The following is a 144,179-nucleotide window of genomic DNA, read 5'->3' as shown; positions in this document are numbered from 1 at the left end:
ACTTTATGCTCCAGAGATGGAAGCACAGATGTGCGCTGTGGTAAAAATAAAAAAATGTTATTTGTTTCAGCCTTTTCAGAAATTTTGTTTACTCACTTACTAAAGAACATTAGTTTATTTTAGAAGATATGTAACAGGCAGACTGTACTGTTAACAATATTTTAAGTGTAACAAGAAAATCGCAACATTAGTAGGAAGTCCATATGATTTATTTTACTAAAAACCGACGTCAGGTAAATGATAAATTGTTCACTTCGTGTTGTTGGTACGAATATAAAATTTTACTTTTTTAGAGAAGCGTAAATGGGTAACTTATGCCCCTGCTTCAGTATTTCAATGAGTCAACGTAGCGGTTAGTGGTGATGGGAATTCTGATTCATTTCTGGGATTCGATTCCTTTGGATTCGTTGACTGAAAGGAATCAAAAAGTAACGACTACTTCCGTTACTTTGGTTACAAGGACTCGTGTGTTCCCACTCACTTGCCTTATGGCCAGTGTTGAATTCAGACATTTTCACCCGGGGGAAATGTGAGCTCCTCGGGGGGAGTTGCTTTTCTGTATTTTTGCAAGAAAGCAGCATATTTAACAATTAAATTCACACGCACATCTTACCTAATATTGAGACTAATTGCTGATAAATATTTAATGTGAGATTATAATTTAAAAAAAAAAAAAACAATTGTTTAATTTTATCTAAAACATGAAATATTTTAGACTTAACTTTAACTGCTATTTACAGTAGCTATTTTTGTTATTATTTCCCATATTCAGTAGCTATTGTTTCTTACTAATGTAGAAGTTTTTAAAAATGACTTAAATTAACTCATATATTTTTTGTTCTAAAAAATGAAATGAAATGAAATGTTTGAATTTTACGTCCCACGATTATGCCGGTTAGGCTAAAGGAGACGGTGATGATGAATAATGAATGAAATGGTGGAATGAAGAAAGTGGGAGGAAACAGGAGAACCCCGAGGAAACCCACGCACACGGTGTTTGTCCACCACAAAGTTCACTTGGCTGAGGCTGGGATCGAACCCGGGACCCCAAGCACCAGAGGTGAACGCGCTACCACTGAGCCACCGCGGCCCCATTTTTTGTTCTAAAACGAACATACATAGGAATATCTTAACAAAAAGTTATTCTTTCTCTCACTTCTGATTCTAAATCAAGCATATTAGTCTTGGTTTCTTCACTGCATACATATCAATAGTTTAGTTTAGGAAAGCTTCAGTAGGATTAGTGCCTTGTCATGGAAAATCAGACGAATACATGGGGCAAGAGAATACGACGGCACCCCCGTACATATGAGTGAGGTCGACAGACAAGCCGCGAAAGGTGAGATAATTTTAAAAAAGCAAACCCTGCTTTTCCTTGATTTTGAGCACTTTTTATTACTTGTTTCCTTTCATTTTATATATGTGCACATGTGTTTCATTCCTATCTTTTTTCTTCCCTTCTTTTTTCCCCTCCCGAATTTTGCGCCCCTTACTTCGGCGCTTGGAGCCGTCGCCCCGCTTGCCTCTCCTCCCTGGCACGGCATTGAGCAGGATCTTCGTCACCTTCAATAGCAATCTTTCACTTATATACTACTATTATATTTATAAATTCTATATAAATCTCTAACCCAGGAGGGATAACTGTTCCTCCCTGATCCCACTAAATAACGCTCTCTGAGCCTCGTCCTTTAACTGACTTATTTTTAGTTAATGAAAACTGTATTTACTTTAACAATCGTAAAACACATTTAAGTCTGTCACTTCGGATGCAAGAAATGGGATTTAGATGCTCTATTTCAAATAATGCAAGTACTGTTCATTTTCAAGAACTGAAGTCTGCTGACATCAGAGATCATATGGAATGATCGAAATATCTTCCCTATCTTTCCTTTCCTATCTCAATCTGTGCTAGTGCTACCTACTAATATATATAATATAGGGCGAGAGTATAGAACCTACTAAAATACAAACCTTTATTCAACAGTTGATAATTTGATGTTCTGCCAAACACGGTCATAGCGTTAAGAAATACAGGTTCTATTGACTATTTGGTATTCTATCTTAGATGTAGCATGTTTAATATTTATATAGAATGGGCCAGCGTCATTTATATGTATATTGAGAGATAGGATTTCGTCTGCACGTGCACGGAAGAAAAGCAAATAATTGGGTGAAGTAATTTCTACATTTTATGACTGAAATTTTGGGAATTTCTCCGGGGGAATGAATTTTCTTCGGGGCGTGATTTCCTCCTGGACTACCCCGTGAATTCATCCCTGCTTTTGGGTTTCTTTCCCTCAGTTCTGATTACCCGTACTCAAACACGTTTTCAAAAGCTTTTTCCTCGTTTTCGTCAATGTATTCAGTTTGGTTTCGTAGAGTTCGTATATCTTCGCCAGCATACTATTCATACAGCAATCAAGTAGAATTCTGCTTCGGGTGAGTGAAAGGGAGAAAAGGAAAGAATATCTTTCCTGTTCCTGTTGCGCCAAATATGACGCAGATAGGTTGCCTCCGTCTTGAATAAGACCTAGCGTCAATTTACAGAAGTAACAACAAAAAAGTAAGATAGGTCAAAAAGGGTAGAGAATAAACTCTTTGAAATTTAAGAGATAAGCGGTTGGCAAGAGAGAGCACTATGAACTACAGGGAAACATGCGATTTTTAGAGAGGTAAAAGAGAAAAAAATTTAGAAGAGAAATCGGCGCAGTGAATAGAATAGAATCCAAGTCGAAAGGTCCCAAACCATAAGTTGCATTCAAGAGAGAGTAGAACTGGGAACGATAGAGAGAGTAAAGAGGACATGGAAAAACCAAACGACTACCTGTACCAAGGTCCACACTACAGTCACAGCGGGAGAGGGACGTTGACGTAAGCGATAGAGGCGAACGGGAGTAGGTGCGACATGAAGACGGAGTGGGAGTAAGATACGGATTTGAAAGGTGGAGAGGGAGGTGGAAAGAAACCAAGGCGGGGAGGAGAGAGGGGAAGGGTGATTCCAGTACCAAGTAGCAGTAGGACTTCGGGTGTTATAATGTTTCCAACGCTGTAGATGACGAGAGAGGGAATGGGAGCGGTAAGAGGAGTGGATGAGTTTGAGAGAAATCGGGTGACCAAACAAACTTCCAACACGTGCAGCGTGGTCTGCTGATTCATTCACCCACGTGACGTTTCACTGATAAAAAGAAAGTAGGATAGCCATGACTGGTACGTAGAGCTACCAACGATTTGATCTCTAAAATAATACGATCAGTTCTAGAAGTCCAAGGGTATGATTGTAATGTGAAAAGAAGGGATTTGGAATCAGTAACGAGACATACTAAAGCATAAGAATGTTGAAGAGAGTGGCGGAGGGCAGCAGCTACATAGTAAGCTTCGGCTTGAAAGATAGTAGTAGAAGGGGGCAATTTGTAACTGAAATGTTGATTGAGAAAAGAATCATAGAAACCCGAACCGACACAGTCACGTGATTTAGAGCCATCTGTATATAAAAAGCGGGTGTTGGAGTGGAAGTGAGAAAGCCAGGAATGGAAAATAGAAACATAAATTCTGGGGTATCGGAGACCAATCGAAGAGGGAGGGTAAGGGGGAAGTTCGATATTGAGATCTAAAGGTGATAGAAAATAATCATACAAATAAGGCAAAGGAGTCCGAGATCGAGAAAGGAGGGGAAGGAGAGGTGAAAGAGCAGTATACTGTAATAAATAAAGGGAAGGGAGGAATGATAAAGACGATGATGAGATGAGGTATGTAGGTATGATAATAATTGGAGTTTGGGTAGGAAAACAGTGGAGGTACTGGGGAAGCGAGAAAGGCAGAAAGTATCACTGAGGAATTTAACATATATTGTTAGAGGAGGAACACGTGCTTCCGTAAAGAGAGCTGTGGCGGGAGTAAGAGGGAACGACAAAGGGTGCGATATTGTAGTGATTGGATGGTGTTAATACATTTTACAGGTTTCGGGGAAAGGAGGAAAATGCTATAGGTAATCATAGGGAGATAAACGTGACGGAATAGGGTAAGAAGGTGACGAATGTCAACACTCCATCGGGGGTTACTGATTAGTCGAAGAAGATTAATATAACGGCCAATTTTAGTTTGTAGGTACTGAAAGTGAGGAGTCCAACGCAAAGAGGAATCCAAGTACATGCCCAGATATTTAACAGATGTGACCTGAGGTATTCAAACTGCACGGATGACTAATTGGAGAGGGGAAGTAGAAGGTTTCCTGGTAAACTCCACAAGATGTGTTTTAGTCCAGTTAACTGAGAAATTATATTTATCACACCAAAGGGCGAAGGATATGAGAGCCGTAGTAAGAAGGTTTGAGGCTAGGGAAGGAGAAGAGGCTGAAGTATACACTACAATATCATCTGCAAAGGACAAACCACGAACCGTATTACCAAGATGACGGATTTGACGAGCGATACATAAATTGAATAAAAGAGGGTCTAAAACAGAACCTTGAGGAATGCCTTGGGAAGTAAGTCTGGAGGAAGTATACAGATGACCAATGTGGATGTAAATAGTACGATTAATGAGTTAATTATGTATAACACGAATAAATTTAGGACGAAGACCTAGTTGCCAGATTTCGTCTAATAGATAATAAAAGGAAACAGTATCATAGGCTCGTTCAAGATCTAAAAACACTGCAAACAGAGATTTACGTTGAGTGAAGGCCAACCAGATATCAGAAACCAAAGTAGTGAGACATTCGTAAGTATTGCGCCCCACACGAAATCCAAATTGATATTGGGACAGTAGATTATGATGTTCCACAAACCATTGTAGTCGATTTTTAAGAAGATGCTCAAAGACTTTTAGAAAACAAGAAGAAAGAGCTATAGGACGGTAATGATTCCCTATCCCAGGGGCTTTATTTGGCTTTAAGATAGGAAGAACGACATAATCTTTCCAGAGGGGAGGAATATGTTCAGTGGTCCAGACGGTTTTGTATACATATAAAAGCTCGGATAGAAGGGGAGGAGGCAGATGGTGAAGGTGACTAAACGAGACGCCGTCTTTACAGGGAGCGGTGGATTTAGGTTTTAAAAACGCTATGGTAAATTCACGTAGAGAAAAGGGCGAAACCAGTGGCGTGATCTTGAAAGAAAGGAGAAAACCAAATGGGAGATAACATAGTCGTAGCCGGGGCTAATTGGGCGTGAAATTGGGAAACCCATGAGGAAGAAATATGTATCCCAGATGTAAGAGAACGAATCGGACGAGTAAGGGAACGGTAAAAGGACCAAAGTGTAGAAGGTTTAGTACTGGAATTAAGAGTAGAACAGAAGTGTCCCCAGGCTAAACGACGAGAAAGGCGGATATGACGTTTGGCAAGATCTTGGGTACGTTGGTAAAGAAGAAACTTATTTTGGAACGGATGCGGAGATAGGTTTGCTGGGCATGGAAACGTTGATTTATCCATTTTTGACAGTCAGAGTTCCACCACGAGGGAACGGAACGGAGAGAGGGAGAAGGGGAAATAGTAGGGTGGAAGCGTGTGTGGCGGGTACTAATAGCTATTTTATGGCGAAAATGGATTGCTTGGTGGTGCGAAGAGTTAGAAGGCGGTGTTGATGGTAAATGTTGGGGGATAGTTTTATAGTGGGTCCAATCTAAAGAGGTAGATAGGCTAGTAAAGGAGGGAGGAGAGGGAGGTAAAGCCGATGGCAAGGACGGAGAAGGAGGGTGGGGGAGGAGGCATGGATAAGAATGGGGAAATGATCACTGCCAAAAGCGTCAGCGAAGACTTCCCAACGGAGGAGTCGACTGAGAGAAGGAGAGCAGAGAGACAGATCAGGAGCGGAAGGAGATTCGGAAGGACGGGGAATACGAGTAGAGGTACCATTAGTTGGAAGATAACCAGAGGAATGAAAATAAGCATCATAAAATTAATTACCAGCCGTATTGGCGAATGTAGCCCCCCAGAGGGGATGATTAGAATTAAATTCACCACCAAGATACCACGGAGAGGGTAAAGATTCAAAAAGAGAGATCCAGTCAGAGGCTACCAGATGAAGATGAGGAGGTACATACATATTGATGAAGGTAACAGAGCCAACTCGAACTGCCTGACAATGTATCTCGGAATGTTGAAAGGGGGTGAGAACGAGAAAATACGGAAGCGATTTACGGACTCCGATGGAACTACCGCCGTAGCCATCAGCACGTATTTCATGAAGCCAATGATAATTAGAAAGGAGACGGGGAGAAGGAGTTTTAAGCTATGTTTCCTGTAGGAATATGATATTAGGGTGAAAGTAGGTAGAGAGTTTTTGGAGAGCATAAATCTTGTGAGTACAACTACGCAAGTTCCATTGGAGTATGGAGGGAAAGGATACAGTTAAGAGTTACATAATGAAAGTGAAGGTAGGGATTTTAGGACTTGTAAACAGGTATTCAATTGGTGGGAAGTAAACTGTGTCGGACGTGTTTCCAGAACTTGAAGGATAGTCTTAAGAGCACTAGAGAAATGGGGTTGAATACCTTTCAGTTTGGTAGGAGAAGAGGAAGACAAAGAGGAGACTGGAAAAGGTGAATATAAAGTAACATCGGATTTAAGGGAAGTGTGCGTGGGCGACGAAGGCCGTGAAACAGGTTGGACCCAATCTTTAGAGAGATTAGAAGGGACGAGAGCAAAAGAGCTTCTCTTTCGGGGTGTGTCAGGAGAAGTAGAACCAACAGTAAAAACGGGAAGAGGTAGTTTTGCAGTATCTGCAAAGGATAACGGGCAGCGAGAAGGAGGGGAGGAGAAGTAGAGGAATGTGTAGGTAATTGAGGCGAAGGAGCAGAAGAGGGTGAGGTAGTATGCACGCGACGTTTGGATTCGTGAAAAGAGAGGTTCTCCAAGGCCATTAGCTGATTGATTTGGGTTTGGAAGGTCCGTTCGGGACAGGTACGGGATGTGGCAACATGCGCACCAGAACAATGGAGACAGTGAGGTTGTGCTTCACAGACAGATGAAGTATGCCCTTCGAAGCCATAATTGGCGCAATGGGGGCGCCCTTTACAATTTTGAGAATAATGACCAAAATAGAAGCATTTATAACATTGTATCAGTTGGGGTATAAAAGTGGCTACCGGAAGGCGCATGCAAAAAAGGGTACAATAGTCGGGCAGAATATTGGTATTGAAGGTTAAAACAACTGTAAAGTAGTTGTTTTCGGAGATGAAGAAGAGGGTGTAGACGGGGGACGGGGAGGGAGCGCGTGGGATGGAGCCTCCTCGACCGCTGTAGAGGGATGGTGAGAACTCGGAAGAGGAGAAGAATAGGTACGAAATATACGCCTCACGCGCGTGATTGTAGCGGAACACTTTATATGTGACAGAAGATCGGTTTCACTAAGAGACGGGTCCACATTACGGATAACACCTTTGCGGGAAACTTGATAGTTAGGCGCATAGGCTTTCCAGGTGTGGCCTGTAATAACGGATTTGTAAGGAATTGGTTCGCTGCAGAACCACTACGAAAATAAACTTTAAGTAAGCTACGACCTACTTGTTTAAGATCCAAGACATCTGCAACACCATGTGTATGTAATAATCGACCCAATTTCATAGGATGTTGTCTACCAATACTGCCGGAATCCGTAACATTAACAACATAAGGCCCCAAATGATGAGCAGCATAAACATTATTAGGAACAGCAGGTGCAGAAGTTGAATGATTTTCTGTAGAATCGATCACCATAGCATTAGAGGAAGTAGAAGTAGTCGTCGTCAAAGTGACCTGGTTAGGCACACAACCGTCGGAAGTTGCCGTCATGAAGGCGGAAAACAAGAATAGAGAGAGTAGATAAGAACACTACACAAAAAACTGACAAGGGATGTGGCGTGCCTTGGTGGCCACAAGAGGTTAAAATAATTGTGGACGAAGTTTGGGGAAGAAATGGTTGTATCCATGCAGATTTCCTGGAAACCCTGCCGACGCCCATGAACGGGGGTGAAATGTAAAAACATAAAGAGGAAGAAATAGTTCTTTGTTTGTTGAGAGAGACCTTTAAATAATGATGTTAATTTTCTTCTTCTTAATCATTGTGTATTTTTTTTTTTTTAGAAAAGAGGAGAATTGAAATAATGAATATTTAAATGTTTAAAAAGAATAAAATTGAATGCTATTTGTAATTTGTTCAGAGCGTAAGGTAAAGAAAAAGAACGATTGTATGTATGACGTCAGCACTCAATGGAGTATCCGTGCGCTTCTGCCTTGTGACTGGAGGTCGTTTCGTGGAGCTTCAGTTGCAAGCCAGAATGGGGAAGAGATAGTTGGTGTCAAACGGAACCTGTGATTGATTCAATCGTGAACGTTCGTTGTCACTGTCTGAACTTAGGTTGCTGCCGAGTCGAGCTGAGAAGCGTTGATTTGATAGTGGAGGAATTCAAAGGCGATGTCGGAGTTGTTATTATCGTAATCTGTTTGAGCTGTATAAAAGGACGAAACTTTCTTTGCTGCTGAGATGTTGTTAGTCTTCGTTCATGGAAGATTGTCTGTTCGAAGTACCCTTTAGTTGAATGTTACCTTTGAAGCCAGAGAAAGGGAAACCATTGGGAGCTGATTACGGTAAGTGTAAAGTAGTAAAACCCGTAGAATATCCCTTGTCCTTGTCCAATTCATGTCTGTGTGGTCGTCTTTTGAATTCTCAGTTTGACATAATTTGCAGTCCGATTTGTTCAGCAGTTCTCTCCTTTGAATGAAGTTTCAGTATATTTAACGTCCCAGTTTTGTGCATTAAAATTGAGTTGCTATTTAACGTCCCGATTTTGTGCATTAATATTGAATTGCTATTTAACGTCCCTATTTTGTGCATGGGTATTGAATGGTTATTTAACGTCCCTATTTTGTGCATTGAAATTGAATTGCTATTTAACGTCCCAATTTTGTGCATTGAAATTGAGTTGCTATTTAACGTCCCAATTTTGTGCATTGGAGTTGAGTTGCTGTTTAACGTCCCAATTTTGTGCATTGATATTGAGTGGTTATTTAACATCCCAATTTTGTGCATTGATATTGAATGGTTAGGATTTTGATCTCGTTATTCGTTGAATTGAAAAATTGACTTAAAACTAGTATTATAATCATAATAGTTAAAGATTAAAGAATCAAATTTATATTTTTTGAAGCTTCTCTGACGTTGAATTTTCTGAACGTGATTAAAATAAAAAATTACTTCTTACCTTATTTATTGAGTAATTTTGCATAGAATCTTGATTCTAAAAGTCAACTTAGGTAACCATTGATTGCTGACTTTTGGTTGTTTTTGGTTATATTGGTTGATGAATTAAAATTGTGAAAGGGCAATTTGCAATTACTTGATTATTGTGTTTAGAGTTGTTGAACTTAATTATTCAGAAGTATTGGGAGGAGAGAATATTTAAATTATTGAACTTTTTTAAAAAGAAATTTCAAGTTGCTTGTTGAAACTAGGAGTTATATTCGTTAATTAAGCTCAAAAATTATTATTGTTGGATTTCTATTTAAAGTTAATGAAAATAAATTTATACAATTGTATATGTGAGTTTACATTTCTACTTTTCAACCGTAAGGTCTGTTCTATGCTTAAATTCTTAAGTGTTACGGAAATAGTTTCTGTTACTTTATCAGTTGAATTGATATCAATTGAGATAAAGGTAAGAAGTAGAACTGCTATTTATTTGGTACGTTTGACCTCTCAGAAAGCCGCCCGCTGTGTTGGATCTGAAATACTTCAGTTTAAATTGTCCCATTATAGATTGGTAAACAGTCGTAATATTGCGGATTCCAAATAGGTGTGGTAGCGTTGCTACATGATTCTGGCTTGCAACTCATTCAACTCATGCAACTCATTCAACTCATTCAACTTAATTTTATTGAATTGCAACTTAACCACATTAAACTTATTCTTGACTGTAGATTTTTAACTGAGGTAACTCAGTGACTCACTATTTTTGCATTAAAAAAAAAGAAAGAAAAATTGGTTATTAAAGTTGTCAACGTTGTTTGTATTGAGTCAAGTTTTTGCTTGTTCACGTTGTTACTTCCAGGTTGTCATTTGGAAAGAATCATTAATTATAAACTATTGGAATTTCGTGAAAAGTCGAATAGATCCATTGAGAAAATTTTGTTTGTGGAAAATTTATTTTAGTTTAAATCTCAATTAACCAAAAGTCAGCGTTTCTGTAATTTTTTATGAAGGATTCAAATTTAGATTTGGTATATTGCGATTCTTGGTGGGTTGTTACCTTTTCTCTTTTGTAGTAGAACGTAGTGGAGTAGTGGTAGAGTTATTGTTATAATTAATATTTATAAATGTTGTAGAAATTTATTAAATTTTGAATTTATTTATGAATGTATGTTTCGGTGAAGTTAATACTTATAGTGTTCTGGTACAGTTTTGTTTTAAATAATTTGGCGCAAAAAATAAATATGGCGGAACGAGATGAAACAGTGGGAATAGATATGGATGACATAGAAGATGGTGTATATACCTTAGATCAAACGGGATTCGTATCTACAAATAGTTTTGCGAGCATTCCCATGAGTTTGACCCCTCCCCATAATTCATTTTTTCAGATAAATGATAGAGAAGAGAATTTAGTACTTAATACATTGGAATCTTATTGTAATGGTAATAGAAGCAGTTTAGAAAATCCATCTTTTCCCAATTTTAGTCGTGTTTCTCAACCTCCAACTTCAAGACCTTCAGAAAATTCATGCTTTCCCAACCTTAGTCGTGTTGCTCAACCTCCAACTCCGGGACCTTCAGAATATAATAATGAATTTATGAATAGAGATAGATTGAGAGTTGGTAACTGTGTTCCTAACGTAACAAGGCAGGTCGAGTTTCAGTTATCTGATGAAAATCCTGAAATAGGTTCACAAAATAGAACTAGGCCAAATTTGTATCGTCTTTCGGATTATTATAAGAGGGTTTCGGCCATTAAGAATTCAACACCTATAGGAAGGTATAGGACTGGAAGACATTTACCTCAGGATTATAATTATTTTAGTTCAATTCCGATAAATAATTCAGATACTAGTAATTGTCAAGGGAACGTTGCGAGTTCTGGAGTAGCTTTGAAGTATATGGATAAATATACTTTTCAGAAATTATTAGAATCATTGGAGAACAAGATTAAGGGATTTAACAGAATAGATGGAAGAAACAGTAATCTAATATTTGAAATTTTGAGGGTTTTGGAAAAATTAATGGAACAGTGTAGTTATCCGGTTGGAGTTTTGTATGGAGTTTTGTTATCGAAAATTGAGGGTGAATTTCAAATCGAAGTTCAACATGCAATTAGTGCAAATATTTCTTGGGAGGATTTTCGGAATAGAATAGTAGATAAGTTTATATCAAATACTGCTAGACATTCATTAATGGCCGAGAGAATTTTTAGAAAGCAAAAATTAAATGAAGGGGTTGATATGTTTATAGAAGATGTTTATTACTCTTCAGTGGTTTTGAATTTCAGTTGTAGTGAGGGGCAGATAATCCGAATTATATTGGATGGGATGAATCCCTCCATAAAGTTTAAATTGTTTTCTAATTGTTTACCTCAGTCTTTGAGTGAATTGAGAGAAGTTTGTAACACATATGCGAATCAGTTTAAAGAACAATTAGAGTATATGAAGAAAGTGGGGGCTAAATCTGGTGCATCTGCCTCAGTAATGACAAGGCCATCCTTTAAATCTGAAAATAATAGTTCTTTGGGATTTAATAAAAAGAAAATTAGTACGGGGGTTAATGGAAATCGAAAAGAAATTAGTACAAGTCGAATGCCATTGACGATGCCTGAACGTCTTATTAGATCGAATAATCGTGTAGTTCCTCCGAAGACGAGTGACTCTATAGCTTCTTTTGTGGATGGAAGAATTAATAATAGAAGGGTGATGATCTGTTTGGATAGTGGGTCCTCCTATAACCTGATAACCGAAGAATTTGTTCGGAGATGTGAGTTGGAGCATCAACTTGTAGAAACTTTGCCTGAAATGATTCGTGCTCCTTTGCAATCAGAATATCATACTAGCAAGGAACTTTGTGTTATGGTGAATTTGTCAGGGTGGTTTGAACTGGTAACATTTAAGGTAGTGGCCGACCTACCATGCGAATGCATACTTGGTGTGCCCTTTTTGAGAACAACGTTTTCCGTCATCGATTATTCTAGAAATAAACTTTTATTAAGGAATAACAGGAAATCAGTTATGATTTTTTATGATGATAAGATGGAAAAACATTTAGACAGGGAGTATGGTGGTGTTTCAAGGTTTAGTTCCGGAGACCGTGTTGGCCAGTTTGGTAAACATCGTGAATTAGATACGAAAGGGGGCGAGAAGATGGCTTCCTTGTTTTTGAAGTGGAATCCTGACAAGTCTAGTAAGTGTGATCGATCAATTCAATGCGATATTGAAATAAACAATATCGAAAAACAATTATTGGAGATTAATGCTCCTAATGAAGAACAGTTGAGGAAACTTCGGACAATGTTTGACAAAACCGTAAAACAAGACTTCGGGTCGACTTCTTTTAGAGGTGAATCAGGTGGTCATCGTTTAGATGGATCTTCTGTTAAGGACAGTTTAGTGGGTGTTCCTAAACTGGAATTTTCTTCTGTGAAAACATTTTCGGATTTGAATGGAGACTTTGAATATTTGGTTAATCCAAATCCAGCGACTAGTCTAGATTTAGGATATGTGCGCAATGAAGATCGAATTGAAATGCAAAGGGAAGATTCATATGAAAGAAAGGATGGGCATTGTTCGAATAAGAAAAAGAAGAATAAGAAAAAGAAAAAGACACAAATTAGGAACAATCAGAAGGATTATTTAAATTCAACTCGAGATCGGAGTGAAACTGAGGAAAAGGATAAACATTTAGCTGCAGTGTTGTTAAATGGTGAATCAGTTCAGGAAATTTCAGGAAACAATTTTGTGAATGTTATCCAAAAAGTGGAAAGTGATTCGGAAGTTTCGGATATGGACCTTGAACAATCTAACAAGTTTTATGAACTTGTTAAGAAAAATAAAAAATCGTTTGCTTCTGATTTTGAAGAAAACTTAAAGAAATTAGAACAGAAAGATGAAAGGTCACAAAGTAGGGAAAATTCGAATGGTTTAGAACAATGCGTGGATAAAGACGTTCATGAATTCGTGAATGATATTCGAAAGGAATTTAGTGATGTAATTTCAAACAATATCGGGTGTGTAAAAAATTTTGTTGCCAAATTGTACCTAAAGGAAAAGAAACCTTTTAAAGAAGCTCCGTTTCCAGTACCAAAAAATAAGGAAAAAATTTGTGATGAATGTATTAAGGAACTAGTTTCCCAAGGAATTCTGGTTGAGGTAGATCACTCTAATTTCGGAAGTAGTTGCTTTCTTGTAAAAACAAAAATAATACGCATCGTATTGTAGGAAATTTCTGCAAAGCTAATTCTTTGATCATAGACGATGTGTATCCGTCTCCTAATATGGAGGAGTGTTTAACGAGCCTTGCAGGGAAGAAAATTTTCAGTGTTTTAGACTGCCGTAAGGCATATTTTCAGTTGGCCCTCCATGAGGATTCGCGAGAGATTACTACAATCGTAACTCCGAAAGGATGTTACCAGTATACCAGAGTTCCTGTTGGAATTAAGACAGGAAGTAGTTTGTTAACTCGTGCGATGGAAAAGGTCTTTGGAGATCTTAAAGATGAGGGTGTAAGATGTTATTTTGATGATCTCCTTATAGCTAGTAGAAATGTGGAAGAACATAAAAGAATTTTGCGTTTGGTATTGGAAAGAATGAGGGAAAATGGAATTACCATTTCGCCTGATAAAAGTTTATTTTTTTATAAGAAAATTAAGTATTTAGGTTTTGTGGCGGATGGTGAATCCATTGAAATAGATCCATCAAGAATAGCAGCCATTAAAAACATACCTCCTCCTAGAAACAGGAGAGGTGTTATGAAAATTTGTGGGCTATTCAATTATTATTCCAAGTTCGTAAGTGGGATGCAGGAAATCATGGCTCCCATAAGTGAATTACGTTCGGAGCGTAAAAGATTTGTATGGTCAAGAGAACATCAGAAAACATTAGATAAATTAAAAGAAATTTTGATAAATAATGTAATATTAAGAACTCCGGATTTGAATAAAACCTTTTATTTGCATTGTGACGGAAGTGGGAAAGCGATTGGAGCTTGCCTGTCACAATTAGATAGTGAGAATCGACTCGTTCCCGTGTCGTTTTATTCTAAAAAACTAACGGAAGCCGATAAACACCGGAGTATATACGAAATAGAATTTCTTAGCTTGGTTAAGTCAATAAACAGGTTTAGACATTATCTCAGTAGGGAGTTTGTAGTCTTCACGGACAATAAAGCTTTTTCTTGGATATTGGGAAACTCTAAAAGATTGCTTAAATATGGACCATTGGTAGAGACACTCTGTCAATTTTCTTTTACAGTTCAACATGTTAGGTCGCAAAATAACAATGTTGCCGATTTTTTAACAAGAGTATATGACCCATTTGAATTTGTTCAGGTTGATGGGCCAGTAGGAATGGCTATAATTAAAAGAAATATGAAGATTGCAAATACTTGGAATTTACCTTTAGTAAAAGAACCTATCGATGTTCTACAGAGGAAAGATCCGGAATTATTGAACATTATAGAGAGAATAAATTATGGAGAAAATGTGCGAAATTTCATCCTGAACAAAGGTATATTAATGAAGAAGAGTAGAGCATTTAATTGTCCATATAAAATATATATTCCGAAGGACTTACAACGGTTGGTAATAGAATATTTTCATGATCAAGTTTTGTCAGGTGGATATTCTGGTACATATCGTACTCTTAAGAAAATCATGAAAAAATACACGTGGGATACTATTGTGGAAGATGTAAAAGAATATGTAAAATCTTGTATTCAGTGTCAGAAAGTTAAAGATCATAATAAAAGAAAAATGGGCCCTTTGATATCAAATTTTTCTGAAAGTTTGTGAGAACTACATGATCGATATTATTGGGCCAATGCCTGTCTCTAATGGCTATAAGTTTGTACTTATAGGAGTCGATAACGCGTCTCGATTTGTTTTTCTAGAAAAATTGAGAGTATTGAATTCGCAAATTATTTGTAATAAGCTATTAGAAGTGTTTAGCAGACTAGGTTTTCCGGAGACCTTGTCTACAGACAATGCTTCTGTTTTCGTATCGGAGACTTTCAAATTATTTTTGTTTAGTCTGGGTATTAAACATATTAGAATAAGTCCTTACCATGCGGAAGCTATAATAGCGGAGAGATTTATCACGACTCTAAAATATTCTTTGAGAGCTTATTGTTCTAATAATCAAAACATCTGGTCGAAATATATTCCGGAGATACAGTTTTCTCTGAATCTCTGTGAGCATTCTGGTCTGAAAGCCGTTCCGGCGGAACTTTTTTTAGAACGTCCGATTAACACCCCTTTAGAAAATCGCTGGCAGCTTAATAGTCCAGAATTGTTTAAATTTGATAAATCAAAAACTTGGGAAAATGCTCTCAAAAATATGGAAATGGCATGGATTAAAAGAAGGAATGTACTCTCTAAATTAAGAGGCCCAGTGGTGGTTCAAGTTGGTGATGAAGTTCTCATAAGATCACATGGTAAGTCATCGTTGACAGAGAAGATTACAAAGTCTTTGAGTGATAAATGGGATGGACCATTTATTATTCGAAGATTTTTAACTCCAAATACTGTTTTAGTGTCAAATCTGAATAATGATCAGAATTCTTTTAAAAGAGTTCATGTGACCGATCTAAAGAAATTCTTTCCGAGGCGTCAGAATAATTGAATTTAAGTTCGATTTAAGTTTGAATCCATTCATAAAGAAATATTTGAATATGTAAGGTTGTTAATTGAGAAATTAAGTTGAAATTGATCTATTATTATTTGAATTGAAAAACAAAATTTTTATATTTTTACAGATTGTAATTTGTATGTTTCTTTTAGAATTTGATAATTGTAAATAATAATTTGATTGAATTTTAGACCATGGTCTTATGTATTCAAAGAATGTATGAAAGGTAAAGGATGAAACAAATTTAAATAAAATTTTAGGCTAGCCTATAATAGAACTAAGTGTTTGCAATGTTATAAATGTATTGTAATGTTATGAAAATTTAAACAAATTTTAATGTGTTTTCCTTTTTTATTGTTTGTTGTGAGTTTTACAGTATGGAGGATTGTTATTTGCCCGAAAAATTCCAGAGAATTTTTCTTCTTCGGCCAGGGAGGTTTGTGGCGTGCCTTGGTGGCCACAAGAGATTAAAATAATTGTGGACGAAGTTTGGGGAAGAAATGGTTGTATCCATGCAGATTTCCTGGAAACCCTGCCGACGCCCATGAACGGGGGTGAAATGTAAAAACATAAAGAGGAAGAAATAGTTCTTTGTTTGTTGAGAGAGACCTTTAAATAATGATGTTAATTTTCTTCTTCTTAATCATTGTGTATTTTTTTTTTTTTAGAAAAGAGGAGAATTGAAATAATGAATATTTAAATGTTTAAAAAGAATAAAATTGAATGCTATTTGTAATTTGTTCAGAGCGTAAGGTAAAGAAAAAGAACGATTGTATGTATGACGTCAGCACTCAATGGAGTATCCGTGCGCTTCTGCCTTGTGACTGGAGGTCGTTTCGTGGAGCTTCAGTTGCAAGCCAGAATGGGGAAGAGATAGTTGGTGTCAAACGGAACCTGTGATTGATTCAATCGTGAACGTTCGTTGTCACTGTCTGAACTTAGGTTGCTGCCGAGTCGAGCTGAGAAGCGTTGATTTGATAGTGGAGGAATTCAAAGGCGATGTCGGAGTTGTTATTATCGTAATCTGTTTGAGCTGTATAAAAGGACGAAACTTTCTTTGCTGCTGAGATGTTGTTAGTCTTCGTTCATGGAAGATTGTCTGTTCGAAGTACCCTTTAGTTGAATGTTACCTTTGAAGCCAGAGAAAGGGAAACCATTGGGAGCTGATTACGGTAAGTGTAAAGTAGTAAAACCCGTAGAATATCCCTTGTCCTTGTCCAATTCATGTCTGTGTGGTCGTCTTTTGAATTCTCAGTTTGACATAATTTGCAGTCCGATTTGTTCAGCAGTTCTCTCCTTTGAATGAAGTTTCAGTATATTTAACGTCCCAGTTTTGTGCATTAAAATTGAGTTGCTATTTAACGTCCCGATTTTGTGCATTAATATTGAATTGCTATTTAACGTCCCTATTTTGTGCATGGGTATTGAATGGTTATTTAACGTCCCTATTTTGTGCATTGAAATTGAATTGCTATTTAACGTCCCAATTTTGTGCATTGAAATTGAGTTGCTATTTAACGTCCCAATTTTGTGCATTGGAGTTGAGTTGCTGTTTAACGTCCCAATTTTGTGCATTGATATTGAGTGGTTATTTAACATCCCAATTTTGTGCATTGATATTGAATGGTTAGGATTTTGATCTCGTTATTCGTTGAATTGAAAAATTGACTTAAAACTAGTATTATAATCATAATAGTTAAAGATTAAAGAATCAAATTTATATTTTTTGAAGCTTCTCTGACGTTGAATTTTCTGAACGTGATTAAAATAAAAAATTACTTCTTACCTTATTTATTGAGTAATTTTGCATAGAATCTTGATTCTAAAAGTCAACTTAGGTAACCATTGATTGCTGACTTTTGGTTGTTTTTGGTTATATTGGTTGATGAATTAAAATTGTGAAAGGGCAATTTGCAATTACTTGATTATTGTGTTTAGAGTTGTTGAACTTAATTATTCAGAAGTATTGGGAGGAGAGAATATTTAAATTATTGAACTTTTTTAAAAAGAAATTTCAAGTTGCTTGTTGAAACTAGGAGTTATATTCGTTAATTAAGCTCAAAAATTATTATTGTTGGATTTCTATTTAAAGTTAATGAAAATAAATTTATACAATTGTATATGTGAGTTTACATTTCTACTTTTCAACCGTAAGGTCTGTTCTATGCTTAAATTCTTAAGTGTTAAGGAAATAGTTTCTGTTACTTTATCAGTTGAATTGATATCAATTGAGATAAAGGTAAGAAGTAGAACTGCTATTTATTTGGTACGTTTGACCTCTCAGAAAGCCGCCCGCTGTGTTGGATCTGAAACACTTCAGTTTAAATTGTCCCATTATAGATTGGTAAACAGTCGTAATATTGCGGATTCCAAATAGGTGTGGTAGCGTTGCTACAGGGAACACAAGGCACAGATAGAAAGGACACCAATGTATATAAAACACGAGGTCAAAAGTTCAGCACTCGTAGAAGCACTAGCACGAAAGAAAAAATCGAACCGCACCCGAGCAAAACTGAGACAAAACTCCAAGTCAACTCTTGATAATCTAATCACATTGTTTGAAAGAATATCTTTAGGGAACTGACTTTAAAAGAAAATAGTACCTCCCGCTTCATCCTCTTTAGACGGAGTGACACCAGCGAGCGGTGGAAAATAGTTGTTTTTATTCTTCCTTCCTTAATGAACACCCAACGTAGAACTGCCATAAGTTTGATAGTGCTATTGTGAATAACTGTGGGGCGGCTAAGTAAGACAAAGAATGAAGGGCTATGTTTCACTGTATTTTAATATACTTTTTTCTTTTAAAAAATAGTGTTGTTATTTACATGAATTTGAAGTTAATAAACATAATATCCTTCGAAAGTAAGAAAATATCGGGAAAATAGAATGAAATTTGAGATAAAAATGTAGAACGAAAAACTTTCTGGCCTCCACTACAAATCAAGTCTTTATGAACAATAGCTACAAGCAGTGTGCGGACTGCTTGGAGAATACCTTGGAATTCCTGCCCCCGATAAATTCAAATCTTCCGTGACTAAATAGAACTTGGGTTCTGTCCTCCCTAAATAAATTAATTAGCATACTGAGTACAAGTGACAAATTCGACAAGGTTCAAAAATTTAATATAACGGTACTTTCTGCACAAGAATTGTAAGAGTGGCCTCGCATAGCGTAGTCGCTAACAATCTCTCGCCTTTGGTGTGAGCGATCCCGGGTTCTATTCCCGGTGGGGACACTCGGTCGAAAAAGTGTAAAATCTTTCTGAGGCCAGTCATTCTGATTCGATTTTCCTGTTTTTTTCTCATTCACACCAGACAAATGCCGGGATGGTACCTAATATATAGGTCCTAGGTCGCTTAATTCCTTCCCCTTCCCCCGGTCAGCCGAGGATGTCATCATACCTGACGGGCTAGTGTAGCCATCCATGCTGAAAGCCCAGAAACCTAATTCCTAATCCTATAATCCTAAGGATGAAATAGAATCTTTGAGAGTAAGTAATACGTCGAATATGATGACATTTTAACGTTTTTTTCTTTTGTCTGTTAGTTTGTCAAGAATGAAAGCAAATACTGGAATGTGAATAACCATAATCATAGACAATGGTGTTATGCACCAGAAAAGATGCATAACAAGCAACCATTAGCGTTGAAATCTGTAGACATTTGGAGTGTTACCACAAATTACGATTCAAAAAATCTATGTGAAGAAAGCGACTAGAACAATGAACTTAACGGCATTAAATGCAAAATTGTGTTAACTATGCGGAATTTTTAAATATTCCATCTACTTAATATTTGTTTTCCAAAACGATTTTGCTTATTACAAATGTAATAAAAGTACGAGACAATTAGAACACAGCCGTATAAGGATTCAAATTGAATTGGAGCTGCTCAAAATGGCAACAGATGGAGACATTTTGTTTCTGCTGCTATGAACTATCTGCTTCCTTAAGCCATAGCCGGAGAGGGAGCTAGCGTGTAGTTAGCTCCTTACTAAATATAGCTTATATTTATGTTACTAAAGCTGATCAAACGTTAAAAATTGGTGATCAAATGATTGACATAAGGAAAAGTCGTATCGGCGGTGTAGGACTGCCCCCCCATTTTATAACCACTATTTCTCTGTTAGTAAAGTTGATCAAACGTTGAAAATCATTAATCAAACCTGATCGAACAATTGGCACAGGGGCGTCATTTAGGGGAGCAGGGAGGGGCATTTCCTCCCCTGAGTTGGATATTTATATAGATTTTACCAATAGAATAGTAGAAGCCAGTGAAAAACGCGAAATTTTGCATCAAGGGGTCTTGTCCCCCCAAGCCAAATCTGAAATGACGCTACTGAATTGGCTTAGAAAAATTTAGAATCAGACGTGAAGGGGGACTAGCATGTAGTTAGTCCCCCTACTAAATGTAGCTTATATTTATGTTAGTAAATCTGATCAAACCTTAAAACTTGTTGAGCATACCTGATCACACGATTCACAAAAATAATTTTATTTTATTTCATTTTTTTGCAAGGGGAGGGGGTGATAACTGCACGCAGATGATTGCAATCTTTCAAAGTCTCCAAAATTTTGTTTTTGTATGCAAATATGTAAGAAAGACTGCTAGTGTAAATAGTTGTAAATACATTTAAAAACAATTTGTATATAACTAGAGAATACGGTAGACGGCACCACACTTTTTTTTATTACTTTGTTGTTTGGTCGCTTGTATGGTTAAAGCCGTGGATTCTGACCGCTGGATGTTAAAAGTTGCTATGCCGTGAGAAAGGGGAGGGAAACAGTTTAGCTTCGTCGTCCCGTTTACGAAGCGTGCATAAGGGTGAAGAGAGAGCACTCAACAAGCAGAAGAATCAAGCAGTGAAGGTGTTTTTTTTTCTTTTTCTTAACGCATGCGCACTATAATAGCCATATGCACCCAACGTGTCTTGTCTGTTTCGTGCGAGTATTCGTTAGTCCTACTAAATCTTGTCAATCTCTCCAACGCAGACGCGAATTGATTCCAGGAATCATATGTCTAACTTTAAATCCGAATCCAAATGAATACTTTGAGTCATTGGATTCAAAAGATTCCGAAGTGAATCCGAGTCCTTTGAGTTGTTTTCGGTATTCACTCCTTTGAGTACTGAAGAAGAGTAGTTACTTTGTAACGACTCCGCAAGTAACGACCCATCATTAGCGGTTAGTGATGGGCAAAACGTTTCATTTCGGAGAATCGATTCATTTTCTCTGATTCACTAAAATGGTTCGATCATGTAATTCTTTCATATGAATTGGTCGTCAACGTATCCCCTTCGGGCAAGTGAATTGGTTGGAAATGATTCGATCATTGAATCAGGTTTTCGCGCAACTATTTTGCGCAAATGAGTTATTCGATCATACGAATTGGGTGGGAATGATTCGATCATATGAATCGCTTGGGCTACTGCACTTCTTTCCTGAGGAACTTAATAAATTCCTTGTGAGGAAGTACAATTTCGTGTACCATCTTTGGCACATGAACGGACAGCGTTCAGTGTGACCTCCGCTAGTACTATCGACTAGATCTAGTTCATTTTATAATATTTTAGTGTTTAATACGTCCACCAACAAATCTAGTACTTTTCTCCTCCTCTTCTTTTCTCATAAATACATTTGGGGGAGAAAAAGGAATCTCATGAAAATTTGGCAATGTACGAAGATTTTCACAGTTCCTGATAACTTTTCGTGCGTTTTTTTCAATAGTGGTATTATAAGAGCGGAAGTATGAGGTAGGTGTCTCCTCCAACTAATAAATGTCCACAGTAAACAATATTACATATTTGATAATCTGTTCAAACAGTATACTATTAATGAGTTAAAACTCGATTTTCTCAATAAGCGCATTTTATTTTATTTCTTATTGTCTCTCGACATCTTTCATATTTGTCATATTTGTGCTACTTTAGTGGTTTTACAGTGAGTTCTAATACGACAATAAGGCAGGGCTTCGACCAGGATTTTTAGTTTGGGAGTGTAAAGTCAAAATTCGGAGAGTGTAAGTGGATAGTATGGTTTGTATCGAATTTTGACTGTAAAAAAATAAAGTTGGGGGTTCTCTCATGAAGGGTCACTTCCCACCCAGTGAGGAGCGAAAGCTGCTATAAACCTTATAATATGATATTGATATCGTAAAATGTCATAAATAGAGTGAAATGGGAGCAGATGAAACTTTAATATTTTTTCCCGAGATCCAGTACTTTTTTTCTGCATTGGTCAGTACGAAATATTTTTTCTCGGTGGTCACACTGACAAGTTGCGTTGCGGTGAACGGAGCGGGACGGGAACCAGTAAGCTTCAGTGCAATTATGAAGCTTCAATGTAGTGTTGCTCTACTCACATTGTTCTTACTTTTGCATTCTGTTTTAATACTAGGGCTTGAGAAAGAGACTGTTGCAATCTCCACGTTTTCTCTGCCAACTTCAGTTTTCGAGGAAATACTTCGTTGAAATATGCTTCATAAGATATCCACGGGATACGAGAAGTTATAAAAAATTAATTTAAACTTCTTATTGTCGTACATATTAATATGGAGAAAAATATAGAGCTCTAAATGCAACGTATAGTCGACATTCATGCTTTTGGTTTTAAATACAGAAAGTATTGTATAATGGGCCTGCAGTGCTATATTCATTTCTGGCGAGTATTATTTCTTAGATTATATAAACTTGATGAAGTACAAATCATGTTAATGTATTTATTTTGTTTTAAGTCTTACAGTTATGCCCTATAGACTAAAGAAGAGGCGTTTGATTAGTTAAAGTAAATTCTTACCTCGCAATCCTTTCTATTCTATCCTACGGGTCGCCGTGGCTCACTGATATAATTCTTTTCTCCGGTGCGTGGGATCCCCGGTTTAAACCACTGCTAAATATGTTTGTGGTGTACATCATGATATCCATGGGTTTTGTCAGGGTACTCCCGTTTCCTCCTACACTCTCATTCCACCCTTTTTTCACTTGCCTTAAACATTCATTTTCGTTAAACTAATGGACATAATCGTTGAACTTTAAACTGCAAGATTTCTATTTTACCCTAATACATTCTAAAATACATTCTCTTTTATTCTTGACTGGCAAAAAATATTGATCTTTTTTAATTCCTTTGAGCTAGAGAAGAAAGGGATTTGACACATCAACATATATATTTAAAATTATTTTGATCATTTTAAAAAGATGCCAAGAACAAAAATTCAAGCTCGCTTCGGTCGCAGTTTATTACATTTGCGTATCAAGTTATTGGCACTACTCTAAACTCGTTGAGGTTATATCACTGTATGATTAAGAAACTAATCCTCTTGTATTAATACGATATCAGTCCTATAGTACATATAATCATATAATAAGCTTAGACTAACTTTAAAGAAATTCCCCTGCGGAAAAGCTTTCAACAGTAATGACAAATTCCGTGATCTATAAGAACTGGATTAAGACGAGTCAGAAAATATTGCCGTGATTATGAGGCACAGCACAATTGCCACGTACAGCGGCTACACAAAGCCAAGCACAAGCACCAAGGGTCGGGCAAACCGGGTAACTTCTTGGGGCGCCCAAACGAGGGCCCAAAATTAATTTTCAATTTTTTTCTCTAATATCATTGTAATAAAATGTAAAACATAGGCTAGGACTAGATGGGGGCACCAAAATGACATTTTGGCCGGGTGAAAATTTTGACTTCGTCTTCTCCTTATACTAAGATGGCGTAATGTTAAATGAACGAGGAGGATGCTGACCTATTTTGGCTTTAATCCCAACATTATTGGAGAGTAATAATTACCTGGTCTTTTTAAATGCCGATTGCAATATTACGACATTTTTGTAGACGTGATGACTTTTCTCTGTAGATAGTTTCAGAAAGAATCAAGCCAGTTCCGAAAATATTCTTTGATGAATTGGCACAAGATACGTGATTTACTCACCCTGTCAAAGAATTCGAAATCAAAGTGCTATTGTCTGTCCTCGACTTGGTAATAGTAAACATAATGGTACGCTTCGAAGAAATGAGGGACTTTTGTGAAAGATTTTCGTGCAATGTTAAAAAGCACTCCTGAAGAAGAGGTCACCAAGCAGTCTTACAACTTTGTGTTTCTGTATGGAGACGATTTATCCAGTGACTTTCCACAAGAATTGTTGACTTTCAGATACACATTTCAAGACAGACTTTCAAATATTACAACCCACGAAGAGTTCTTTATTTTATTACTGATTCTGACCTCAGCTCAGCATTTTTCAAATTAGTGACTGCACCTTGTTTATCAGTAACTCTTCCTGTTATAGTTGCAACTGCTGAGCAACCACTGTCTAAGTTAACATTAATCAAGACACAGGAGTGTAGCCAGCTGGTTTATGTAGAAGGGGCCCGTCGTTTCTAAGAAGGGGCCAGCTACAATGTACAAAGGCCAAATAATTGTGTTACAGCTAGTAGTTTTGAGGCCTGAAAAAACCGGAAAATTTTGGTTTCCGTCCTGAAGCCTAAAAGCACGTTTTCTAAAAGCTTTCTACTTTTTCTCAATAAATATTATGTACCAGGTATTTTTTATTATGGTTAATCCTCCCGTTATCAAGGTTTCTGACACCTTTATTTTACCAAGCGGGGTATTTTGAATACCCCAATATAATTTTGTGATTTAGTGTTAGATTTTTCTTAGATTTTGTTATTTTCAATTAATAGCTTTATTTAGCATTGAAATGCAGTATTGCAAAATATTAAAAATATTTAAACTGATCATAGATGCAAATTACAATAAAATTTATATTATTCATAGGAGAAATTCAGTATTGGACACATGGAAAATAAAGAATGTATACATTTTGGTTGTCGTTGCAGTAAATTAGTATTTAGCCTCAAAATAACAAATAACATTTTTGAAGTGTTCATTCAGGAACATTTCTGCACAACATGGACTACACATGACATGCACTTTGACATGACACCAGAAAAGAAAGGTTGTCGAGTAGCTACATAATCACTCTATAGATCTGAAGCGCATGTGCGATGCCCATATGTTCGACCAGCAGCAATAAGAATTGAAAATGCAGCGTACACTTCAGTTGTACTTACATCCCTCCATGTCTTGTTTTGACGAATTAGGTACACTCATCTCCAAATTGATTGTCGCATATCTATAACTATATTCTTGTAAGAATATAATTTGATAATGAATTTCCAGGGTACTTTTAATACTGATACTGTGTGTATAATCGGGAAATGTATATTTGTAGTAAATTTGACACATTCATGTCTTTGCTGATGATACACATACTAACATTATATGAAGTACCAGGCGAATTCGATATCAATTCCTAGAAAATCATATTTATAGACATGCGACAATAATTTTGGACACAAATGTACATTCCAAATTGAAATTTCTCTTTTCCGTTTACTGTTCGTTTCCTCGATAATAGCGCTAAGGGTGAAATAAATAACTAAAATGACTCTGTTATTATTCTGAATGTTTTCCCATCATTGATTGGGCCACGTGTTATGTTCAAAATTATGTGAGCCGCCCAACTTTTGGTGGTTCACTGGAAAATTCTAGCCCAGTTCGAGAAACAAACACATCTCCAATGGCTTAACCTTCGTCCTTTACCTCCTCACGTGAATCTCTATTATCTTCTCTACTGCTGTGATGTGGTTTTTCACGAGAAGTCCCATATTATCATTCAATTCATTGTCAATGTCCCACTCATTTTATTACCACTGACATCGGAATTCTTATATTTTCCAATATCACTTCTCTAGATAGTAATTTGGAGATTCTTACTTGCAGTTGGAATCTGGATTCATATAATTTTAGCTCAACTGTGAAAGTCTAACTCATCTCGACAAAGAACAATATATATATATTGAGCTAAACAATGGATGTATAGTAAAACTCAAGGGTGGAGAAGATAAATAATGAAGATGAAAGAGAAAAAAGATATTTCGTAAAACCTTCGTTTTTGATAAATAATAAAATAAGACATTTCATACCAAATGGGGTTGTCTCACAACCCCATTAATGCATCCAGTCAATAACTATAAAAACAGAAAAATGGATTAGTCACGAGTGCCAATTCAATTTCAATCATTTTAGTATAAAATCATGAAACCTCAAGTATGTAGGTACTCAGATAAAATTATTATAGGCAAATAATCAATATGGCGTAGTCAGAATACCCTTCTTGGTAATGCGAGGGTTAACCAAGAACTACTTCCCCGGAGCAAACATTGTACTTTTGTGCATAACTATTTCAATTTAATCCCTTGTACACAAATCCTACCTATATCCTACCTACTTAAGACTGATTTTCGTCGAAATTTCACTTAATTTCTTTAAGATTTCCTGACAAAAATATTTTTTTATTATTCCTGACTGAAAAACACCATAATTATTTTAACAGCTATATCTCACTTCCTGTTTTACACCAGTTGCGAGAAAAGCGAATGAAATCCAAACTGAAAAACTGAATAAAAACGTTGTTTTTCACCAAACGTTCTATCTGATAAAAATATTTGTAAAACACTAGTTATAGCATATAAAACATATAATGTATATACCTACAAATCAGCTTAGTGTCATTGTTTTATTGCAGTATTTATAGTAGCTTGTTAAAACATTTGTCTTGAACTCTCAAATATAAATTACAGTAAATGTGTAATCTGCTGTCACGCACACACACAAAAGACTAGTTTTCAAAATCCGTTTGTTTATTATGCAGTGTATACTGATACAAATCTAAAGAAGAATTAAAACAATAAAATATTATAAATGGTATGAATAATATAGTACAATTATCTGAACCTTTTCCATCCAATTTGGACGCGATCCGCTTAGGAGCACTAGATCAATCAATTGTAGCTGATGTGGTAACAAGCTGCGCATTTGGTCATTCCTTACATGGGAAAAGATACCATACTATTTTTCGATCGGTAAATAATTTACTGTAAATTATTAATTAACTTATATGCAAATTTTATTATTTTTAAATGGCTGAAGCGAGGTAATCTAACGATGATATTTTAAAAGCTGCTCACTTGGTGGGGCTGGGAAGTCTTTTGGGGAAGCCTGGCCGAGATGGACCCCCCTTGGCTACACCCCTGTCAAGACATATCTCAGAAACAGTATAAATAGGGATGCGCAAGAGTAGAGTCGTGATTTAAGCCTGACTCGACTCGACTCGACTCGAATTCGAAACGAGGCGTCTCGAATTCGAGCCGCGACAAAATATACGAGTTTAAATTTACCCACACATGAGCCAGAACATTATGACTACCTACCTAATTGTCAGTATGTCCACCTTTGACACGAATAACAACAGCGACGCGTTTTGGCATGGAGGCAATGATCCTTGGTAGGTCGTTGAAGAGTTGGCACCACATGTGCACACACAGGTCACCTAATTTCCGTAAGTTCCGGGGGGGGCGATGCACTCTTACGTCACATTTAATCACATCCCAGATGTATTCGATTGGGTTCAGATCAGGCGAGTTAGGGGGGCAGCACATCACTTGGAACTCGACCTTGTGTTGCTCGAACCACTCTATCACACTTTTCGAAAAATGCCACTACCGTTGGGAAACATGGTCATCATGAAGGAGTGTATGTAGTCTGCAAACAGTGTGCGATACGCCTCGGCCGTCATAATGCCTTGCTCAAGCTCCACTAGACACATGGATGCTCACGTCAGTGTTCCCCAGAGCATAATTAAGCCGCCGCCAGCTTGTCTCCGTCCCGCAGTACAGGTGTTGTTCCCTTGGAACACGACGGATTCGCACCCTCCCAAGGTCATTACGAAGAAGGTATCGGGATTCATCAGACAATGCAACGCTCTGCCACTGCGCCAAGGTTTATTGGCAATGGTCATGTGTTCATTTCAGTCATAGTTACCGATGTCGTGGTATTAATATTCGCATATGGATAGGTCGTCGGCTGCGGAGGCACGTCGTTAGGAGTGTTCAGTGCACTGTCTGTTGCGCTTTGCCCAGCATTAAACTCTAATGTTAGTTTCGCCCGGTTCCCTGCCTGTCCTGTTTATCAGTCTGTCCAGGCTATGACGTCCGACATCTATAATGAGGTGGGGGGCGCCCAACCCCTCGACGTCTAGACGTCGTTTCCCCTTGGTTTCGTCACTTGTTGAAGACACTCATCACAGAACTCATCGAACGCCCGGCAAGTTCTGCAGTTTCCGAAATTCTCATGCCAAGTGTTTCTGAGCGAATATTTTCTTCAAAATAACATTAATAATTATAGAAAGATTTTCGAGACATTCAAGATTTTTACCAGCAGTGTCGACTTGAAAGTTCGAGTCGAGAAAGACGTTTGTCTCGAATTTTACAAAGGGTGTCTCGACTCGTGCGCATCCTTTAATTATGATCTAGGAACGCCTTTGGAGTGTAGCAATGCTGAGTATTGAGCGGAAAAGAGCTCATGAATTGAACATCTCTGCTCTGATAAAAGAATTGCAGAAGCAAAAGTGAGAAAGAAACACTGCTGATATTGCATACAATTTGTCGATTTAAAAAAATGAAAATAGAACACATATTTATAAGCGGTTTCACAAGGTTTATTATTTATTTTATAATTATGTAAAATCGTAACATACCATATATATTCATTTGAAATCCTTCTGGTAATACTGTTTGGATCATTTCTGTTTATTTAATCTACCACTGCAAAATGTCCGAATTTTACGTGAGTATATTCTTAATGAACAGGGTACTCTGTGCAATTTACTTTTAAAAGACGTACCACAACAATATAAAAAGAAAAACCGTCAGTACCATCCCACTGATAATTTTCGGTTTATAGCCATTTCTGCGCGTACGCATAATATATAGATGGTCATGCATGGGCCTATTCGAAGTTTGGGGACGCCAGTAGGGATTATGACTAGGGCGCCAAAGGCTATTGTTACGCAACTGAGTGAAGGGAAAGTATTTTTCTTTTCTTCTTTTCATAACTAAAGTAAATAATGCAATCCTCTGCCGAGGTTACGCTTAATGTGTATGTAGTATTAAGAAAGAATACGCTTAAGAACTGTTTTTTTTTATTTACATAAAACATGCCATTACAATTACACCTCCTCTGCAATTCATAACAACCTCTCCGAAGAATATTTCTGGCAAATACCCTGATCACCAAGCTCTTCATGCTGTTTCTCTCAGCCTTGTTACATAATCATTGAGAAAATCGAAAAGACGGATTCTCTCTTAAATATCAGTAGTATATATTATGCTGCATAGGTGGCACCGTATATGTGCGAGATGGTAATGAAAAAAATGTTACACATATTGCACCGTTTACAGATATAATTATTACGAAGTTTCAAAGTAACATTATTTTACCTCAGAAAGTATGTACAAAATATATAATACTAACAAAAATCATTCAAATAGAACAAAAAATTGCAACATTCACCGGTAATGAAAGAAATTTTGGTTACTAATTGCCAACTGCAGTGTTAACAAGGGGGCAAAGTCACACACCTTTCAACTCCACGCCGGTGTGCCACAAGGATCTGTTTTATCTCCTCTATTATATATTCTTTATGTAGCCGACATGCCTCAACCTCAGCCCCCACTATATGCCCTACAATTTGCTGATGATACCGCTTATGTAGCATTGGGATCTTCTGTGGATCGCATTAATCAACTCCTACAACCAGCTTTGGACAAACTAGTTACATGGTACCTGAAATGGAAGCTCAAGCTGAATTCAACTAAGACTCAAATGACTCTCTTTGGGCTCAAACGCAATAAATACTGTAACAGTCGCAACCCGGAACGTCTACATTTAACCCTTTTTGACTCTCCAATTCCAATTCAAAACAGTCTCAAATATCTGGGTGTAATATTCGACAAACATCTTACTTGGAAGCCTCATCTGAAACAATTAGAAGCTAATATCCGGCGCCGTTTGAACCTTTTACGAAACCTTAAAGGCACCACGTGGGGTCTTAATACAAAACTACTACTGTTAACATATAAAGTATTTGTACGCCCAGCACTCACGTATGGACATCTTGCCTGGTTATCAGCAGCACCAACTTACTATGAGCGTCTGAAAGTTCTCGAAAGACATGCCTTACGTCTGGCCTACTCTCTCGCTTTCGATACTGCCATTGCTGAAATATATCGTCGTGCGCAATTTCCAACCATTTTGCCACACCTCCACCATCTACGCCAACGCTACATAGCGACACGAATCCAATTGGCACATCCCATCGTCCATGAGCTCTTAGACCAAGTTCCTGCTGTACCACGCTATGCCTACCCACCACTGGACCATCTCTTAGCAATATACGAAAGTACCGAAGCCATAGATCAGTATAATCCTGACCGCCGTCTCTACCACGAAAATCCACATATATATTGCCCATAACCTCCGTACATGTGCTCAAGAAACATTTTAACACAATAGCCAACTTTGACACATTCTCGTCAACTTAATTTTGCTATTGGTTCCCTACTTCAATCTACATTATTATATAGCCTGAAATCATTCTCCATGTCCTATAAATCAAAAGGTTGAAAATATCTCTGGCCACAGAGAAGGTGTTGCCTTCTACGGCCCGCCCATCCATTGGATGGGAATGAAACTCTTGTTAAAAAAAAAAAAAGTTAACAAGGTTTTATAAAGTCTTCATATGACCATCTATACTTCATGGACACATCGCATGGCTTAATGCCAGTGACAAATTCTACACCCGCCTCCAGATCATTGAAAGACATGCATTACGCCTGGCATATCGCATCAAACTGCCTAGTCCTACCCGGCTACTCTATGATTGTATTCCGTTTCCACATCTCCTTCTTCATTTGGAAAAACTGCGTACCAGATACATCACTACTCGTTGGAGGCAAGGTCATCCCATCCTTTGCAATAGTATACGTATAGATGCTGAACAAGACGTTCCACCCTGTCTACAACTTACACCCCTTCAGCATTTAATTACAATGTATGTTTTTTCCCATCCTGACGAACACATAGACGACTATCTATTAGCATATCAACCATCAGATTTATCACCCAACATCTATCCATCTTTTGCACCTTAATTCGCAATAACAAGGGCATCATATTGTCTCTCATTATGTGCCGAGTCGCCCCGGCACAAGAAGATAACCCTTCATCTGTCTAACTAACCAATATCACTGTGTTGTGGCGTCTGATTTGCACTGCATCTTTCATCCCACCATACATAGACAATGACAAATAATGAACATACGTTGAATGACGATTATTATTAATCAATTGATGAAAAAAGATCCCCATATAATGAATAAATAAAGATATCAAATACATGAAATAAAACCTCTTTGCCCTTCCATTTTAACCTTAGTTTCCCTATACCATTAACTTCACTCCCAAGAGAAGGTATTCCCTTCTACGGGTTTTGCATGGTAAAAAAAAAAAAAAAAGTTAACAATGTTTTGGGTAATATACACTGATATATGGATATAATTTTTAGAGAAGCAGTGATTGGGTAGTTTATGCCCTTGCTTCAGGGTAGTGATGGGCGAAACGATTCGTTTACTTTGATTCCCTAAAATGATTTGATCATTTAATTTGTTCATATGAATTGGTCGTTCGCGCATTCCTTTCAGGCAAGTGAATTGGTTGGGATGATTTGCTAATTGAATCAGTTAGGTTTCAGCGCAAATGAGTTATTCGATCATATGTATTGAATGGGAATAGTTAACAAATTTAAACTTTTTGTTTGTTACATGAGAAAAATCACCTGATCTTAAAGGAACTTTTTGCGCTGAATTCGAATATGCACTCGGTTTCTCTCCATCACGTACAGTTTTCCCGTAACAGAGGGATTTTCGGGAAATTCCCTCAAAATTTTCCCTTTTTCAGATATTTTATTCCCCTAGCTCCTGTCCCCTTACATATAGTAACATAGAAATTATACCTAAGTATACCTTGACTTATATTTAATAAACCCTAAAAGTTTCGTAAAAATCGCTTTGTTCTTTCTAGAGAAACAAATATATTTGTATGTATACTGTGTGCACTGTTTATTGCACCTGATAATAATGCTTTCAGATCTCCTGAGTTGGGGTAAAAACGATTTGCTTTATTACTACAAACACAGACATAAAAATGAATATTTACAATAGTCAACAACACACTTGTATTGCTCTCTGTAAATTAGAAACGTGTATAAAAACAGAATGTACTTCCAACGTATATTTATTTTAAACGTACAGTATATGTATATCTTAATACATATATATACAATTCTCCAAGGTAGTTGGTATTTTATTAGGACTGCAGTGCGGTTACACGAAGTACCAATGTTTTTTTATGTTTATGGGATAGCCGAGCTGATGACAAACATTATGAAGTGAAGGAATGAGAACCTAGAGTGAATTACGTACCTGGACAATGCAACGTCAAATACGCTCCTTTGGTAGATCCTAATAAGATATTACTACCGCCACTTCATATCAAGTTAGGACTTATGAAAAACTTTGTCAAAGCCATGGACACATCTGGTGAAGGTTTCAAGTATTTGCGAGATAAGTTCCCTAACCTGAGTGATGCTAAGATTTCAGCGGGAGTGTTTATTGGTCCCCAAATTAGGAAATTAATGCTTGATGATAGCTTTGACAGCAAGTTAAACAGTGCTGAGCTAGCTGCCTGGACAGCATTTAAGTGTGCTGTGCGCAACTTTCTGGGCAATAACAAAGCTGAGAGTTACACAGAAATCGTACAGGACATGATACAGAAATACAAAGAGTTGGGTTGTAGGATGTCTTTAAAAATCCACTTTTTGCACTCCCACCTCAGCTTCTTTCCTGCTAACCTAGGTGCTCTCAGCGACGAACAGGGGGAAAGATTCCACCAAGATATAATGGCAATGGAGAAAAGGTACCAGGAACGATGGGATCCTTCAATGATGGGGGACTATTGTTGGGGTCTTGTTAGAGAATGCAACATTTCTTACAAAAGAAGGAAGTAGTGTACGTTTTTGTAACCCAATGGAAGTTTCATATATTGTGATAGTTTTGATTGTCTTTTCATGACCTTTTGGTACATTTGTATTATTGTTTATTGTAAATTGTCACACTTGTAAATTATATTGTATTATATTTTATATATGTGTTTGTGGTAATAAAGCAAAACGTTTTACCTCAACTTAAGAGATCTGAAAGCATTACTATAAGGTGCAATAAACAGTACACACAGTATACATACAAACATATTTATTTCTCTAGAAAGAATAAAGCGATTATTACGAAACTTGGAGGGTTTGTTAAATATGAATCAAAGTATACTTAGGTATAATTTCTATGTTAGTATGTGCAAGAGGACAAGATCTTGGGGTGTAAAATAAACGAAAAGGGAAATTTTTGAGGGATTTTCCCGAAAATCCCTCTGTTACGGGAAAATCGTACGTGATGGAGAAAAACCGAGTGCATATTCGAATTCAGCGCAAAAAGTTCCTTTAAGAACAGGTATTTCCTTTTATGTAACAAAACCTTTGTTAACTAGTGTTATTAGATCATACGAATCGCTTGGGCTACTGCACTTCTTTTCTGCGCAACTTCACAAATTCCTTGTGAGAAAATCCAGTCTCGTGAAACATCTTTGCCACATGACACGGACAGCGTTGTATTGGGGTGAGTGGAGTGGCTCGGGAACTCGTAAGCTTCAGTGCAATTATGAAGTTTCAATAATATGCTGTTGCTCTATTCCCATTGTTGTTGTTTTTGCATCCTGCTTTCATATTAGAGCTTGAGATAAACACTAAAACTGTTGCAATCTCCACGTTTTTTCTGCCAGCTTCAGTTTTTCGAGGAAATATTTTGTTGAAATATACTCCGTAAATTTTTCGCGGGATATGAGCAGTTATAACAATTTATTTTCAACTTCTTATTGTCGTACATATTCATATGGGGAAAAATATAGAGCTTTTTATAGGCGGCATTCACACTTTTGGTTTTAAATACAGAAAGCATTATACAATGATTCTTTAGTGTTATATTCATTTCTAGTGTATATTATTTGCTCATGCCATATAAACTTTGTAAAGTACACAACATGTTAATGGATTCCTTTTGTTGTTGTAAGTCAGAGTTATACCTGTAGGGTAAAGAAGATGCGGATGATTAATTAAAGTAAACTGTTATCTCGCAGTCCATTGTAGTCTACCGTGGCTCACTGATAAAACTCTTGCTCCAAGGGCGCCCATGTTGTGGTTTTCAAGGGGGACAAGTATGAGCAATGTTTCAAATATAGTTTCAGATTATGCTGTAACTAATGTAAAAATTCTATTGGGTTTTCGATATTCACAAGTACAATTTCCTCTTTGTGGGGGCGAGCACCCCACCTTGACCCCATGATGGCGCCCTTGCTTGCGTCTTTTGCGCGTAGTCCCTGGTTTGATCCAATGCTAAGTAAGTTTGTGGTGTACATCATCATGTCTGTGGGTTTTTTCGGGTACTCCTCTTTCCATCCACACTCTCATTCCAACTATTCTTCCAACGTCATTTACTTGCCTTAATCATTCGTTTTCCTTAAGCTAATGAACATAAACGTGGAAGGTTAAACTGCAAGATTTCTATTTTATTCTATTATATTCTAAAATATATTTATTTTATTCTTGACTGGAAAAGATACTGACCTTCGAAATAGAGAAAAAGATGGAGTTTACGCATGAACATATATTTAACATTATTGTGACAATTTTAAAAGATTTAGCTCGGGGACACTATGAATAAACGCGAAATGAAATGGAATTTTAAAGTTTTACGTTCCATGATTATTATCGTGTAGACTAAAGGAAACGATAATGATGAGAATGAATGAAATGGTGAAATAAAGGAAGTGAGCGAAAACAAGAGAACCCCGAGAAAACCCACACATATGGTTTTTGTACAACATAAATCCCATTTGGCGCAAATAGAAAACCAGGGACCTCGTCCACCAGAAGTGAATGCTTTACCACTGAGCCACTACTACTTCAATAAGCAAGAGATGAACATATATTTGCGAAAATACTGGTAACCCCAATTGAATCCAATCTGAGAAATGCCCCGGGAGAAACTTCTTGGCCTGGCGGATTTTCTTCCCGTCCGCCCCTGTTATCATCAGTGTTTGTCTACATTTCTAAGAGAAAACCGTTAGATAGTTAAATTTCAGTTCAGTTGATTTGCAGTTTAACGTCCGTTTCAGCAGCAAGGCTATATGTGGCGTGGACCTATTGATTAACATGAAATCCGAACCACATGGGCTTCCGCCGGGAATCGATCCCGGGTCTCCCACATCTACTTTTTTACATGGAAGCTCAGAAAACCATTTGTGTCTTCATGTATGTTTCAATAGAAGTAAAGCGAAAAGTAGGTACCACTAAGCTTTGTTCCATGTGGACAAGTGTTTTCACTGAAAGATGCAATACACTGTCTTCCCAGAAAGAATCTTTATTCGTCTTTCTGCATATACATTTTTAAAATACATTTTGTACAGTACAAATAATTTACAGTGCACTTTTTCTGTGTAAGTACTGTATTTACATTGAATATAATACAGTACTTTGAGTTGATTATAAAACATTAAAATTGACCTTTTTGGCTACTGCAGTTGAAAGTGATGAAAATAATTTTATTCAATGCACGTACAGTATCTTAATATAATGGATAAATGATCATCAAGAGTATGTTGATATTAACTACGAAATCGTATTACATCTACTTGAGCAACACTGCCAAAACTTCACGACAAGATGCAATCAACAAGAAAGTGTATTCTGAATAATCTAACAACGCGGCTTCCTTTCTTCCTAGGAAACAACCCTACCACGCAGAAAGAAAAAAACGCACCCATCTACAAAAGCAGCAAGAAAAGGAGCGCGTATGGTTTTCTTTCTTCTTCACTCCCCGTGAACTGCAAGCGCATTTGCAGAAGCAACCTCACCAATTGACTCACACAAGCAGGCAATTTGTGATTCTCAATTCATTTGGATCACGGCAAAAAATTCAGTGAGACGTACAAATGATTCATTAGAAGAAACAATTCATTTGTGAAAAGAATCGTAATTCATTTGATTCACGCCATGATTCGTTCACAATGATCAAATCGTTCATGATCGACCAACACTACTTCAGTGTTTCAATTAGTGTTGCAAGTGCATGATAACTTTTTGCTCCCTGCTAGAATCCGGCGCGGCAAATCGCCGTGTATAGCCAAGCGGAACATTAGAAGCAATGAAGCTCTTCACATATACGCGGCAAACTACCGGATGGGTGTTGGGGCAGGAAGCAAATGTTGCCAGGAAAGAGCAGAAAGTGGCTGCTATAATATGGAAGCGTGTGGTTTTGTGTGTGTGTGGAGTGTGTTTGTGTATGTTTTTATGTTCTAGCCCAGTACATCTGGAGTAATTAACCAAACCTGCACATACAATATATGGGGAAAGATGACATGTAAAATTAATTGAAAACGACCAATACTACCGAAGTGTCGAAATCAATATAAATTATTATTTTTCTATGTAATAGAAGATTGGGAGATGCCCGGGTAGCACTGGACAAATGAGCTTCTATTAGGGATGCGTTCGAGTCGAGTCGAGACAGAATTTTCCTGACAAAATTCGAGTCGAGACACAGCTCTTCCAATGGAAAAATGTATTTTTTTCGAGTCGAGACATCACTTTTACAGCACATTTTCGAGTCGAGACAGTCTCAAATCTTGTCTCGTGCGCATCCCTAGCTTCTATAAATTTGTGGTAAAACAAAATTGAAATATACACTATCAAATATTTCAGCAATACAGTCGTTTCCTATATATTTATGTACTATTTTGTTACGCAGAGCAAGAGAGAATTCATGATGTGATATTTGATAAATATACCGTACTTTATATATTTTATAATTATCTGGCTGTAATTTCTTGAATAGTCCTCTAAATTCAGGGACTAGAGCAGTGCTTTAAAGAGACCTGAGTCTATAGTCGGAACACTTAAAACAAAAGAATAAACCCGAAATAGTATAATAATAATAATAATAATAATAATAATAATAATAATAATAATAATAATAATAATAAATAATCTAATATAAATAAAATAAAGGGTTTATGTGTCTGCCTGTTTGTCTTTGTACGGCCTGGGGACCATACGAGTGGACCGAAAGTTACCAAAATCGTAACTTAGTCATGATAATTGGTCCTGACTCAAAAATACGAATTGTAGGGGGAAAAATATGTCCTAAAATGTGTTAAAAGGTCTTTCTAAGAAAATATTCAAAAAATTAAAAAAAAATACTGTAGTATTTGCTTACTTTCAACAAGTTTGGACTTTTTTTTTCGATTGGAAATTTATTTTGCCCTCAGGAATCATCCAAAATGGCCGAGCCTAACATTTCTAACTCAAAAATACGAACTGGGGTGAAAATTATATTTAGAATTAAAACAAATTGCATGAATTGGTCCCGAAGTTTTGAATTAGTATATTCAAGGTCAATTTACCGCTGTAAGACAAGAAAAAAGTCCCCTTTCCAATGGTCTTTGAAAACTTTTTGGCGTGAAATTATTCCCCTCCCCCTTAGAATTCGAAACTATCACAAGGAAGCAGGGGCCCCGAGAAAAATGTTATAGAAATCTTATACTCTGCCTAGCAATACATTATTATTTTTATTACTAATTTAGGCTAAATTCAGTGGCGGATCTAGAAGGGAAAACATGGGGGGCTGCCAGAACCCAGGATATTATAGATATATCATGGATTTACTAAAACATACAAAAATATATAAATAATATGTTAAATTATTTTTGTCACTCAAAAAACTGGGGGGCCTAGGTCCCCCTGGCCCCAGGCTAGATCCGCCACTGGCTACATTATTCTATTGATTGCAGAAGGAACCTGGATTCATCACCTTGGAAATTCAGCTGCAAATATATGTAAGGTACTATTGATAAAGGAATTAACTTCTTGTGTTGAGTGTTTCGTCTCGTATGTTGTAGTGAAATGGTTTAACATTTTTCTTCTTCAATATCTTATGACTACACGAAATTCACTCAGATCCTTTCTTCAACCATCTATTCAATTACATTAAATTTAACGTTATCTATGTGTACAAAAATTACAAATTATCTTACCTTAATGTTACAGCCAATATTTCTGGAGGTTGAATACAGTTCCTAAATTTTGAATTCTTACTCTGCAGCTGGGTCCGTACGCGATCCAACAACTCATCAAAAGATGCGATAGACATACGAAAGTAATTAAAGAATTTTCCTTCGTCTTCCCTTAATTATGGAAACAGTATAGAAAAATATCCTTCAAGATACCGCTACTCTAAAAAAGGGTGAACCCGTATGTGTTTCTGAGGTTTTTTTTCTGCCTGTGTCTTAACAAGGTGAGTAGAAAACACATTTTGCGTCTGTCCATTACAACCACCACAACACGACAAGAGTTGAGTTGATGAGTTGATTTTAGTTTAGCGTCCCTTTCAGCAGCGAGGCTATGTGAGACGTGGACCTACTAATTAACGTGGAATCCGAACCACATGAGCTCCCGCCGGAAATCGAACCCGGGTCTCCCATGCCAAAGACGCGTACGCTAACCGCTTAGCCACGACGGAGCTCACAACACGACAAGAGTCACAGAGTTTTGTTTCTTTAGTTGCACAGCAACCCTGCTCGCATATTTTTCATCCACGGCAAAACGCCGGATAATATGAAAGGAGCCGAAACCGGATCCGGCAAACAGCCGGAAACGGATTCGGCAAATTGCCGGATAATGTGAAAGAGGCCTTAGGTAAGAAAGATGACCATAAAACTCGTTTTTCTTTTTGATGGGCGAGGGGATCAAATGTATCATTCTTCTTCCTTGTCTGTACCTCTACGCAAGAAACAGAGCAGAGGTTCTGGCAAATCCAACAAAATAGCGATACATCAATTATTACCAAATAACGATTCTAACTGCTTTTTGAATAATTTAGTTTTTCTTTGTCGGTGTCAACGAAAATTATATAAGATTTATTTCTTTATATTTATGCTGTACCTTGATGAAAACAGAGTATGGAAATTAATATTACTCTTATTAATATTTTTAGAAAATATTGTAATCGGCCATTTATACGTTTGTCGTTGTCCGATCTCTGAACAGAGACTTTAAATAGTAATTTGTCATTAAACAAATGATACAGGTTCTGGAGGTTAGCACCAGCAATACCTCGAGGAAATTGAATGTTCAGGTATTTCAAGTGATATTTGTTTAGTTGACAGAATTTATATGAATATAGATTGATTTTCTGTATATAGGATGGGTGCATTTTCTATATATTGAAAATTGGTAGTGGGTTGATTTGTAAAATAGTCGAAAACGATCGATATTAATTAGAGACAAATAGAGAAACAAAAACTACAGTGCTTCACATTTTATATTTACTGCTTTCTATTATAATAATTACTGAAGCTTGTGTTTATTATATGGAGCGTTCAGAACATAAGGCAATCGAGCCATAGAGTTGCGAGAAAAAAAATACATAAGATTTGTACTGTAGGCTTCATTACATGGGAATTTTAAATTTGTACTAAATATGTAATTATCTGGATTTTTTCTTACGTTGATCAACTTTACCTTGGTTTGAGACTTTCAAATTTCGTCCTGTTTTCCGCTAAAAAGTATCTGTAATCTATCAAAGAAATAATTATAAATGATAACTAAATTCAAATTCATCGCAATTTGGAACATGAGAAACACTTACCGTTGTAGATCACAAAGGTCAGATCCAACGGTTTTGTAACAGTGCGGTGCTTAAGCGATTGACGATAGAAATTCAAACTTTGATGAACGCTAATTGTCTTCTTTTATTACAAGTGTAACCTCTTTAGTCAATTGAGAAGAGGGCGTGGACCATGGGTCAAAGATGACAATGGCTTTTGGTGAATCGGAGTTGTTCACAGTCCCTGAGAGCGGTTTATAGTGGGTCGCGGAGGGTGGTTAGTCATGGTGGGTCAGTGGGTCATGGGGAACGATGGGACATTGGTGGCGTTAAGTGATATATTTCGTAAAAATTTGAAGTTGGTGGCCCTCATAATTTGGCGGTGGGAAATTTATACCAAAACTAACAGATTTTTGATATACATATATAGTAAATTTGGAGGTATCTCAAGTAAAGTTGGGGATATATTGGTAGTGTTGACTGGTATAGTTGGTGAAAATTTGAAGTTGTTGGCTCTCATAGTTTTGGTGGCGGCCAAGTTATACCAAAATCTTAACTGATTCTTGATATAGATATATAGTAAATATTGAGTTATGTCAGTGAAAGTTAATGGATATATTTGTGGTGTTGACTGATATAGTTGGTGAAAATTTGAAGTTGGTGGCAGTCATAGTTTTGGCGCTGGCCAAGAAAATGTTGTGGTCACTAAATAAGATACACCTCGGTAGTGGTGTCGAACAGAAAATAAATAATACTGAATCAGATAAACCTAATGAAAATTCTATGCCTATAAACACTAGTTGTCGTGAAGAGGAGTATAACCATCATTAAGTGAGCCTATGCCCTTTGCCGTTGGAGGGGTTTTTGATGAAAGTGCTAGGCCAATTTCTGATACTTGTGTCACCATAATTAAATACAATAAAATACTATCAGATGTAAGTGTTGATTGTACTAGTGGCTCAACACAACATAAAATAATCTTCCTATGAGAAGTATGTGGGGCAGAAACGGGTCCTTTCAAAGTAATTGGCACGATAGGTTTTCTTGGTTAGAATATTTCTTACAAAAGAATACAGTGTTTCGTTTTCTTTGTCGCCTGGTTACATCAGACTATAACGAGTGGAAAAATTTATCGAAAATGCTAGAAAAACTCAAAAATTCAAATTCACATAAAATGTGTTTAGCAAAACACAAGGGCTGGTTAGACGCTCATAAAACTGGCACCGTTACAATCAAATTTAATGAGGAGCTGGGAAAACAAATAAAAAATAACAGAAAAACGTTACAGTCAATTACGAGAAGTACCATATATTATATTGTGCGTGATAGAATATTGGCTTAAGAGGACACAGGGAACTCAAACATTTCGCTGAAGAAATAAGTTCAGAAGTGATGACAAAGATAAACGAAAACAAAAGCAGAAAGTAAAAGGTGAACCTTTATTATAATTCTTGAAATTTTAAAGAATATTTCAACTACTGTGCCTCAAAAACGAGGTACAAAACAATGATATAAAAGACATGCCGAAAAATTCTTGCCGCAGATATGCTAAGTATTCTTCTTAAGATGTACAAACTATATTTTAAGTTCTGTTTCACACATACTTACAAATAGCGTGGGAGACCCGTATTCGATTCCCGGCGGGAGCTCATGTGGTTCGGATTCCACGTTAATCAGTAGGTCCAATCTCATGTAGCTTCGCTGCTGAAAGGATTGTTACATTCAAAATCAACTCTATTCAACACAATTACAAATAATATAATACACGAAATTAGAAGTTGAAGCTTTGTTTATAGGATCATTGTTGATGAAGCTCGTGATGAAGGACATGAAGAACAAATGAGTATCTGTTTCCGCTATTTGGCTTCTGATCACATGAAAGAAAGACAAATTCCTTGGTTTCGTTTTGCCACTTGCTGTTGTCCGTTAAAACAATCGTTATATTCTTTATTAGAGTGAACTAATTATTGGAGATGGATATTGTACGGTGTCTCAGTAGTAGATTATCATTTCTGGTGCGAAATGTCTCGGTTTGAGCATATAGCATATTAGTTTGTGATTTACAACATTGTGTCCCTGGGTTTCTCTTGGGTTCTTCCGTTTCCTCCCGCATTTTATAAAATTAAATTCCATCGATTACTTTCATAATGATTTACTTTGTTAAAGCATGTGGACGGAAGTTAAACTGAAGATTTCAATTCTTTTAAATATTAGCAATCTTTGTGCTGAAACCCTTTGTATATACATATCACCGTTGAGTTGATACATTTATAATTATTGAAATACGCCTTCTTTGTTTTTATTTGGTTTTTGTATATCGAATAATTAATAGAACACTGTATGGCATTAAATTTCGTATGTTTCTAAGACCCTATTAATAACAATTTGTATTTAACATTAGCAGATATCTGCTAGGGTAACTGGGGTGACAACAGGAATCTCTTTATTAGAATTGTTCAAGAATTTGTGTGCAAAAGTTTAATCAATAACAGTTACTTCACATTAATCAATTACTCCACATTAATTAACTGTAAAGACACTTACCTTGTTTTAATTAGAGTCTTCTTAGCATTTTCATCTTCCTATACAACTTTGAATCATGAAGCCTAAAGTTCACAATTAAATAACACTATTTAACCCGTAAATTAGTAAACATCATTTTACATACTCAACAAACAGAATTATAGATCTAAAATTAGCAAAGGATTGTAGTTAATTTTTATCGTATCGTAAAACAATGCAGAAGAAAAAAAAATAATAAAATGACTGTTTATATATGAACCAAGGAAAAAAGATTATATTTTCCTGCGAAAAAATTAGAAAAATAATGAAATTCATGTCCCAAAGCAGAAAACTCCCAACATAATAGAGAAACACAAGCAAAACTATCACTGTTTTCTACAAGTCCTGACGATGCACTATCGATTGCACTAGACTTTATCGTTAGTGCTTTCTGGGGAACTAACGTGAAGTTAGCCCTCCTTTTTTTTTTTTTTTTTTTTTGCTCCTAGCATCCAAACTATTGAAGCATTAACGTTCCGATTTGGTGCTCTAAGAAGTATTAACGATTGCACTAGAAGAGATCATTAGTACTTTTGAATTTGGCGGATGTTTAACTCAACGAAAAATTCCCAATGTTTTTCTTACGTGAGTTTCGTCACATACAATTTGCCATATCTACACTAATAATGAGGCACTAACGAAACTATTAGTGTTTTTAAAAACACCAACAATGGACTATCAATTGCACTAGGTTTCATCGTTAGTGCTTCCTGGGGGGCTAACTTCACGTTTGTCCTTCAAAGTTTTTTGCTTGTAGTGTCCAAACTATTACAACATTAATGATAAGAATTACTGCTCTAGGAAGCACTAACGAAGCACTAAGTATTGTATTAAAGATGCCATTAGCGCTTTTGAATTTGTCGGGAATTTGACCCAATGAAAAATTCCCAATGTATTTATGGGAGTTTCGTAACCAGAGGTGACAACTTTGACCTAACCTCACGCTCACAAACTCATTTCAACCTCAGCTCACAAACTCATTTCAACCTTCCGCTCACCTCACCGGTCTGACCTCACTCTCACATCACCACTCTGACCTCACGGTCAAATAACGAGCCTGACCTCTCGCTCACTTGGTGAGGTTGAGGTCGACTGAGCGTAAGTTTCGAACTCGTGAGCGCCGACCTCATGAGTTTGGACACCTTTGTTTGTGATATATAAGTGGGCAAATCTACACTAATAGTAAAGCAAAACGAAACCTTTAGTGTTTCCTGGAAACACTAACGACTGCACCAGGTTTAATTATTAGTACTTTCTGGGGGATAACGTGAAGTTTCTCCCCCCCAAAGTTTTTTGCTTCTAGCGTCCAAATTATTGAAGCACTAATGTTGGGAGTTGGTGTTCTAAAAGCACTAACGATTGCACTAGAAAAGATCATTTGTGCTCCAATGTGTGAAGGGTGCAACCTCTCGGACTTAATTTGCAAACTCGCGGTCTCAGCAGAATAACAGTAATCTCCCTTAGTCTCGTTGCATAATACTTAACGTTGTACTCATGTCCCAGAGATGGCAGCACATACGCATAATGTATTAATTAAACAATTATTACATACTACATTGTTTTGAGAAATATTAATTACGAAGTTACTTGCTTTATAAGTGCAGTCTAGAAAGTATGTACAATGTACAAAGAATTGGTAAAAATCTTTAAAAGTATAAAAGAAAATTACAACATTCGTAGGTATAGGGTGAAACTTTTGTTATTATTAACCAGGCTGCAACAATCTCAAAATTTCTACGATTCGCTGATTTGCGCATTAAGCAATTTTTAGAGAAGCAAAAATGGGTAATTTATGCCCTTGCTTCAATACTAACATCAATTTAATTAGTGGTTTCTCTAATACTCATTGAGAATTCTTTCTGAATGTATTCTTTTGAATATTTTTCATGGTTCCAGGAATTTTTGTTATTGCAAGTCTCTTAGTTTAATAATTTGAATGATCCCTCGCTCCCATACGGCTCTCCACTGTGATTCTTCTCTCTTGAATGCGACAAATGCAGCAGAGTGTGGTGACATTTTACTACAACGAACATTGTTGTATATTTTCTGAAAAAAACTAACAACATTTGGATTAAAGCTCTCTGTAGATAGTAATTAATGCACAAACTTGTGCTGATACACTACTCCTAATATTACTTTACAAGTAATAGGCCTACAGTATTGTTATTACTACTGCTAATATTACATAATAATAATATGTTAAAACAATTACTGAAACTAGAACTATTTGAAGTGAACCTCAATCTTTCCGTCTTTCTTGTCAAGAAGTTAGGCACTTCCCGTAGCTTCGAAAGTACACCGTTTCCACTACAGATCAGGACCAGGCCGGATTTCTATGGTTTGCGTCCATGGGCTCTAGCGAAATTACCGCCCCTAACCACACCAATCGCATCTCTCTTCAAAACTTCCATTCTCCTGGATCCACTTCATAAAATATTAGGGGAGAGTGTTGTATCATGGAACACATTTTTATATAACTATTCTTAAATATAATTCATTTGAATTGAAGAAAGTAATAAATGTCACCGCTAAAAAGGGTCACGCTTACTCTAATTAATTTCACAATTATAGATTGTAATACCACTGTCCTGTAGAAATAAATGAAAAATAGTTAAATGGTTATTAATGTTCCAATGGTATAACATGTTGACGTACCATGGAACAGTACCCTTTGTACCTTCGAACACAGCATTTGCGTAAAATTTAGAAATGCAATATGAATAGAAATACTTGTATTTACGATCTAGACAACAATTTTAAAATGAATAAAAGAAATTATCACACTGCGAAATATATTAAATTTTTTCAGAACGGCTTTTCAGATTAGCTTAGTTTAACTACAGAATACAAATAATAAATTGGAGCATACAGGAAATATTTCAACTTAAGAACTTAAAGCTTTTCTCTTTCACAATCGAAATCAGTTTTAGGGATGAGTAGCCGTACAAAAGTCACATATGTAGGCCTTCCAAGTCTTCTTGTTATAATCGAAACAAAGTTCGTGAGTTCATCCAAGACACTTCACACAACGAATCCATGGTTCTCCGTCTTTATCTTTCCTATAAGGTTGTCTGCACTCTTCGTCCGCACTATCTTCGTTCTACACAAAGGAAAAGACCTCTCTCCTCTGGAGAATGAGGTCGAAACGATTTTTCAAAAACCTCATCTTCAAGGTTTTTGAAAAAGCAGTCAACATTTGCTTTGTTGAAACTTGTTCAACGAGCCAAACTCGTACGTTCCGGCTTTCTTATCGACAATCCATTGCCTTGTATTCGCATGAAACCACGCATCCAGTGTTTCCAAGTCTCTTTAACCACATTCCATGCGTCAGGTATTTTCTTACCATTTACAACTGCATATTTATACGACAATAGTCTTGCATCGTTTCTGACAAACCATAGCTCATTTTTTCAATCTATTTATGCATTCTACCTATAGATTTTCTTCCCGAAGACCAAGGACGCCGATTTCTCTGTAAATTTGGGGGGTGGGGGGCAAATGCATTCAAATTATGCCAAATATTTTATACTCTTAAATACAATAATGGCACCCACATCAGCTTTGGGGACCGGCCCCCACAGGAACACTGCACTTGCCGAAGACTAAACAACCGCTTCACATAAAAATTTGTAGAACATTTGTAAGTCTGTACCGCCAGATTTCTTGAACTTGGGCAAACTCCTAGAAAACGTAGCGAGCTTTGAGTTGTGCAGGCTTCTCTAATTGAGATTTTCTTACCAAGTTGAGTTGTAACAGCTTCAATAGCTTCAAGGACGACAGACACCATCTTTTCACCAGATTTACTTCGTGCATTATGTTCTTCAACAAAATAACAAAAAATACGGTAAATGTACTGATGTACAAAGGAACGTGTTCCAAGGTTTGTCACGTACTTGTATTTTTTGGTACAACAGGACTCCATGTTTAAGAAATTTTGCTTTCAAACTTATAAGTTAGAACTACAGAAAGGAGAAAGTAGTAAGGTACATTGTCCTTACCGAGAAACGCTGAAAACGATGACTATGTTGTTGATTGTAAATTCATCAACGGTTTATACCAGATCACAATAATGTCACTACGAAAATATCTACAAAGCACACCTTAAAATTTGTATCACCTCTCACGACCGCAAGTCGTGTTTAATGGCACAGACAAACGAACTTCAGTCCCATCCGGTATATTCCTCTCTACATATTATAACAGAATGCTGAGAGGCTGCAGCACCTACCAGAAATTACAAATGTTCTTAGGTACGCTATGCTCTAAGTACAACATTCCCCTACTTTTACGTTTGCTACTAAATTATAATTATTACTATTACTAGCTATTACTGTTCTTATTTCTCATTACTCATTTTATGTAATATATTTTAGTTCCTATATCTGGCCAGCATTTGGAGTGGATTCGTTAAAACTTACCTCGCTTCTGCCTAACCTATTCAACATTACATGGTGTGAAAGACTGCAAAGTATTATACTAAATACTCTCAAATGATATAAAGAGTTATATTATTGTTCCTAAAAATTTACAAAATGACGTTCTTGAAACTTTAGTGTATCAAAACAGTTTACGTTTTGCTTTGACATTGGCAAAATCATTAATAACGTAATTAAAATCAAGTTTAACAGTCAAGTCATTTTCGATTGCTAAAACAGCTAGATGAACCAGTCTCTTCTGAGAAAGAGAAGATATCAAATAGTTTTCGATTCTCGATGTCAGCTGCGCACACTTCCTGCAGAGAACTCGTTGCTATGGTGACTTCTTCAGCACTGGAGTTGCATAGATTTGTTAAGAAGAAAATCTGCTGAGAAATTCGTAGTAGACCGTGATTCTCTTATTCAATTCGGAAAGAATTCTTTCACTGACCACAACAAAGGTTTCTTGAAGACGATGATCTGGGTTTTCTGTCTCCTTTTCCTCTTTTGATTCAGAGGATTCTGATTCATCAAAGAATTTCTTCCTTTTTCTTAATATTTTAGGCCTGTTTCCTATGTACTGTCCAGTTTCAAAACAGTCTGGACAGTCTTTAATTTTTTCTCATCAGCCATCTTATAGAACTTAAAACGTACCTTTCTTTTCATCCACAAATGTAATGAGAGATGTGTATAGATTCACAACTAAAGCTACAGTCATATGTCATCTTTTCACTCACAGCATTACATAAATCTACTAAGAATGTCTGGATAAGGCTGCCATAAACGAAGTTTCAGGAGAAACAAGTTTTCTTTAAAAGCCCTTTAGCTTTAGTCTTTTTTTTTCATCTTGGCTGAGAATCATATCGCTGAGAGCCTTCGCAATTGCCTCAAATATCTGCTGAAGCTTTTGCATGCATCTTCCCCGGCGGGTCATCTTGTTATGCTCAATGATTGATAGAAATGTTCCTATCGGCAGGCTTGAAAAATGATTCTATAATATTCCATTGACGGATAGAGAAGGAAAACAAAATCATAGATTCTTGTAACAAGTCAGAAAATGATCTGGGAATATAACGTTCAATCACGCCAACGTCAATTTGTGAAAGTACGGGTGTCCAGCTGCCTACTGCCACCCTTTTCAGTAGATCGACCGATAACTGATCAATTCACCATAATAACCTACTGTTTTACGACAATATTTGCTACGACTAATCTGCTACAATATAATCGCAGTCACGGTTATTAAAATAATAATAACGGCTTTCGCTTATTTTATTGAATCATTGGTGAAATACGTATTTTCAATACTTTTATTGTTTTTAAAAATATTTTTTAAATTGCTGCCCCTCAAAATTTGCCGGAAAAGTGCACACTTTCTGTTCTATTGCAGTCAACTATAACGTAATTAGATATTACAAGTGTCAGGATTAGTGAGATTAACAGTTCCTTCAATGAAGAAAATGTATATAATTTCAAAAGCATTGTTATATGGTTACAGAAAAGTGTTAATGATGTTTACGTTATTGTGTAGTTAAAAATAAATGTGGTGTTGCATAGAATAATTAAATTGAAAGTGAATATAGATATATACCAGTTTTTGGCAGTAGTTGAGTTTTTGTATTTGTATGTTATTTTCTCACAATTTATTTACAAATTTATTGAGTAGTAAACATATTTATGTAAATTATTTGGCAAAGCCTTATCAGAGAGTCCTTATATTTATTTCAGGTTATCTATCCACAAATTATTATTAATTACTATTCTTGTTCAAATCAATTTCCAATTTATATTACTCGATTGCATGATTGTTATAAAGTTATTCATTTCATAGATATATTAGCTTCTATTTCTATAGCCTTATATGTACCTATTTGATTATTGAAATATAGGTTTCTATTTTGCTAGTGTGAAATACGCGTTGATACAATATACAAGAATATTATAAAAAATGTATCTATTTTTTGCTATAGAACGCACTTCAATCATTGTAATGTTTGTCTCCATGTTTAGATACTTGTCCTGGTGTTAAAGGCCAATGGCCCACGACGGAGGTATACCAAGGCACGTTACATGCTTATTAATCACATCTGAATCTTTCATCTTTTCAATTAATTAAATAAATTCTTTTGCGATATTCCGTTACAATACTAAGTAAACTAGAATTATAGATCCAGCGTGTAAGAGACAAATTGGGCAACCATCTTCTAATTTCAGTAATTATGCATGCCTCCTTTTTGTGGACTTAGAAGAAAAGCTTCTAATCCATCGAATGACAGGAAGAACAATTTGCAATCTTTTATATTACAGGTCGCTTAAGGCAACAAATAGTATAATTTGTGAACGAAATAATAGTTGAAAATGGCAGTAGGCCATAATGTCTGAAATCCATTCAAATGAGTCTAAAAAAACGCTACACCATCCTAACTTTGTGTTACTAACTGTTGGGAGGAGTCGTACTTATTAACTACCCGGCAGAAAATGTTGTAAAGTGTTTCAGCTGACAATTTTCAGTAAAAGAACGGAACACATGTGCTAAATATGCAATCTTTAAATGTGCAATCGAAACTTGGTCAGTGAAATATAAAAAGCTAAGAAAAAAAATAGGATCTACATCTGTATCTTCATTGGGGATTATGGAAACTTAGCTACTTTTACAAATTTCTTGCTTTATATGTAATAACAAAAAATAATAATAAAATAATAAGAAGAAATCGAGTATATCATTCCAAGTTACATTAAATGACCCATTGAACATACTAAAATCATCTAATTGGCTCCGTAATAATATATCATATTTGTTAACTAGTGTTAGCAGTTGTACGTAATTTCCTCTATTTGAAGAATCTGTCTCATTTTTACCCCCAAATGCCTGTTTTTGTTTGTGCAAGAAACAAACATCAATGAAACATTTCATAATACGATTATGCTTCTTGTGTTGCTGATCATTTATTTTCATATATTCATCAGGTATATGATAAAATCTGATGTTCTAAAGTTTTTTTTTCCCATAATTACTGCTTGCAGATGACATTCAGAATAACTGCATTTTTAACATCTTTGTGTACATTATTAATGTCGTTGTATCCTCCTTTTTTTCAAATATTTTCATAATGTGAAAAAAACCCTCTCACAATGTGCTTGTTAGTATCAGAGCAACTTGTTTGTAGAAGAACAACCACATAACAACGAACAGTTGTAGTATTAAAATGTGGAATGTATGTTTTCACGTTAGTGAAATATTAAGTTGATGAGTTGGACGAGTATTCTATATACTCATCTCTTTATTTTAGGATGCTCGAGAACCAAAATTAGATCACCTATGATCGGAAATTAGGCAGTTAGAATATCTTCTATGGCTTCATTTCACAGGCTCCACTACAATAATTACAAACTGCTGTTGCATACCTCCCTGCCGTACACTGCACAAAATTCAAGTATATCACTACACATTTAAACAAACGAATATCCCAGTAAAACAAACACAGTTCAATACAATTCATAAATGATTATTTTGATTAGTTTTATATTTAAGTATGACTAGTATAGTATTTGGAATCAATGAGAACAGCCTATGAACACCTATGTAGCGATTATATCTTCTAAATACTGTTTGCGTAAGCTCATTAATCCTTTTCTGACATCAACGGTTTGAACTTATTTTGTAGACCATTGAAAAACATACAGCGTTACGTATAAGCATTCCATCGACTACATGTATATTTTGAGCAATTTACAAAGATGTCGAGCACATTTTTTAACTTTTGTGCATTCCTGTACAAAATACATTCCTTAATAAGAAGCTATATCTGAATGGAGACAATATTTACACGTACATAATTCAGCACATGCAACAAATTAAACTGTGAGGCAATCGCTAATCATATATTGAGAAAACAATAATAAATATTTTTAATTAGGAATTATTGGTAATTTTACGTTATCCAAGATTTTGGATTTTTAAATTATTATTTAGGCAAAGCTGCTATTTACAGTATACACCAAAGATGTCCCTACCATTAACGCGCATGTTCATGAGCCTGATGTGCATTAGCATACATTAACATGACCTGAATACACGCTCTAATATTAGATATCGCTTTAGTATTTCAATTAATTAGCTTTTCTTGTGTATTTTTCTTCTGTTTTTCATATTCAAATGTATATTTAATCGTGTTTAAATGAAAATACTATGAGGTAAAATTTGTATAAAAGTAACTAAAAAAATAGTGACCGAATTGTGGACACACACATAATATTTTATATTGATATAATGCTATATATTTAGTTTTGTTTATTTCAGTATAATACTTTCAAAATGAAGTTAAAATAAATAACTAGTCACTGAACTAGGAATACTCAATAAAAATCCCATATATACATTAGCAGCATCCAGTATTCCCTTATTTCAAATAGGAATATTAAGTGTAGAAATCGGATACAAGTACTTTAGTTTCTTAAAAGAAAATACCCTTAATATTTTCAGTGCATAAAATCCAACAGTAAAATGAATATAAAAATTTTCTTAGTGTTCGTGGAAAAGCGGAAAATTCTTATATAGTGCAATAATTCAAAACATACCGTATATCCCACTTTCCTTATTTCTAGAGAATACTGGAGTTATTTCACGAATATGGAATTTCCACCGAGCGAACAGAATTTTACAAGAGTAATACACCTAGCATGGAAAAAAATGGTGCGCAAGGTTATCGAAGGAAGATTGCTTTCCAAACAGTAAGTAAAATTAACTGTAAAATGGAATAATGTTTTATACTTCAGATGATAAACAAATGTTGAGTTTCCACACTTTCCCTCTCCTCTTCTTCGGTGAAACCATTAGTGAACACAGTCCATCTGATGAAGTATAATGCGAAGGAATTTATAATAATCTATTTTTTGTGATTAGTGTGTTACTACAAAGTTTAATCGAAAACAAGAAAACATGTTAACAGATATTACTGAAAAGTGTTGCCAACTATACTAAACTTTGAAACTAAGATATCATTTCTGAGAGTTTACTTTTCAAAACTTTGCAATGTTTACGGCCAGAGATTTTAATCTTACTTAGTATTCTACTAAGAAGATTATTCGCTATGATGAAACGCCATTTATATAAACGCTTCTCGGATAAGTCTTTCCTTTAGTCTCCGAATATACAAGGCAACTTAGGGAAAAATGATTTTAATATATTTTCTATGCTTAAGGAAATAATACCCTTTCTATATATTAGTGAACATTAATGAGAAGCCAATTCCTTTTAGTCGCCGCAAACAACAAAAGAATGCATCTTTTCATTCCAATTATACTTTCATTGCTCCAGGTGTAGCCACGACAGAAAGGCACCAGTTAACAGTTGACATTATTGCTAATGAGCACAGTTTCACTCTTATATATCTTGCGTTTAGGACTATTTTGTGGATTTTTGGACATTTTCATTTAGTTAGTTAGCAACATTTCATATGCTTGAGAAACTGAAGTCAGCAATTCTCTTACGAAACGTAGTGCTCCGATAAAAGAATCAATGTTGCTGGAACTAAACATTTTACTTACAACATAGTTTCTATATGTTTTGTATATACAATTGCATTTGCTCATGTATAGTATTTGAACAAACTACTTTCAATCCGTTGTGATTTTCCCTGTTGAAAGAACAACGTATCAGTCGCCTGAAAAACCACGCTCTTAACGAACCGTGTGCATTAACGTTGAAAATCAGAAAGAAGGACTAGTTATCCTCTCACGCGGAACATGATGCACGCCGGAAACTTCACACTAAAATGGTAATACTGTTATTATTGATTGTAGAAGAATTCACGTCAGAGGTGGATTTAGAAGGAAAAACTGAGTGTGCCACCCAGAACCCAGATAATGATAGGTATATCATTATTTTATATAAACTTTCAAAAATATAGAAATAATAGCTCAAATTATTTTTGTCGGTCAAAAAACTGGGGAATGGCCTTGTCCCCGCAGCCCAGAGCTAGATTCGGCACTGATTCACTATACCATAAAATCTTCATCTGCAGACAATTCATTCGAATTCATTATTATACCCGCTTTTTCCCTTTCCAATAGTGTGGAAAAGTGAGGTAGTGGAAATGTGTGTGCTCTAAGTGAACCACTATCAAAAATGCTTTTCTTGAGGGGGGGGAATTCGTTAAATATTTTAATTATTATTTAAATTTATAATCTCTAAGTTCTGTGCAAATTTTTGTGTGCTGTTTTTTAAACTCTCAAATTCCCAATAAATCTTCGTTGTCCAGGTAATGTGTCTTTAATTTTTATTATTGATGATGTTTCAAAGTAATATTAATATGCATGTATATTTTTTATGATTCCGAATCATAGCTAAGAAAGAGTAAAAATGTAGCCATAACCGTTGTCCAGAGGACAAAGGATTAAAAATAATAATGTAAAGTGAGTTATTAATTATTCTGCTTGACTACAAACAATAATTTTAGCTATATAATAGAATACAAAAGTTTCAAATTGATCTTAATCAATTTGGAGTTTATTTTAAGTAATAAAAAATTTTATTTATTTAACGTTAAACATTTTGGTGATCACTTTATTCTTGTTTTAAAGAGATAGGATATTTTGAACGATATAATCCGCCATTAACTACATAATCAATTATCCCAAATTTGCAACAATCTCTATATTTTGAAGAAGTCATGGAAAGCTTAATGGGTGTGTGACTGATTGATTAATCCATCCCAAGCAAAATTTTTAAACTAGAAATTTGAACTTTTGACACTGCATAGCATTTGTAACGTACGATACCATTAAAGAAAGATTTTTAGAAAAAAAGAATATGCATGTCAATTATTACAGTAAAATGTCCTTATCTCCGAATTTCTGAAAGATGGAGACATGAAATTTGGTATAACAAGTTCCCATTTAAAATAACTAGAAACGTGTTTCATCATTTTTCTTGATATTTCTCGTAGAAGAAACAAAGCTGGGAAGAAACAACGTGGGTTTATATTTGTAATAACAATGTAACTCCATCTCGAAATTCCTTAAGATGAGGCCATGAAATTTACGATTTACACTTTTCATTAAGAATATTTCATTTACAAGTCAACGAAAAATTTGGGATTTAAAAACTGATGTTGCAGCTGTTAAAATAAGATTTTATTATGAAATCCCTTTTGACAACCTAGCCACTCTGTGCCTAATTTGGGGATGCAAAGATGAGTGCTACTAGGCGCCTTCCACTCACCATCTAGAATGAGTGGGACAAACTATAAGATTAACTTGCGAGAGGTTTTCATTTGGGGATTAGTTAAATAACGATACGTCCACTTCATTTAAAATAAAACACTGTATTTCGTTAAGCTTATGAGTGAACTGTAAGATCTCAGAATATTAGTTATAACGGATATTCAGATTCATTTGCCAGACAGGTACAGAACGATCAAGTATTGAGCTTTTGAATTCTGACTCGGTGCCACACATACCTGGATAAAACTGGTGTACTCCCACGTCGTTCTGGCGTCGAACTCTGCTCCTTTAAGCTGAAACTCCTTGTTGGTGGAAGATGAAAATGAGCATTGAGGTATGGCTCCTCTCAATGCAACTCTCTGCCAAAGTTCTGCGTCGTTATGATGTTTTGGAATACAAAGTATTGTCTCCTCCTATCATCTGGCTGATTCTCATGTAGAACTTGGTTCTCCAAACTCGAACCCAAGAATGATCACGGTAACTTGATCATGGACTCCCAAGAATTGTTCAATCTCAACTCTCTTCGAACTCTCCTAGAACTGTCCTAGAAAACTGTCGGTGAACTCCCCAAGAACTCTCCGGGAACTCTCTCAAAACCTTCTCGTCCTCCGGTTTTGTTTGGCGTTGTCCAACTACCATCGTCTGCTTTTTCGTCTGCTGCGGCACGTGTAACACCGTTTTCACATGGAGAGACAAATTCCTTCCATGTGTCAAAACTCAAAATTGCAATCCTCGACACGTTCTGATTTCCCGATTCTAAGCAATTCTCCGTACATCCGTAATCTCATGAAATTCGTGAAATCTTACAGATTCACTTTATACAATTTCTAGAATCTGGCTAATGTGAGGAAAGACACATTGTCAACATTTCCTTCCTACATTGCCAGACTCTCAACGATGACATTCTTATACACATGTGTTTACAATAAACTGCTGACACAAACATTAGCAAGATTGTGCAGCTTGCATTTACTCACATATACAACATTTAATTCCCATAACCTTAATTAATGATATCGTGACATAAACATAAAAATAAAATCAAAATATACAAATTATTTTCCTCGAAAATCGAGTCCTGCCACATGGCCTCCCCTTAAAACTTTGGTTGCTCCGCAAACCAAATTCGACATCGTAAGAGGGCGATTTTCTATAAACACCCTGTACATGATATATACTGAAACCATATTGAAAAATAAATATAAACTTGAAATGAAATAAAATATGTATTATTATGCAAAATAATTATATAAATAGTAATCAATATTCCTTCACCTAAAATTATCCAAAAAAATATATATATTTGAATTTTTAATCTTTCTCTTAATTCCTAAAATTATAAAATACAATATTTCAAATGTAATGTAGCAAAGTATATCCTCACGACATCTAGCGAGTTTTTGCTGAAATACTTGCACATCACATTTTGTCAAGAGTGATTGTGCATAAATACATATATGTTAGTTTGCAAGTACTCTTGAGTTATCTCCTCTTAGCGACAACGCTTTTAGAGTGTCATATTACCAAAAACTTCCATTACTCTGACTGTCCATACGTGCCAACCAATGAATTTATTGGCCGTATCAGTAATGGTTCAACTTCCACCGCTATGTGAATGGAAATCTAAAACAAAAGCTTGTAACATAGTTTTTAGAACATAGTTAGTTAATATATTCACCTTTGCACTGTAAAAACTTGAAAATATTATTGTTTTATTTTCATGAAAATTTTATTCACTGACATTTTAACATGAACGGAAAGAAAATCCTGCCGCAGGGCATTGGATATCCTGAATCTACTTCCAGGATGGTAACTGCAAAATCAACAGTTTTTCAATCAAGCTTGTCAAGGTTAACTTAACTTCCTGCCTTTCTGTTCACGCGTCACCGTTGACTGGATAACATCGAGTGCTAATATTCCGTCGCAATTATTACATTATTCGTTTTAAAACACTTTATTTCACAAAACCACTATGTCGCATGGAAAAAAGTATTCACTTTTCATCTTTTTCGGGCACTCAGTTTTCCCGTGTTTGTCGGAATCTTCGTTGAAAACGTCGGTTTTCGTGAATTTATAGTGTCCCATTGATGTATTAGTGTCTTTCTCATCTTCTGTAGTGATGTGGTGCAATTGTGGGTGTTCCCGTTCAGTTTCAGTGCTCTTACTATAATCTACTATACTACCATCTGGCAAATTCTTAAAAATAGTGATTTCAGTGCTTTGTGGAATAGTTTTTAGTGTAGATTTGCTCTTATTAAAAATAGTGGCATAAATTGGTGATGCATGGGAAACTGCGTAAGTCTCAGACTCATCTCTACCATTTACTTCTACATCTATGTTTGATCTTACATTATTTTTACTATTTCTTACACTATTTTCGTATTTTCTCTCTATCCTATTTAATTTTAACAAAATATAACATGTGATAATTACTATTAAAACTAATACACTTCCTAAAACTAACGCTGATATTAATAATAATATTGTATTGATGTCCATTTCCTTCGCTTTCGGATATTATCTGAAATAGACGAGAAATAGATAAAGTTGGGATAGGCCTACTTAAAATTCGTAGAAAATTACATTTACTATAGTTAATTAAATAATTAAAACATCTATCTTGTGTCTGCCTTCACTTTTTGCGTTCTAAAAATCGCGTATTTTGAAGCAGTCTTATTTTGTTCTTTCTGTGTCGAGCACCCTTGTTACTTTCCTAGTAATCTTTGTGCATGACCGTTGAAACTTTAGCTATGTGTGAAGTCTGTCAAACCATAACTTGGAGACTATATTTCACACTTAAAAACTCATGTTTTTACTCTTTTTCTATCATAAATATAGCATTAAATTATACTCGCTATATCTCTCTATATTTAAGCTTTTATTACTTATTTCATACGTATTTATGTAGTTTAAACCTTACTTTAATCATTTACGTGGTTAAATATGATTATTTTTATTAAATACTAATTTTTCTTGAATTTCTAAAAGTATATTATATGAATTTACGCTCGGAGTAGGATGGAAATTGAAGCTACGGACGCTTCAACGGGGCTGGATGAAGCGAATCCTGTTCGTGTCCGCTCGAGTTCACTCGGAACCATTCGAGATTACCATGTGCTCGGGGCCTGGAGTGGAGATTAGCGTAGCCTCGCGCGGAGATACTCTCTCGCGCAGGTCTCATTTCTCATTCTTACCTCCAGCTGCTCAGAGTATTACTGTTGTTTAACGCAAACCCATACAAAATAAGATGTGAGCCTTGCTCATATCGTTTACCAATTACGTTCCACAATAAAATTAATGCTTTTAATGATTCTTTTCAATCAATATTGATTGATTATTACTAATTCTAATAAAATACATTATTTTCTTTTCTTTTCTTTTCTAAAACTTACAAATACTTTCGGACTTTAAAAATAATGAATAAATACGTTATTACTACATACACTAAACATTCTTTAACACTATTTGTGAATTATTTCTAGCTTTATCTATGCTTATTTGCTTCTTTTAACCTTTTAATTCACCTTTTACATACAATATAAAATTCATTATTCGCTATTTTATAAAACACTTGTAATATTTATACATATATACTATCTACTATTACTATAATAGTAACCTATTACTATTTCGTCTATTCTTATCTATTTTTAACTATTTCTAGTGTTGTTATTACTAATATTATTACTTTCTACATTTATTTTCCTTATCCCTTCTTGAATGTTTGAATGTTTTTAGACTTTATCTATCAATGATTGATGTCACTATCCTAGATTCATCTAGGTAACCTATTTCTCATCTATTTCTATCCTTATTTCACAATTTCTTCATTTCGTTCACACTTTATACGGAAATGGGACATCGTTTGGTATACCGTATTACAATACAACCTATCCGGTTTGGGTAGTATGACTATTATGGACTATCATAGACTATAGACTTTGTTTACATAACCTTATACCTTCATATGGTGATGGTGTTTACTATTGGTGATGGCTGTTTGGTGAGTATGGAATGCATGATCTGAATACACTTTGACCTATTTCCATGTTTGTTTACATTCGATTTCCTAGTTTTTTTTTTCAAAATTTCCAAAATTACCAATACTTAATTCCCATGTTTACGAACTGGTTTACAACCTTTTCTAAACTTTTCTCACAATAGTTCACGAAATACAAACAATTTTTATACAATATGATCCTAAATAATATTATTATTATTATTGTTATTATTATTATTATTATGATTATTATGGTTCACTATTTTCTACTTTATATTTTCTTATCGATTTATACAGTCTGCAATACAACGTTATTAATGCAATGACTGAAATAATTAATACAACTATAATTCCTGCTATTACATACATTATGTAATTCGTCCTAATTATTAGTAGTGGTACAGTGGTATCCACTTTCAGCTTTAATAAATTTTCAGCTAGATTGTTGAGTTCCTCATGGTGTATACTAAAATTTAATTGCTTTAGCGTCCAATTCCCTATCAAACTTAAATGCTTATTGTTTACGCTTATTACTTTTCTAGTTGGAATCGCCAATTCTCCAAAAATTAGGTTATCAAATGAACTGTAATCAATGAAGTACGAACAATTGTTCCCATAATTTACCTTCGTCGATGTAACTTCATGATGTTTACCTAACTTAGTCACACATCCTTCTACCAATGATGAGTATAATACTCCAGCATGAGTATATTTGTACACTACCTTGCCTAGGTATTTCTCTGTTTGTTGTTCGCAACCACTTAACGATCCATTGAACACAATGTTGTTCAAGCATTTAGCTGCATCATCCAATGATATCTGCTCACAAAAATACAAGAAACTCTTGAATTCACATTTCGATCGATCTAGTGTGTGATATATTCCATTGGCTAAGTATACCACTTCCGGTAACTTATAGTAAGTTCTAAAATTGTTAGTTAGATAACCCATTGAAATTACATTAAACATTTTTGATACAGTATTTTCGTAAACAATTGGCGTTTTTAGTAATAAGTCGATGTTGTTTTCATTATAGTTATATTTCATTAATCTAATGTTTACTTTTCAGTCTTGAATAAAATTCTGGAATTAGTAAAACCTAATATTAATTTCCTGTTACTGTTCATTTATTTATTTGTTTGTATTTTAGCCTACTGTCAACAATTTATTTATTTCTATGTATTTTATATTTTATTTTACTTTCTAGGTATCAACTGATTTTAATCAATACTTTTAATTTTACATTCCATACGTTCATTATTTATTCACAATTCTAGTAACTATAATTCAAAAAGTGTCTATCGATTCGGGAAATTTCCTGATGGAGATTAGCATTTCCTCCAATCTCGGGATTAGGGTTTGGTTGAGAAAGTGCCCCCTTTCTGACACTTCATCGGTAGACCCAATTTGTACCATAGTTACACTATACCCTATGTTAAACTTTTTTTTTCCTTTCACCAAATCAAAATTTTACTCATCACCATCTGATGTTTGATCTGTCTCACCATACCTTTCACCATTTTTACTTTCTACAAATAATTTTAAACGTCTTAAGTCTATAGTGTCACTTTTCTTTTCACCATTTTTCGTTTCATACTGTACCTTGTATGAATTATTGTTTATCTTGTCCACTATTACCCCTTTAATATTGTAACGGTTACCAAAACATGCGGGCAAATCTGCTCTTGGCATTTCCCTTATTAACACTTTTTGACCAATTTCAAAACTCGGTTGATCAAACTTTTTCTCTATTTGCTTCTTCTGAGATCTAAATCTTCTCTGCAAATTTTTGTACGCTAGCTGGCGTGCCTCTTTTATGCTCTGAAGTCTCACCTCATTGTCGACGTATTCGCAAGGAATGTCTAGGTCCTGCTCAAGAAACGTTCTTGGTTCGACTCCATGCAATAGATAGTATGGTGAAAAACCAGTACCATCATGCACTTGCGTATTAATAGTAAATATCAAACTTGGCAAGATCTCATCCCAGTTTGAAAAATCCTTGTCAATGTAATGCTTCATTACTTGCTGTAATGAGCCAATGGCCCTTTCAGCACTTCCTATAGAATAATGGGCGCTTGTATTCGCAAAATGCAATTGCATTCCAAATTTCTCTGCCATTTCTTCCACTATTCGGCTGCGATGAGATGATAGCCTGTCCAGATGGAGCTGAGATGGAACTCCATGTTTCGTAATCAGCTCTTCGAAAATTACCTGCGCAACGATCTCTGCCGTTACTGCGGGTACCGATCTAGCGATAACAAATCTAGTTGCATTATCAACAAACACTAGAATGTACTTATTTCTATTGTTACGAGACAATTTAAAAGGTCCAACCTCATCCATCACAACTGACTGAAATGGAGCATAAGAGGGGTACGTCTGCGCGTGAAATGGTACTCTTCCTGTCTTCCTTTTCTGTATCTGGCAACTTATGCATTCTCCTATCTTCTCCATGAAGAATTTCTTCATGTTCGGAAAGTATATTAATTTTAAAGCACGTCTATAGCATTTCGTGTAAGAAAAATGTCCGCCACCATATACTGAACAATGTAGGTTCTTGAATACTTGTTCTCTTAACGCATAAGGAATACATAATAATAATTTTGTACCACCTGCCATTCTTTGTGTTCTATAAAGCCTATCGTCCTTTACTGTATACCATCGGGCTTGCTTCTCAGCTTTTACATCAGCATCCTCTGGGTGTTCTATTGCATGCATGATCGGTCCGAAAAATGAATCCTTTCTCTGTAAGTCGCCAACATCAATGTCCTTATCGAAAGTCAAATTAACTTGGAGATCTTCGGAATTCACCTTCAACGTTTCTAACTCAATATCGTCTACCGTTGGTTCAATGTCTGTGTTCCTGGACAAAATATCACTAGGATTCTTTTCTCCAGGACAATGCACCGGTGTGTACTTATATTGGGCTAAGTCCAAACTCCATCTCACCAATTTCGGAGCTAATTTAGGTGACGTTTGCAAATACTTTAATGCCTTACAATCGGTGTACAGCTCAAATTCTTTATTGAACAAGTAATAATTAAATGCTCTTAAAGAACTTATTACTGCCAATATCTCTAATTCCACTATGTGTCTGGTCTTCTCTTGTGGACGTAACACGCGACTGTAGTACGCTACTGGTGTCCATTCACCATTAGCCTGTTTTTGCATTAATACTCCACCAATCGAACTAGTCGATGCGTCTGTGTACACTCTCGTGTCCAAATCTTCCCTAAATGGAGCTAGTAATGGTGCATTCAGTAGTGCTGATTTTAATTGATCGAACGCCTGCTGGTGTGATTCATTCCATTCGAACTTATGACTCTTTTTCAAAATTGGTTGAAACGCTGATGTAATTTTGGCATAATCCTTACAGAATTTTCGAACATATACAACATTTAATTCCCATAACCTTAATTAATGATATCGTGACATAAACATAAAAATAAAATCAAAATATACAAATTATTTTCCTCGAAAATCGAGTCCTGCTACACTTTAGATTACCGACATCAAATTTGGGACTTGGACTTCTAATTTTAATTATTTAATTACAAGTTTCAGTATTTTATGATACTTTCTCTACAAGAAAGAAAACAGTTGGGAAGAAAAAAGAATATCAGTTACAATTGTTGTAATATGATGGCCATATCACGATATTCCTTAAGGATAGAGACATGAAAATTCGTAATCAGACATTTAATATAATTAAAGATGTGTTTAAGCTAGGGGTAAAAATGAATCTGAAAAAGTAGGGGGCGCACGACGTCACGTCATTTTTTATGAAGTAAAAGTACAACATAGATATTTTGGAAGTGAGGAACAGGTTTTCAGCGTTTCTCCTCAATTTTACCCCTAGTTTAAGCGGTTCTCGATATTTCTGTTAAAGGAAAGAAGAAAGCTAAGGGTCGGGTTCATTATACGATGACCATATTCGAAATTCTTTATATTTTGAGAGATGTTGATTTCTTTCTCAATAAATAAAAATGACTTTGAGATTGTCAGTTTCGTCATGCTGAGAAAAGTACTTTCCATTAATAAATAGTTTTTAGGATATATTTTAATCCATGTCAAGATTCATTTGGCGTCAAGCCAGTATTACAAATTGATCTTCTTATCACCACTCACTGTCACTGATAGGAACAACAAGATATCTTTGTAACACAATCTTGCACAAACGTAGCACAACAACTAATTAAATGTAATTTGAAATTACATTCAAAATGTTTTGGTTGGTAATGAATTTAACTTCACTACCAAGTCAATATCAACAATTTATCCATTATTTATTCCAGCTGATAGTAGAAACTAAAATTTGATCGGCGGAATCCAGCACAAACATACACAAACTTTTGAGACTATTTTGGACTATTAATTGTGTGGCTATTCTTCTTGACCTACTGCTTTTTAGTACGAAGCTAATAATATTAATCTTTTAAGAACTTTGATAGCTTCTTGTCAGTTTTCCTTCGTGCTTGGATTGTAACTACTTCTGTAAAGGTAGCTTTCGGTTGGACAAACATCTGATGCCTGAGTTTTCTCAGAGATGTAGCGTTTTCTTCCACTCGTCATGTTGGAAACATGATCAGTCTTAACATAATTGCCTACCTCAGCCTAGTAGCATAATCATTGAGGAAAATGAAAATACAGATTGTACCTTCCCTAAAAGAACCTTGTCCGATTCGATGTTCCCTCGCTGCTCTTAGCAACCTTAACAGTCTTTCGTTCGCTTCATGCTATTGCCTATAATCTAAAAAAATGTCAGCAAGTGCCGCGAGTGGCGCTCGCTTCCAAGGAACATTTATGTTATAGAGTAATAGTTATGGTTAGTTGTTGCGTTCATATTATTGAATTCGACCAAAATATACGTGGAAGTTAGTGTGGATGTTTGGTCTCTCCTTGTGGTGTTTTGTGTTAGTTGATATGGTGTACTGTTGTGTCTCATTTTGTACTTAAACAAGAAAAAAAATCCACTGAAAGTTGTATTTCCACGAATTTTCAACATACAGGCAAAAGTGTGAAAAGAGTCTTTAGTGATTTGAGAGAAAATTTTCGTATGAAATGGTACCTCTCCATATTCAGTTATTAGTTCGTTACACTTGAAGCAAGAAGGTTACATACCAAGTGGCAAGTATATACGGCTGAAATTGAATTCAGTGCCAACAATATTTCCCAACTATCCCTCCTATAAAGTGAATATTAAGGAACCAAGTTGAATTCTGACAATAACAAATAGTCCTTTCTCAAAAATACCTAAAAAAAAGTAAGAAGCTGTTTTTCGTTCCTCCCCTCAACATGAAGACTCACAAGCTCTTCTATCGGACGAACCTATTAATAATGCAACTCAATCGGACGCACTGAACCTTGACAAATTAAAAAGAGACATTAATAGATTTCGTGTAAAAGTTACGTAAATGAACTCTTTACTCCAGAAGTAGCAAGAAGCGTTAAGAACAGCCACAGAGAAGCTTCAGCTTATCCCAGAAAATGAGTGCATAAGAAAAAAACTTCAAAGTATAAAGGAAGACGGTAATCAGGGTATTGTTCATGCTAAGTTTATTTTAGAGCAACTACTTAACTGTAGGAAGGGAAGGGGTAAGTGGAGCAGTGGAATAATCCGGGAATGTGTAATTTTTCAATACATTTCTCCAAACGGTTATTTTTGTATTCACTTAAGAGGATCTTTAAGACAACACTTGATAGATGCGTAGGTGCTAGTCATCACTGCAGCGTAGTAACAGCATTGATTAAATAAAGTATAACGTTAGAGGAATATATATATGGTTCATTGATGTTTAGATCTGGTGATTGTGGGACCCAGGGGAGGTGTAATAGCTCCTGGTCATGCTCCTCAAACCATGATTTCACCGTTTCTGCAGCGTGACAGAGTGCCAAATAATCTTGGTAGATGCCATCACCATCAGGGAACAATATTTGGTGTATGGGTAGAACCTGGTCCTCCAAAATGTCCTCATAGCCTTATCATTCATCATTCCATGCAGGACCACGACGGGACGTGCAAAAATCCACGATATCACTGCTCATACTGTAACAGAACCACCCCCATGCTTTACATTTGGGAGCAGATAGTCGTATGGTAGGCCTGCGACGTTGTTCTCCATACGTAAACACGACCGGTTGTTGGAAACAAGGTGAAGGTCGATTTATCGTACCACATCACGTGTTTCCACTGCTCATGAGTCCACGCCTTGTGGTCCTTGCACCACTGGATACGCCTCTTCGCATTCACTGCTGTGACCAGGGGTCTGGCGATATCGGCCTTGCCATGAATTTTAATTTTATGAAGTTTCCATCGCATTGTTTTCGATGAAACCGGGTTCTGTAGGCCGGAATTGAGTTCAGACGTACTTTACATTGCAGTGGTCTTCGTTTTAGCCGCTACAATCCGTTTTAATGCCCTCTGGTCCCTATCTGACAGGATTGTCTTTCGACCACTGTTATGCTTTGCAGACGTCGTTTGCCCATGATTTGTGGATGCCCTCGTGATATTGGACAGAGTGCATTTCGATACCCTCACAATAATCGCCACTGTAGCCACTGAAGCTCCAACCAGACGTGCATCAACAATCATAGTTCTTTGGAAGTCTGTCAGGTCGCCCATTTTTGCACGACTTTCACACCACGACACTCACAGGTAAACTGGTTACTACTGACGGAAGAGGAAGGTCCGCATGACACATTGAAAAAAAAAAGAAAGAAAAAAAAAGATCGCCACCGCAACACGTGTTCTACAGTGTAGGGCCAAACTTACGTTTCCGGAAGTTTGAAGTGTTGTATGAAGTGTTTTTAGATATTTTTGTGTATCCCCTGTATTTTTAGCGGCAATAGAATGCTCTTGTTCATTGATTGTAGATGAAGCTGCAATCAGCCCTAAAGTTATTTACGAGAAAAAAACTTTGCGGTTTCTTTGACTGTAAGGAACCAGCTCATTCAGCAGCAAATGTTACAGATACTCCAACAGTAAACGTGGAGGACCATATTGAAGCTCCTAAAAGGCAAGTAGTGGCCAATCGTGTTCTTTGTTTTGTTATAAGAGGACTTTCAACCAGCTACCAGTTAAATGCGCACTTTTGTTTACGAAAGCAACTGTCTGGCCGTGAATTGCAGTAACTAGCATTGCACGTGATCCGGTAAGTAGAATAATGCGGCTTTGTTGCAATTAGAATTGTTTCTGAGATTCGTAAAACAAACACAACAACTATGAGGCATTTCGGTGGGGCTTCATTACGATCAGAGATTATACATCCGTTGGATGAAAAAGAGAAATTGCTTCTAAGCTTTAATCAGTGCCATATTTTGAAAAACCCCAGGACCCAATTTCCTGAACGAAAAATGACAGACGGTATTGGAGCAATTTACGGAGAGTATTTGCCTCTCTTGTAGAAACTGGAGAAAGAAGAGGTTATTAAACCTGTTAGATATCTGACCAAAAAACACATCGAATTTAGTTCGTTCGAGAAAATAAAATCAGAAGAGCCAAGGAAATATTCTCACCGTCAGTAAGTGGTGCTATTCGAACACTGAAAGACAACGCAATCAGGCATACAAATTCAAAGATTCTAAAGCGACATTGATTTTCATGACAAATATCAACAAGCGGTTCTCTATGCATGACGTAAGCAATACCATCAACATGTAGAACACAGAAGTCATGTTAAACAACAGTGTTTCTCCTTAAGTGATAGTCGCCTTGATTGGTGGGAAAATAATTTTCAACCTTACTTACTAGAGAAGGTCGCGAGGTGTTACTTTGACTTCATATTGATACTATGCTCTATCGACTCGTTTTTACATATGTGAACAATTACGCAAACTGAGAAATTCTCGATCGGAAGCATGTTCGAATTATGAGTGTTCAAATTTCAAAATTGAACAGATTTTGCAATAAGTTTGAAGTAAATACTTTTGAGATACACGCTTCATTTTTGATATTGGAGAGGGAGGTTCTTAGTTGTCCAGCACAACGGAGAGGTCAAAATGTATTGCAACATAAGGGCATTTATTACGGAGGAGGTAAAGGGTAATGCTGTTTTACAACTTGCAAATTACGTTCCGTTTTGCACACCGGGTCGACAGACTGATAATATTTATTTTTCAGCCCTATTCGACTATATTGTCATTTAATTGTCACTTTCCAGTGTTTCTACATTCGATTGAACAATGACATTTGTCTCTGAAATGCTTAGCAGCGGAATTCATGTGAACGAGACCAGTGTTTCATGCACACATATTTTGGGGGCCACTGACCCTCGGAGCTCTGAGAGTAAAACCCAGAGGAGACCAAAATAATATGTCTATAATATAATAATAAAAAGAATAGTACCAGCAGTGCCTTCCAGAATACTAAGTGTGCCCCCTATGTGTTTTTCCACAATCTGTACATTCAAAACGGGTTCTAAGCTAATCAACATCCATGTCACTGTCCTCGTTGTGAGATTGCTGGCATGTTTTGAAATAATAGTAATGGTTGAGTGCTTTTTGCACAAGTTTTTTCCACAACGTTTACATTCAAGGCGAGTTTATGTTGTTTTTCGTGACCCACAGATGTAGGAAATACCTATTCGGATTGGTTGAACTTGTTCCGCATCGGTAGTTTGCTCTCTGTATTGTGCCAAGAACACCATCAAATCTTTTGGCAAAGTTGAAATTTTAGAATGGGCTTTCAGGTTTTAATTCATTGGCTATGATTCTCAACTCGTACAGAAATGGTCTTCTTGTATTATTTTTAATGTTAGGGCAGTTAAAAATTAAACAGTGAATGAAAAAATAAGGAAACTTTGATTGCATTTTATGTGATTGCTCAACAAAAAATGATACGTTTTCGCTCGCACTCAAGGCAGATTGACCGTTCTACCCTCCACCACAAACTTTGGGATACTACTGAGCCGAAAGTAGGCGCTGGTTAGATGCAGGCATTCAGCCAAGGATTCTTATTCATGATGTCATATATACTTAGCCAATAAGATTTCAGGATACCAATCTCATATGCTGAAACGTTTGGGATCGGCAAATATACAGAGAATCTAGAGAGTGGGAATGTAAATAGAGAATACTCACTCCTCCAGCCGTAATGTTAGCGCTCTGGGAAGAAGGACACACAAAATCTAAAAATGGCGGCCAATTTGCCGCAGGTGAGAGCGGATGAAGGTTAAGAATATATTAGTCTCATTACCAGTAGCGTAGCTAGAATTTTTTCAGGGGGGGGCAATGAAGGGCCTAAGAAAATTTTGAGGGGCCATCTCCAATGAATGAACAATTTTATTCACATAAATACACACACACACACATATACCTGGTATATGTGTGTGTATGTTTGTATGTGTGTTCAAGGTGAATGATTTCATCTTTGTTGTTCATGGTTTTACTCTTTTACAGCGAAAATGTAAGAATTTACTACCTCAAATAACTAGGATATATTAATACAAATGATTTCTAATATAAGTAAATAGTTCTTTAATCACGGCGTTTAAAATATTTGTGGCAGGTTGATTTAATTGGAAGCGAAGAAATACATTTTACAGGTAAAAAGAATAACTTATAGGTTCATGCCTCTACTTAAAAGAGGATCTTTCTATTCTTGTGGGTAGCAGCAAACTTATCACAACTTCAAGATCTAACGATTTAGCAATTTTTTTCAATATAAAGTAATCCTAAATCTTTTAACCTATCATCAGTCATTGAATTGTGTATATGTCGTTAATATTTACAAACATGAGAATGACCTTTCACATGTAGCACTAGAAACTGGTATAGTCACAGAGATGATATCTAGCTTGTAGGTTTCTAGGAATGCGTTTTTTCTAGACGCAAAGGTCAACGAAATTAATCAAGGAATTAACTTTGGTTTTCTCTCACCTTTGTACAACTTAATTGTGTATGAAAGGATTTCGAGTTCACATTTGAATATTTCCAGATCACTTCCATAATACTGGGCAATAAGCTCCATAATATTGTAATTTAGAAAGTTTTCACTTTTTGGATGTAGCAGAGTTGGCGTGGGTCAATGAAAACTTGACCCACGACCCACTGACCCACCACCCACCGTGACCCACGACCCACTGACCCACCACCCACCGTGACCCACGACCCACCGTGACCCACGACCCACCGTGACCCACTCTGACCCACCACCCACCATGACCCACCACCCACGGTGACCCACTGTAACCCACCGTGACCCACCACCCACCATGAACCACTCTCATCCATCGTCATCAACTCTGAACACGATCCACGGCCTCTTCTGTACTGACTAAAGAGTTTACATTTGAAATAAAACAAGACTGAAACTGTCACTAATCGAAGTTTGAATTTCTAGTCAATCGCTCAAGCACCACTCTGTTAGAATAACGGTGGATCTGACTTTTATGATATAAAATGGTAAAGTGTTTGTCAGTGAGGAAATTGAAACAGTTCGAGGTAGGGGGAAATTAGTGTGTGCCTAAAATATACTTGTACTAAGAGAGTATTCTTCCAAGTGTTAATTTCTGAACGCATTCCAAACGGAACTTCTATTCGCAGGAAAATACCCCAGTACAATATGGAAAAGGTTATGGTTTCTCAGTTCACAGTATTTTTCTCACAAAAACCTCGAAAAATCAGTTTTTCATAGTTTATAAAGGTGCTCGGGTACCCTATGTGAGAGCATTTCCATAAAGTATGCTCATAATTGTAATTTGTGTAATCACTAAAACACCACGTTAAATTTAAGTTACAAATATGGATAATTGCAATTATTATGAATATTTATTCAAAGTAGTTTACTTAAAGCATAGAAGAGACTTACAAAAAAATAGGTACAAAGTTGAATAACACAAATAAGCCATTACTAATACAAGTATACATTTTCTATAACTCGTAATTTTCCACCTTAAAACAAATCTGAAATCGGGTTTATTTCCTGTTGGTAACTTTTTGGCGGTAAATCATCCGCAGCGGAATGATGTTCATCCTTCAGCCAAGAAATAGAGTAAAGGAGCCTAATATGAGATGGTTCCTAATATGAGATACCATGAAAATACCATTTTCCCTTGGTCTAACGTGAATGGGAATTTTTGAGGCAATAGGGGTTGGCTACTCTAGTACAGTGACCTATTCAAAGATAGTGCGTCATTGTGCATGTGGCTATAGGAGAAGCAAGTCGCAACTCGCTGTGGTGAAATATTTCGCAGAGCTTCATTTGCAGGTAAGTATGTGGTATAAAAGTAATTATGCTAGGCTGATGTTTATCATAGTTATAAAGTGGAAATTCCAAAGATATTTTTGCATGCTTTTGTTTTCAACATATGATGTCATACAACTTTGCAGAAAACTCGCATTATATTCTTTTGAAGTTGCCTATTATGAGATACCAAAGGGGTTCTAATACGAGACGTGTCTCATATTGAGAACCCTCTTCTCAGTACGTTGTATGACCTACAACGCTCATCTCTGCTTCTCTTTATAAAATTAGATATTAAAGTACAAAGACATAATTTAATAAATTTTGTATTTTAATTTTATAATTTCATTTAATTATAGACTAATAAATTATATTACATATTACTATTTCAATGAATTATGTTTCCTTAAATTGGTTTCAGTTCTTTCTCTTTCTCTTTTAGGAGAATAATCTATTAAATACTTTATTATTTGTTCCTAGTAAAGTAGCTGCCTTCATCTTGTTTTGTAGGTAGTATGCCAAATCCAACCTTTCCTCCAATCCAACCGATTTCAGCATCGTTTTTTCTAGATCACATAGAATGTTATATATATGACAACGCAACGAATTCTGAAGCTCAAAACTCGACGGAAATGATCGATCAAACAAGAACTCCTTCTGCACCTGTCCATTAGCCCACAATTTCAAGCTCAATCAGCGGTAAGGATTCTAAAACTATAAACTCAACTGAAATGATCGACCAACCAAGTACTTCTTCTGCAACTGTGTTTGTTAATCACCAGTCCCTTTTTAGTGCAGATAATCGATCTTCGGCTGATCATGAAATTCTAACCCCCACTTTAACACCAAATGATATCATGCCAATCCCTCAGCATACGTCAGTGTTTACCGGGCGGAGGTCTTCCAGGCAGAGCAATGCTAAACTTATAACTTCCTCCCCTTATAAACAGTTATTACTACTGAAACAGAAAAGATGTAACCCTAAATCTACTAAGAGAAGCCAATCAGCGACTACACGCAAGAATTCGAAGAGAAGGAACAGAGAAGAATCAAGCAGTGTTCCTGATTTCCAACTAACGGATTCATCGGACGTTGACATTAGTGTTGATGAAGACAGTGACATTAGTGTTGACCAAGACGTTCAGTGCCAATTTTGTAACGGGCGTTTCTCGTAAGATACTTGCGGAGAAAAGTGGGCCTAATGTGTGATGTGCTTCTCATGGGGACACGAGGAATGTGGTGAAAACAAGGGAGCGGCTTTTCTTTGCAGTCACTGTGTCAAGGGCACTCTTTTCGAGTAATATGTAACTTTTATTTCATTGCTTTTAGACATTGTAGACATACTATCTCATAATAGGAACCCATTTTTTAAAAGCGAGTTTTTCATTCTTTTGTTCAAAATATTCTAGAGGCTTTAAATATTTTAATTTCTTGATATTATTATGATTATAGTAATTCTACATCCTTTTTGTGATAGACCTGTAAAATTTGTCTGTATCCACTCACAAATAAAAGCGTAATATAAGTTTGACAAAAAGTGTCTCATATTCGGGTCCTTTACTCTAACTAGCTCGTGTACTTTGAGCTTGTCTAGCGGTGGGCCATTAACATTGATGAACAACAAGTTAGACAATGTTTGAGCACTTAGTCTATCTCTAATGTCAGTTATCTATAAATTCATAAGGGGGAAATTCCCTTTGCAATCTGTCGTGGAAATTGATAATACTTCTACCCGATTTCTGCAACTCCTCATCGATATTCTGCTTGTTAGACTTAAGTCTGATAACGATTTTTCTTAGTCAGTTTTGAAATACTCAGCAAGAAGTATAATCTCTCTATCACCATATAACATCGTTTCCATATCGACCATGTCAGTTGGCAATGTCGACTCATGGAGAACAAACTTCATCTACCACGCCTTCGATAGGGAATCTTGTTGAATAAATTATCAATTAAAGTCTGATAAACTGATGATTTCTTATTTGTTTATAAATTTAATATTTGTAATTATACATGAAAGTTTGATGCCATTAACAAGTTCCCTCCCCCGTGTAGAAAGCGAAAGGGAACGAGGTTCCGGCAAAGTGTTCAGAGGTGAATGGGAATTTCCCTCCTTCTTCCCCTTCAATTACCACACTGCTGTTTGCCATGGGCCAAATTACGATGAATTTAAATTAAATTATCATAGTATATTTATTTCCTTGTTGAATTATCAATACTGTTCAGTGGAAAAAAAGGATGAAATTTGAAAGTTCCAAATCAAAGTAAGTAGACCAACGTAAAGGGAAAAAAGTGTAAAATTTTCCATATAATTATGCGTACAATCCAAACTTAAAATTTCCGTGTAATTAAGCTTACAGTACAAATTTTATGCCTATTTTAGTCACACGTTTTTGGGTTGATTACCCTGTGCTGTAAGCGCTCCATATAATAAACATAAGCTTCAGCAATTATTATAGTAGAAAGCAATGGATATATGAAGCCAAGCACTGTATTTTTTGTTTCTGATTTTTTTTCTTAAATAACATTGATCGTTTTTTATCATTTTTACAAACCAACTCACTACCAATTTTCTATATATAGAAAGTGCCCACACACATAAAGGAGAATTTTTAAAAATGCTAGGACAGATTCTGTTTATTTTCAATAAAGAGTTAATACACTGAATTTCAGCTCCGTAAGTTTAACGGTTTGCGAGATACTCATTTTTTTTCGCAAAAATTCGGATCCTCTCTATCTCCTTAGGATATTATGCATTATAATAAAAGCAATATAACATCCCAGTTTGGATTAAGGCCTAACTATATACCAAAAGCAATTTCATTTGACTGCAATTTGACCGTGATGATCAGGCACACATAGTTACATTCAATTTTTTATATAATAATTTATATATTACAGTGATTCAAAAATGTATTTTTTTCACTAGTTGGCTGCTCTAAAAACTCACAAATCTCGAAAGCCAAGTAGTAGTAGAAGTCCTATTGCTATTATTACAATTAAAAATATCAATATCCAAAAGTCCTGAAGTTATTTTTTCACTTGGTTAGATATACTCACCTCAGGTAAGTAGACAGAAACAAGTGGAAAAGGAAGGGAAATGAAGGTCTTGAAAGTAAAACGAAGACAAATTTACCAGTCTTCAGAAGATACTGTCTACAATGCAGTGAGCAGAGAGGGTCGGTAGATCATACTGAGTCGGTGGGTCGCAGTGGGTCACGGTGTGTGGTGGGTCACAGTGGGTCGCATGCTGTTGACCCACGACCCACTGACCCACTGAGAAAACTTGACCCACCGACCCACTGACCCACTCCATCTCTGATGTAGAGTGGTGATTGATCCAATGGTTTTGCTACATGATACAAAGAGTTTTTAAGCCTCAGTGATCGCCTTATCACTAGTAGGCAGAAAAATGTCTCTTAGTATATCATCTTTAGAAAATTCATTTTCTGCCTCCAATGAAGGAAGAGATTCATCCAAAATGAATTTATATTTCTATGGCGAGTGTCTAGTGCGTTTCCAGGAGGAACCCCTATAATCTATATGTTTCCGGCTCTGGAATTTCAAGAAAATTTTCTTTGCATATCTCCAAACACTCTTGATAAATTTGTTCGAATGTTGTTCGTTGAGAGTCATATTCTCCAGACCTCATCTTCGACAGCGTTTGAACTAGTGAGTCTACAAGAACCGAACCTTCCGACATGTCCGCATCTACTTGAGATAACGTGAAGCTCTAAGTTATAGCATGGCAGCAGTCGTCTCAAATATTATCAGCCCGAAAACATTCCCTTTTTTACAGATTACACTAATTTGCAGGATGGAATGATGGAAGTAAATAAATATCCAAAGCTCTAGATTTGGTTTAATGTCGCATAATAATATAAATAGTTGTTTGGTAGATAAACTGTATTAATAATAATAATAATAATAATAATAATAATAATAATAATAATAATAATAATAATAATAAGTAAAAAGTGATGGACAAGAACAAATGTTCTTAAGAGATAAACGTCGCACAGAATCAGGAACTGAACTCTAGTAGGACACTGAGTTGTCGCCACTTTAAATTTTAATCCCTGCTCTTGAAGTTTAAAGTAAACTTCCAATAATTATCATGTATTCTTCATATTTCAGAAAAATGTCCCGATATCATGCTCCAAAAATATGGTAGCCTAATCAGTTACGAAACTAGACATTTGGTGCCCAGGGCGAATTTGCTATTGGTATCCCCTTCATCTGCATCTACACCAATGAACACATATCAGTTTGCTGGCGCCCGGGGCAACCGGCCCGGTTGCAGCATTTTCTTTTGATCTGGTCGTGGTTAAATTATTTTTGGTTACTTTTATCCTTGAGCTCCAAAAATGAGTAATGGATGTGCCTTTACTTTATTAAAATGATGAGGTGAAAATTCTTTGAAGCAAAAAGAGGAAGTGGGTTTTTCTTTCCCTAATATCAAACAGTGTAAGAATAGGAATTTCAATCGGGACTCCTTACAGCAAAAGAAGTATACGTGACCTTTTTCTTTCTTTGGTTTCTTTACTTTCACTAGTTTTTAGAATTTGACGAGAATTCAAATATACAAAAACTTCACACCAACACCGAATGACCAAAGCTCAGCGGTAGAACATCAGCTTAACATTCGGAAGATGGTGTGATCGACACTCGTGGATAAATATTTCGACTAAGGAGATTACCAAGATTCTTCCACGGTGTCACTAGTGAAAATTTTATGGACCTATTGACTCATTTCTATCCTCTGAGTCTTGGATGTTTCAAATCCTTAAAATGAATTCAAGTATAGATGAAATAACTTAACGCTACTATCCTTTAGTCGGTGCTAAATAAATATTGTTAGTTTTAAGCTTAGATTTGAAGGACGGGCATTAATTAGTATATCTTGTTGAAAATTCATATCACCACTGATTTACTGTTCTGCATAATTCCTACAATGTAATTTTCTCAGGAATGCTTAGTGCTTAATTTTCTCAGAAATTCATATTTTGACGAAGAACAAATATAAATCTATGATAAAAGTGGATATTCACTGAGACTGAACTTAATGAATGGAATATCTGTGGACCAGTCCCACAAACTCCTGATATACCTCTGATTACTAAACATCAGATAACGGGATGATACAATCTGGTCATGGGAGTAACTACCACTTTTACACAATATAGCATTACTGCCGCGACCAAGTTGTATCATCTCGGTATCTTACCAGATGGTTAGTAATCTGCTCTGTGATAAACTTTGGAATTTTTCTAGTAGTAGCAGTTTTGTGATTAAGCTACAGTTAAAATCATTTAAAAGAAAATACTCCTGAACGATTTATTTATAAAGAATCACTGATTTTTGTTAGCCTCATTTCCCCAGGCTTTAGTTAGTAGTATAGGTCCACCATGCACTGACTTCGTTTTTCTTGGAGATAACATCGCAGCAGAAAGTTTCTACTGAGTTGGCAACGGCCAAGAGCGTTAGGAAACAAGACGAACTATAGACAAGACCAGAAGGTAGTCGAAAATGAGAGCCAGTATGAGTAGCAAATAGTAGGTGTTGGTATTATTCAGTATCTTAAATTTCTCGAACGATTGGGATACGAACAACAGAGAGAATGACAGAAATAATGAAAAAAATTACTCTCTTCTCTTTTGTTGTATATTAAACACGACGGCTCGATATTATTTAATAATAATAATACCAAATTATTTAATGGATACTATGCATTTGTTCTATGTCGCCATAATCAATGAAAATTAATGACTTAGTGCTCGAAGACTTCTTTCGTCTAACACAAGTGTAATGTTTTACTGCAGTGCATGCTATTTGTAAGATCTCTCATTTTCATATGATTTTCAACATCGAAGCGAATGAGAATGAAGACTGATTTTTTTCTTTGTCGTCGAAAACAAAGAAAATAACCAGATAAAGGACAGAGGTTAAAAGGAACGGTCAGCTGGTGAGGTCAATCCATGCACCATAAAGATTTCAATGAATTAGATCTTGCTGTACTACAAACAAAAACGAGCCTGGAGCTTTTTACTCAGAACGCAGACTATTACAACATACGGTATTCTGCCGTTGGTAACTCTGTTGTCGACAAATGTTTCGGTAGTAGTTTCACTTGAGGCCACTATCAACTCACCGTTTGTCGACCTATCACTGTGTGTGGGGGGGCACTAGGAGGGTCAAGAATTTGAGCAAGGGGGCCTGGCCCTCCCAGGCCCTCTCTTGGCTCCGCCACTGCTCATTACTACGTACAAACTGGAAAGAACATCACAGTGTTGTCACAAGATTAATTATGAATATCATGACGGCCTTAATTGAATTTTGCACGCTGGCAAAGTGTTTCGGAGAGAAATGTCATTGTTCAGTTTGAAGGAGGCTATACAGTAAAGTGATATTTGAATGATAATATAATCAAATAGGGGTAACAAATACATTTTATTAGCTTATCGATAGTGTGCCAAACAGGAGTCAATTTCCAAGTTGTAAGCCGCCATTGCCCTTCACTTTCTTCCCAATAAGTGTACTTATCCTGCAAAAAGCGTATGCTTTTACCACACCATTATGTTGGGTACCCATGAAAACCCTTCGACACCAAAACGAAGCGTCAATAAATAAATAAAAAAAAAGTTGTAACTTCAAACTATTCGCAAAAACTGTTCAATTTTGAACTTTGAACGCTCATAATTCGAACACGCTTTCGATCAAGAATTTCTCCATTTGTGTAATTGTTTCATATGTGAAAACGAGTCGATTGACCATTGTATCGATATGAAGTCAGAGTAACACCTCGCGACCTTCCCTAATTAGATATTATAAAATCTGCAAGTCTGATGCTTGGAAAACAATTTCTAACCAGCGAGACAGACGAAGCAATCACCTTAACAACTAAATCAACTGTTCTTTGCATAAAGTTTCTTCTGGAAAATGGTTATCAGTATGTTCTTACACAAGCATTTGGTAGTGATCCTGTAGAATCGCTGTTCAGTGCTTTGCGGTATTCAGATTCAAATGATATAATGGATGCGAGGACAGTGAATTTCAGCATCCAGAAGATATTGAAAACTGGAATTTCATTCATCTCTAAGTTCAGCAATGTTGAGAATTGTTCTTTGTAGCAATTTCCAATACACTACATTATTTTTAATACACACATATATATATATGTTCTGTTGTTGTGAAGTACTGTTGTGTTGTGTGAAGTTACTGTTTAAAAAGGGCAGAGAAAGAAATTGATTAAAGTTTGTTTTTTTTTTTTAAAAAAAAAGGATTGTAATATGTAGGAAGGAATTCGTTTTGTTTTCTTTCTTTTGCTCTCATTTCTGTAAAAGCTTGAAGTTGTAAGCGAAACACCTTTTATTTTCGGTAGCTGTGTGTTTGAATGACGTGGCTCGGGAAGACGGGAAAGTGAGAGACATGCCCCCTTTTGTGGCTTCGGTTACCTCGTGCTAGCTATGCCTCGTCACTTGGTTTGAAGGTGTGATACAGGGAGCTAGTGGAATTTTTCGTTCATGCAGCAGCTTACGGTTGAAGTCGGGAAAGTCGTATTACATTTCTCTTTCCTTGTCAGTGCAAGAAATCTAAAAATATAAAAATACCGTGAAGTAATGTAGTGAGTGTGGAGTGTTCTTTTTTTTTCGAAAAAGGTATGAAGAAGTAACTTAACGTTTGTTTGCTACAGTTTGATAGGCAAAATTGTTAGGCTATGTAGACTGTCTCAATTTAATCGTAGTTGAGTTAGGACTCCTCTTATACCGTCTTGTTGCTAGAATTTAACAAAGTTAACAATTAAAAGTGAGATTAATTTCTAAAAGTGAGATTTAAAAAAATAGATTTAAAAAAAGTGAGCTTGTAAAGATTAAGTAATCTCTAAATGACTTTTCTACTTACTTCTAAGTTTTTAAATATTGGAATTAAACTACGTTGTGAAATGGCAGTGCTAGTACGTTGAAGAGTGCATAAACACGTTCGTGGGTGAAAATTGAAGGTAGTTTTAGCTAGGAGTACTGGTTAAAGAGGTCAAAACTAATTTAATAAACGGTAAATTCTAATGGAATAAACTTAACGAGACTATAGGGAGTTTCAAGAGGAGTAGGGAAATAAATTACTGTACCAGTTTGATCAAACTGAGGCAGAAATTACGTTAAATTTAGACTTATTAAAGGAAATTACTTAACTGTAACATTAACGCAGTAAGATTATACAAGACGTTTAAATTAATATGCACTGAAATAATTAAATTTATTGCTAAATTGTGATTGCACTATAGTATAAGAAAGACAAGGTCTTAGACTGTGGAGCCAGCAGATGATTGGAGCCTTTGGGGTAAAAAATAATCTTTTTTTGTTTCTAATTTTCCAAATGTGAAGTGGTAAGTACTTAAGAATTTATTTTTACTATTACTTAGAAACAGTAGATATGGTCACTGGGTGTTGAATGCACAGGTAAAAAAAATCGATTAAATTATTCACTGAATATCTTTTGAGCCAAAATTCTCCACATCGATTACCTTTAAAGTTGATAAATTTGTAACGAAGAAAGGGTGTTCGCAACTCAAACTTATAATTCTTTATTGGTCATTAAATGTTTGATTTTATAGTCCAAATCAAACTGAATTAAATACAGTGAATTCCACTTCTGATACTATATAAAAGCGCTGAAAGAACAGTAATCGTTAGTTATTGTTGTCTACATTTAATTGTATATTGTACCTTAAATCAAAAAAATTTTTGAACCTAAGTAAAACTGTCCCAAAAATTTAATTTATCTGTTTAATTGCTATGTTCTTGCATTCACCAACCAGTTTTTTTTTATTGTATGAACGAGAGAGAGTGGAGTGTTATAATCTTAACTATTTGCCTTTCATCTTTTTATTTTTGGGAGGTTTTCAGGTACGCTGCTGCTGTAAATTTTCACTGGTTCAGAGTCACTCGTGATTAATTTTTTTTCAAATTATTTTTCTCAAGCCATATAGTAATTGCGATACCGAAAAGTGACGCTTCGAATAAACCAAGTCAATATTTTTTAAAATTTTTTGATGAAGTTCTGGAATGCTATTTCAATTTCAAACCATCGATTACATTGGATTATAAATTGGATTAGTAGATACTTATTAATGTTTAGTGAAGAACTCAATGCTACAACATTAAATTCAAACCAAGTCCGTTGTTGACGTTTTGGACTATTATTATTGTAATTAGTCATCATAATAGTCCTACTTGTTGCAACGTAATAATAAGCTTTACTGATTTAGGCATTTCAGAATAGATTAGATTACTGTTAATTAGTGTAAGGATAGACTGAATGAGTAGAATATTGAACGAGAAATTAAAATTTAGTTTTTAAAATGTTTTTGAAGAAATATGGAAATGGAATAGGTGTTAGTTGTTCAGGATTTAATCAATGTTATATTAAGTATTATGAAAATTATTTGAATAAGTATCCCCTTAAGGTAGTCCGTAGTAGATTTAAAATTTGAAGAATCCTCCATAAGTGAGTGACTTTATCAGTGAATATTGGGGCCGATTGCTAAGTTGTAATTCCAATAAAGAAAATAAAACCCAATTTTGTTACGACTTGATTTGTATGATATAATTTATTGTGTTTTTTGAATATTTTTGGATGGTTGTGTGAGTGAATGAAAGTTGGGTAGCTTGATAGTATTGGAAATATTAGTATTAGTAGTAGTAGAAATAAATTTTAAATTTACTATCTGTTGCATTTGATTGATTTTTTTAAATTGTGAAAATATTAGAGATGGCATTTTCCGACCACTCTGGCGAAACAAATTATCTGAGTTTAGAATTGGACCCGTTTTCTGAAATACAATTTCTTAGTGGCCCTGGACGGAGGAATGTTGAAGTGCATCAGCATAATGCAAATGAAACAGTTGAAAATAGGGACCAGGCGCGTTTTTCTACGGACTTCGTACAATTTGACAATTTGTTGTTTAGTAGTTTGGAGGTACAGTCTCCTCATTTACGCAGTGATGAGTTGAGATCGCATTTTTTGAGTAAAAAAGAGGAAAGTGACTCGGATTCTGATAGTAATAATAATCGTAAAGCCCAATCAAAATATTTCAGGGAAACTATCAATGAAATTTTTGATTCGGTTAAATATGTAAATCCAAGATTAACCTCTCAGCCAAATTTCTCAGAAATGTATGGTTTCCACAAGGGAATTTCGGACTTAGAAACTGAAGTTAAGGGAGTTCCTAGTCATCTATATTATGGGATGGATAAAAGATTGTGTCGTAACATGGAATCGGAAAATACGGTTAGGAAATTTGGGCAAACAAGTTCCATAAATGACAAAATAAAAAAGGAAAGTAAATGTAAGGATTTATCGAATATTCAGGGTGAAAATATCCCAGAATCTAAAAAAAATCAGTGATATGGTATTTAATGCCAGAGAGGGTAAAAAGATAACTTGTACGCAACCTTGTTGTGGAATTTCAGAAAATTCACTAGATCCTTTGATTAATAAATATGTCTTTGGTAAAATAAGTTCTATTGTTGATTCAAAACTTAGTAAGGTACAACCAACTGATGGAACTGATAGTTATAGGGTTTTTGACATGATGGTAACATTGAATGATTTAGTTGTGAATTATAAATATCCCCTGTGAATATTGTTATACTCAGTGTCGGTCAAGACTTCGGGAATGTTATATGCTGAGATTTTGGATGGATTAGCACATAATAAAACTTGGGAAGATCTTAGGCAAACAATTAGGGGTAGATTCATATCGATGACAGTGCGTGGTCACCTTATTGCTACCAGAGTATTTCGTCATATGAAACAGACGGAGAATGTAATTGAATATATTGAGTCTGTTTATAACTCAGCTAAAGTTCTTGGGTTTAGTGATAGTTAAAATGATATTGTAAATCTGTTATTGAACGGGATGAACCCAGAATATAGGTTTCAGTTTTTCTCTTATCAACAGCAAATTAAGGGTATGGTAGAGAACTTCGATAGATATAAACATTCTAAAAGAGAGTATGAAAACTTAACTTCGTTTAAAGGGAAAAATGTTAGGTCTTGCTTTGTCACTAAGGGAGTTTATAATTATATGGGTTCATTACTTAAGAAAAGCGGACTTTCAGGCTATTCTTCTGAAACGTCGCGTGTTGAAGAAATTTGTGGGAAATTGAAAGATGTACAACTTGGTAAGCAAAAATTTAATTATGGTAAATCAAATGATAATAAACATTTTAATCCGAAACCAATATAACTTCTACCTTTTCTATAAAAAATAAGAAATTTTCGACGAACGATGGGAGATTTAATAATAAAGGAAACCCTACTTCTCTCACTCATGGCAATTCGGGAGGAAACGGAAGGTGTTTAAGACTGAATAAACCTATGACTGATAAGAAATTAAAAGTTCCGGCAAGTATGGATGACAGTTCGGCTACCTTTGTCCTAGCAACAATAGCAGAAGTTACTGTACCGTGTTGTATAGATTCTGGAAGCACTGTTAATCTTATAAGTTCTCGTTTAGTTTCATTGTTGGATGAATCTCAATATAGTTGTAGGAAAACATACTCAATTGCGATTAACTCCATAATGTGTTCTAGTAGAACTAAACCTCGTATGGTGACTGTGGAAGTAAATGTTGGTGTGCTGCGATTCGACATAAGCCTCTTCGAAATTGCCGAGATTCCGTGTGATGTTATTTTGGGAACGCCTTTTTTAAAATCAACTAGGGCTATCCTAGATGTGTCTAGGAATAGAATTTGTTTTAGAGACAGTAATAGATATCTAATACTACGTAAAATGTCATCATTGACTGACTTTTTTGAAAATGAAAGGCAGCATATACTAGGAGAGAAACCTAATTGAAGAGAAAGAGACTTACCGGGAGAGAAACCAGATCGTGCTGAGAGAAAACTTGTGTGTATTTATCTAACTGAAAATAAGAACCGGATTTCACATAGATGTATGAAGAAAGTAGATGTTTATGTTCAGTGTGAATTGGACTCTTCTTCATCCTTTGAGAATGTGAGGTCACGTGAGACAGTAAGATTAGATTAGACTTATCGAGACGCTTGTTGGATGACGGAGAGCTCTGTAAATCAAGGAAATAAGGGTGTCGACCGCATAGATTCAGTTAATAGAAGTGAAGACCAGTTGTCTATGTCTTTAGTAGAAGAGTTTTCTCATCGTTTTGCGGAACTTAAAAGGCAGTTAGGAATGAGTAGTTCCAGTGACATTGTAATAGGTGAAGAGCACACTGAGGAAGAATTGCCAAAGGATAAAAATGAAAGATCGAATATGGTTGAATCCAGTGATATTAAAACTTCAATGGACGGAAGTGAATTTTGGACTGATTCTGATATTTTGGAATTTGTTCAATCTTTAAAGCGTTCCTACCCGGATGTTGTGACAGAGAGTGGGCTGTTATAAAAATTTTCAGTGTAAGCTTTATCTTCGAGAATCTGGTTACTTTAAGGATAGGCCTTTTCCCATTCCACGGGAAAAGCGTCAGATATTTGAAAATGTAATAAAAGAACTTGTTGCTCAAGATGTTTTAGAGGAAGTAGATAATTCTAATTTTGGTAGCTCATGTTTCTTGGTTAGGAATCGTGATGGTTCGCACAGATTAGTTGCCAATTACGTTAAACTTAACAGTATGTTGTCTGACTATGTGTATCCCAGTCCAAACATGGAAGAATGTTTGGGAAACCTTGCGGGATGTTCTTATATGTCGATCTGTGATTTACGGAAAGCTTATTTCGAAATCGAGGTTGAAAAACTGAGCAGGGTCTTTACTACTATCATCACACCCATTGGAACTTATTAATATAAGAAATTGCCTGCAGGTATAAAGCTTGGGTCAAGTATTCTGGCTCGTTGTATGAAGGATGTCAAAGATTTAGAAGACCATGGTATATTTATTTATTTTGATGACATTTTAATAGCAAATCGTACGAAAGAAGGGCATATGAAAGCCATAACTTTAGTGCTTGATCGCCTTAGGGAGAATGGTCTCACGCTCTCTCCAGAGAAATCCTTCTTTTTTCGAAAAAGAATTAAATATTTTGAATTTATTGTAGATGGTGAGAACATTAATATGGACCCCAAAAGGATTGAATCCATTCTAAATTTACCTGTACCGAAGACTCGTAGAGGAGTTCAGCGTTTTTGTGGAATTTTAACTTAATATTCTCGTTTCGTACCTGGGTTTCAGGAAGTAGCTGCTCCCATTTCAGAATTGAGGTCAACTAAAGAGAAGTTTGTGTGGGGTGAAGCCCAGCAGTTTGCCTTCGAAGGAATTAAAAAACTTTTTGCAGAAGAGTTAGTTCTAAAGGTTCCAGACGTTACTAAACGGTTCGTGATCCATGTTGTTTCCTCAAGTCGAGGATTAGGAGGGGTAATTTCTCAAAAAGATGATAGCAATGAACTTAGTCCAGTTGCATTTTTTCTAAGAGACTAAGTGAAGCTGATAGACATCGTTCTATATATGAGCTTGAATTTTTAAGCTTAGTAAAAACCATAATCCGATTTAAACATTATCTGTTTGAAGAATTTGACCTCTATACAGACAATAAAGCCTTGAGTTGCATAATCAATAACTCCAAAAGGTTGTTAAAATATGGGTCTCTAATAGAACAGTTGTCTCAATTTTCTTTTAAGATCCACCATTTAAAACCAAATGAAAATAAGGTTGCATACTTTCTGTCCAGACAATATGATAGTTTCAATTTTGAATTCAACCAAAACTTGAAGAAAAATCTGAGAGGAAAGGTGTCGTTCTAGTTAACCTTTGGAAATTACCATTCTTGAGTGAACCTTTGAGTTGCAGCGTAAGGACCCAGAGTTAAGCAATTACATTAATAGGATTGAAGGAGGAGAGAACATTACGGATATGCAAATTAGAAGTGGATTCTTGTTGAAGAAAACTAAAGCTAAAAAGAATGAGTGGAAGATCATTGTTCCAAAGGACATTCAAAGGAACCTAGTGGAGTACTATCTTCTTCAGTACCTCACAGGAGGGCATTTCGGGATATACAAGACGATGCAGAAGATTATGAAACGATTTACATGGACTGGGATAGTAGATTATGTCAAGGAGTACGTGAAATCTTGTCCAGAGTGCCAGAAATCCAAACCATCGAATTCCAAGAAAATGGGTCGTCTTGGTTCAAGTGTCGTTACTAGGAATAAATTGGAACTGGATGGTGGACTCTTTAGAACCTCTTCCGGCTTCCAATGGATTTTCTTATTTGTTAATAGTGATCGATAATTGTAGTAGGTCTTGTATGCTGGAAAGACTGAGAAAAGTGTCATCTAAGATAATTAATCAAAATTATATGATTTATTCACACGTTATAGATTCATTGAATCCTTGTCAAGTGACAATGCATCCGTTTTTACGTCCGATTACTTTCAAAAATTTTTGTATAATTTGGGAATTCGTCACATTAAGGTAAGCCCTTACCACTCAGAGGCGAATGTGGCGGAACGTTACATCAAAACGCTAAAATTCTCCATGAAATCGTATTTTGCTGAACGGCAAAACCAGTGGAGTGGTGTAATACGAGATCTTCAATTTAACCTTAATATGTGTGAACATGAAGGTATGCGTGCAGTACCTTCAGAATTATTTTTGGGAAAAATTTTTAACAGTCCCTTGGAAATTAAATGGAAAGTTATGGACGTAGATATTTGTGAAGAAACTTCAGAGGACGTGTGGAAAAATGCCTTGGAAAATATGGTAAAAATCTGGGAGAAAAGGAGTAAATTGTTTGAACATGCAAGAAGAGAAGTAAGTTTGGACGTCGGGAACCTTGTATTAGTAAAAACTCATGAGAAACTTTCATTGAAAGATAAAGTTACCAAATTGTTAATGTACCAATGGGTTGGTCCGTTTAAATTAGTCAAGTTTCTGACTCCGAATTCTTTGTTGTTAGAAGATGTAAGCGATCCATCAAAGGTAGTCATGTTACCGATGTTAAGAAATTCTTTCCACGTAGAAATTGATTTCTATGTTAATCCTGAACAACTTATTCAATATTTTACTCATTGCAGTTCAAGCTTCAAAACAACATCAACGTAATTAGTTATAACTATAGAATGGAGATTAGATTAGGTTAGATTAAGTTAGGGTATATATAAATTTAAAATTAGTACGTAAACTAAGTTAAAAACGTTAAATGTTTTCAATTCAATAATATTCATATTAATTTCATCTTTCATAAATCATTTTCATTGGTGCTAATCATTAATTGTTTGTAATTATCTGTATTTTAAATTGTTTCTGTATAATTATAGGAAAATCTGTTGATGTACTAAAATTGATGTAAACAGCTGTTTCTCTACCTATACTATGAAGATTAGAAATCCTGACCAGATATTGACTTCTACCAATGAAATTCCATATTACAAACATGGGTTACATTGTTTGGCATTGATTCATATCCATGGAGGATGAAGAATAGTACAAATTCGCCTGAAGATCTAAAAGTGCAATAATATTAAATGGTTTGTTACATAATTGTGAAATGTTTCTCGAGAAAGACTCGACGGGCGAAAAGACAATTGATAAAAAATGTTAAATAATGAATTTAAAAAATTCTAACTAATGAAAGACTTTTCAATTGTTAAGTTATGAGAATCTGAAATATTAAAAAAATGTGTAGTATATTTTATATTTTTCGGGGCAGAGGGGTTTGTAGCAATTTTCAATACGCTACATTATTTTTAATATATATATCTTCTGTTGTTGTGAAGTAAATTACTGTTTAAAAAGGGCAGAGAAAGAAATTGATTAAAGTTTGTTTTTTTTTAAAAAAAAGGAATTGTAATATGTAGGAAGGAATTAGTTTTGTTTTCTTTCTTTTGCTCTCATTTCTGTAAAACCTTGAAGTTGTAAGCGAAACACCTTTTCTTTTCGGTATGTGTGTGTTTGAATGACGTGGCTCGGGAAGACGGGAAAGTGAGTGACACGACCACTTTTGTGGCTTCGGTTGCCCCGTGCTGGCTATGCCTCGTCACTTGGTTTGAAGGTGTGATACAGGGAGCTAGTGGAATTTTTCGTTCATGCAGCAGCTTACGGTTGAAGTCGGGAAAGTCGTATTACATTTCTCTTTCCTTGTCAGTGCAAGAAATCTAAAAATATAAAAATACCGTGAAGTAATGTAGTGAGTGTGGAGTGTTTTTTTTTTCTTTTTCGAAAAAGGTATGAAGAAGTAACTTAACGTTTGTTTGCTACAGTTTGATAGGCAAAATTGTTAGGCTATGTAGACTGTCTCAATTTAATCGTAGTTAAGTTAGGACTTCTCTTATACCGTCTTGTTGCTAGAATCTAACAAAGTTAACAATTAAAAGTGAGATTAATTTCTAAAAGTGAGATTTAAAAAAATAGATTTAAAAAAAGTGAGCTTGTAAAGATTAGGTAATCTCTTAATGACTTTTCTACTTACTTCTAAGATTTTAAAAATTAGAATTAAACTACGTTGTGGATTGGCAGTGCTAGTACGTAGAAGAGTGCCTAAACACGTTCGTGGGTGTAAATTGAAGGTAGTTTTAGCTAGGAGTAGTGGTTAAAGAGGTCAAAACTAATTTAATAAACGGTAAATTCTAATTGAATAAATTTAGTGAGACTATATAAAGAGTTTCAAGAGAAGTAGGGAAATAAATTACTGTACCAGTTTGATCGAATTGAGGCAGAAATTACGTTAAATTTAGACTTATTAAAGGAAATTACTTAACTGTAACATTAACGCAGTAAGATTATACAAGGCGTTTAAATTAATATGCACTGAAATAATTAAATTTATTGCTAAATTGTGATTGCACTATAGTATAAGAAAGACAAGGTCTTAGACTGTGGAGCCAGCAGATGATTGGAGCCTTTGGGGTAAAAAATAATCATTTTTCTGTTTCTAATTTTCCAAATGTGAAGTGGTAAGTACTTAAGAATTTATTTTTGCTATTATTTAGAACCAGTAGATATAGTCACTGGGTGTTGAATGCACAGGTAAAAAAATCGATTAAATTATTCACTGAATATCTTCACTGAATAAATTATTCACCAAAATTCTCCACATCGATTACCTTTAAAGTTGATAAATTTGTAACGAAGAAAGGGTGTTCGCAACTCAAATTTATAATTCTTTATTGGTCATTAAATGTTTGATTTTATAGTCCAAATTAAACTGAATTAAATACAGTGAATTCCACTTCTGATACTATATAAAAGCGCTGAAAGAACAGTAATCGTTAGTTATTGTTGTCTACATTTAATTTTATATTGTACCTTAAATCAAAAATTTTTTTGAAGCTAAGTAAAACTGTCCCAAAAATTTAATTTATCTGTTTAATTGCTATGTTCTTGCATTCACCAACAAGTTTTTTTTATTGTATGAACGAAAGAGAGTGGAGTGTTATAATAAATATTTGGCTTTCATTTTTTTTATTTTTGGGAGGTTTTCCGGTACGCTGCTGCTGTAAATTTTCACTGGTTCAGTCACTCGCGATTACTTTTTTTAATTATTTTTCTCAAGCCATATAGTAATTGTGATACCGAAAAGTGACGCTTCGAATAAACCAAGTCAATATTTTTTTTAAATTTTTTGACGAAGTTCTGGAATGCTATTTTAATTCCAAACCAGCGATTACATTGGATTATAAATTGGATTAGTAGATACTTATTAATGTTTAGTGAAGAACTCAATGCTACACGTTCCAGCATCAGACATGGTCACATTCAACAACTGAATACATCAGATGCCATAGTGACACAACACTCTATCCCTGATTCAGCTTTGAATACCTTGCAAGAATTATTGGTATAGGAAGCAGGTAAGCTAAGTGAATCTTAGAGCGCATAAATATTTTTGTAATAGATAGTCAGATACATTTAGGGGGGCGCGGTGGCTCAGTGGTAGAGCGTTCACCTCTGGTACTTGGGGTCCCGGGTTCGATCCCAGCCCCCGCCACGTGAACTTTGTGGTGGACAAACACCGCGCTCGTGGGTTTTCTCGGGGTTCTCCCGTTTCCTCCCACTTTCTTCATTCCACCATTTAATTCATCTCTCATCATCACCGTCTCCTTTAGCCTAAGCGGCATAACCGTGGGACGTAAAACTTAAAGATTTCATTTCATTTTTTCAGATACATTTATTCATTAAATAGTATATTTTGTCATGAATAGTTTATGTACATTTTAGACTGTAATATACAATTTATAAGAGCGTGTGTGTGTGTGTGTGTGTGTGTGTGTGTGTGTGTGTATGAGTGCAGCGTTTCTTTCATAAAAAAGTTCCAGGCCCACACTTAGTATTCGGACTCTTTACTGCTGGTATTATTATTAATATTATATTATAGACTTATTATTTTGGTCTCCTCTGGAGGCAGTCTATAACCCCCGGAGGCAGTGCCCCCAGAAACAGGACTGGGAGAAACACTGTGTGTGCTTAAGTGAATGAGAGAGAAAGAAACAAACCACTTGATTAAACCTTTTTTTTGATAATGGACAACAATTCTGAACTTTTCCTGGACGAATAATGGTTATCATATTGGTCTTGATTTTAGTCCAGGATGCAAGTCCAAGACCACATTTCCTTTTACAAGACAATGACCAACGCCACAGTGCTACATAAAATGGAATTACAATTTGATCCTTGTATTTGTCATTTCGAAATAGTAACCAACTTTATTCCAAGACTACTATGGTCTTTGATTTGATACGAATTTGACTATTATTTCGAAATTTAAAATGTAAGGATCAAATTATAATTTCATCTTGTCTAGTATTTAAATAACGCATTATATGGGAGTGCCCCAATTATATGTTGTACTTGGGGTAAACTATGAAGTATATAAAATGCATACTCCTTAATAATAAAGTATGTACCCTTGAACTTTAATTGAAAATTTTTAAATGTTCTGTTTTAAATATTTTGTCCATTTTCAGAAAGCGGAAAAAAATGAAAATGGTCCAACAATATATTTATTGCATTTCCTTGTTTAGCTATACCACCTCCTACAGTAGAAAATGCTATTCTGACATACATTGGTGGTTACATAGTGCAAACAGAGAAGACAAAATCTGCAGTAGATGTTTACATTGAATATCTGAGAACAGATGTAGCTCTCCACTAATGAATTTAATTTCAATACAAAACTTTTGGAGTCTTCGCTATCCGAGATAATCTTTCGTGACAATATTGTTAATCATTCTTACTTTTGTTGAGAAAGGAGTACTGTACCTCCTAAACAAAAATGTATTTGAAGACGATTTGTGATCATAAATAAGTAGTGCTAGGGCTTTCGAAATGCTCTCTCCTGCAGTGTGTGATTTGTAATGAAGTCGGGCGTAATAAACTTTCCCGCTTAATCGCAGAAAATTTTGTTAGACCACTATTCGATAACCTAACAACCAAAACTCAGAAACTAGTTCCGGCTCAACATCTCTTCCCCAAACCATTAAGCTAGAGAATCTTGAAAGTATAAAATTAAAAAAGGTTTACTTTAGCTGGAATATGAACTTGAAATTACAAGATTAGTGCAAAGTAAGTATTATGCCTATTTTCATTTCATATTGGCATGTGTTTTTCTATTGAAATATAATAACATATGGATCATTTCAGAAATAACGTTCTTTTCCAGGCCGAAAACACTATCAAAACATTTTGTAGCAAAGGAAATCGAAAATGTTATTTTTATATTCCAATTGGCCTAACATTTACCACACATAACGTGGTCACTCACTTACTATGCATTATTTCTTAATTTTATAAGTTTTAAAATTGCAATAGAAACGGAGGTATACAGATTGATTATATTATGATTACCAAAGGTATGTTATGGTTTGTTTAAATGTATCAGTCTAGTTTCAGAAATAGTCTAAGAGTAGAGATTCTAGTTTTTTAACGATATAGCTATAAATCTTTCGCAAAGTAAAAAATGAACGCTTTTGCAAAATAAAAAAGTGATTGAAATAATTGTTTAATGACTTCTTTTCTAAATGAAGTTAGTTCACAACAAGGTAAATTCAAAGACTGCCTTCTTCTAAACATGAAAAATGAGTATTAATTCTGTTGTTAGAAACGACACATAATTACATAAGCATCACATTCCTCTCAAACAGTTTCAATATTATCTGTAAGATTTATAAATACTTCGAATCTTAAATAACTATTTAGCACAAAGCAATGCTAGACATTAATATGGATTATGTTGCATACACAGACAAATGTCTCTATCTTTCATCACAGGAGCTAAGTCCCAAAATGGTCTTGACATGAAAATAATCTATATGAAATTGTTAAGTTGGGGCATTGCTCGTTAAACTTTGCATTTATATGTTTCATCCTGTCGCCCAACAATCTCTTGTGTCTTTTAACTTTATGTCGCGTAATCATATTCTTTCTCCCAGGAAACATTCTACTGGTCTCATTATTTTCCTAGAAATATTGGATAACTTTTTTCTTCCTCAGAGATAAACCTTCTACTACCATATGTTTAATTTCTTGAGTAGACGTTCGTGTAGCTTTTTTCGACGCAAGTGATTTCAGGTAGAGACATTTATACTTTTTCACTATTTTCCCTGCTAATTTTGCCAGAAAATCTTTTCTTCTCTTTCAGGACAGCTCTTCTGTAAAACTCTCTCTTATCTGCTTCTCCATCACAATTTCTTCAAACAATTTTTTTCCTAATCGTTGAGTTGAGTTGATTTTGAGTTTAACATCCCGTTCAGCAGTGATGCCATATAAGACGTGGACCTACTAATTAATGTGGACTCCGAACCACTTGAGCTCCCGCCGGGAATCGAACCCGCTAACCGCTTACCCACAAAGAAGCTCAATTTCTTCCTTATCGTCGGGGATGCTTTTTATAACGTCAGCAAATATTTTACATTTGTCCTTGGGCTGTGTTTATTTTTTTGTATCTTTCCATTCAATCTTATAACAGCGCTTCCGACATTTTTCAACATCATTAGACATTCGTTTGAATTTTCGTTCTAAACGTTTGACCTTTTTCAGAGTGTTTCTATGTCTTCTTCTGCTCTTACTATCTAATTCTTTTCTGGCATTACTTTTATTGTCATGGCTGTCTTCAGAACATCCGGCTCATTCTGCAAATTTAGACTTGGCGGAGGAGTACTTAGAGCCAGATTGTCCAGCAATATTTTCTTTTCTTTCAAGTTTTGCCTGTGCTTTCTTGTTTCTCTCTCCACTGACTCCTTAAAGCTCTTCTTCCACGAAAACTATTTTTTGGCTTTGCTATACTGATTTTCCTTTATTCCGCTCTCCTTTTATATCTTTTCCTCCTTTCTTTTCATTTCTTTTTACCTCTCTATTTTCCTTTACTTTTGTTTGATATTTTCGCATTTACTTTTGCCACTTGCTTCTTAACGTTGCCCATCTCTCTGGAAAGAAACACACGTTCAAAGAATTATCCCTATAAGTACGTAATAAAAATAGTCATAAACTATTATACAGAAATGTGTATTGTCGCTTTCAAGGCATGAAGGAGTATGTTGCCGTTTTCTTGGGAATATATTTTCTATATATTTTCTTGTCTGCTAGATTGCCTACACCTGGTGGCACCACAAATCATGGACGTTTTTACGTGATTAAATGGGCTCTTTGCAAGAAACTTATTTGCTCCTGTAAAATTTATGCGTTGTACATTATGACCTTCTGCGCTGAACGGGACGAATTGTATTAACAAATAAAATTTTACAGGCAATGAAATCAACTGAATACCTCTTATCAATTCACGTTTGAGAATAAGTAAAAATTCCTCGCCCAGAAGAACTTGCCATCGGCTACATTCTACCGGAGACCTAACGCTGCTTGAACATTTTATTCCACCTTATATTTCAAACATTGCTACAACACGGTAGCCACCATCTATATACGACTCGGCCAACCTATTCCTCTCAGTTTTTTTCAGTATATATCAGACAACTTTAGGAAGCTACATTATCATGGCCGATGTTAACTACCACAGTTGCTCAGATCACCAAAAGCTTACTTTTCGCAACTATCTTCAGACCCGCACCACAGGTTTCTTTCACCATATCCCTAAACCGACAAGGCCGGCATCCAACACAACTCTCGATATTGTCGTAATTTCACCCAAGCTACTCTGTAAGCTTACCTTGACTGCACTAGATCCTCTGGGGAGTGATCAGGTTCCTATCAAACTCGCTCTTCAACAACAGGGACCTATTCAACCACCTCCAACTGCTCCTCCCGTTCAGTAGCTCGTTTTGACCGTGCAAATTGGCCTAAGTAAAAGAAATGCCTTTCTAATAGGCTCACATCTGTATCAGCCCCTACCACAGAGGCAGAACTTTACGATACTTTACATACCATCACTGACAGTATACATCAGGCATCCACTCAATTCATACCCCAGACTACAATAACTTCCTACAGACCTACGCTACCGCTACAGTATTTACCATTAATACGCCGTTCCCGCCAGTTCTATCGACATTTTACTTACACAGGGAATCTGGAATCGCTTCGGCAACATCGCCAATACCAAAGAGCAGTACATAACTATTATCGTGCCTACAAGACCAGAAACTGGATCGAAACCTGTAATACTCTTTTCGATACAGCCCATCCAACTAAGTACTGGAAACGATTTCACCAGCTCACTGGTCAAACCTCTCGTACTTCTTATCCACTCTTCCTTAATGATATGTCCTTACACACCGACGAGGGGAAAGCCAATGCTTTTTCTGTCCAACTTCAAGGTGTCTTCACACCTCTTGGACCTGCACTTACAGCTCGTCCTCATCCTACAGCTCGGCTGAATCTCAACACACCATCACTACAACCTCATACCGAACATCCTCTACCCGACGATTCACCTTTAAAAGCTCCTATCACTGTCACAGAAATTACTACCATTATAGCTCATAAGCGTAACACTGCTCCAGGGCTAGATTCTATTACCTACCGCCATATGAAAGAAGGGCCGTACATTCTCCATTATCTTCTGTCTCTCATTTTCACGTTCATTCTCCGTACTGGCTTTATACCTACCGATTGGAAAACATCAAAAACTTTAATGTTCCTCAAACCGAAAAGAAAAACAGCTCCTTCTGTGTCTTCCTATCGCCCAATACAACTCACCCTTGTTTTCAGCAAGATAATAGAACGAATTCTTGTCTCACGCCTGCACATTCATCTCACCGCTCACAACCTTATTCCTCTTCATCAGGCTGGATTCCATCCAAACTTCAGTATTAACGATCAACTGCTCCATCAGACCATGTACATTACTGCTCAGTTTAACCAATCAAAGCCTTCCTGTCTTGTCCTTTTCGATTTAGAAAAGGCGTTCGATAAAGTCTGGCACCTAAGTCTTCTATACAAACTATTTTCTTTCCTCCTTCGAATATGTTAGATTCGGTTCATCTACCATTTTTTCTCAGGTCGCCTGACCTATGTTTCCATCAATACCCTGCTCTCCACACCCTGTGTTTATCCATTCTTGGTTCCTCAAGGATCAGATCTGTCCCCGCTTCTTTGTCTACTGTATGTTGCTGACTTTCCTGCTCTTCCTACCAACGTCAGTCTATTTCAATATGCTGATGATACGGCTTTTCTGGCAACGATAAATACTATTCAACACATCAATCGCATCCTTCAACCTGCCATTGATACTTTCATTCAATGGTGTGATACATGGCGCCTCAAACTTAACGCCAATAAAACCAAAGCCATTATCTTCATATCAGAAGGTAAACGCAGTCGGGTTCTTCGCAATCCATCCAATCTCAGTATTGAGATTGCAGGTACACCACTTTCTGTTAGTCCCACAGTCCCATATCTGGGCATTATCTTCGACTCCCATCTGAAATGGTCTGCTCATTTCAAAAGTCTTGCTCTTAAGGCGGCCAACCGTCTGAACTTACTGCGACGTCTAACTGGAACTACCTGGGGCCTGAAACCTAACATACTTCTAAACACATACAAGGCATTTTTACGCCCTGTTTTGACTTATGGCTTTACAGCCTGGCTATCAGCACCAGAGTCATATTACCGCAGGGTACAAATTCTTGAGCGCCATGCCCTACGCCTTGTCTTTCGCTTTAAATTACCAAGCCCTACACGCGATTTATATGAGAGAACACCCTTTTCAAAAATCCTCTATCACCTAGAAGACCTCCGACTCCGGTACGTTACAAAGCGATTTTTGACTCACCATCCATTGCTCTTTGATACTATGCACCACAAAGCCACAATCCGCAAACCTTTAACCGTTCTCCGGCATTCTCCACTGCCTCTGCTGTTTACTCTGTACCACTACGTTCTCCCACCAAATAGCCCCGACTTTCAACTTCTTGAAGACTTCCTCACTGTAATTCTCTCACCATATATCATTCTATATTATGTTGCACAGTGACTACACCGCACTAACAGGGTTCGACTCGTCTCCATTATGTCCAGAGCAGCCCCTGGACAGAAGATAACATTCATTCGTCTCTCTAACACTCCTCTCTGTGTTGTGTTGTGATGTCAAGTGCACCTCATTTTTTTCATTTCTAACCACTGTTCTGCTCTTACGCTCTCCTGATGAATTGCTCGCCAGTGTTCATATGTTTTCCTGTCCTGATTATTATGATTAAAGGCCATAATGTCATTTAATTTGAATGAACTTGGATATAAAAAGGTAATAAAATCTCTTTTGCCTCATGACAATGAACCTACACCTGCAGTTCCTATTAACACCGCTTCCCAAAAAAGGGCGTAACCCTTTAAGTGGGTGCTAGCTACGGCTATCAAAAAAAGCTTGCATCACGTGTTTCTTTTCTGAACAAGTTATATCTCAAATAGTTCGATCTTCTTTTACATATATATATATATATATATATATATATATATATATATATATATATATATATATATATATATATATATATATATTGGGTGATTCCGTTAGTCTGTACCAGGTCTTTAAATCGAAAACGGTCCGAGATATGAACAAACTGAAAAAACACGTACCCCATTAGTTGCAAAGGACAACAGAGTGAAGTAAAAAGTTTCGTCCCAGGGTCCCAGACGGGGTTCAAGTCAAAATTGTCAAATAGAAAGAGGGGTTAAGTGGTAAATCACTTGAAAGCTCTTGTAAAAAGAAAGAAGCTACAACAGGTCCCGATTCTCTACGATTACCCTATGCAAAATGGCGGCGGTTCAAAATGTCATCAAAAGTTGCATTGAAAACAATATGGCCACCCCTATAAATCTGAAACGGGCAGCCAGACGGAAAAACTGAAAAACAAGTGTCTCATTATTTCGAAAGTACAACATATGATGGTAACCAGTTCTAGATATCCAGGCAGGGTCCACCTCCAAATTAGCAGTTGTCTGATAGTGCTGGAGGGAAGACCTTGAACATTTTGAACAGCTATATTTCCTTGGTAACATACGTTTTCCGGGTACAACACTACAAAAATTGTTCAGTCCTCTTTCGTGACACTACTGAAAAGTGTTGTCTTGTCTCGTCTCGTAGTCAACACTGGTAACATACACAGTATGGAAATGGAAGCGTTATGGTGGACAGGTAAGCATATTATATTGAAACGTCTAACGTTGTTCTAAGAATTAACTTACCATCGCATAACGTACAAAGGATATATCATATTTACCTTGGAGATAGCTGCTGTCCGTTATGTAACGGGTGTGCACTTCACACAGCACGTTTTACATCACGTTTTACCGAAATTGTCGTCCATGTACAGCAAGACAACGGTCCAGACGGCGATAATAATTATAGCCCACAGCTTCAAGCTCTGCCTCTCCTATGTTTCGAAATGCGGTCATTATACGTTGCCTCATATCTTCTGGTGTAGTTGGTCTATTCGTGTAATCAAGCTCCCTGTGTCGACCCCAGAAATAATGGTCCATGCACGTAAGATCTAGAGAGCGAGGAGGGAAAGGAGTATTGGACCCTCTTCCTAACCAACGGTGCGGAAATAAAGTATTTAATGCACCTCTGCATATACGAGCAGCATGTGCTGGACAACCATCCAATTGCATCCGCATATTACGCCGCACATGAAGTGGGATGTTTTCCAGCAGTTACGGTAGATGTTCTGTCAAGAATTGATGGAACAGAGCCGACGTTAAATTTCCATCAATAAACCAGGGCCCAATTACATGTTTTCCAATCACCTCACCCCACACATTGATGCTCCAACGTCTGAGTCGGTCGATCTGTAGTGTCCAGTGCGGATTCTTTGCTGCCCAATAATGCGCATTGTGTAGGTTGACATGACCATCACGTGTAAATATTGCTTCGTGTGACCACAGCACGTACATACTGAAACTCAATTTCTGACGGGCCCAATTACAAAACTGGAAACGCTTATTACGGTCGGCATTTGTTAGCACCTGGCGCAAGGAGATATGATACGGGTGGCGTTTATGCTTCCACAGTATACGCAGTACACTTGTTTGACTAATTCCGCGTTCCCGGGCAATATCTCTTGAGGATGCATTAGGACGTTCGTCGACAGTAGCCAAACATCTATAACGACATCGCTGTCATCTACAATTGGAGCATGTTTGTGACCCCCATATTGAGGAGGTATGCACCCTGTTTGTTTCAGACGATTTGCTAACCGTCGAAGTACATTATGGGAAATTGATTGTCGCTGTAGGAAGCTAGCGTTATAAATTCAGGCTGCAGCTCTATAGTTTTGCCTACATTCCCCTAACACCATTAACATGTCAAATGCCTCCCCGTTCGTATATGGCATTGTTCCAATACAATGCTATCTTTAACCGACACTGCACTAACACACGATATTAGGGTGGTACGTGCCACCTTCTACAATGAAATGGAAACCTTCTGAGACACACACACACACACAACTCAATTCGTAGCGTGTATTACTTTTGCACAGAACAAGTACTTCACTACAATTCGTACTAAATACCCTTCAGCAAAGTCTGCTCAACTTACTGTGGAACAAACTGTGTTCCAGCGTACCTTACGTTCAAGGTTGTCTGCGACTGTTTCTCTCGAAAGGCGTATGTTTTGTACAACAAACATAAACCAGCAAACAGCACAATCTAGTAGCAGTAATCGTGATCAAAGATGTGTATGTTTATTCATTTTGGTATTTCATTTGAAGTTATACGTTTCACGACATTAATGTCTCGTGAATTTCACTTTTACACGACGGATAGGGAAGAAAAGGGCAGGTAAGGACAGGGCTGGAACCTTGCCTCAATCCCGTTATTCGCCTGTTGTTACTGAGGAACACTGAGCTTAAGATAGGTATACAGACGAACCAGGCTGTGACATCATTCAAACCTAGCTCGGGAATTCGGGGGAAAATGCATTCTCGAACGGAAATAACACAATAGCGCGGACAGGGTCGCAACGTGACACTCGGGGATTGGCAAGATTTATACGTCATTGGATATCACGCGGCAAGTGCAGAATACAGATCTATTTATACCGCCGTTTTGGGTTCTGGGCTGAATGCAGGCAAATGGTGCACAACAACATGTCCCAGGGGAATGTTCCGTATAATTGCTGTACCCTGGAGAGTTATGGTGTGCATCATGGAAACACACAGCCGAAATATTTCGTCCGTTGTACTAGCCAGTCGGGAGGATACAGTGTTTAATTTCCTTGATCCCATAGTGTCGGAGGTCTGGGAAGAGAGGCCACCCTCAGAAGCAACATCACAACTACCGACAAAGGGCTTTCAAACACACATCCTGTGCGGACACCAAGGTCAAGATCTGGGAAGAGCCCCAGACCTCTTACAAAACATATCCAGGAAACATTGGCAGAGCATGCTTGCCTCGTTCCACATCCCGATGAATTCTGTTGCAAGCAAAGTAAAAACAGTTGTTTTCTCCCGACCGATTAGTGTCATTGACTCAATATTTCGGCTGTGTGCACCACTCGCTGATGTGTTTTTATGATGAACACCAGAACTCTCCAGGGCTACCGGGCACTGTCCAGCAATTTTACCGCCAATTCCACTGGAATATGTGTGTTCTCACATTCATTTCAATGCAACTTTTGATGACACTTTGACCCGCCGTCATGTTGCATAGGGTGATCGTAGACAATCGGGACTTGTTGTAACTTCTTTCTTTTTACAAGAGCTTTCAAGTGGTATAACACCTGACCCCTCTTTCCATTTGACAATTTGATATGGACCCCGTCTGGAACCCTAGAACGAAACTTTTTACTTCGTTCTGTTGCCCTTTGCAAGTAATGGGGTACGTGTTTTTCAGTTTGTACTTATCTCGGACCGTTTTCGATTTAAAGACCTGGTACGGACTAACGGAATCACCCGATATATATATATATATATATATATATATATATATATATATATATATATATATATATATATATATATATCACAATACCGACTCAATAATTCAATAACGTTTTGCTGCCCTCACTGCCCAAATAAAAATTGCAAACCTGCGACTGGACTACTGAGCTTTTGCTTTTCTTTACACGGAAACCAGAAATTCGGTTTTGATTCTCCATCGAGTCACAATTTGTCGGACTTGTAGTTGTATATGTTTCATGCCTCTGCAGTGACTTAACGTGTTTCAGTTGCAATTTTGACCACTGGCACGAGGGAAAGTCGTATCGTTTATATACGTATTCTTCTGTATTCTTCGACTGACTAATATTTTGATGTAGGTAAGATAATCATCAGTTTTGGTTGAACTTTCTCAAAAACAAAACAAGCTTATTGGAGTTTGATAGCAAAAATACATTAAACCAAAAATAAGCGTAAACACACACTCACACATCAACCCTGTATGCTCCGTTAAAACTACGTATACGGAGGATACAAATTGTTAACTTTTTTCAAAATAAACAAGGCTTATTATTTTTAACATCTAATGAAAGAATGGTGGAATTCAACTATATTAAAAATCCTACACTGATATATTTATATCTTAATTGTTCATATAACTCAGCTCTTTCACATTGAACGGCAGATACACATTTGCCAGGACTCCCTCGTAACACTATATCAGGATATCTCGTCTGCACAGCACAACTTCACTCGAACTCTCACGTCGTTCTGACCAGGTGTTTATTGCGCGCAATTTATCTTTGTTTGGAGGGACAAAATCACCAACGTTGAAGTAGTTGATTGCGATACTTCTAGTAACGGAGTATAAAGATAAATCGTGGGACAACTCTAAATATACGATTACTTCATACGGTGTTCATATCTCTGTGATGGAAAGTACCCCAAAGACAGCAAGAATATTCCGCCTCCACTTCAAATACGAAATTTAATTAATATATTATTTGATATTTGAGAGCAGACTGCTTGAAGTTGTCAAAAATGACCTTGGGACAGGTAACGGGGGTATACAAATGCCACTTTTAAATAAAGAAAAAACGCTTAAAATGATAATTTCAAAAGTTATGATAATTGGACTATTAAGTAAAATACAATTATCATATAAGTTGTCAAGAAAGCACTATTTTTCTCAGTAATAATGGAACACTATAAGCTGATACAGAAATGTACCGGTACCTTTTTTCCTGAAATGACCTATATTTGTTTCTTCTTCCCTCATTTCGATATCTTGTTAAATTCCGGGGTGTTACTTTTTGTGCATGTAGTCGAAGTTGAATGTATTCCTTGTACTGTAGAAAATATTTTCAAACTGATAAGCACATATTCTTACTGACGTGTTTCCTCAGAGCCAACGGAGACTAAATCAAGATAGCAGCCCTTCCTTGGCGTATAGCGCCATATGGTAAAAATTGGAAGCAGTCGGGTTTTAGCTTAGCTTACTACCGCAAATGTACAGGCCGTTTAGAGCGAAAGAAACAAGGACACAAGTTGGCGGTGAAATAATATCACTAGTATAACTTATGCTCCACAGATGGAAGCAGAGAAGTGTGCTGTGGTAATGTTTAAAAGAATGTTGCTTGTTTCAGTCTTTTCAGAAAAATTGTTTGCTCACTTACTAACCAACATTAGTTTATTTTGGAAGGTATCTACTAGGCAGAAAGTACTGTTGACAATATTTTAAGTGCAGCATAAAAATGACAACATTAGCAGGAAGTACATAAGATATATGTTACTAATAACCGACGTCAGACAGGACTGATAACTTCATGTTCTTCGTTGAGTACCTTGATATAAAATTTTACTTTTTAGAGAAGCATAAAATGGGTAACTTATGCCCCTGCTTCAGTATTTCAATGAGTCAACGTAGCGGTTAGTGATGAGCTAAACGTTGCATTTCGGAGAATCGATTCATTTTCTCTGATTCACTAAAACGGTTCCATCATTTAATTCGTTCATATGAATTGGTCGTCAATCAATAACAAAATGATTGGAGGGACTTTTCTCCCCTCAGACGGCAGTTACCACGCAACACATACTATATATATATATATATATATATATATATATATATATATATATATATAAAGAGTATGTTTTTGTGTTTGTCTGTGTTACACCTGGTGTATCAAGGAAAAAGGCGTTTACCGAGACATATAAAAAATAGTAAAAAATAACAAAGTGTCGAATTCATAGTTTTCGCGGCCGCTGATATCAATGGCGAAACACCGATCGCATTAACTTCCAAATTCACCACATTCAGCTGCGGGCCGGGGGTCACTGGGGGATAACGAGATACGTAAATATAATCCAAAATGACCGATATTCGTATCAAATGCATAGTTTTTGCTGTCGCTGAGTTCAATGATGATACTTCCATTAGCGATGACTTTCAAATTCACCTACCATTGTATGCGGGCCGGGAGTCACCTGCAGAGGGAGACTTACCGAGACATGTAAAAATAATCCAAAATGACCGATATTAGTGTCAAATCCACAATTTTTGCGGTCGCTGAGATGAATGGTAATACTCGCACAGGCATTGGCTTCCAAATACAGCCCCCATCGGCTGCAGGCCAGAGGCGTTTTTATTAAAATTCGAACTAAGGAGTCTCAGGAGGAGTTTACTGGGATATGTAACAGTAGTAGAAAATTATCGATATTTTTTCTTTCGTTGTTAAGTTTGTTTACTTAGATATTTTATCTGATCCATGCGAAGCATGAGTATTTCAGCTAGTAATTTGTGTATTAACCTGGTGAGAGGGAGATAAGTTCACTCAGTTTAAATCGAAGTAGTGGAAATGATTGTAAAGCCTTAAGGAAAATATGACATATTACATTAAAATCGAAAAGTTGTAACGGAAATTACCGAGAAAACTATTTTTTAAATCGAGGGGAAGAGGGTAATCCATACTACTGAAAGGGTTAAATTCACCGCTTGTTCTTGAGTGATTTTAATCCCAAGCCATGGGAATGACGGAAAACGAGTCAAAGAAAATGTACATCATATTGTATCGAAACCGAAAGAATTGATGAATTGGAGAAAATTTATCGTTGACCTCTAAAAGAAATGCAGAGGGGCTACGAGGGTAAACCCACTAATTTATTTCTTACGGATGTTAACTCACTGCATAGGAAATAATCGGGAAGCCTCAAAGAAAAGTACGACATATTTCGCCAAAATCGAATACTTTCTAACGAAAATTATCGTTAAGTGTATATATATATATATATATATATATATATATATATATATATATATACACGAATCGCTTCGTTATGAAAGGGCATCAGTCAGAGTTGGCGTGGGTCAATGAAAACTTGACCCACGACCCACTGACCCACCACCCACCATGACCCACTCTGACCCACGACCCACCATGACCCACTCTGACCCACGACCCACCATGACCCACCACCCACCATGACCCACCACCCACGGTGACCCACCATGTCCCACCACCCACGGTGACCCACCACCCACCGTGACCCACTCTGACCCACCACCCACCGTGACCCACCACACACCAAAAACCACTATCATCCACTGTGACCTACTCTGACTCACCAAAAATCCATCGTCATCAACTCTGAACACGATCCACGGCCTCTTCTTTACTGACCAAAGAGTTTACAGTTGTAATAAAACAAGACTGTGAAATTTTCACTAATCGAAGTTTGAATTTCTAGTCAATCTCTCAAGCACCACTCTGCTACAATAACGGTGAATCTCGCCTTTACGATATAAAATGGTAAAGTGTTTGTCAGTGAGGAAATTGAAACAGTTCGAGGTGGGGGGAAATTAGTGTGAGCCTAAAATATACTTGTACTAAGAGAGTGTTAATTGTTCTTGCAAGTGTTAATTTCTGAACGCATTCCACAAGAAACTTCTATTCGCAGGAAAATACCCCTGTACAATATGGAAAAGGTTATGGTTTCTCAGTTCACAGTATTTTTCTCACAAAAGACTTGAAAAATCAGTTGTTCATAGGGTATAAAGATGCTCGGGTACCCTATGTGAGAGCATCTTCATAAAGTATGCTCATAATTGTAATTTGTGTAATCACTAAAACACCACGTTAAATTTAAGTTACAAATATTATTATGAATATTTATTCAAAGTAGTTCACCTAAAGCAAAGAAGAGAGTTACTAAAAAGTAGGTACAAAGTTAATAACACAAATAAGCCATTAGTAATACAAGTATACATTTTCCGTAACTCGTAATTTTCCACCTGAAAACAAATCTGAAATCGGATTTATTTCCTGTTCGTAACTTTTTGGCGGTAAATCACCCGCAGTGGAATGATGTCCATCCTTCAGCCAAGAAATAACTAGCTCGTCTACTTTGAGCTTGTCTAGCGGTGGGCCATTAACATTGATGAGCAACAAGTTAGACAATGTTTGAGCACTTAATCTATTTCTAATATCAGTTATCTGTAAATTCATAAGGGAAAATCCCCGTTCGCACTCTGTCGTGGAAATTGATAGTACATCTACCCGATTTCTGCAACTTCTCATCGACAATCTACTTGTTAGAGTTAAGTCTGATAACGATTTTTCTCGGTCAGTTTTTAAATACTCAGCAAGAAGTATCATCTCTCTATTACCATACAACATCTTTTCCATATCGACCATGTCAGTTGGCAATGTCGACCCATGTAGAACAGAAACTTCATCTACCACACCTTTGATAGGGAATCTTGTGAATAAATTATCAATTAAAGCCTGATAAACTGATGATTTCTTATTTGTTTATAAATTTAATTTTTGTAATTACACATGAAGGTTTGATGCCACTACCAAGTTCCCTCCCCCGTCTAGAAAGCGAAAGGGAACGAGGTTTCTGGAAAGTATTCAGAGGTGAATGGAAATTTCCCTCCTCCTTCCCCTTCAATTACCACACTGCTGTTTGCCATGTGCCAAATTACGATGAATTTCAATTAAATTATCATAGTATAATTATTTCCTTGTTGAATTATCAATACTTTTCAGTGGAAAAAAGGATGAAATTTCAAAGTTCCAAATCAAAGTAAGTAGACCAACGTAAAGGAAAAAAAAAATGTAAAATTTTCTATACAATTATGCGTACAATCCAAACTTCAAATTTCCGTGTAATTGCTAACAGTACAAATTTTATGCCTATTTTTCTGGGTTGATTGCCCTGTGCTGTGAGCGCTCCATATAATAAACATAAGCTTCAATTATTATAGCAGAAAGCAATGGTTGAGTTGAGTTGATTTCGGGTTTAACGTCCCGTTCAGCAGCGAGGCTATATGAGACGTGGACCTACTGATTAACGTGGAATCCGAACCACATGACAGAAAGCAATGTATATATTAAGCCAAGCACTGTATTTTTGTTTCTGATTTTTTTTCTGAAATAATATCGATCGTTTTCGATCCTTTTTACAAACCAACTCACTACCAATTTTCTATATATAGAAAGTGCCTCCCCCCACACACATAAAGGAGAATTTTAAAAAATTCTAGGACACATTCTGTTTATTTTCAATAAAGAGTTAATACACTGAATTTCAGCTCCGTAAGTTTACGGCTTGCGAAATACTCATTTTTTTTTTCGCAAAAATTCGGATCCTCACTACTTCCTTAGGATATTATGCATGATAATAAAAGCAATATAACATCCCAATTTGGACTAAGGCCTAACTATGTACCAAAAGTAATTTCATTTGACTTTGCAATTTGACCGTGATGATCAGTCACACAGAGTTACATTCATTTTTTTATAAGTAATTTATATATTACAGTGATTCAAAAATGTATTTTTTCCAGTAGTAGCTCTAAAAACCCACAGGTCTCGAAAGCCAAGTTGTTGTGTAAGTCCTATTCCTATTATTACTATTAAAAATATCAATATCCAAAAGTGCCCGGTTTTCTTTTCATGTGGTTAGATATACTCACCTCAGGTAAGTAGACAGAAACAAGTGGAAAAGGAAGGGAAATGAAAGTCTTGAAAGTAAAATGGAGACAAATTTACCAGTCTTCAGAAGATACTGTCTACAATGCAGTGAGGAGAGAGGGTCGGTAGATCATACTGAGTCGGTGGGTCGCAGTGGGTCATTGTAGGTGGTGGGTCGCAGTGGGTCATGGTGGGTGGTGGGTCACAGTGGGTCATGGGTCGCAGTGGGTCACGGTGGGTGGTGGGTCACAGTGAGTCATGTTGGGTGGTGGGTCACAGTGGGTCACATGCTGTTGACCCACGACCCACTCAGAAAACTTGACCTACTTGACCCACTGACCCACCGACCCACTGACCCACTCTAACTCTGGCATCAGTCACTGACTAATGCCGTTTGAGCACAAAAGTTGATAACGCCTTCAGAAGCGTAAATTAATTGGTGATTACATTTTCATTGCATTCTTTGCCAGTATCATGTATTATTACCATAAGTATGATACTGCGCTGATCAAGGGCGTCTCTGCCGGGGGGGGGCAAAGGGGACTCTTCTTCCCAATATTTTTTGCTGTTTTCCTAAATTTTATATTCCTTGACTGATATCTAATAAAAAAAATTATATTATATATATATATATATATATATATATATATATATATATATATATATATATATATATATATAAATCAAGGGGGAGGTGAACTTAGTTTTCTTCTTGGCAGATTTTAATCTCAAATTAAGGGATATTCACGATGTCAAAGAAAATATACACCAAGTTTTGTTATAAAAATTTTATATTGAAATACTGTTTTCCATGTACACCTTGTATCAAAAATGTTGAGCGCATTCTTTATTAATGTTTTGAGGCAAAAATTCCAACTTCGGGAGGAAGTCCAACTTCGGGTATCTTCGGGAAATAGTAAACCAGGTTCGAACCTCCAAGCCAGCCTTTGTAATCGGGAAAAAGTTTGCAGATGTGTTTTTCTTCTTTTAAATATAATAAGACTTGTTACCAAGTGTACAAAAAAGCAACATTGATTGAAATATTTAATGATACAATATTTCGAAACTTTGTATTAACGTCAGCTCATGTTTGTTTGTCATTTAGCTCTCCATACGTACAGTGTTGGGTAAGTTACTTGTAAAAATGTAACGCGTTACAAGTTACTTTACTTTCTCTTAAAATGTAACGCGTTAGTAACGCGTTACTTGCCTCAAAAAAGTAACTGTTACTTTACTTTGAAAGTAACGCGTTACTAACGCGTTACTTTTAGGTCCGAAACTTTGAATATGTGGAAAAAATCTATTTACTTCAGTTTTCCGTACTGCTATTACTACCGCTATTATTATTATTATTATTATTATTATTATTATTATTATTATTATTATTGCACGTTCTGAATCGATTTATGTAAATGCAAGGACAAATTTTTACTTGACAACTATATGAACATTTTAATGTAATGTAACATTGACTAAAATGCCATACTGCGTTACTCGTAGGGCTGGGCACGAGTGAATTCAAGCAAGTTTTCTTTGAAACTCGATTCGACTAGAAACAGACATCTTTGAGCTCGACGCGAGAACTCGGCTTGAAAAATTTCCTCCAACTCGACTCGAATTCGGGTCTGGTTTCGAGTCGAGTCAAATCTAGTGTACAGTTTTGAGTACTCTCTTCAAGTATCTTACATAGACAATATAATTATTATCAATGGTACTACTACTATTACAACTTCTTTTTCTTTTTTCTTCTTCTTCTATTATTATTATTATTATTATTATAACAACACTGTGTATAAACATGAAAGATAGGCGGTTTATATATGAATACTAAAAAAGTAGTTGATTGCTAACCTTGGTAGTCGTGAAGTCTAGGAGTAAAGGACATTGTTCACGAGCTTCTGAATTCGGGTTGAGGGTCTAGGTTGAGTATTCGGGCTCGAGCCAAACGTTGTTAAAAGTTATAGGGCACTGGCCAAATATCTTCAAAACTGCTCGGCCCGGGTTTAGAATTGTCAACGACTCGAGCAGATCGGCTCACAGCTCATTCACTATCGACTCAAACCGAGAAGTGAGCTGAGCCAACAACTCACCCAACCGAGTCGGCTAGAGCCCTTTGCTCAGTTGAGTCGAACCGAGCAGATAGCTTATCCCAACCAAGCCAGCTTGAGCCGATGGTTCACCCCAAGCGAGCCGGCTCAAGCCATCGGCTTAGTTAAGCCGAGCCGAGCTAAGCTTGTTATAAAAAATCTCTTGTAGTCTCGCTATCGAGACGAGACGAGATGCGAGCAGTGTCCCCTCTCGTGAGCAACACTAAAAGTATTCCATATTACTGCTTAGCTTACATTTCTCATGGCTTTCGCTTTCCAGTGTAATCAGCCCATGATTTCAAAACGAGTTAAAACGAGCGAGCCACTTATCAAACTCGACGCCAAAAACAGTGAATCGGTTCGGAACTCGACTCGAGAATATTACTTTTGACTCGACTCGAAACTCGACTTGGATTCGAGTTGAGTTTTAGCTTGATCGTGCCCATCCCTATGCGTTAGAAAAAATGGTTGCTTATTATTATTCTGCTAAACTAATTATATAATAATAACAATGTTGCTATGTAAAATTAAAAATACAGAATATAGAGAAACATTACACTACAACTGACGAAATGAGAACACATGAACTGGGGGTGAATCAAAATTGCCAATAACTCTAAAATCGATACATGCTTTTTAAAGCTAGTTGTTCCAAACTCTATAATCAAACTGATCTAAAAGAACCCTAATATTACATACCATCAACATTACATCAATAAAGTAGGCCTGCTCATCAGAACACCGTTTATTCAATTAAACCCTTACTGAATGTCATTCATTATGGTACCCTAATTGTTGATAAATATTTCCCGCCGGGGCACCACTTTACTTTTAAATTCTGTTCAGCAGTGGCGTATTTACGATTTTGTTTCGGTGGGGCTTTGCCTGAAAATGTGAAAATTCTGCAAGATATTTTATATACTTTACTATAGTAAGTAAGATTTCGGGGGGAGGGCTTAAGCCCGGAAGCCCCACCCCTAAATACGCCACTGCATTTCACCATCATCTTCAGCTTTTAAGAAAAAGTATTCTTTCAAATGTTCGAACGATAAAATATTTTCGCTCTCCATCTTTATAAAAACAACACCATTCAAAGTAAAATAGACTATCAGTACCATTGCACTCGTAGTTCACTCATTGAATGTATTGATTTGGAGCTATCAAAATCTAAGACAAAATCTTCCAGGTGCTTGCAATCAGTACACGTAATTTCCCTGAGGCTGTCCTCATCTTCCAAAAGTAGCAAGTGGCACTATATTTTGTTATGTAAATAAACAAATCAAATTGTATCTATGAATGTATTTGCAAGCCTACCAACGTAAAGTTCGTAAGGCGAAACGGAAAAATGCACATCGAGATTTCCCGTTCCGCCTTGCATTAAGATGAAAAGTGATAACAGGTTTTTATCGCTAATGCTAATTTCATTGCTAGAGGTCATAAGGCGAAACGGGAAAAGGCGAACAGTGCAGGAATTATTGGTCACTGACATCGTTCATGATCCATTGTTCCATTCTGAGAAATTCCTTACAGGAAAGAAACATTTGTTTCCGAAAAAAATATACATATATTGTAGTTTCTCATCCGAAATGTAACGCGAAAAAGTAACGCAAACTAGGTACGTTACTCAAAAATTTGTAACGCGTTACCGTTACAGTTACTTTGGAAAAAATGTAACGCGTTACTAGGAAACGTTACTTAAAAAGTAACGCGTTACAAGTAACGCGTTACTTCCGTTACGTTACTTCCCAAGACTGCATACGTAATGGAACATTTAGATACGTAAACGAATCTTTCCATATGTAAAAGAATGCTCAAAGTTAAGACATAGAATATAATTATCACCTGAGTACTAAAATAAAAGTCAAAGTAGAACAAAAACAGCGTTTCTAGTGGGTATGAATGTCATAATTTTCTTGAACAGTTATACATCGCTAAAAGTACCTTAGCAGAAGTCCTTGTGTTAGCTCACTGGTAAACTGTCGGGTTTCAAATCATAAGGTTGTGACTTCGAATCCCATCTGGGTCAATGCTCTTTTAAAAATTATATTTTCCGCAATGCATGAAAAATTATATAAAATAATGACATTAAATACATCAGTTGTATATATATATATATATAACATAATCATTGCAGAATGTAGTAATTATTATGTTTAAAATATAACATCTGAAATAGGTAGGTGTTCACAGTAGGTCTGTATTATATATATGAGAATGTTAAATACAAGTTAAAAAACTCGTTCACTAGCAATAAATAAATCATGTAGTGTATTTATTTGCAGCTATTTGTCATACAGATGTAACTTCTCAATATTCTCAATACAGCATGTCATTTACATTCGTGAAATACAGTATATTCCTACGGATATAGAAAGTGTGTAAACAGAGTATCCAAAGTCGGATCCTGCTTTAAGACACATAACTTTTTCCGATCCCCTTAACGTCACGGGAAGAAACATAAATTCTCTTTAGAACGGAATATCGTTACTTAGAGTCTCATTCGAATACGTTGAATATGCTTTTGTATATTCATTTCTCTCTCTCTCTTTGTTTATGTGTTGCGGAATATCCCAAGTTGAATACAACATTTGCAAAGTATATGACCATCAGTGTCATGGAATACCGAAAATTGAAAGTCGTGTTTCTTCAGGTTGGATTTGCGTGTTCATGTTAGCTCACTGGTAGAGCACGGGCTTGTTAATGAGGTCGTCTTGAGTTCAAAGCCTGGAGAGAATTATTATTATTATTATTATTATTATTATTATTTGTTAGTAAAATTGCACAGAAATGGGATTCAAGGAGTGGTTTACTTCTAGAAATATTTTCAGAAGCGTTTAGGTAGCCCTGAAAAGGACTGTTTTCGGGAGTTAAAGCGGAGACATTAACATTGTGTCCAATACCCTTCTGAATTTATTACACGCCCCATTCTTCTGGGCATGGAATCTATTAAATGGGGGACAAATTTATCTCCTTCCCCTACCTCCAGCTATGCTTCGGAAACAAGATGCCACAGGTCGTCCTGGGTTCTTCGTGGATCTGCCTCAGGCCAACTATCCCTTAGAGTACGCTTCACTTCTGCCCACATATTTTCCATGAGATTGAGGTCTGCTCCACGAGGTGGCCAGTCAATTAAATCAATCTCAGGCTGCCCTGCGAACCATTCCTGAACCACACGGGAAGTATGTATTGGCGACTGGTCTTGCTGGAACTGAATTACACCATCAGGCGGAAATACTCGTACAGATGGCACCATGATATTACTGATAATGTCTAAGTACTGAGCACTGTCCAGGTGTCCTTCAATTCTGTGAAGCTGTTCTGCTCCGCGCCTGAAAATCCAACCCCAACATGAAATAGATACATGGGCACTGCGATTTCAAGCAGCAACACATCCAGGGTCATATCGGGTGCCTCTCGGGCGATACACAAAACGGCGTCCCTCATTTGATGTTGTGAATATGGATTCATCTGAGAAAACTACGTTTTCCCAATTGCGACCCACATTCGCCTGTGCAAACGCGAGACGGTAAATTTTGTGGTGGTCTGAGAATTTTTCCTTCACGGCAGCAAAACAGCCACGTAACCCAGCATGACGAAGCCTTCGCAGAGCTGTATGCTTACTACCAGGAAAGAGAAAAGCTTCCCTTAGCTGTCTAGACGTCCGTAGTGGGTCTAATTGGGCTTCGTTTACTAATCTCGCATCTTCGGCTTCGGTTGACACATGCGGACAACCAGAAGATCGTAAATTACCAGTTTGACGCGTAGGACCATATTTCCGAATCCATCGCCTTCCTGTAGAGGCCGGGACACGTACTCGCCTGCTAGCTGCACTTGCAGAATAGCCTTCCAACTCCCATAAAGTAATTACTGCTGTACGTCTATCCATAGTTGTAATATGCCATTACAGTTTAATGATATTATGTTTTTAATAGGAGGGTGCCCGAAATTTTTTGCACCGACTGTACTTGATGTTTAACAAAAAAATTTCTGGCTGTTCATATAATTCGTAATATTGTTCATTATTCTATTTCAAATTAACATGGAAAACTGTAAAAAATTCATTGGGAATGATAGTTTTGGGAATCAATACCTTTATTTATATTTTAAATTAGTTATAAGTCTTGTATATGGATGTGTAAATGGATTATTATAATTCTTACGGTGTCAGTGCTATCCGAAAATATAGATCCACTATTGGACGGAACTTTCCAGATCAAATAACCAATCTAAAATTCGACAGAATTTTCAGGACCACCCTTCACCTCTCTTTTAGATACCTAGGTCCTTCTAAAATCTAGTTTAATCCAGATTCTATCAAATTTTATTCGTTTCAAAGCCCCACCGCCAAAATGCTTAGTTTTGATTGGCTGATAAACCCACGCTATGATATTAGGGCGCAATTATTCCATTCCACGCCGGAAAGTGCTACTGAAGACACTGGTTTTTGTTCGTCTAACTTAAAAGTCGAAAGGACTGAGAGAAACTAAAAATAAAGGTAATATTGTGACGTTATTAACGTATAAAAAATCACTGGAAGCTATGGAGCCATAAATTTGCCAATTTTTATAGTAAAAAACCGGACTGTAGAGCAGAAATAGGAAGTCAACTCGGTAACGCCATGTTTTGCTGATATAATTAGTGGTGGACAGGTTCTGTGAAGTGCATCAGTTTGCTAGTTGTTCTTAGAAAGAAAAAATCTATAAACAGTTTCGGAAGAGTAGTGTTTCTCCCTTAAAATATTCTCATCCTGAAAATTACTCCTTTTAGAGTTACGTTAGACCTGCCCCACTGCCGATTGTGTTCGTGTATGTAGTAAATGTGATTTCTTTTGTACTTATTTAGTAATAACATGGCGGTATTTAATTTCTTTGTAGCTAGGATAGTGATCACAATGCACGTGTGAATTATCAGTAAGGGCTCCTATCTGACTCCCAAATTGGGAGTACGGCTTCCAGCGGGATGAGTTGAATATGTAGTTTCCGGGTTCCTGCCCCTTCAGGGCAGGGGTCCTATTGTTAGCTAATACTTCGATACGTCCCCTCGGGAGCGTTGATTAAACACTTAAGAATGTGATTCAGTGAATAAAAGGGCCAGTTGGCCCTGTCCCTTTCTTTCCTTTTCCTTTCGAGCCGATTTAAAATGGTAAAATATGAATGTTTTCTGTGTGTATTTATCAGTACAACATGTATTAATGGTAGTGATAATTGGTGTGTATTGGCATGATGTGTCTTGTAGTTCGAGTAGTATGTGTATATTTGTAATGTAGTATCAGTGGTAGTGGTAGTTAAGTGATGAAAGAGTGTGTGAGATAATTAAATACGGACAGTGTAGTATTTACTATGCGATAAATTTTTATTACTCCGTCATTAAGTGAACGTAATATAGTATAATAATTCCGTGTACAAGGTCACATTCCGTTGTTCAAGGGTTGATTATATCGTCGCTAGCCCTAGTGTCAAAAGTCAGTACTAACCGCCATTCTTCCGTCGAGGTGCTTAGTGATTTAGTTTTCATGAAATTGACCTTTCTTTCCGAAATAAAACCTAGAAGGTATAATTCACAGCCCATATGAATGTACAGTTAGGTCAAGTGACCCAAAATTAATATATTCTGAAAGTTTCAACATTCTGCATAGTCTAGAAATCGAGATATTTAAATAAATAAACAATACGTAAATTTTTAACAGAAGTCGGGCGATATGATGCTAGTTCTTCGCTTTGGAATTATATTAGATGTTCATTTTTCTTCGTGGCTGCAGAAGTCAATTGTTGCTGCAGAAATTTCGTAAACATTAAATATTATCGCGGATAATTCTATTTTCAGTGAACATACGTAGGATTATTTTTTTTTCGTTCTTAATAAAGCTACCAGGTATTACATAGTATTGTGTGTGGGATGAAAGAGTCTTGGGTTCGAGTGAGGTTGTCGTGCGGTGGTCAGAATGGGAAATGTTTGTAGTGATTATAGATTTTAAAGTATTATGATGAAATGTGTAAATAGGCTGGGCGTAGATAGAGGAAACAGGGTGTTTGTAGAATATAGCGTCGTGGCAAATGAATATTAATGTGAATATGAATATTAATAAGTATATGAATATTGTAGTAAATGAATATAGAATATAGGACACCCATATAGTTAAATATATAGTAGCCCAGTGAATACTTCGCCGCGTGTTGATATATAGATATTGAATAGATACGTGTAGCTACAAACATCTCAGGTTCTGACCCCTGCACCATAATATCACGCGGACCGGAGGGCGATATATAGTCGGACTATGGTAATACTTTGTAGTTTAATGTGTTATAATAATAATCAACCATAGTAATACCATCTGATAGAAGGGGTAGCATCATATAATCGTTGACTAGACATATTGAATAATAAACTATGAAAAGACAGTAGCAGTTATAGAACAGGGCTGTAGTGAATTATATTTTCTGGTCGTTTTTTTTTTTAAATAGAATATCCTGCTCCGTGAGATTTTTTTTCCCACGTTACCTACTCGGGCTAGCTTACAATGTTCATGGAGGCGACAGTTCTGATAGGGTTACAGAATCAAAACAATTAGTTATTGAAATTTAGTTGCGTACCCGGATGTCGACCCCTAGTCCCTTTAAGTATTTTCATTTCTTTTCTTAGTTTAATTAGACGAGGGAAATTAACGACATCCCAGACTGTGGCGTGTCTGCGCAGGGTAGCTATCGGTGAAGTTTGGCAATAGAAATCACCGATCCAAAATTCAGTTTATTTAATTTTTTTTTTATTTCGGCAAATCATTAGTTAGGGATATCTTAGATAATACTTCTATTCTAGTTTCATTACTGTCCTCGAACCTTCTTAGTTTTTTCTAAGGGGTCGAATATTTTTTTTTCCTTAGAGATTTCAAAATTGGGGACGCAGTTACCTGGTCCCTTTCCCCCTCTCCTTTTATCCTGCTGGTCTGGGCCGGATACGGGGATCGGATTTCAATCTTACAAGCAAACTCTTGTGGGATTGGGATCTGATGGACACAGAACTTGCATCCTTGGCAGCAGGGCGCCCCTTGAGTCTACGCATTTGAGTAGACCACCCTTTTTGGCATGTTAAGAATATTTTGGCTATGGATTTTGTTGAGAGCGAAATTCGACTTCTAACTTTGTAGCGTTAGTTATTTCTCACTTAAGTCTTTGGCGCCCCTATTCTTCGTCTTCCTTCTTCTCTATCTCTCTCTCTGTCTTCATTTCTTCAAGTTTTTTTTTTAAATTTTTTCAACCTTCCCCCCCCAAGATTTTGAACTTGTTACTTACGATTTATTTAACGTACAACTCTGATCTGAAATTACCAGCTGAGACGTTGCAAGACACGATTCATGAAGGGAGTAGATAATGATTGGGTCCTCCATCACATTTTGACCTATCGCTGAAATGAACAAAGACTTAGTATTTGACGACACTTCGATTACGTTCTTTCACCGTCGTTCCTCTTAAGTTTCTTTTTAATCCATTGGTCACTTTCCTTTCTGTTTTGGTTTTCAATTACCTTGTAGTTAACCTGGGCCCAGAAATTGTATTTTGATTTACCTAGTTATATCTAGAAATGCTCTGTGTTACGTGCCTGCCTCACAAAGTTTTTTTTTCTCCTTCATGATTTAAACACGAATTGATTATATAAAAGTTAAAAATTTATAGACGCGCGGTATCAGATAAAATTTAATTTGTTTCCAAATGTAATGTTGGAAGTCATTTGTTTTCTTGGACAATGTTGCAACCTTCTTAGAATTTATTGTAGGGGTGATTAATTTAAATGTGTGCGCATTTATTATAAATATATATATATAGAGAGAAATAAATACTTCGAAATATATGTGTAATTAGTATGTGAATATGATGTTAAAGTAAAAGTATGATATTAAATGTATTATGAATATATGTAAGAGCGCTCGTGTCTGTCCCCCTAGACGTGTATTGGTTGCTATAGTTTACCAGAAGTCTTCCGACGAATTTAAGAATGTAGATTTTGTTAAGAATACCGCCGTGCACTTAAGTAATTTTCCTTTTCTTCTGAATCAATGTAAGTGATAACCTCTGTAATTATATAATGGCATGCATTGGAAAAATATCGGCAGGTCTAAACGTAACCCACATCATAACAAATATTATCCCTGAGCAATTAACCTAAAACCATTGTGGAAAGTGTACCTTGAATCCGTCTCACCTTCATATGTATCCTGTGACTTGACCAGTTTTTTTTTTTATCCTCAATTTGAACCATCATACTCCGTACACCTGTGGAAGATCATTTTTTTTTTAAATCCGAACCATGTATAAACATATACGAAAGTGATCCTAATGAAAGGTCTCGTGAAGTGTCCCAGTGTTGGATAAATAACTTGAAATTATTCGATTAATAAATTTGGAAATAGACCGTCTAAGAGGAGAAACTTCCTCTAGTGAAAGTGATTTTCTCGAAATCCCTAGATGGATATAAACGTAGCAGTGTGCGATTGCAGATACAATCTGTTAAGAGTTATAAACCAAATATAGTCGATGAATGTTTTTTTTTCGTAAACCACTAGATATATATATATATATAGATATATATATATGTATAAACACAAATTAAGTTAAATGGAGCGAAACGTTTTGGACACTACGACTAGTGCGTGAGTTGTGATTTGGACGCTCGAAATTATTAATATTTTAATATCTCGACGTGAGGTAGAGACTCATATAAGTTCTAATACACCAAAAAGTTTTTTTTTCTTTCCTCTTTGTCCAATTTTTTTTAAGTGAAAAAAGTTTTTTTTTCTTTGTGTATGTCGCAAATCATCATTTTGCTTTAGCATGCCTAAGATATGATACATGTAATTATTTTTTTTCCTTTTTTTTTCATTTGTCAATATGATTGAATATATAAAAAATTACTAAAATATAATACTATGTACTCTATTAATATATAACCAAGAACTTGTGCTTTTAATATTTTCTTCATAATTATATGTTTGTCTTTCTTTTTTCACTATGAATGTAATAAACTATTTGTACCCTTGTAGTTAGTTGGTTTCCTTTAACCATATATACACTGTCCTGAGTGAGTGAGCGAGTGAATGCATGATAGATTTAATATAAGCAATTCTAGTGATATCATTTGTCATATTAACATCTGTAATATATGTGTCATGTTTTAATATATGTGTTAAGGTAAATAACCTAGGTCATGAAGGACCGTCACTAACGGTTTAAATCGGCTCGAGGAGTGAAACAAAAATAGCAGGATAAGCCTAAATACGACATCTTTCTTCCAGGAAGTCGAACCTTTTATTGATACGATACATATATTTATATTGAGTTTATAAGTTTTTTTTTCTCTTGGCTAATTCATATGTGTGGTCGATCCTAGAGGACAGAGTTCAGATGCTGGATAGTTATCAGTCACCGGTCGGAATAACATTACAAAGAATTAAATTTCACTTTTCCCATTTCCAGGTCTAGGTCTGGGCAACCCCATGATCGTGGTGCCTGGAGCTAGGTCTGGGTGGTATGAGGGAACATGTGTCTATTCCGAAGCATTCCAAAATTGATTAGTTGTCAATAACATTTAGAATGATTCATCTTTCAACGACTTTCCCGACCTTTTACTATATTTCCGGAATTATCCAGTAATCTGTTTCTCATTAAAATACCCTATTTCTTTTCTTTCTTCTTTACCTACCTCCTTCTTTTACCCTTCTACTTTCTTCTCTTTCTTTCCTATTTCTAAATGAAAGAAAACTGAGTCATGATTGAGAGTAGTCGCTATTGGCACGGTCAATAAGTTGTTTCGATGAGTTTTCTTCGGGAGTCCGATATGGAATAATTAACAATAACAAAAGGTTTATTGGAAGTTACTCTATTGGAAAATAATCTGGATTTCAATCAGTAAGTGATCTTTCGTAATCGTCCTCGTTAAAGAAAATTAATTTGTAGCGACTCCTCTTTCTACATTGCGCTTAGCTATCGCATCCCTTCGTTTACTTTTTTATCTTTCAGCTTTGGCGACCGTTGACATCGGACAGTTACCATGGAAACAATTGTTTTCCCTGGTAACGAATCTGAAATTATTTATTAAACACTGTTTAGGATCGAGCACATATTGACTTGGCCACAAAAGGTGAATAATTAAAAAAGTTACAGTGAGATTAAATAATTATAGTCATTGGCTGTTCTGCTATCTTTGTCTCTCTCTGTAGAAAGGGGGAAATGAAGGAATTTGCTAAAGTGACTTCTAAAATTTGAAAATGCTGGAAGTTGACCCAAGGAGGAAATTAGATAGGAGTCCCTTAATTTATGAATAGTACCTGATTAATAAGTATTGTTAGTTTATAAGGATATAATTGCATGTGTTTATATTGTGTTCTTTTATATGGAAACTATGGCAACCAATAGGGAAGTAGTATCACACGAGAACGCGGAAGTCTCATGTACACAATGTACTTTAGAAAGTAGTGAGAAAAGAGCTCGCGTCTCTCGTAGGCTAGTGAGGTGTCACGAATGTGGGCTGAAATGGATCCATTTCAGTTGTATTAATTTAGAGGATACTGCGGAAAATGCAGAAAAGGTCCGGGCTGGTGAGATAGTCAAATATTGTAAAGAATGTGAGGGGAAGCTCCACCAGTCGCGTGAACCCATGAGTTTATCCTCTGAAAAAGAAAATGAGCATCCCGATTCGGACGGTGAGCGAGGGTATAGTACCCCGAAGAACCGAGGCCAAATATCTCCAGTGGAGATATCTGACCTCGATGATGATGAAAGAGATGGGGATCCGATTGGTGATAAACCCAAAGAAAAGCAAAGGAAGACTGGGTCGTCTAATAATGATGCTCTCCTCCTTTCATTGCAACAAATGCTACAGGAGATGAGACGTGAAATAAATGAAAATATAGATAATAATAGCCTGGAGATGAGACGCGAAATGAATGAAAATAGCCGCGAAATAAATGAAAAAATAGACAAGAATAGTCGGGAGATGAGACGTGAAATAAATGAAAAATTTGATACCTCGAAACGAGAAACCGAATCTCGATTTGAGGTACTAACCCAGAAAATCGACAACATATGTTCGGACTTTGCTTCCTCAATAACTACATTGAGAGAGCAAACGTCTACTGACATCGATTTGGTCAGATGCGAGGCTCAACAGTCCCTAAAGCAATTTCAGCAGGAGACTGAGGGTAAATTAGATCATGTACATTCTGAAATCGAACAAATGGATACCAAATTACATAAAATCGACAATAAACTAGAAACACAGCAGGCCGAAATTGATAGTTTAAAGTCAACCTTGTCAGACTTATCATTAGAAACCAAACTGGAAATGACTGACCAGAAAATTTCGAAAATTCAGAACGACATAGTAAATACTCGAAAAGAAATGACGAAAACTAGTCGCGAAAAATCAGAGGTAACCTATCCTTTCCCCGGTAGCGATTCCTCAGGAATATTACCCGCTACAACTACCCGTGGCGCAGGAAAAGAAAATTTAGTGTCAGTTGATGCACGGGATATTGCGACGCACTACCCCATGCATCGGTCAGAACCAAAGTCGTGGTTCAATTCTAATAGTGTGCCGAATCAGTCGAGTGTTGTGACGACTACGGTCACTAGCGTGAGTGCTCCCTCCTTACATGGAGGTATACAATCACATAGCGTGTTGCCGGGAAAAGGAGATGGGTGCCATTCTGAGTCGTTGTTCACGGGTGCGATTGGTCCGGGGATGGAGCCCAACATACTCAATACGACCAACAGAATCCCTTTCACTTACATGGGTAGTTATAACACCGCTACTACGTCGTCGGTGGTAAATCCGGTGACGACTCCGATTGTGCAGGATAATATGTTAATTCCCAGTAACTATTCCCCTGCTTATGTTAGTATGGGTTCCAAGGTTTCGCTGAGGGACATCGAACGTTTTCCCACTTTTGACGGGAATATTACCAATGGACAGCCTCGTGTTTTTCTGCGTAGATTGCAGCAGTGTTTAGAAATGTATCGGCTGACCGATAGAGAACGTTTACAAATAGTCGAAAAACTTTTAATTGCAGCATCAGGCGCGTGGTTTGCTTCTATTAAATATAGAATTCATACGTTTGATGATTTTCTGATCCTTTTTAAGGAAGAATACTGCAACGAACATATAGAGAGGCTTCAGAAACGCAACCTCCAATCTTTAAGATATGATCGAGCCAAGTATGGGTCCCTTTTGGACTATGCTTGGAAGATCATCGAACTGTACTATCAGATTGCAGAAAATCCATCGCAAGCCGAGCTAGTGGACATAATAGTGAACGCTCTTCCACCAGATGAGTCGCGGGCTATTGCTTCCCACTTATGCCAAACGGTGCGAGAAGTTACGTCACGCCTAGCTGCCCTGTGTGGGAAAGAAACTGGAGGCCCACCAAAGAGGTATTTCGCCCGACAGGCAAAAGTTGTGAAACCCGTGAAAAGCAAGGCAACGGCAAGTTGCCAAACGGACTTTCTGAGTTACACCCAAGCTGGATCTCGCTATCCGAGTGGGAGTGGCCCAGAAAGCAATCAATATAATGGTCGACGTCTGTTCCGTAACCGACCGATGTTTAACAATCGCCGGGGTTATCGCCCCTATGACCGCACAATGGGGGAATCGAACCCGAATAGGGACGATAATAGGAGGAACTTTAACGGGGCGTACCGGAGAAGAGAAAACGGTACTGGTCAAAACGGTAATGTTAACAATAACTGTGCAAGTAGATTTCAGAATTCTGCCCCTTCGCAAATACAAACTAATGGCGGAAATGGAATTCTAGCCACTCGAGGGATTGATAGTCGCGAGACCGCTGTCAAATCGACGAACTAATTCCGCAACTACCTGGTGAAATGAGGAAGGATAGTTATATGAGTTGTCTCTTTCAATATCTCAGCTGGAACTCCTGTCAGTTCTGTTCCTTTGTGAACGTTTTTAGCAGTTAAATTATTGAAAAATTGCGCTGTATTACACAATCTAAAAGGTGAAAGTATCGGAACTCCAATTTCCAAAATCTTAAGCTTTTCAACTGTACCGAGGACAAAAAACGGGAACTTCTATCTCAATACCCAAAGTGAATGTTACACTGTCTCATTTGAGTGCATGAGAGTATGAGTGAGTAGTTAGTTTATTAGTATTAATACATGTTAATTCTATTCAACAAAATTTTGTTATTCAAACAAAATTTTTTTTAACGACGCCGGGGAACTGTAATATGCCATTACAGTTTAATGATATTATGTTTTTAATAGGAGGGTGCCCGAAATTTTTTGCACCGACTGTACTTGATGTTTAACAAAAAAATTTCTGGCTGTTCATATAATTCGTAATATTGTTCATTATTCTATTTCAAATTAACATGGAAAACTGTAAAAAATTCATTGGGAATGATAGTTTTGGGAATCAATATCTTTATTTATATTTTAAATTAGTTATAAGTCTTGTATATGGATGTGTAAATGGATTATTATAATTCTTACGGTGTCAGTGCTATCCGAAAATATAGATCCACTATTGGACGGAACTTTCCAGATCAAATAACCAATCTAAAATTCGACAGAATTTTCAGGACCACCCTTCACCTCTCTTTTAGATACCTAGGTCCTTCTAAAATCTAGTTTAATCCAGATTCTATCAAATTTTATTCGTTTCAAAGCCCCACCGCCAAAATGCTTAGTTTTGATTGGCTGATAAACCCACGCTATGATATTAGGGCGCAATTATTCCATTCCACGCCGGAAAGTGCTACTGAAGACACTGGTTTTTGTTCGTCTAACTTAAAAGTCGAAAGGACTGAGAGAAACTAAAAATAAAGGTAATATTGTGACGTTATTAACGTATAAAAAATCACTGGAAGCTATGGAGCCATAAATTTGCCAATTTTTATAGTAAAAAACCGGACTGTAGAGCAGAAATAGGAAGTCAACTCGGTAACGCCATGTTTTGCTGATATAATTAGTGGTGGACAGGTTCTGTGAAGTGCATCAGTTTGCTAGTTGTTCTTAGAAAGAAAAAATCTATAAACAGTTTCGGAAGAGTAGTGTTTCTCCATTAAAATATTCTCATCCTGAAAATTACTCCTTTTAGAGTTACGTTAGAGTTAGAAATTCGACTTCTAACTTTGTAGCGTTAGTTATTTCTCACTTAAGTCTTTGGCGCCCCTATTCTTCGTCTTCCTTCTTCTCTATCTCTCTCTCTGTCTTCATTTCTTCAAGTTTTTTTTAAATTTTTTCAACCTTCCCCCCCCCCCAAGATTTTGAACTTGTTACTTACGATTTATTTAACGTACAACTCTGATCTGAAATTACCAGCTGAGATGTTGCAAGACACGATTCATGAAGGGAGTAGATAATGATTGGGTCCTCCATCACATTTTGACCTATCGCTGAAATGAACAAAGACTTAGTATTTGACGACACTTCGATTACGTTCGTTCACCGTCGTTCCTCTTAAGTTTCTTTTTAATCCATTGGTCACTTTCCTTTCTGTTTTGGTTTTCAATTACCTTGTAGTTAACCTGGGCCCAGAAATTGTATTTTGATTTACCTAGTTATATCTAGAAATGCTCTGTGTTACGTGCCTGCCTCACAAAGTTTTTTTTTTTCTCCTTCATGATTTAAACACGAATTGATTATATAAAAGTTAAAAATTTATAGACGCGCGGTATCAGATAAAATTTAATTTGTTTCCAAATGTAATGTTGGAAGTCATTTGTTTTCTTGGACAATGTTGCAACCTTCTTAGAATTTATTGTAGGGGTGATTAATTTAAATGTGTGCGCATTTATTATAAATATATATATAGAGAGAGAAATAAATACTTCGAAATATATGTGTAATTAGTATGTGAATATGATGTTAAAGTAAAAGTATGATATTAAATGTATTATGAATATATGTAAGAGCGCTCGTGTCTGTCCCCCTAGACGTGTATTGGTTGCTATAGTTTACCAGAAGTCTTCCGACGAATTTAAGAATGTAGATTTTGTTAAGAATACCGCCGTGCACTTAAGTAATTTTCCTTTTCTTCTGAATCAATGTAAGTGATAACCTCTGTAATTATATAATGGCATGCATTGGAAAAATATCGGCAGGTCTAAACGTAACCCACATCATAACAAATATTATCCCTGAGCAATTAACCTAAAACCATTGTGGAAAGTGTACCTTGAATCCGTCTCACCTTCATATGTATCCTGTGACTTGACCAGTTTTTTTTTTTTATCCTCAATTTGAACCATCATACTCCGTACACCTGTGGAAGATCATTTTTTTTTTTTAAATCCGAACCATGTATAAACATATACGAAAGTGATCCTAATGAAAGGTCTCGTGAAGTGTCCCAGTGTTGGATAAATAACTTGAAATTATTCGATTAATAAATTTGGAAATAGACCGTCTAAGAGGAGAAACTTCCTCTAGTGAAAGTGATTTTCTCGAAATCCCTAGATGGATATAAACGTAGCAGTGTGCGATTGCAGATACAATCTGTTAAGAGTTATAAACCAAATATAGTCGATGAATGTTTTTTTTTCGTAAACCACTAGATATATATATATATATAGATATATATATATGTATAAACACAAATTAAGTTAAATGGAGCGAAACGTTTTGGACACTACGACTAGTGCGTGAGTTGTGATTTGGACGCTCGAAATTATTAATATTTTAATATCTCGACGTGAGGTAGAGACTCATATAAGTTCTAATACACCAAAAAGTTTTTTTTTCTTTCCTCTTTGTCCAATTTTTTTTAAGTGAAAAAAGTTTTTTTTTCTTTGTGTATGTCGCAAATCATCATTTTGCTTTAGCATGCCTAAGATATGATACATGTAATTATTTTTTTTTCCTTTTTTTTCATTTGTCAATATGATTGAATATATAAAAAATTACTAAAATATAATACTATGTACTCTATTAATATATAACCAAGAACTTGTGCTTTTAATATTTTCTTCATAATTATATGTTTGTCTTTCTTTTTTCACTATGAATGTAATAAACTATTTGTACCCTTGTAGTTAGTTGGTTTCCTTTAACCATATATACACTGTCCTGAGTGAGTGAGCGAGTGAATGCATGATAGATTTAATATAAGCAATTCTAGTGATATCATTTGTCATATTAACATCTGTAATATATGTGTCATGTTTTAATATATGTGTTAAGGTAAATAACCTAGGTCATGAAGGACCGTCACTAACGGTTTAAATCGGCTCGAGGAGTGAAACAAAAATAGCAGGATAAGCCTAAATACGACATCTTTCTTCCAGGAAGTCGAACCTTTTATTGATACGATACATATATTTATATTGAGTTTATAAGTTTTTTTTTTCTCTTAGCTAATTCATATGTGTGGTCGATCCTAGAGGACAGAGTTCAGATGCTGGATAGTTATCAGTCACCGGTCGGAATAACATTACAAAGAATTAAATTTCACTTTTCCCATTTCCAGGTCTAGGTCTGGGCAACCCCATGATCGTGGTGCCTGGAGCTAGGTCTGGGTGGTATGAGGGAACATGTGTCTATTCCGAAGCATTCCAAAATTGATTAGTTGTCAATAACATTTAGAATGATTCATCTTTCAACGACTTTCCCGACCTTTTACTATATTTCCGGAATTATCCAGTAATCTGTTTCTCATTAAAATACCCTATTTCTTTTCTTTCTTCTTTACCTACCTCCTTCTTTTACCCTTCTACTTTCTTCTCTTTCTTTCCTATTTCTAAATGAAAGAAAACTGAGTCATGATTGAGAGTAGTCGCTATTGGCACGGTCAATAAGTTGTTTCGATGAGTTTTCTTCGGGAGTCCGATATGGAATAATTAACAATAACAAAAGGTTTATTGGAAGTTACTCTATTGGAAAATAATCTGGATTTCAATCAGTAAGTGATCTTTCGTAATCGTCCTCGTTAAAGAAAATTAATTTGTAGCGACTCCTCTACATTAGCTCTTTTATCTTCGTTAAATTTTTGTTTTCTTTCAATATTGGCTAACTGTGACAGGATCTGTTGCCCTGGAAACGGCGGTTTCTATGGCAACGGGCAAACGTTTTCTTTCATAGTTACCAATGTTCTGAGCTGTGAGCAGGAAGCAATAGGTAAAAGCTAGTACCTGACGTGTGGTTGGTTAATTGCACGACACGCCTATTGTGGGGAACGACTTGGTCAACGACTCGCGAAAGAAATCTGAAAATGGTGCGCCGTAATAATAATATTAAAAACAGTTTTTATAAAGGAGTATTAATACATAAGAAAAGCTGTTTAAAGAATGAATTTTTATATTGACTTTACACGTATAAAAACATATACCATATACCAAACAGATTGAGCGATATGATGATAGCTGTATTGAGACGAACCCTTTCGAAGTCCAACTTCGGGTATCTTCTGAAAACAGTAAACTAAAGCTGCTGGTTCGAACCTCCAAGCCAACCTTAGCAATCGGGAAAAAATGTACAGATATGTTTTTCCTTCTGTTAAATATAATAAGACATGTTGAAATGGTATTAAGTGTAGAAAAAAAGTAAAGTTGATTGAAATAGTTAATGATACAATATTTCGAAACTATATATTCACACTCTCGTTTCGTCATTGTGATTTCCATACGAAAAAAATAATTTACGTATGAGCTCAGTTATATTTCAAAAGCAGCTTCCGAAAAGCTGTCATGTTAGCTCAGTGGTACACCCCCGAGCGTTTAAATCGTGAGCTCGATACCCATTGAGGTGAGATTCTTTTATGATATTCTACTTTCCTCAATGCATGAAAATTATGTAAAATAGTTACATTACAATTCATCAGCTGTATATATCAGTTGAATATATATATTCATATCATTTCACGACATAAGCAATTCTTATCTTTAAAATATAACATTTGAGGTTGTAACAAAATTTGCTGGGGGTACACCCCAATACTTTATTTTTACTTCCTCGTGAGGCCTCAAAGAGACTAGAGGAAATCCCAATAGGTTCAATGCGGTTATACAGCTGCAATATGTGTTGGATGTAGGTTAGATTGAGTTTAATATCAAAAAGGACGTTTCTGCTATAACATTTATTTTAACAAAAAACTCTATATGAATTTAACAACAAGAGAAATAATAAACGATGATAACAATAATTATGAAAAACCCCTAAATCAAATATCATCAGAAACGTTCGTCTTTCGATGCAATCCTGTCCTTACATTTTAATGAACATCGGAGTATAATAATTAAGTCCCAACTTAATTTAGCAAGAATTAATTGTCCAAAAAGAGAATTTAATATCAATTTCTTAATTTCAATGAATACGCAAAACATTAGCCCATATCACCATAAATAATAAGGCATCCCCAATCAAACTAAGCATTCAAATCAACTACATCGAAAAGGAAAAAAAAAGGAAAAAAAATACAAAAATATAATAGAAGAAAGAATGATTAAAGATTACTCATTATCCTATGCTAATATGGACTATTACAATAATAACTTACGATACCATAATACTCCTGTTCTGGAAGACTACACCGAAAGGCACGGAATAGAACACTTTCCCTATTACATTTTAAAGCACAATTTTACAGTTCTATTCACTCGAAGTTCAGGCTTTCAAATGCACCTGACTCAAGGTTGAATTCTCTCACATCGGTTCTGCGAGTTCCCAAATTTGCCACTAGATGTCACTATGTCTTTGATGCGTATAGAAAGAGTCTATCACTGCCTACCTCTAGCGACTAAACTGGTAACTACTTATTCCACTTTCTTATATCAATCAAAATTGCTCACAATCTTAGTCCTTTTTTTTTTTTCAATTCCGTTACAAGCTATTGACAGAACGTCGGTATGTTATATGTGAATATTAAATACAAATTAAGAAAATCGTGTAATAGCAATAAATAAGTTATGTAATGTATTTATTTGCAGCTATTTTCATACGCAGGTAACTTCTCAATATTCGCATTACAGCATTTAGGTAGAGAATATCGAAAATCGGATCGTGGTTCAAGACAAAAAAATAGCTAGCCCAAAACTGTCACGTAAGAAATTCACGAATCGCAAAAGTAAAGTGAAGAGATTGAGAGCGGTAATACCTTAATCGCTCTCTCTCAACTCTCTCTTATCTGCATTTATACATATAAAAGTGTATGTATGTATGTTCCAACATAACTCATGTATGCCTAGAGCAGGGTTTCTCAACCTGGGAGTCGTGGCCCCTAGGGGGTCGCGAAGATAAGCGGAAGAGATAAATATAGTTAGAATCTAATACCGGAAATTATTTTGAATTTTGTTCTGATAGGCATACTTTTATTTTTTATACATACTGTAAAGAACAATAAAAAATAAGTCTACTGAACATTGTCAAAGGGTGCAGAGTTGTTTAAAAATGAATTTAAATGAAAGACGTATGATATGATACTAATGAGAACTGTATATAGAAATACTAGAAAAATACACATGGAACAAAACCTGCACATTGAAATACAATTAAAATTGAAACCTAATGAGATACCTAAGCATGGTGTAATTTCACTAGTGCAGGAATGCCCGGTTCAATCTTCGTGACGAACATTATGAAGCCATTTTCAACTGATAAGCGATTTCTTGTCTTTGTTTTAATGTTTACCATGAAAAAAAACTTTCGCACAAGTACGATGTAGCAAATGGAATTATTACGTTTAAAGCAGCAGATACCAGACCAGGATATTCTTCTCTCCTCATCAGGCAGAACTTGTCCGAGTCTTCGTTACAGAAAACCAGTTGCAAAGACTTGTAGCATGATCATTCTATTATTTGGTTAAGAAGTTGTGGGCTTAGATCAGATACGTTAATGGCCTCTTCAATGAAGGAGTTTAACATCCATCTTGAACCAACACCTTCGTCGTTGGGAATATAGATATTACAGTTACTGTATCCACTGTCAAAGCCGGGCGCCGAAAAAAGGGGGCACAAATTTCGGAGGAAGTGTGTTACTCATGTTAGGAAAGTAGGGATGCACGCGAGACAAGACGAGACGAGACAAGACGAGAAATGGAAAAGTTTCGTCTCGTCTCGCAACCTCAAACGTTGGTCTCGTCTCGCGTAAGGTCTCGTCACGCAAATGTGAAATCTCATCTCGCGTCTCTCGCGAGACTTTCTCGCATGGTCTCGCAGTCTCGCATATATTCTAGGTCAAAATTTTGCAATGTGTTATTCTATGGCTGTTAATGAATGATGATGTGACATTCTGTCCGAAGGCAGGTATTTGAGCTAAAAGTCCCTTGGCAAGGTGAATGGTGGTTTGCCATTGCTTTCCATGGGATGAATGTTCATAACATCCTAAGGAGACGGAACCCAGAGTTCAACATGGTATTCGAACTTGTGTCCCCTCCGCTCCAAATTAAAAGAAAAGTTGTGCTGGAATTTGATCGCTGGACATTAATTTTCGTCAAATTAATAGCATAATTTAGAGCAAAACCAGCATAAATTGTTGCTGGATCCAACATTGTTTTCCAGCTTAGAGGTGTCCAGCAATATTTGGCTCTTCTAAAATATCGTCGCCACTAACAACATTTACACGTTTTGGTCGTTTCCTTGAAGGGTGATTTTCCAGTATAATGATGTTTTTATACCACCAAAAGCGCTTGTACACAACAAAAGAACTCCTCACAACACAATACGACCCAATTCTTTTGGTTCGTTCGCGCTTGTAGCAATGTTGGAGTATCGCATTTTATCAACTTTCGCTTTCAACTTGTACTGCCAGATCTAGAAAATAAAATTACTGACAGATATAGGGCCATTCCTACCATCTCCCACGAAACCTATAGGGACATCCTGCCAAACCACTATTTGAATTAAACTTCCGAACCAGAGGGGGTTGTTTTTGATAAATATATAGAAAGAAAATACTTATTCCACGTAAAAATATCATGTTATTTCTGCAAGCCGGGCCGGGGATAAACTTTCATGAGAGGGGATTTCCCCGCCATCCCCCAACATTAATCGCTAGTAGTAATGTGAAAAAGACAGAAACAACAGAAATATCATATTTCGCAGCAATAGGGAGTCTTATTCGTCTTCAGACCAAAAATAGAAGTTCATGTATTCGTGCGCGCCCGCGTGTGTGTGTTTGTGTCGCAAAAAAAAGGCCTAAATCGATGCTGTAATAAATTTCCAATTTACAAAGCTTTTCTTTTTTAGAAACTAAAGAAGGCTTTAATTCTGAAAATTAATCTTGATTAATAATAAATCTCATAAAATGTCTATTGCCCCAATCACTTTTTTGTTTCTGGAGGTATTAACGCTCAACTTAGAAAACTCAATAAATGTATAATTACTAAATATTCAATTAAATGTAATTCATAAATGTTGCGAGACTGTGAGAAGTCTCGCGAGACTTAACCGAGTCTCGTCTAGCGTCTCGTCTCGCATGGTTTAGTCTCGTCTCGCGTCTCGCATAAAATTTTTACTCTCGTCTCGTGTCTCGTATCGCAAATGCGAGACGAGACGCGAGACAAGACGAGACGTCTCGCGTGCGTCCCTATAAGAAAAGTGCATGTGCACATGTATAAAATAGAAGGAAAAACGTAATAAAATGTGCTCAAAGTCAAGGAAAGGCAGGGTTTACTTTTAAAAATTTTATTGAGCTTCGTGCCAACCATGGTGGCGCTTCGCAACTAGTCTGTCGACCTCACTCATACGGAGACATCGTCGTATACTCTCGCCCCGGGCGCTGATTTTCCATGCCACCGCACTGTTCACTATAAACAAGAAATGGATTCTACTATTATAGAAATAGGTATGTTAAAAATCCCACACAAGCTTATTATAAAACACAAATTATAAAAGGGTCGCTGGCAAGAGGATGTGATAAAAGGGGATCGTGATAGGAATTAGATTGAGAACCACTGGCCTAGAGTAATTTTAACCAAATTTCTTATAGTCTGAAAAAGAGTGCTGTCGGGTTACCTATGGTGAATGGGAGGGGGATACATATAAAAGATTGCTAGAAAATGATCGGTATTAGTGTCGAATTCATAGTTTTCGGGGTCGCTTAGATAAATAGTGTGACTTTCGATTTCGCTTAACTCCGATTAAGCTCTCATTAGTAGGGATGGGCACGAGCGACTTTTCTTTGAAACTCGACTTGACTCGAAACAGACATCTTTGAGGTCTACTCTAGGACTCGGCGCGAAAAATATCCTCCAACTCGACTCGGATTAGAGTCGAGTCAAACTAAAACGAGCCAAATCCTGTGTGTAGTCCTACCTAGACAATACATAGACAATATAATTATTCTATTATCAATTATACTACTATTACTACAAATAATAATAATAATAATAATAATAATTATTATTATTATTATTATTATTATTATTATTATTTTTATTTTTATTATTATTATTGTTATTACAACACCGTGTATAAACATGAACGATAGATGGTTAGTAAAGGAATATTAAAAGCTAGTTTACTGCCGACGTCGGTAGTCATGACGTCTACAAAGCAAAGACATCGTTCATTACCCTAAGCTGTAAGCGTCGGTGGACTACAGATGGTTAACTATTGACCTCTCGCCAAAAATTGGTGGCCCCGCAGCGACAATCCGCGGTGGCCCCAGTTCCATTTTGAAAACTTTACTACTAGCGGCAGAGACGCGATGAAACGACAACGAACCACAAAATTACTCTCCCAAAATATGTTAAAATGCCTATATGTGTGATTTGTTTATATTTAGGTGAGTCAAAAAAACACAAAACAAATACCCCGGGGTGGACGCGAACTATCAATATTACGATTACTAGGCACGTGTTCTTCTGACTTCCCCACGGAAACGATCATAAAAAGCTTGCTTGTTGAGTGATAAATCATTGACGTCTTAATTTAGCCAATCAGACAAACCCCTACATCTCGAGTTCTAGGAGGTGATACCGTGAACCGTTTCAGATTTATTGCTTTCTGGTGGGGTACTATCTATGTGCGAAATTTGAGCATAATAGCCGACATGCATCTTCGGTGCCTCTTATCTTTAGTACAATTTTAACCAGAGATGGTGTGGGTCGATGAAAATTTGATCCACGACCCACCATGATCCAGTATCACCCACCACCCAAATGACCCATTGGCCCACTCTGACCCATCATCCATCGTGATCCACTCTGACCCACCACCAACTATGAACCACTCTGAACCATTGCGACCAACTCCGACCCACCAACACCCATCGACATCAACTCTGACCCATGATCCACGTCCTCTTCTTCGTTGACTAAAGAGGCTACACTTGTAATAAAACAAGACTGTGAAATTATCACTTATCGGAGTTTGAATTTCTACCGTCAATGGCTCAAGCACCTCTCTGTTACAATACTGGTGGATCTGACCTTCACGATATACAGAGTGTTTAATAAGTAATGGTCATAAATTAAACCGTAGATAGTACACGCCAAAACTAACAAAAAAGTCTTAGTAAACATGTGTCCGCAAACGCTTCGTAACGGAGATAGGGGCTGTCGAAAGTGTGGGAAAATGAAGTTTAGAGGCGAATATCTCAAAAAGTATGAATCGGACAGAGGGCGGTCGAATGAATAATTATCAAAGTCAGACCTGCGCTATGCAGAAATGCATGGTTGATAAGTCTGCAATGCGCGCGTAAGGGATTCCCCAAAGAAACGAAGGAACTCCCGGAAAATTGTCCAAGGATAGGGGGCTCGAGATGAACATCGATGGCGAGTCTATCCACCAGTAATTCATAAGTCGTGGTACCAGGTCGAAAGCTTGAAAAGATACAAAATGGCGGACAACGTTTACGTGCCGTGTGTGGTTGCATAACCAGCAAGAAACGAGAGAGGCAATCGAAGAAAGGTGGTGGTGCATGTTGTGAACTACTTCAGAGCACATTGCTAAGACGAGTTATCAACCATGCATTTCTGCATAGCGCAGGTCTGACTTCGATAGTCATTCATTGGACCGCCCTCTGTCCGATTCATACTTTTGAGATATTCATCTCTAAACTTCATTTTCCCACACTTTCGACAGCCCCTATCTTCGTTACGAAGCGTTTGCGGACACATGTTTACTAAGACTTTTTTGTTAGTTTTGGCGTGTACTATCTACGGTTTAATTTATGACCATTACTTATTAAACATCCTATATAATGGCAAAGTGTTTCTGAACTTCCGAATTAAAATGAATTTAAATTTATCATATATAATTACTAGCAGCGTTCACCCCGCTTCGCTGGGGTCACCCCGGAACGCAATAAACTTTGTTACTTAGATAATTTTTACTTTTTCGCTTTCAAGTGATATGATAAAAACCATAGAAGATTGCAGTAAATGTTAACATTATATCGCCTGTCATTTATGTTAACCCGCCGAGTGACACGGTCATGTGGGTTGCATATAAATACGGTTAGATTTAGCTATGATGAGCTAACAAAGGATTTCTACGTTATGGACACTTGAATGGTCAATTATCTCAAGACACTGGTAATTGAAAATTAAAGTGATATGATAAAAACCATCTAGGGTCCAAATCTTAATAACCCCCCAAAAATGAAAGAAATTGGTTCAGCCGTATTAGCGTGATGAGCTAACAAAGGATTTGTACGTTCTCTTTTATATATATAGATTTCTTTGTTGCCTTACACACACATTTCAGTAGAAAATAGGATGAAATTTGAAAGTCTCAAGGAAAAGTAGACCAACGTAAAAAAAGAAAGAAAAACTAATTTTCTATATCATTAAGCACCTGGAGTGCCACATTTTATCTAATCCACCTCGAAAATTATGGATTCGACACTAATGTCTGTCTTTATATATATATATATATATATATATATATATATATATATATATATATATATATATATATATATATATATATATTTTGATGTCAGCCCCTTTCATTTCTCTTGGGAGAGCAAACGGATACTGCCACCGTTAGGACTAAATTTGGTCTTAAATGACATTAAAATTTCTACCAATTAATTAGCGACTAGTGTTGCATTTAAAAGCTCGGCGCCCCTACGCACTTTTGCTCTCGGCGCCCCCAAAACTACATATTTCTCCGCCCCTTAATCCCTAACTTAAAAATAAAACTTAATTCGAATATGCTTAGTTAGTGAATTTATTACATTTAAATACCACTCACTACATGCTACAGCTAGAACTACGTAACAAAAAATAACAAATGTGAAACGTGTTCTGAATTATTTTTAGATTTCTTACGATATTATTATACATATTAGAACAGTAAAAGAGGATTGTTCATGAAATACTATATTTGCTCTTGATTTTTAACTTTTTCATACGGAAAAAATTAAAATATTATTCAAGTTTTAAACTTTGCACTCTGCAAATATAGCCTATTGCCCTCTAGGCAATGGGACTAATGTGAAATGTGGACTAATGTGGACTAATGGGAAATGCGGCACTGTTAGCGGCGCTGAAAACTTACGATTCGATTCTAATATCGGTTGATTTCGATATTTTTATGTCGCTACGTAGCCACCCTGGGTGCTAATGGGAGCTTAATTGGACTTGAATTGTAAGTAGAACTATTCACCTAAGCGACCACGAAGCTATGGATTCGATACCAATATCGACCCGTTTCTAGCATTTTTGATATGTATCCCGACAGTACTCTTTTCCAGACTGTAAGAAATATAGTTATAATTGCGCTAGATATATCAGAATTATGTTGAAACACACACATACATCCACTTTTATATTCTGTATAAATAGAGAGTGAGCGAGCGAGCGAGAGAGAGCGACTAAAGGCATCACCACTTCCACATTGCAAAAGCATATATCAGGAATTGAATTGAAAATATATGTAAAGACTTTCTGCTGTGGCGTGCTTCTTAAGGACAATTCCAGTCTGCTCACGTGACCTTTGGGGTTCATGAATTTCTTGCGAGCGTTGCGACTTTGGATTCTCTGTTTAAACCCTCGGTTTATGCATCGAATAAGTTTTCAAGAACATAAATGACATGCTGTATTATGAATGTCGAGAATTACCCTCTATATGACAAATAGCTGCAAATAAATACACTACATGATTTATTTATTGCTAGTGAACGAGTTTCTTAACTTGTATTTAACATTCTCATATATATAATACAGACCTACTGTGAACACCTACCTATTTCAGATGTTATATTTTAAACATAATAATTACTACATTCGGCAATGATTATTTTATATATATACAATTGATGTATTTAATGTCATTATTTTATATAATTTTTCATGCATTGCGGAAAATATAATTTTTAAAAGAGCATTGACCCAGATGGGATTCGAACTCACAACCTTATGATTTGAAACCCGACAGCTTACCAGTGAGCTAACACAAGGACTTCTGCTAAGGTACTTTTAGCGATGTATAACTGTTCAAGAAAATTATGACATTCATACCCACTAGAAACGCTGTTTTTGTTCTACTTTGACTTTTATTTTAGTACTCAGGTGATAATTATATTCTATGTCTTAACTTTGAGCATTCTTTTACATATGGAAAGATTCGTTTACATATCTAAATGTTCCATTACGAATGGAGAGCTAAATGACAAACAAACATGAGCTGACATTAATACAAAGTTTCGAAATATTGTGTCATTAAGTATTTCAATCAATGTTGCTTTTTTTCAACACTTGATAACAAGTCTTATTATATTTAAAAGAAGAAAAACACATCTGCAAACTTTTTCCCGATTACAAAGGCTGGCTTGGAGGTTCGAACCTGGTTTACTATTTCCCGAAGATACCCGAAATGGGACCTTGAAAATTTTTGCCTCAAAACATCAATAAAGAATGCGCTCAACCTTTTTGAGACAAGGTGTACATATGTAAACTTTCAACATGAGATTGATTTTACCAACTCCCCCTCCCGTTTTATACTTGATGAATTGCAATCCCAAACAACAGCATTATACCTGCAGGTAAAAGGAAGGTGCTTTGATGCTAAGTGGCTTAACTCCAAAATTGAAATTTTCCAGGAGTGAAAGATGAAGTTCAATATCTCATGAACAATACGCATTTCTTTTATGTTGGGAACCAAAACCATAACTACTGAATGTAGTTTATGGTTTTATAAATTAGTGTTTACAAAAATCCTTTAAAAAAAAATTTATCTGTAGAAGTGAAAGGTACCTATTTGTACTAGTTCTGGGCATACAAACAGTCCATTTGTTGCAATATGTTATGTAAAATAGTCTCGTATCATAATATGTGATGTTCAAGAAATGTTACATTATATATTATCCGTAACTCGTGATATGCTGAAGCACATTAAAGCCTCAAAATATTTGGGTAAGCGAATAATCCAGAACTAATGTAGCCCTATTGTGTTCATGAGAACGAAAACATAATAACGAAGTCGTCATAATTATAATTATGGTAAATTACTATAGACTCCCAATTGCTCATTCAGAGAAGTTATGAATTCACTTTATCGCAATAGTTTTATACAAACTAGATAATCATTATTATTATTATTATTATTATTATTATTATTATTATTATTATTATTATTATTATTTTATTATTATTATTATTATTATTATTATTATTATTATTATTATTATTATTATTATTATTATTATTTCAAGTACAATCAAATATCATTGTATTAATTATTAGTTTTAATTAAACTGAATTTAGCTGAAAATTAAATCTTGACCTCAAAGATTAACTATTAAGTTTATGCGTTCTGTACCTTTATAAAGTAATAAATGCTGGAATTGGTTTCAAGGCTGTTTCTGAGTGAATACTTTCTTCAAAATAATTAAAAATTATGAAAAGATTTTCTAGACGTTCGAGTCGAGTCGAGAAATACGTTTGTCTCGACTCGTCTCGAATTTTACGAAGTGTGTCTCGACTCATGCACATCCGTAATGCACAAACTTTATGTCTATTTTTCTCACTTTATGGCTTGATTGCCTTGCGCTCTGAAATCTCCTTATAAGCTTCAACAATTATTATAATCAATGGCGTATTTACGATTTTGTTTCGGGGAGGGGGCTTTGATAACTTTCGGGTCGGTCTTTGCCTGAAAATGTGAAAATTCTGCAAGATATTTCATATACTTTATTATAGTAAGTAAAATTTCGGAGGGGGCTTAAGCCAGGAAACCCCCCTAAATACGCCACTGATTATAATAGTAAGCAGTAGATATAAAATGCAAAACATTGTAGTGTTTGTTTGTTTTTCAATTTATTCTCTCTCAAATGTGGCCAACCCGGGCCACTTAACGTAGTTACCCATTTGATAGGTAGATGATATTTCAGATCAGCACACGAAACTGAAGTTTTCGTAAAAAAATTCTTAAAATTCTGACCAATCTTTTAAGAGCGGTACACAAATGTTCCAGAATTCGATTCAGCATTATTATTATTATTTTTTTTTTTTTTTTTTTTTTTTTACAAAGCACTGAGGAAAACAGAATAGACAGAAGAAATATTAACTTGCCATTAGATAAAAATACTAACTTCCTAGCATGTAATATTAGATAATCTTGAAAAATATTTCTGCAAATCAATAAAATCAATATACAGTGGTTCCAGGGATTACGAACTTAATCCGTTCTGTAACGCTGTAAACCTCTTCTCGCTATCTATTACCGTGTTATTCAATATTGATCGACTTTAAAACCGAAAAGGGTTGATTTCCGCCACTACCAGTTTGATTGATTTGATTTCATATGATTTTGAGTTTAACGTATACTTTAAACAGCGTGGCTATATGAGACGGGACCTACTGATTAACGTGGAACCCGAACCACATGAATTAGCACTGGGAATCTAACCCGGATCTCCCACGCCAAAAGCGTGTACGCTAACCGTTGAGCCACGAATGAGCTCACTTCTTCTTGAATAGATGATTAAGACAAAAGATGGTACCTAGTTTAGAACGTTAATTCGAGTCTCACTATCTCTTATTGTTTTGTTCAATGTAGATCAGTATTGAAACCGGAAGTGGTAGTATATTTCTATCATTTCTGGTCTCGATAGAATGCTAAGGATGGAAGCATAATATATTCTTGGGGAACTTATTAATTACAGAAAACGTAATTAATAAGTTACCTTTTATCTTTTACAATTTCGTTAACTTTTAGCGTTCTTACTCTATAGCGATCAACGTAAAAACCGAAAGTGGTTGATTTCCGGTTTAAATAAAGGGTTAGATGCCACTTATTTTTAGGGGAGCAACAGGATTGCGCACACTATAGATCCCGAATTGCGCACAAATCTCTGTTGGTCTTTCTGAACACATATTTTTGCCCAACGTTGCCACAATGGTAGATTTAAAATCTGTGCGCAAAGAAGGTTTTCCTTCAGACTAGGATAGAAACAGAAATTAGAAATAAAATTCATATTATATTGAGGATTAACTAAAGATAATTTGGTCAGTAGATACAAGAAGTCATAATACCTCCAAATTTACAATCCAAATGTTAAAATTTTCTTGTCTCATAATCTGAATCCCTTCGGAGTTCTAGTACCTATTTTTAGGTACTAAAGTAGCGTTTTCATTATTCGATTAAAAAAGAACCAATAAAGTTTTTTACTTTTTTTCAAGTCTAGAGGCACTGTAGAACACGTTACGTATGGTTTCACGCCTTCCTGCGTCGAGACATAGGAGGTGATGACATCATAACTTTCAAAAAATATTTTGTTAGGCCTATTTTCATTATTTGTTGGCGGGTTTACTTCGCACCTAGAAGATTGAAATTTTGTACAAACATTCAGTCCACCGAGTACTATTTATTAGATTTTTTTTCGGATCTCTGCGTTAGCACAAGGTGGATCCAGAAGGACAAAAAGGTAAATAAAAGGGATTTTGCGGTTTAAAAAATCCATTTTTTCCCGATTTTCCCGCCTCAGATAGATGATGAAGACATGTGAAGGGTCCGTTTGAAAGGCAGTTTCACTCTGAAGATAATAAAGGGCGAACTATGATTCTAGGATAAATAGGGATGTCCCAGGAAATGTTCTCCCTGAGATCAAGGTATTTTACAGTAATCTGGGGCATTGTGGGAATTATTGATATTTTTCCCGCACTGACTGTTCAAGATAAAAGCTTGAAATTTTGTACAGGCATTTAGTACACCCCTTATTGTTTTCCAGTTGAGCTTTAGGTCTCTGCATTAACACAGTGGGGGTCCAGAGGGGCTCAATTTAAAAAAAAATCAAAGAAAAATCCCGATTTCTCTCAAAATTTCCCGCCTCAGGGACATGATAAGGAAATGTGAATGGTACCATTTGAAAGGTTGCTCTATTGTAAAAAGAAAACGAGATATGAACCATGATCCTATGATAAATAGGGATGATGCTGTAGCCGCTTGACTGAAAGTCTCTAATTTACCTTAAAAAGCCGGAATCTATAAGGATTAAGCATTTCATACTGCTTCAATATAATGTTATGTTTCTTTAAGTCTTCCTTTTCTTGTGTATTGGTATATCCTTTCACAATTAATCTCAATTTCAATTTTGTTTCTGATTGTATCTTCAACAAAGAAGAGATCACCTGATAAATATCTGGACCAAATGAATAGAATTATTAATTGTAATGTTTGTGAAATGTTTCCGCCCTATTTTCGTTCGAGGAGCTACTGAGGGTTCTGAAGCCCATATTCTAGGTGGGAACCTAAATAAAACAAAGCAAACGTTTATGATGACATTCCTAATGTTAATATTATTATTATTATTATTATTATTATTATTATTATTATTATTATTATAGTAATATAGTATACATACTTCCCACTACTAGCCAAGTTTTATGGAAAAATTGAAAATTGAAAAAGTGAATAATTTTCTCCATTGTCGTAAAGTTTTGCTTTGGTAAATTTATTGAGGTCTGTCGTTAACGTCTGGTCATATAATAGGATACTTGTTACAATAATATGTGCGATACAATAAACTTAAATTACTATATTATTAGTATAATGCAACGATGTGAGTAAAGTACTTCCTTACACTAATTACACTGCATTCCAATATAATCCTTGCAAAATTACACGATTCACTTATTAATAATCTGGAACCTGTCAATATATATCTTAAATAACCTTCCTAAATCTAGTTAGAATATATAATTAGAAACACTATGATGTAGCTACCTGCTAGTTTTATTACATACACTACGACTATACACAGTAAATGCTATCATTGTTCGTACCTAATATTACTTGCACAAGTTAGGACGATAATTTTAGCTTCTTCATTTATAAATAGTACCTTTTCTCCATCATAACTGAACTCAACTTCTCTTTCAATCACTTACTGAAGCAGCCTCTGTAATATTTCTCGGTAGAAATGGTGTGAGATTTTTTTTTCGAATACAGTATATAGCTTCTCTATCCTTATGTGTTAATTCCTCTGTATTTTCTAAATTAGCTCAATCCTAGTAATTTTATTCAGCCCTTGGTTCGGGTATTCCGCTGCTCTTTTCTTACAGATTTACATAACAGAAGAGAAAATATTTTCCATGTGACAACATTGCTTAATTTTTCTGTGCGCAATCCTGTACATAATGACAGCTTATCAATGACTTATCAGATAAAACTGATAAAACTGGAAAAGTGTGCGCAATCTTATTGCAGCCATTTTTAGAACGTTAAATGGATTGCAAAAACAGGTTCTCGCTATCTCTAATACTTTTTCCCTATGTGGATTAAGCTAAAACCGGAAGTTTTAGTGAATTTGTACCGATGTCAGTAGTGTTAAGGATAGGGATGAAATGCATTTTTGGGACACTTAATCAATTGTAAGGAACCGCTTCTCGATATCTATTACAGTTTTGGCTCTATAGTGATAAACGGTGAAACCGTGAATGGTTAATTTCTACTACTTCCGGTGGGTGGATAACCTCCATTAACGAGCCGCTGCGAGATAATTAACTCCAGCTATCGACTGCAATAAACAGAATTCTTTTTTTTAATCGCTTTTTGTTCAAGACTTACCGTGCGGAGTAAAGGATGGACGGACGGACGTACTAACATTAAAATATTAGTATAAGTTGAACTGCATGATCCTAATAAAAATGTACAGTAGATATATTAAACATACTGTAGTAATTTGCTTAGTACTGTATGATTTAATCTATATACGTGTCATTATTATTATTAAACTTAACTGTCAAATAATACTAGAATTTCTGAAATAAAACACGTTAATCACACTTATTTTCTGGAAGATAGCAACTGAAAGTGTATGGGTCCCTTAATAGCCAGTACCCGAACCTGAGTACTGAAATTATTGAATTTGCGTGAAATTTCCCCATATCTATCATTCACTTTCTCCTGTTAATAATATGCAGTACTGGCTAAACGTACCTGTTTTACTGCATCAGGTTAACAATTGAAAAATCGCGCCTCATGCTGATAGGGATTAAAGTTAAACAAATTTGAGATTGTCACTATTCATCTCAGTGACTCAAAAACTATGAATTCGACTATAACATCGGTCAATTTGGATATTTTATTTTTCACAGTATCTCCCTCACAGTGGTGGACTAAACTTGGACTTGAACGACTTTGGAATTCTTACTATGCATCCCAGCGAACACGAAAACTCTGTTCGACACTAATATAGATCGTTATCGATTATTTTTACGTATCAACCCACTACCAATTTCTCATATATAGAAATTGCCTCCTACCCTAAAAGAGAATGTTGAAAAGTGTTAGGACAGTTCAGTTTATTTTTAATAGAGTCAATACGCAGAATTTCAGCTCCATAAGTTCAAACATCACGAGATACTCAATATTCCGCAAATATACGGACCCCAGCCCCCTTAGGATATGTATTATAATGAAAGCGATATGAAAACAACCCACTTCGGAAAAAGGAAGAAAAATGGAGGCCTACTGAGCAGAATGGGTTGGTGGCTAGTAGTGAGTCGATGGGTTAGAGTGGGTCAGTGCGTCAGTGTGGATTATTGTGTAGTGGGTCACGTTCTGTTGACTCTCTCACAAATCTTGACCCACGATCTATGATCCACACCATCTCTCTTTTACACCGAAGGTCCATATACGCTGATCATAAAGTCACGAGGGAGCTATACACAAGTGTGGTAGATATAAAAAAATAAATTGAAATTTTTGAGTTTTACGTCCCACGGTTATGCCGGTTAGGCTAAAGAAGACGGTGATGATGAGAGATGAATGAAGAAAGTGGGAGGAAACGGGAGAACCCCGAGAAAACCCACGCACACGGTGTTTGTCCACCACAAAGTTCACTTGGCGGGAGCAGGGTTTGAACCCGGGACCCCAAGCACCAGAGGTGAACGCTCTACCACTTTTTTTTTATTGCAACTTAATGTCAGTACAAGTCAATAAACAAACTAAGGAAGGTAATACAAATGGGCAGATACAAGAAAAGGTACATTATGCAGATAGAACACTAAAAAAATTTGCAAACAACCTATTGCGCATAGCAAAAGGAATTTGGTTTAGCTGAGCATATTAACTAACTAACTCTATGGCCTATGGAACCCGCAGGTTCAGTGCCGCGTTCACAAAAGCTCTCAATTGACTTCTATCCTTAGCTAATTGCATCCAGTTTCTACTTTGTATTCCTATCTCTGCGAGATCCATCTTTATATTATCCTCCCATCTGCGCCTAGGTCTTCCTAATGGTCGTTTTCCTATGGGTCTTCCAGTCAAGACTTTGAAAGCGTTTCTACTTTCTTCCATTCTAGCTACATGACCTGCCCACCTAAGCCTCCTAGACTTGACGACCCTAACAATGTTGGGTAAGCCGTATAAACTATGTAGTTCCTCGTTATGAAGTTTCCGCCATTCCCCATTCTCGTTCCTCTTGGGTCCGAATATTCTTCTCAGGATCCTGTTCTCAAATACTTTCAGTCTATGTTCTTCCCTCAGAGTAAGTGACCATGTTTCGCAACCATACAGAACAACAGGCATGATTATCGTTTTATATATTTTAAGCTTCAAATTCTTCGACAGAATTCGCGACGACAAGAGATTTTGAACCGAATAGTAACACGAATTCCCTGCTTTTAGTGGACATTTAATTTCTTCGTGAATATGATTTTCATCTGTTAATATTGATCCTAAATATTTGAAAGTATCCACTTTATCAAAAGTATTATTTAATATTTTAACGCCCCCACAATTTGCCGTATTACGGTCCCGACGCACTTCCATGTATTTAGTTTTCTCTGCATTTACTTCTAAACCCATGTCCCTGAAAGCATTTAATAAGATCTCTGCATTTATTTCTACTGTTCTCCCATATCATCTACTGTTCTCTATACAAAGTTAAATAATAATGGCGACAACGCATCTCCTTGTTTCAGGCCATTTTGGACGTGAAAGCTCGTGGACAAAAATTTTCCTACCCGGACTTTACTTTGGGATTCACTTAAGCATATCTTAATTAATCCAATTAGCTTTCTCGGTATTCCAAGTTCTGTAAGAACGTTGTACAATGTTTCTCTCCTAACCGAGTCGTAAGCTTTTCTAAAATCAATAAATAGTTGATGTACCGGATATTGTATTCCCACTTTTTTTCGAGTATTTGGCGAATGGTAAATATTTGGTCGATAGTTGATCGATTTCGTCTAAATCCGCACTGATAATCTCCAATAATTTCATCTGCGTATGGGGTCAGTCTTGCTAATAGAATATTTGAAAGGATTTTATAGGATGTTGACAGAAGAGAAATGCCTCGATAATTATTACAGTCAGTTTTGTCGCCTTTCTTGTGAATTGGAACAATGATTGATTCTTTCCACTCTTGTGGCAATTCTTCCTTGTTCCAGATAAGGAGAATGAGTTTGTGTATCTTGTTCCACAATTTTTCGCCTCCAGCTAAAATTAACTCAGCCGGAATTTCATCCACACCCGGAGATTTGTGTTTCTTTAATTTCTTTATAGCGGCTTCTACTTCTATTCGATTGGGTTCTGGAATATACGGTTCTGCGGTGTGTATCTCCTTTTCTCCACGCGCATTAGTTTTTGGCTGCGTGTTCAAAGAAATCTTTCCATCTATTTAAGAGGCTATCCGTATCAGTGAGAACTGTTCCGTCAGCTTTCTTTAATATATAAGCCCGAGGTTGATAGCCTTTCTTAAATTCGCCTATCCCCTTATACATGTCCCGAATATTTTAATTTTTACTATTATCTTCAAGTTCCTTAATTTTAGCTTTCAAAAAATCGCGTTTCTTTGTTCTAAAAGTTTTGGAAGTTTCCCGCCTGATATCTACGAAATTTTGTGTAGTTATTTCATTCGGATTTTGTAGCCACCGTAATTTTGCCTGTTTTCTCTTCTCTGCTAGTTTAATGCATTCCTGGTCGAACCATGGTTTGTTCCTACGTATTTCCGCGTGTCCCAATTTTTCTATTGCTGAACTTTTAATGCTATCTCTAATTTCAATCCAAGTATCCTCAACACTAGTGCATTCCGAGTCTTCTAAAACCGAGAATCTATTCGAAACTTCAATCTGGTATTCCTTTCTTACATGGCTCTCTTCTAATTTCTTTAAATTAAATCTCTCCGTTTTCGGACATTGAATATTACCTTTATTGAACGATAATCTCTCCCGTATTATCGCTACTACCAGGTAGTGATCAGTGTCACAATCCGCCCCTCTAAACGACCGGACGTCAATTATGCTAGATTGTCTTCTTCTATCTACTAAAACGTGATCAATTTGATTATGCGTTTTTCCGTCTGGTGATGTCCAAGTGTATTTATGAACGTCGCGATGTGGGAATTTTGTACTCTTCACGATTAGGTTTTTGGATGTTGCAAAGTTCACGAGTCTAACACCGTTGTCATTACTTTCCTTATGCAAACTTTCGTTCCCTATAATCGGTTTGAAAATATCCTCTCGTCCTACCTTCGCATTGAAATCCCCTAATAGAATCTTCATATGGTATCGCGGGAGTTGGTCAAATATCCGTTCCACTTCTTCGTAAAAACTGTCTTTTATATCGTCACCCTTATCTTCAGTTGGAGCATGTACATTTAAAACAATAATATCACACCACCGTCCCTTGAGAGTAATAAAAGAAAGTCTGTCTAACAAATTCAACCCGTTTAATTGCTGGTAATATTCGTTTGTGAACGAAAAACCCTGTTCCTAACTGGTGATTTTTATTTCCTTCCCCAACATAATATAGGTAGTATGAACAAGTTTCTGAGATTCTACGAACAAGTATAAAACAGTGTTGCCAATCAACCAATTAACAGCTTGATATTTTGTTCTCGGAAAAAAAGTAAAGTCGGGAAAAAGTATAAAGTCTATTGAAATAGCCGTGGGAGTAGTGCGGCACATGTGGGCCATATAGCGACAGAACTGAGGCCACACCACTGTTGCTTCACCACATTCGGTAAGACGATGTGCAATAGTGTCCTTTACATTGCAAGAAGCACAAAGATCAGAGTCACTAAATCCAAGTGAATGTCGTCGGGATACAGTATCAACAATTTGATGTACCACAATAAACCAGACAGATCTTGCACGATAAGTTAAATAAGGAGCATGTAGAACACGCCAGATACGTTGCCAATTATGATGGGGATGCTTGGTAACAATGGTAGGAACAAGAGTACAAGGTTGTCGAAGTACCGAATACAGTCTTTTAACAGTGGGCACTTCGTCTAAATCATGATTTAACAATCGATAACAAATCTCATACAAAACCGGTTTCAGATATGTATATTGAGGCGGGAGGTGTCCAAGATAGAAAGGTGCTCCTAATGGAACACGGTGTAATAAGTACATGAGAAGCTGAGTGGTAGGATGATCAGGATGCTCGTGGAGTAAACGTAAACATCGTTGGAGAAATAGGGCTTGGGTCTGCAATTAGACATCTTTCAAATTTAATCCACCTTGTTGGAAATCGTTGCACAAGATTTGGTAGGAAACACGAAAAATCATAGGTTTCCACAAAAAATTACCCACAATTTTCTTAATTTTTGCAAGATGACAGAAAAAGGCAGGACTTGGGCAATGTAATATAATTGAGATAATCCATACAAACGCACAAATTCTAAGCGAGATAAAAGGCTAAGGTTCCGAAATCGATGTTGGTCAAGAACATAAGTTAGCCGATTCACTGCAAGGCCAACATTATTAGTAATAATGTCCACCACACTGGAACTGAAAGTCACTCCCAAGATTTTAACTGACTGTTGTAACTGACCAATGGAAGTAGTAGTAATAGTGGTTGACTTACCCAGAGGCATAACGTACGTTTTATTAGGGTTAAGCGTGGCTGCGGATACTGATTCGTAGAGCCGTATGTGCTGTAGTAAAACGGCGAAGTCAGAGTGACCAGTCGTGAAACATGTTACATTGTCCATAAATGAGTAAACTCGCACAGAAGTATTACATATAGTGACACCATGAAGGGCATGTTGGACATTATATAGAAATGGCCCTAAACTAAGAATAAAAAGTTGACTGCTCAAGGGACCGCCCTATTGGATGCCATTACTAATGCGGAAGGCAGAACTGAGATATCCATTAATTTTGAGTTTGATTGTCCAATTACAATATAACAGCTTAATCCAATTACAGAAATCATCGCCAAAACCATAGGCTTGAAGACAAGAAAATAAGTATGTATGGTTCACTCGATCAAAAGGATTGGAATAGTCCAAGGCAACTAAGGCCGCAGCACATTGGTCAATATCTTGATGGTAGGTGATGACGTCACGTATAGCAGCAAGAATATCTTGAGCACGTTTATGTGGTAGACCACCATGTTGAAGAGGCCCAACAAGTTGGGCAAGAACAGTTTGTAATCGGGCACTAATACATCGACTAACTATTTTATAATCGCAGGTGAGTAAAGATATAGGTCTATAGTCCGCCACTGTACGAGGATAAGTCTTCTTCGGAATTAACACAATGACAGCAGTCCGAGAGGATTCTCCCAAAATGCCTACTTGTAGTACATAATTCACCCATTCAGTAAGCATGGGTCCCATTAAATGAAAAAAAGTCTTGTATAACTCTATACCTAGTCCATCTATGCCAGGCGTTTTAGAATTCTGGGCTGTGAGGACGGCTTGCTTCACTTCCTCCTGAGAAAATGGTTGAGTGAGCGCTTGTCGTTGTTCTACTGTTAATCTATGCGGCAGATGGGCAAAGTAGTCAATGGGAGGTGCTGTGACGACATCCTGCATATTGAATAATTGTTGGTAGTGTCGAAGGATGATAGCTTGTATATCAGAAAACTTAGTGACGGATTCTCCATGTTCATCAGTGATATTTTCAATAAGTTGAGACCTAGAGCGCTGACGCTCGCGCAATACTTGATATACAGACACACTCATCGGCATCCATGGATAGAGTTTTACTCCGAATATGAATTCCCGCTCGTTGACGACGATGGATTTGTAATAGTTTTGCCTTCACCTCTTTAATGGATGCTATTCGTTTGTCCCCTTGAAGAGCCAGAGTATATAAATTGTGGAGGACACCATAATAAAAATTGTACATTTGATTAAAACCCTGCGCCTTATCTTTGCAATAGGAAATAGACATATAACGAATCGTGCGTTTAACATTGTATTCCCAATAGTCAACAATAGTTTTACGAGGAGAACGCCGCTGAACGAGGCGATGCCAGGTATCGGTAAACTCTTGCACATATAGTTGATCCACTAGAATAGATGTATTGAGATACCAGAGACCTCTGCCTCTCGGTATTTTATTAACATTTAACATAATACTTAAATGTGGGACAAAATGATCAGAAGCACATGTGGGCGAAATTTGCATATCAAGTAGCCCGCGTAGCAAAGGTTGAGAAACAAAAAAAAACAATCTAGTCTGGACGAGCTTGTATGCGTAAAAAAAGTAAAACCTGGAGAATCCGGATGTAACGTAAGCCAACAGTCTTTTAACCCAAGGCCTGTTACCAACCTATGTAGAGTAGCACAATAATTGTAGCCCGGAATTTGCTGTGATTGATGTATGA

Source organism: Thermobia domestica, chromosome 4 (assembly GCF_964235325.1).
Source record: "Thermobia domestica chromosome 4, izTheDome1.hap1.1, whole genome shotgun sequence".
Lineage (NCBI taxonomy): Eukaryota > Metazoa > Arthropoda > Insecta > Zygentoma > Lepismatidae > Thermobia > Thermobia domestica.
The sequence above is the reverse complement of the archived record's forward strand: the minus strand, read 5'-3'. Positions refer to the sequence as shown.